The sequence below is a fragment of the Phalangium opilio genome, unplaced genomic scaffold (assembly GCF_054372755.1).
Source record: "Phalangium opilio isolate 3A_F unplaced genomic scaffold, DU_Popi_V2 ptg000013l_1, whole genome shotgun sequence".
Classification (NCBI taxonomy): Eukaryota; Metazoa; Arthropoda; class Arachnida; order Opiliones; family Phalangiidae; genus Phalangium; species Phalangium opilio.
In genome coordinates, this window is record NW_028324148.1 from 7223772 (window position 1) to 7367950 (window position 144179).

Consider the following 144179-nt stretch of genomic DNA (forward strand, 5'->3'; position numbering starts at 1 on the left):
GAGCTATCAAAAAGGGATAACCATAATTTTCTTTCTTTCCCATATAATTAAATAACAGTAATTAAGAATTATAAACACCTATAAGATAATAAATTCAAAAATAATATTAAAAATTTGCTTTTATCAAAATATCTGTTTCCTAACGTATTTTTTCATCAGAAGGTGACATGTATCATCATCAAGAAGTTCAAGTTTCCCTTTTTATTTAAAGCTTTTAATTTAACAAATCTAACTGGTTAAGTTTAGATTTCTCAATTTCATGTAAATGAAAGTACCACAATCCTATGATAATAAAACGTTACTAATTTGAGAGACATGATGGCGCAATCAATAAGCATCCGAACAATATGATTGAGGTACTGGGATCTATCCCTGTCCGCTCTAATTATAATTTCGTTAATATTTTCCTATTACAAAATTTAACTATCGTATAAATATGATTTTACAAGTTAAACTCTCTCACTTGTGTTACTCACAGAAAATCCTCGGTCTTTCATACCCAGCGGCAATATTAATAAGCTATAGTCCCAAGTTGCGGCCAAAAACTAAATTTCGTCAATGTAGTATTTAATTCCGCATGAACAGTAAGTAATTAAGCAGTGAAATTTATATTCCCTTCAACTCTTCACTATGTGACCTCAACTTCGTTCTCACTTCCTGTCATATTTAACTGATAAGTTTTACAATAACGAGCAGTAAATTACTCACAATACCTAAATGCTCCGGCAAGTTTTTACAAACCATGGTCTCTCCTTTCACTTTATTATCTTTATTCCCGGCATAGAATTTTACAAAGGCTGCTCACTACAAGTTCGACAAACCCGTCGTTCGAGAGCCCGAAAGAAGTATTTCAAGCCTTCGCATCGGAATCTCAGGAAATGGACTCAGCCAGGCTTAAAGAACTAATTAAAAAACCTACAAATTCTTTTCAATTAATTTCATGGGTATGCGTTAAATTAAGAGAAATCTCTTAACTACTTTTCGTTTAATTGTTCGTTCTAAGACTAAGACTTGCGCAATATTTTGGATTTTGAAACCTGAAAGCGAGAGAAATATGACAGTATATTTAACCACTTACAATAATCAAGGCTTTGTCTACGAACGGATGCCAACACTAAACCTGTGGCTTATTTACAGGTGGGTCCATCTAAATGTATAGCTGGGTGGTTGCATGCCCATATGCAACAGCTAATCGACAGCACCCTATACTCAGCGGCGTTAATATCAGCAAATTTTGATTGAAAGGAGAAACCGAGTAGGATCCCAGAGGAAAACTCCTTTTAAAAGTGGGAAATGACCTTATAAACCCTGCATGAGTATCGAACCCTGGACCCTCCATGCAGCGAGGTGAAAGCGCTAGCCATTACCACGCCGCACTGTTGAATATCAAGTACGCATTGTCCTAATGGAAGAAAGTTTTTAAAAACCGCTCCATTATTAGAAATTGGTGGAAAAAAGTATATAAACAAATCTTTCTCTTGAAATAAATTCCGTACGTTTCAACCAATTCCTCTGACATTTAGTGTACTGGTTTACAGTTTATAATTATTTAAAGATTCACAATATTCTACAGACGGTTTTTAACTGTTTTAGTGTTAAGTGACCCGTATTTAAAAAACGGCAGCCCGAATAGTAACAATAGGGTCCCAATGGCAACGTAGGGCCCATTTACTTCACATATGCTACATATTAACTTCATGCTTTTTGGTTACAATACGTCGCTACAATATAAAAGAGCGGCTAGAAAAGTAAACAAATAGTAGAAATGGGATAGATTCTGAGTTTGCTTTGATACAATGCTCTATCGCAATATTATTTATATTGTCTGAAATTCATCATCTCCGGTTATCTCGGTAATGAAAACGATTAGCAATTTAAGTATTCTTATCAGCTACAGCTGGAGGCAAAACATCATGGAAGCTAGTATAGTAACTCCAAGGAATGTGCTACTAAGTGTTGACCAATCTTATTTCCCAAGGGAAACATCTTCTTAGAAAGATCAGAAAAAAAGTTTTTTTGTAATGTTAGCAAAGAAAACATCGGAAGATCTTATACTTTGCAACGTGTGTCTGACTTAAAAATAACGAATGAACAGTTCTTCGGAATTTCAAATGGTTTACTGCTATGTGGAGTACCAAACATAGTCGCCAGTAACGTACTCTCTGATTCCACCTGATCCGATTTTTGGTCGCGTGTACTTATTTTAGCATTGAGTTCTAAAAGATTACGCATTAAGAGTCAAAGGTACGCCGACTGATTGTCTCCTCGCAGAAAACATTCGCTCTTCCCTTGCAGATCAAGATTGGTTATTTCCGTTATATACATGAACAATTGTGCCCCTTAACCTTGAAATAATATAGCCACATAATGAATTTTTTATAATCATGCGCGGTTGCGATGAATTACCTGAGAATATATGACTAATTACAAAAATGAAATTAATTTTTCAACTATTAACGGTCATAAATTAGATTTCTTAGTAAAGGTTGTAAATTAAAAAGAAGTTCAAGGATGTCTCGATGTTATTTAACATAAGCTAAATTTGCGTGAACTGTAATGGTTCTGGGTGGCCTTAACGATAAAACGTTGGAAATACGAAAACATAAGCCATTAAAGTGAAAATGAAAAAGCCCGACGAACATTTTAATTGGTTTAGACAAGTCACATACCATCAAAATAATTATCAAAACTTATCGATAAAAGTTGTTTACTTCAACAAAATTTTCAAAGTTGTAAAACATGTCGTAAACCTTATACTAATTTTTGAAAAGCAATGGGTATAATTTATACTACATATAACCCCTATTATATTACAGCACGAGTCTCTGTGTTAAAGATCTCGAAAAAGAAATGTTAGGCTTATGACGTGTATTAAATCCGTAGTTGTTAACTAAACAGTTTTAAATAATGAAATAACTGAATCAGTTGCATTTTTATACTTCGGGAACGAACAAACTTATAGTATAATATTAGCAGAAACAGAAATACTCCCATAAGTTTTGGTTGAAAATATATTTGCTACAAGCATGCATCGTTATCAAAGGGTTGAAGGACATCTCTTCGTTGCAAACTTGTCTGGACCAAAAACCATCGCCTACAGTAATCACCAATTTCAACCAGCTCTGAAGGTTTTCTGCCACTTTGAGTCTTTTATAGACTTTTCTTGGACAAAACATAAATATCAGCCATTACGTATACGTTATAGATAGTTTAATCGATCCTTAACCAATTAGCACTTTTTCTTTATATTTATTTTTAAAAATTACACTTATTTTCATGTAATATGTTAGGCACTGTAAACCATCATGACCGTGACCAAATACTAAACATATTACAGTATGGTTGAGATTTAATAGATGGCGCTGGTCTTCTTAACAATAATCCATTATCTGAAGTCGACTAAATAATATTGAAAATATAGAAACGCTTTGTCACAGGTTATTAATTGAAGATTGGTAAATCGCTTGGTACAAAGTATCTTTATTATAATTATTATTTTTGTCAAGAATTTCTTTAGAAAATATACATAAAAAATTCATTTATTTTTAAAATTCAGTGCCTCGAATCAGATAGCTCAATAAAAAAAACCCCTTTTATTTCTAAGTGAATGTTAATAAAAATTATTTACTATGCCGTTATCGGAGACATTTAAATGCGAATTACATGGTGCATGAAGTATCAGACTCATTTTATTTAAATTTAAATAATGGTGCATGACGCTTCACTTTTGACACTATTGTATGACAATGACACGTTTATACAGCAATTTATCCAAAATCCTTATCAATGTCAAATGAAAAGGTAATATGACCTGTTACGTAGTTAGGTTTGTTTTTATTTAAGTGTCGGTTTAAAATGAGTGAATGTTTGAAAGTATAAAAAGCTACCAAAAGGAAGTGAGATTTGGCCTACCGGGGGAAAAATCAATCTGTCTACAGCGCGGGTGTCGGGTGATAGATTTGTGAGTCAGCATTTTTCTAAACATCACGGGTTTGTGAAGGAACAGTACCATACTACCAAAATAAAGTCCCAAGCTGTTTCGTTCAGTACGAATGGATTCTGTCCATCTGACGAAAGCAAGAAGGATTGCGAAATGGAGTGGGCACTATGACCATTATTTGTTTTACAATGAAAAGCAGGATAGATAGTAGCAATTGGTGGTAGGCTGGAATAAATAAATTCACTTCAATACGGCTCACTGGCCAGTAAAAAGCTTCACCAATCTACTTTTAACGAAAATTTTAAAAGAACGTATTTGCTCTCTTAAGTCTTAAATCTACGGTCTGGTGACGAGTTTATCTGCAACGGCGTTCAATTGGTATATTATGCTTTCTTCGGTCCCTTGGAAAATAAGACCAGCCTCTTCTTTCCTACATCTGGTCTTCCTTCCATCCCTAAAAAGGGGCGCTGACTATGACTGCTATTTATTCCTTCTTCTTCAAAATCAATATATTCCTGAAAGTAGTACTTTGGAAATTCCCATGTTTCCATAGAAAAACTAGCAAGTAATGAAATGTATTGTGGGTGCATTTTAAGCTACTAAATGTTGCTTTCGAAATAAACTGTAACTCCTGATTGGCTAACAGATTTGTAACAAACACATTAGCTAACTGGCAAGGGGTTTCGACGGTTGTGAGTTAAGCAGACTTAACGCGCTTCAGTATTATGATAGTCACGCTGCAAATGACAAAGGGATGGTTAAGCACAAAGACGAGGGAGCCTGGCTCCATCTGTTACGTCTTTAGTTTCTTCACATGAAACGTTTCAAATGTGATGACCATTGCTAAGTTCCTTTATCGATCAATTCCTGGTGAATGTCTGGGTAATGAAATTGGTGTTCATTTCGAATCTGTAAAGCGTTGTCTTTTGAATTATTTAAGAATTTTTAAATTGTGCATTTAAAAACTTTTAATACCTTTATAGTTTTGTGACCCTTGGAAAATCATTTGAAATTGGCGTTCTTTATAGTATTCTGCTCCAGCATTTCGAAGCTCCTTGCTTTTAGAGTATGGGAAGAAGGCTTCTTTCGCGACAGTCACCCGATTATAATTTATTTTGGATAAATCTCTTTCGAAGATTGCTTTTACAAATCCCATGGATAAAAGACTTCTTTTCCCCAATAGCGAGTGATGCTGAGGGGCTGTAGACCTCTCTCATTTAAGGGGTGAAGGCTTTGCTAAGGTCCTTCTCAATGTCTCCCGCATTCCCCCCGAGGCACTGTGGCCACGACAGTGCATGTGCACGCGCCTGGAGTGGGCCAGACTGACGAAACGATTACTTCCGGAAAGGAGGAGGTGGTTTTTAAATGGGATTTCGACCGAGGCTGCGTGGGGACTCCTTTGGGAATACGCGACGTTCTGCTCTGAGTCATATTGAATGACCCTTAGTGCTAGACCAGTTGAGGGGTGATTATGCGACGGTCACCCCAGAGGGGATTTCGTTGCTTGAGGGGTCAGGCTCCTGACACGTACGCAGACAGGAATCTGGGCGCATGTGAACTGTATAGGCTTCTGCGACGTTTTCAAGGACATTATTTTCACATTGCTAATATTCGTACTTTCATTTCAAATACAATGATTTATTACGTTGGGTTTGTTAAAGGGTTTACATTTAATTAACTTTGAGTAAGAGAGTTAACGTAGAGAAATTTCTGAACCAAACATATTTAGTAATGTCCTAAGACGAATGAAAGCTTTCTAACGGTGTGCTAAAAGCATGTTTCTTATTGCGTTGTTTTGAACATTAAATTTTTAAGAAATTTTAAATTTCGTCTTTCAGTTTCAGATTTATTATACATTCGGTTGCTTTATTGAATCAGACCAGTGCATACAATAAAACGCCACGTGATTAAGTTAACTAGGAAGTTTAATTGTCTATTATTGCCTACCACCAGCAAAGGGGACTTAAATCACCTTTAATGTGATCTAAAACTCAGCATTTGATTCTAAGATGTCTTCAAACACTTGAAAAAAGTTTGAAATTATCCCTTCTTATCATTAATGTGATTCTTCATGTAATTCCTGCGTTTAGCATAATCTAGGAGTATTTTTAACATGAGGTTATGAAAAGTTTCAATTTATTACGAATGAATGCGGCTACCCAGCAATTAATCATAAATAAAATAACTTTTCTCACTTATGGAAATTATTTTACCTTAGACCAGGGTTTATATATTCTAATTTCTTAACTATAATTTTTTCGTGCTGTCACTAACAACTATAGCTTTTTGATGCCATTTTGGCGCATATTCAATTTATTTATCAGATTCGTGGAAACTTCGACTCGCTTTCGTTTTTTTAATGGTAACTTCGTAAGAAAAACTCAAGGTTGATTCTTAAATAAATACAATAGAGATTTTGTAAATTCTCTTTAAATTTTAGATTTTGTAGTTTTAAAATAACGCTTGAATGCGTTCAATGTTTTTATTAGTATATCTAAGCCAGGAGGGAATGTTTTTATAAAAGCTATAACCAGAAATCTCTACGGTATTTAAATATTTACTATTTGAACAAGCACCTTAACATTAAATCCACAGCATTTGATTAACCTTGTCGATTCCACGGGTTATGGGGTGAAGGACTGAATTTGCAAAAGTTGAGCTATTATCATTTAAGTACACTAGTAATTCTTAAAGTTTTCGTATATTTCCGTTGTACTGATGAATTATAAATTTTAATAACCTAAATATAATTATAATTATCAACTGATAAAAGTTAAATAATAAATTATTCAAAATGGTATCAGGCATTTATATTTAAATGATGCGGGAATGACTATGTTTACCTTTACGTCAGTCTTACTCATAGCGCAAAAAGAGCGTTTGAACTTTCCAGGGTTCATACAACTTTTGGAAAACCCATTTCCCTGAGTTTTCCAGTTTTTTCCCATATGTGGAATGATAACAACGGGAGTGTTTTTTTTTATAGTTGAACCAACCCCTTCAGAGCAAACTTACTCAAACCTCACAAATTTCCCTGAATCCCTTTAATTTTACTAAAATTTCTTTAAATCCCTGTTATTCCCTGTTTTTTAGTCAACCATTTATTTCCCTGTTTTCCAGGTTTGTATGAACCCTGATTTGATATCTCTTAAATCGAATTTTTGATCATGTTGCTGATGGAGAAAGAGATACGTTGGATACCGTCTGTTCTATTAAACCTCCAATTTCGTGAATTCCATTTAGTCTCACTATTTTTACTTTTGTTCATATACCTATGGTATCAGTGTACTCTAAAATTAAGCTTAACAATATATATTTGGCACGTATTAGCTGCTGGTCACTTTAAAAGGGTAAAATGATTTAAATTGGCTTTCTTGGAATATGTGGAGTTGAAGAAATAATTACCCCTAGCTGCCACTATGAAACACTTAGAACCACTATGAAACCAATGATATCGGTAGTTAGCTACAGCTAACAAGTTATCATATGGCCATATCTTTCCCATAGAAGACGATACCGTACAGTTTTTCAAAAATCATCAGTTGACATAAAAATTCATTGCTTCACAACCTCACAGCTTGAGTTATTTTTAATTGGTATATAGATTCTACAACATCCAATGAAAGCAACATTATCTTACAAAATAAACATAAGTAAAACTAAAGACTGATTCTTGAGTTAAAGATCATCAAAGATCGTGAAGATAAAAAGGAAGAGCAGGTGATTTTCTTTATTTTTCTTTGAAGAATTAATACACGCTTGCTTCTAATAATGTTTATTTAATTAATTAATTAAGTACAAATGACCAACACTAAATAATTTTACACTCTCTCTCTCTCTCTCTCTCTCTCTCTCTCTCTCTCTCTCTCTCACTCCTGCCTGAGTTAGCAATGCGACCATGGAAAGAGATGTAATTTTATGGGCTTAAAATTTAAAATTTTCAAATTGCTATATTACTAGAGCTACAACAATGGTTACATTATAGAGGTTGGCTTAAATTTTTAAAGCCAAGTGCTCTTACAGGGTAATATAATTCTACTGAGATCTAAGGGGTTTTCTACTAATAGCAAAAGTATATATATGGAAACAAAAAGTGCACTTCTTTGACACTTGCCTGCGCTCTGGAATGTGAAAAACCCTCTTTACCTCTTATAATAGTGTAAACGTCCTCTACCTTCACGATCGTATATAGTATCATGAAGTAGCAGATGCTAGCTATAGTACCAAAAATAAACGTTTTGGGTCACCGGCATCATGTACTACTTACCATAAACCTATGACGTCAAGAGGCTCCTCCCTAATTGGTTAGTTCGTGTAGGGGTAAAGAAGAGTGTAGTTTGCTTAGCAGTTTTTATGTCGTCTGCAGCCAAAGGGAATGGCTAGCGAAATGTACTTTTTGCTTTATATCTCAATACTTTTGCTAATAAGTGTTGTAGATTAGAAAATGTGTAAGACCAGCGAGGGCTGTTCGTCGAAAGAATCTTCTCGCTAAGTCTGAAGAAACTGAGTTTCGTCGAAGAAATACGAAAGTAATGCCGTGGGGGATACTTTAAACCCTAATGGAGATTGGTAAAGTGTCGACTCTGACAGTACAAACATTGTAGCCCGAACATGGTGGGCTTAGTTTTTCTGAGGGAGCGACTGATAAATGATAATGGCAGAAAGCTGTAGGATCAATTAGTTTCCTTTGTCTCCGCTTATGGCGTTTTTTTCAGCATTGTTTGGTCATTCACTGTTAGTACAATGTTAGGTTTATACTATCCATGATCACTCGTATTTTGAAATAGAACGAAGTTTATAAATCCAAATAAAGCTGCCCAGGCTGTAGCTTTATCTCGAACTATTTCTGTCCATACGATTGACAAAATTTTTTCTTTAGAATGCTTTTTTCTAACTATGATTGGGTCAGTGTTAAAAATTAGGCTCAATTTGGCTATTAAATACCGAGGAATTCTAGAAAATGCTATGAAAGCATTTTTGGTCAGTTGATTCAACACCCAAGTTCCACGATTAGCAACTTTTCAACATTACGGGTTTTCACTAAATACATTTTTTTGAATATTGAAATAGAAATATTTTTTTACATAACGATCAAGATTACTTACACATACGCAACCTTGAGAATGACTCGACGAGAAAAAGAGGGCAAGAAAATCTTTGCGGAAAGGTCAATGCATCATTCCCGTAATGTCAAGGAGCTTTCAATATCGTTCACTCTTTCTTCTATCCCATATTCCAGTTAAGTTTGGTTGGTGGCTAGTTTAGAGCTTGCATAATGACCAGCATTTTGGGGCCTTCAGGGAGGGCGTGTCCTAAGGTTTGAGACCTGATGGACGTTCGTTGTAGTTGAAGGAACCGCGCCTTTCCTCCATGTGGGTCAAAAATAAATGTGTATCTGTCCTACCAAGGATTCCGTTTAGCACGCGAACTTAAATATGAACGGTGTTAATAAATAGATTCGGAGCAGCCACGTGTATAAGAACTAAACTTGGTCTGAGAAGGCGACTTACACTATAGGTCAAATGAATTTACTATTAATTTTAAAGGTAAAATCCAAAATTATTTTAAGAAGAAATTGATCTTAGTTTGCAAAGAAAGAACCCATTCGAACTGAATAAGTTAGCCGTTTTGTAAACAAAGGGTTGTATTAATATATGGCCAGAAATAATGTTTGCCTGTAAACGTACATTAATACATGGAGCTTGTCCAAAATAGCGGTGCGAGTACTTTATAAAGATGAGAAATTAAAGCCTGTGAATACGGAAAGAAGTAAGATTTAACATATGATTATCGCATTGCAACCTTAAATATAGCAATAATAACACACGAAACTCTAATAGTGTAGCATAAATTAGCAGAGTATTGAACATGATGATTTCATTGGCTGCAGAGGCCCACACTATAAAGCTATCTTATATGGCGTCTAAGTAGAATATTTTTCGAATGGTTTTTTTCGCATTTGTGTTTATACGGAGACTGTTTATTTTGAAAAACCTTGCTTCATTTTATTTTTGAGATACCAGAAGATTCAGAAGTTAACTTAAATGCCGTGGAAATTAGAATACATCTATCGCGGATTTTACCTTTAAAATGATGTGACAAGATAAAGTGTTGAAAGATTCCTCTTAGACAATTAGCTTTTTGTCCTACTTTCTAAAATAAGAATATTGACATTTTTATCTTGCCATTAAAAGAGTCTCTTAACTGTTTATACAAAATTTTGGATGTCTCTCACGAATCCTTCTTGGGCTTTACAATAACTCATGAGATATTGGTCGAGAATTAGAAAACAAGACGGCCCGTTCTATTCGTTCCATAGCTAATCCCTGGTTGGTGTGGCAATACCTAGATGAATAATTTATTGGATTTCGTTAACATTCCAGTAGAAAGTACTTTTGGATGCTTCAACCAACGTGACCGACTATTTTCACTTTATTTACTTGGCTCATCTCAATAATGTATAATATTAATGGAATAGCGACGTGGTTTAAAATTTATCTCAAATGTTAAGAAAACCTTACTTTTTTGAGAGTTTAAACTCTTCTGATTCCAAAAATATGCATAATAAATATTTAAATATGAGGCAAAACACAGAAAAAATACTTCGAAAACTTGAAATTTGGGGGCAAAGGCAAATTTGCGGAGAAGATTTGTTGCGGGTTTTTCTCCTTGATACGTCACTCACGGCATCTCGCGGAAATTCTAAGCGCGAGCGCCCGAGACTACTAATGCCGCGAAATTCTGAATAAAATAGGCTTAACGCGGCGCGGAGACACTAACAGGCGTCACGTGAGCGACATCTAGAGAGAAAATGTCTCCTTACAAAACAAAATTTTAACTTGGCCTTTTCCAAACACAATACTTTGATTGCAATTTTTTAAATCGCTACGAAACCATATAAAGAAGTAAATATATCATATTAAACTATATTTTTCTAGGACTTTTTCGCATTTTAAGTTTGTGGATGACGAAAATTATGTCATTAACACTTTAAGCAGGATTTTTATTTCATTTTATCGAAAATAAATGTTTCGATTTAAAAAATATCGCTTTTTAAATTAGTGTATGAATACAAGAACACTCACAAAAATAGGAATTTTATATTGTATCTTTGTAACACAAATTTCTATGCTAACACAAGACGTTAAAGAAATAAACAGTCATAATTAAAAATCTCTCAACGTCATCGAAATTGTAGAAAAGAATTCACGTTTTGCGATGCTGTGTATAATTTGAATCTATAGTTAATTTAAAATAGCTATAAATTAAATACCATTTATTTTTTCACATACCTTATAAACGGACATTATTACATGTAATAAAATGGGTTTTTAAAAAAAAGGTTCAAACTATCATAAGTTCATAAGATATGTTCCATAAGTTTATCACTGCTAACTGAAAGCTTTTCATGAAGCGACGCCTGGTGAGACGCAGTCAAAGGCTTAGTACAGACTAAATAGGAAGATGGACTGCAAAACCGAGTGTAATCAATTCTCGCTTGTCGTTCTAGCTCTAAGTCTCTAGCATTACGAGGTATAGGTAGTGTCATACTTTTGTAACATTACTTTTAAACTTATGATACTATGAAGAAATAAAGTTATCTTGAGCAGCATGATTACCCGTTTTAACCCTGTGCCTATACATGAAACGTTCATGAGAATATGGCGAGAGATATTAATGGTTTATTTCAAGGCTGGAACCGACAGCGGTTTGGGTCAGGTACCGTACGTACCTAGACAATATACTGTATCGCACTCCACTTTCGCTTACATATTTAATTTATTATAGGGAAAACCCTAGCCCAACAAAAATCGTTGGCAGTTTTTTTTAGATAATGCACCATGAAAAAGGCTTTGTGTAGTACAGTGAGTTTTGAAATTTTTCCTTAGAAAGATCGGTTTGGAATAAAGACTATTTGCACAAGGCGATAAATTGATGAATTACATATATTCGTTGGACTTTGCTTTATACATCAGTAAACTCTGCTGGAGTTAAAATCTCCATTTTCTGACATTATGAAAGGTCGCGTCGCAATAGACATGGGGTTCTAAAAATATTTCAGTTACAACTGACTGTGCTATTCGACTTAGTTCCACTATGGCTATCTGTCCTAAAATATGGTTAATCAAACTAATTAAAATTAAATTCTGATTTTTTTGCTTTTAGCAAAAATTTGGTTTATTTGCTTCCGTTCTGAAATAATTAGGAACACTTATTTTTATTAATTAAAAGCTTCAATGGTAAAAATTCACTCCAAATATTGGAAACAATGAAGTACTCTGGGCCTGTATGTTCATGAGACCCCCTGGACAAATGTTCCACTGGCACATTGATTAAGACAAAACTGAGTCTACTGACTAGGGCTATTCTGATAATAAAAGCATAGAAAATCTCAGGACGAAGTTTTTCAGCTTTATTGAAAATAGACTATAAAATAATGGTCATTTCTGAAGGGAACCATTTATCCATCTACAATAATAAGACACGGGCAATTCATATTTCATAAAGATATCTATTCGTTAGATCTATCTGCCAAAATGACTATTTTCCTACAGAAATCCGTGTTTTATTATTGGATAACTAATACCACCTGAAGGATTCGTCCATTAGCGTTTTATAATACTCTTGTCTTCATCTTTTTAGAAACTAACTTAACTAAGGCATAACTCAAAGAAGCCTTAAAAGTAAAACTTCAGGTAGCATAACATTATATCTTAAAAGAACGGCCTTTTTCTAAATATAAATGTAAAAATATAAAAGAAAAATTAATTATATCATATTACAAAATAATTAGCATTTAATTAGCCTTAAAAACGACGACTACTACGTCGCCATTGGTTTAGTGGCGTCTGCTAGCCCGAACCTCGTAGCCCTGGCTTACCCTTGCCTCTCTCAGCCTATGAGAATTCAACCTATATAGCTGAAGCTCTACCCTTCCCTAGCCTCTTTCAGCCACTGGGGATTCAACCAATCCCGTTTCGGGTAAGTAGTTCGACTTAGCAGACGCCTTTAATGGCGGCGCAGTATTCCTCGTTTTTAAGACTAATTAAATACTAATTTTTATAATTAGAGATAATTTATATTTTTTTCAATAATATTCTTTTTTGTATTTAGTAAAGGCCGTTCTTTTAAGATATAAGATTATGTTATCTGATCTTTACCTTTAATATTTGTTTCCATGCATGTTTGAAATTTCAAATATTTACTATTTTATTTGCACGTTAGAATTTAAAACCAAAATATTATAAACTTTAACTCTACATTTATGGTGATCTCTCAATATAGTAAAAAAAAAAAGAAAAATTATTTCGAAGCAGTGAAAATGCCTTCCGTTGAATTGGTCCGCTTTTTTATACAGGGTGTTTCTGAAAAGTCCATCACAAATTAAGGGGCGTGTTTATGGGACCAAACTGAGCGGAAAGTACCAAAGAACATGGGGTGTACAACATTTTGTTACGGAGATATGGCCTTCCAAACATTCGCCCCTAAAACAAGGAAATATCCAAAAATGAGGAGTAACACTTAAGACCGACTAACCAGCTTGTTTAAAATTACTAGACAATTTCAATAGCCTTTAATCGAACAATTGATTTCTACCTTTACTAATCAGAAGCGTATAAATGAGTAAAAGTATGCCTACGGTGGTAATGTAAAATTAATCCCAAGTGACATGATGTTTCAAGATCTTCCCAGCACCAAGTAAAATGGTTCTGATTGAAGGGACTTTTATTAGCACAGCGTAAACAACGTTATTTTCAGGAATTAGTCCAAATGTCCACGGGCGGCATTACAAAAACGAGGCAGTCTTTCGAATGATACTTGGACATGTTGGAAGATCCCTGGCTTGTTCCTGTTATCTCAAACCGTAAAAAGCTACGCAAATCTTCATCATCACGGACAACACTCTTGTACGTTAGGTATGACCTTGAGAAAACCTAAAAGGACATCTCGAATGTATTTGAAAAACCCATCTCCAATTAAGGGGCGTGTTGTTTGTTTCCAACAGAGTAAACTCGCCCAGAGAACAATTACAATGCAGAGCCACGTTTCGGCGTTAATGGCCCACAAAGGTGGTCCCAAAAACAAGAACAAACTTTAATTTGTTTCGTTCAGTAAGTGTTTCATGTGTCATAGATAAAACGCCATGATTAATGCACGAAGAAAATGAATTTATTGACAAGTTTTAACATTTAATTGCAACTAGTTACAAAAATTGTTCAAAGTGTTCACCACCCGCGTTAAGGCACACATTAGCACGTCTTACAAATGATTCCCTTACACGTTGAAAAATGCCTGGAGTTTCGCGAATTGTTTGACAGCCGTGAATTATTCGTCGACGTAGCTCTTCAACATCGGGCACTTCAGTCTGATAAACTAAGTCTTTCAGGTGGCCCCAAAGAAAGAAATCACAAGGGTTCAGATCGGGTGATCGAGCAGGCCACTCCACAGGTCCACCTCGACCTAACCACCGCAAAGGGAAGGTCGCGTTAAGATAATTTCGGACCGCGATGCTGAAATGTGGTGGTGCACCATCGTGCATGAACCACATTCTGTTTACCAAACCTAAGGGTACGTCTTCGAGTAGTTCCGGTAAATCGTCCCGTAAGAACTGCAAGTAAGCCACACCGTTTAACCTGGGCTCTAGGAAATATGGCCCAATTAAATTGTCACCCATAATACCACACCACACGTTTAAACTGAATTGTACTTGGTGACTTCTAACGCAAGTTGCGTGGGGGTTTAGCTGGGACCATTGATGTTTATTATGTAAGTTAATAATACCATCCCGTGAAAAGTTAGCTTCGTCAGTAACCAACAAATCCCGTGGGAAATCGATATCGTTTACTTTAGCCAGAAACCACTGACAAAACGCCGTGCGTCGTGGGTAGTCCGCTGGATTCAAACCTTGAACTTTTTGAACATGGAAAGGATGAAACCGGTGGCTTCTGAGGATTTTCCACACGAGCGTGTGGTTTACGCCTAATCGGCGACCAACTTGGCGGGTACTTGATTCAGGCTCGTCCTCGAAAATGGTGAGAACTTCGTCTTCTACGGCCTCTGGGATGGCTCTCGCTCTAGGTTGAGGTCAAGCCGGTTGGATTCGTCCATCTTGCCTCAAACGTCTGTCCACAGCCTCGAACGTCAGTCGATTTGGTAGTCGCCTCTGCGGAAATCTTTCCTGATACAAGCGTACAGCTGCAGCGGCATTCCCCTCGGCTAGTCCATACATTAGGTGCATATCCGCATATTCGGCATTTGTGAAGAAAGGCATTGTAACAGACTTCGTTGAATTATGAGTTTAATAAAACAAACACATGTACGTGAAACCTCTTTTATTCCTTTCTTAAAAAACATAGTGCTCTGTTTTAGTGCTCTGTTTTTTAAGAATAGGCGAAGTTCTCACTATTTTCGAGGACGATCCAAAAACAAGCAGCCGCCAATTGGTTTGCTGATTAAGAAAAAACCACACGCAACTTGCGTTAGAATTCACAAAGTACAATTCAGCTTAAACGTGTGGTGTAGTATTGTGGGTGACAATTTAATTGGGCCAAATTTCCTAGAGCCCAGGTAAAACGGTGTGGCTTACTTGTAGTTCTTACGGGACGATTTACCAGAACTACTCGAAGACGTACCCTTAGGTTTAATAAACAGAATGTGGTTCATGCACGATGGTGCACCACCACATTTCAGCATCGCGGTCCGAAAACTTGTCAATAACATTTTCTTTGTGCATTAATCATGGCGTTTTATCTATGACACATGAAACACTTACTGAACGAAACAAATTAAAGTTTGTTCTTTTGTTTGGGACCACCTTTGTGGGCCATTAACGCCGAAACGTGGCTCTGCATTGTAATTGTTCTCTGGGCGAGTTTACTCTGTTGGAAACAAACAACACGCCCCTTAATTGGAGATGGGTTTTTCAAATACATTCGAGATGTCCTTTTAGGTTTTCTCAAGGTCATACCTAACGTACAAGAGTGTTGTCCGTGATGATGAAGATTTGCGTAGCTTTTTACGGTTTGAGATAACAGGAACAAGCCAGGGATCTTCCAACATGTCCAAGTATCATTCGAAAGACTGCCTCGTTTTTGTAATGCCGCCCGTGGACATTTGGACTAATTCCTGAAAATAACGTTGTTTACGCTGTGCTAATAAAAGTCCCTTCAATCAGAACCATTTTACTTGGTGCTGGGAAGATCTTGAAACATCATGTCACTTGGGATTAATTTTACATTACCACCGTAGGCATACTTTTACTCATTTATACGCTTCTGATTAGTAAAGGTAGAAATCAATTGTTCGATTAAAGGCTATTGAAATTGTCTAGTAATTTTAAACAAGCTGGTTAGTCGGTCTTAAGTGTTACTCCTCATTTTTGGATATTTCCTTGTTTTAGGGGCGAATGTTTGGAAGGCCATATCTCCGTAACAAAATGTTGTACACCCCATGTTCTTTGGTACTTTCCGCTCAGTTTGGTCCCATAAACACGCCCCTTAATTTGTGATGGACTTTTCAGAAACACCCTGTATAAGAGACGTTGACTGAAATAAAGTGAAATTAATGTCTCGTAACGGTTTCCTTTTGAATGAAATAAACTTAAAACGGAAATGCAAAATTTACTTTAAATTTCAATTGAGTTTGGTATAAGGTGTAATCAATTTGAGTTTGTTAATATATCCTTTGTGATAATAGGCAATCAGGCAGAAGCACCTTAAATCTTTATTTCCTCCTCAAGTTTATAAAAATGAATAAATGGCTGCAGTCTCCGACGAGAAAGAAATTCAAAACAAATCTTCGCTCGTTATTTTTGGATATGGCTTGAATAGATCCGAAGGACGTTTATGCTCTTCAGAACGCCTACAAAATTTTAATTCTTTCTTTCACGAGGGGAGCTGGCTGGTTAAGTTAAAGGTCGAATGACACTAAAAATCCTTATTTCATATTTAAAATTTTAGCTTATATGTAATCGTTATTATAAAATTTTTTATAATATTATATTTATCTTTTCAATGATAAATGTTTTTCTTTTAATATTAGTACCATTTCGTCTCTGCCAAAGATATAGTATAAAAGTTTTGGACCCTGATGAGAAATTGTAACAAAAACCAAATCCGACGCTCTTCTGAAAAGTGACATCTTACGATCTGATTATGGAAATTAATTTACTTTATAAATTTTAACAAATATCTAATTAAGCCTTAAATTAACCGACTTTTTCGAATGCTTCAATGACTCTTCAAGATAGAACCTAACTAATGAAGGAACAAAGATTTGAAAACTTACTTCATAAACCTCGAAACATAAAGATTACGTAATCAAAATTGTGTAGTACAAAAATGGTTTTTAAAATCGACTAAATTATTAGCTTATTACTATCAATTGATTACATAATAGTTCAAACTTTTTTTTACTTCGATCCTACATGTTGAATATGTTTTTCTATAATAAGTAATTCTGGGGCTTGCATAAAGTAGTCTAGAAAAGTGTTTCTCAATCTCGTTACATGAATTAAGATGTAGAAAATATTTATTAATTCAAATGCCATAGTTCACTTTCCCTTTGACTGTTTTTATAAGTGAATAAAATGAAATAACTGGGAACCACTTATATCGCACCGAGCGACCTTGAAGCGTTTTTCTCTACATTGGCAAACGTCCTTGACTTTAACAAAGTCCTATCTTCGGTCAATGCCTGTGGTACACTTATGTACATCTACATGCATGACCATTAAGACCACTTAGAGATTAAACTTTTTTTCAACTTTGAACCGGCGTTTGTGGAAAACCGTTTTTTCTTAATGTATTTTTTTCTTTTATTTTCAAAGTGGGGGAGATGATTCAAAGACTTATTTCAAAATTCTATAAAGTTAAAAAATAATTTTTTTTAAAAATATTTTCGGATTTGGACATGAAAATTTTCGACATAATTGACTCTTCAAACTAAGTTTATGCGAACACTCTACAAACCAAAACAATGTTAAGTAGGAACTTATAAAGTATACTACGGATATTTCATACTGAAAAAGGTTTTATTGTCAAATTATAGTCAGAAAAACCAAGAGTTGTCTCTCTGTCTGTTTATAACACACAAATAACGTTAAGCTTCAAAATAAATATTAGCTAAATTGTGAATGACGTGGCAAGGGTTCGAACCTAGAGGTAATCGCGCAGTGGGCAAGTTTAATAGCTGTCTAGCGTTTAATTATTAGATATTTATAAAACCCACAAGCATGGAGCTGAAGTATAAGGGGAAAATAATAAAAACCAATGATGTATGAAAAGGTTGTCGTAATAGTAAAGTTTGGGTTTTAGACATTCAAAAAACAAAGATCCGTAACATAGACTACCTAAACTATAATAATACTGATTGAAGTTTATATTAGAGTATCGTTGTGTAGATGTTAATAAATCTGATATTTCCCTAGTATATCACGGATAGAGGGCAATTTGTATTTATTGTTAAGTCAGAGGCAACGTGCGATTCTGTTCTCTTTAGTGGCTCGTTTTCTGTAAATTAAATTTGCCTTTGGATGCTTGTGTTTTTTCGAGAAAAATAAATAAAAAAGTTTCAAACGCACTCTACTAAGCTCCTCTACGGACCTGTGGCTCCATCTATGGAGACTATTTTTCATTTGAATTATAGAATCCCAGTAAAATTGGGCCGATATTTATAAATAAATAAATGGATCAGTCCGGTAAATATTCCTTTGAACTGTAATCTATTCTACAGGAGTTTCGTACTCAAAAGCTTGTGATTTTTAAAACTCATTAACAAAGTTAAAACAAAAAATTAAGTATTGTTCACGTTTTTAATTAAAATATTTTCCATTTAGTTCCCACCTTGGTTAACAAAATTTAATTCATAAGATTGAAATCTATTCAAATTAAAGCTTAACCACATTTCTTAGACCTACTTTAATGGTAAAATTTTGTACCGTTCTCGTGGTACCTCTGTCACGTCGAGAAATGTTAAACTAAGCCTTATTTGGCTTATATTAGTGCATATTCCCTCAAAATTTGAGCTTTGTCACCTTAGAACTTTTCCCTATCTGCATTACAAATAGCCCTATCGTATTGGCTTCAATAAGTAAATTTCTCATATATTCTTTAATTTTGTAGGTAGACGTATAGGCGGCTCAATTTGAAATACTCTATTTTTTACGATATTACAGTACTTAAACATTAACTTTTGTATTTAAAAAGGTCCAAGTTCACCCTTACGTTGCCATGAAAACACAACAATATTGTCTAATGCAAATGCTATTAATCCTTATTGAAAAACACCAAAATGTGTAGAAAATTATGAAAAACAACTGTTATGATGAACGATATGGCAGGACTTTATAAGTTTCCATATAAAAAATTGAAATGATAAGAAGAATACTCAATTATTTTCCATCGAGAGCGGGAAAGCTTGAAAGGGTGAAAGAAAAAAGAAACAAGAAAGATTGAAAAATTCAAGGATGAAACGCATCACGCATATTGAGAGAAAAATCTCATTTTCCCTTATTAATAAATGGCTCATCTCCTAGCGCTGTTTTTAAATTTACCAGTTTCTCTTATGTAACGGTTTCGTTGAAATGAAAATTCTTTTCGAATATAACCAGTCTCTAATGCCATAAATGTTTTTAGGAGTGTGTCATTAATTTCATAGCGGCTTTTGTCATCGGTTTGTCTTGTGGCTTTGTACGTTCCTTACCGCTACTGGTTTATAATGATATTAGGTTATTTTAAATTATAATTGAAAATTTAAAATGGGATTTTTTGAAGTGAGAAATAGACTAGTTTAAATCTTGATCAGTATTTATCATATCTGAATGGTGTAATATAATTAATTTAAAGTAATGAAAAGATTAAAAGCACTTACACTTTTTTAACGTTTAACTTCTAGTTTTATTTCAAAGAGAGTTATTCGTAATTTTTCTAATTATTATTTAATTGTAAATTCACTTACTGGTTTTTAACGTAACAGACATCTGTTAAACCTTGTAGAAGAAAAATTAAACTGAACCATTCACCTTCTTGTAAATAGATAGGGCAACATGAATAGCGTTTCAGAGACGCATTGGCTAGATGGTAAATAGTGCAATAGAATCAAATTTCAAAATGAAAACTTCAAATTTACATTATTAACTTTATAAATTTTTATTTACAATATTTATATCACCATTTCTTTATGTTACATGATGGTATCACAATCAGACCATAATAATTTCCATGCATGATGAGTTTTTTAATATTTTTCTGTATCTATATATCTATATAAGTAAAAGTCCTGACTGATCATATGACCAAGCTAAAGCACGTTAGTCTTAGATGGCACACACTATGAAAGATATTTCCAGTCAGCCGCAATCTTGAAAGATGGCGGCCAGAAACGTATAAAACCTTTTTTTATGGAATCACGCCCGCGTGTTTCAATACTTAGTAGTACACTATTTCGCTACATCCCATAGACGTCCCATGGACGGGCCTCATGGATTTTGGGGTTCAATTTGCAGTCATCTTAAAAAATGGCGGCTCAAAATGTAACAGGCAACGCGGTATGTCTTTGCTGCTAGTTTCTCAAGTTAATCTAGCAGCAAAGACACACCGCGTTGCCTGTTACATTTTGAGCCGCCATTTTTTAAGATGACTGCAAATTGAACCCCAAAATCCATGAGGCCCGTCCATGGGACGTCTATGGGATGTAGCGAAATAGTGTACTACTAAGTATTGAAACACGCGGACGTGATTCCATAAAAAAAGGTTTTATACGTTTCTGGCCGCAATCTTTCAAGTTTGCGGCTGACTGGAAATATCTTTCATAGTGTGTGCCATCTAAGACTAACGTGCTTTAGCTTGGTCATATGATCAGTCAGGACTTTTACTTATATAGATATATAGATACAGAAAAATATTAAACAAGTTGGGAAAACCAAAATATTACCTCTCCGAGTCAAGAGGTCTACTACTACAAAGTTAGTTACCTAGATATGGAATTATTTCTCTTTTTTGAAGTAAAAATTTACGAAATATTGAAGCAGTATTCCAAGCATAGCGAATATACAGTAAAGCAGACGACATTTTACATCCAATAAGGATAAATCTTGGACACATGGAAATCAGTTAATGGCAAAAAGAACAGGAAATGAAGTCTACGCTTCAGCTGTTTACCCTATATTCTGATAGCTACATTCACAACTGGTTAGCAGTGTAAACACTATCGTCTCGTCTCACCTCAACAATATTCTTAGTTTGCCAACATGAGTGTTAACGTTAAATAATACCAAAGCTAAATTGTAGCTAGACGCACTGATAGTCAATGCGCACCATAAAGAGAATAAAACTCTGTAGCTTAGCCCTACTAATCTAATTGCCACCATGATCTTTTCTTCTATTATAAAATCTTAACCTGATTATTTAAGAGTGTATTTAACTTTCGGCTCACTCTGAACCGTTGGTGTCTCTTCATTTCAGACACGAAAATCAAAGCCCAAAGTTTACTTCACCTCAGGCCTAAATTATTAACTATTTGTTTCACTAAGCCTATTGCATGTAATGTTAGATATACCCGCCGGAGTCTAGATCTTAGCTTTCTTCATGAAATTACTAAACCAAGGATTATTCTATATACAGATGTAGTATAGCTTAAGTAATATATAAACAGCCATTTCAAATAATAATATTAAACAAAATCTTTGGAATATCAAAATGAAACAGAGCTTTAAAGCTACAAAAGCACTAAATGCATCATAATTACGAAAAATATTTCATCATATTCACTTTATATTAAGGATAAAGGGAATATTATGGTTCTGTAGGATTTCTTTACACATCAAAACAAAACGAACTTCTAACGCAGCGCACTGCGGCACTAGTGTAATAACGGACGGACACACACAGACAATAACATAGACTGCTTTTTAACTCTTTCCGTATTAATTTTGAATTGAGAAACAAGATTATCTTAAATATTAAAATAAATATAATTAATATTTAATATTTTCTTCGTTAGTTATTCGCCTTATTGAACGTTACATCGTTTTAAATAAGAACAATTAAACATTCTTGAGAGACTTGACTAATATTGGCGTTTGAAATGAAGCATACGCCGATTGCTTCGCCTTACTAAAATAGGTAGTATATAAGGGTTTCGAATCGCAGCTATGGATAAGAACAGCGCAATTGCGTGAACTTTTGGTGGAAGCTCCATCTTAGGGAGGCCGGACGTTTCTCGTAACCCTGGCCGATCGCCGCGTATGTCTTAACCTTAAGGATGATGATGGAGTAGAAGCCAGGTGTGCAGACTGGTGTCCATGTGGGATGGACAAAAACAATGACCAGAAGATGGTGGTGTGTAGAAACCAGTGTGTACAGACTGGTGTCCATGTGGGATGGAGAAAGACTAGAAGATGGTGGGGATTAGAAGCCAGTGTTTACAGACTGGTGTTCCATGTGGGATGGACAAAGACCAGAAGATGGTGGTGTGTAGAAGCCAGTGTGTACAGACTGGTGTCCAAGTGGGATGGACAAAGACCAGAAAATGGTGGTGTGTAGAAGCCAGTGTGTACAGACTGGTGTCCATGTGGGATGGACAAAGAGCAGATGAAGGTGGATTATAGAAGTCAGTAAGATGGACAAATGGCCTGAGGATAGTGGTGTTAGATAGGCAATGGATAATAGCCATTGTAAGTGGAATACAATTTTCCAAATTTCCGGGAACTGTAAATGCGGTTCGGAATTTGGGAAAACGTTTGCTCCGATTTGAAAACTGCGAACGCGGTCCCCTGGGGTGTAAGTCAATAACAACAGACTGACACACAGATAGACAGACAGACAGACTCGTCGAAATTAGAACCTCTCCGTGACATACGTCACTCGGAGAGGTAAAAACTCATCATGTATGGAAATTATTATGGTCTGATTGTGATACCATCATGTAACATTTTGGAAAGTAATATTATCTTTGGAAATAGAGAAATGCTAATACAAATATTGTAGATAAAGAAATGGTGATATAAATATTGTAAATAAAAATTTATAAAGTTAATAATGTAAATTTGAAGTTTTCATTTTGAAATTTGATTCTATTGCACTATTTACCATCTAGCCAATGCGTCTCTGAAACGCTATTCATGTTGCCCTATCTATTTACAAGAATGTGAATGGTTCAGTTTAATTTTTCTTCTACAAGGTTTAACAGATGTCTGTTACGTTAAAAACCAGTAAGTGAATTTACAATTAAATAATAATTAGAAAAATTACGAATAACTCTCTTTGAAATAAAACTAGAAGTTAAACGTTAAAAAAGTGTAAGTACTTTTAATCTTTTCATTACTTTAAACACCATTCAGATATGATAAATACTGATCAAGATTTAAACTAGTCTATTTCTAGAGCTCGGCATTTTCGATCAATTATCCACAAATTGGTGGATAACCGATTGTTTATAAACAAAGATGTGGATATAATACGATTTAACAAGCAAGTTCTGTGGATAATTTTCGAGTATGGATAAAGATAAAATAACGTGGATAATGGATAGATAATGCCGAGCTCTAATCTTAATAGTGTATGTATAACATTCGAACAAAAACTATTTTTGGAACACTGAGCTTGAATAAGTGTAAGTCTCGAAGAAAGATAAGAAGAAGTCCAAATCTATCTATCAACTGCGGTAATCAATTCATCATGATCTTTGCAGTTTATTTGAGACAGACGCAACGCAAATATTATTTCACAGGAACCCTTGTTGGACAGTCCCTAGACGGATTGACTGACGGCCAGTGAAAATGAAAATGAGCGGGAAAGAAATTGGCGGAAAATAAGAAAGGGGTTAAATCGAATATATAAAAGCAAAGAGCGACGTGGTCCATCATAATGGGGGAACTAATCCTACGCGGGGTGGCAAAAACTCTGTTGGTTGGAAGATGGATGACGAAAGAGAAACTGGCCATTATTAAAAGACCGCGAGAAAAACCATATTCCTCGTGACGTCAATATATATAGTGTTTAGTTCTACTCGGAAGCCTCGTGTTTCCGGCGGAGAATCTTCAGTCGCCATACACAGGATTGAAGCTAGTGCGTCTGATAGAAAAATTCCCTTTCTTAAGTTGAGGCTCAGGGCCAGCAACTTATGAACAAGGTGGCAAGTCCAAGCATTAATATTTTCTCACACTGATCACGAAATGAATATGTGCAGGGGTTTTGAAAAGAACAAGTTGGGAAACCAAAATAATCCTTTCCGAGTAGAGATGAAATTATGAGGTTTATCATTACAAATTAAATAAATATAACTGATATTAATTATTTTAATCGTCATTAATTTACCTTAATTCTAGTTAAATCGTTTTAAGAAACTTTATTCCTAAATTAATTTTAAACATAGCTATTGTTGACGTTAGAACTCAAGCGTATGCCTCTTTAGAAATATTTGGAAAATTAGGGTATATAAAGAGATTGATTCACCATAAACGAGAAGAAAACCAACAACTGCGTGAACGTTTGGCGGAGACAGACACACATAGAGACGTAGTACCTCTACGCGATGTCATCGTCGCTTGGAGAGGTAAAACAGTAGTATTAGTGTTGCTAGACTGTATCCATTCTAATTCTTGAATCTGAAATTTAATTGGAAAAGAATTTTCGATTACAAATTACGAATGAACAGTTTAATTTTTGGATTTTAGGCATTGCACAAAACATTTGATCTTCCAAAATTTTTTCATTATAGTTGAAAATATTTTGTTTCTCTGTTCTTTTTTCACGTTACAGAATTTGACCAAACCGCATATCAATAACATAGGGGAATGTTTCAGAGCTCCTACCCTGTTAATAACAGTCTATTTTAGACTGGTAACATTTTTCTTTGAGATTAAAGTTTAGCTTTTAAAAAACCACATTATGTAGATTTTTCACAAGTGTGGACACAAAGACTTCTAGTGTTAACTCTTACCGGTTTCCATTCGACCCTTAAAACACAACTGGGTAGTTTAGATAGTTTGAAATATTCCCAAAAAATTAAGATTATATAAATAAATTCTGAAAAATGTCTTTTCAAAATCTGTAATACTACACGATACACAAAATAAGGTAGTTTCTTCCAGCTGAATTGAGGATGAAACTAAATGAAGTTCTGTCTGTAGGCGCATAAGCGTCTATCTTATTAAAAACGAAGGTAGAAAGGCTGCATGGGAAAAAGTGTGCTGGATGGTATTCGGGTAGCCGGGAGCTTGACCCGTGAATCATCGGCTGGTAGCTTCGGGGCTCTCTTTCATTAGAATGTAGGGAATGATGGCTTTTGTAAAACAGGTAATCAACGAGGATGGCTACAAATATATAAGATAGGCGACACTCTCACTCCTCTTATCACGATCGCTTTTCCTACCCCTTCCACTTATTTCATATTATAATTGAACTTAATAATGGCTCGAGATACGCCTCAAATGAGGAATAGCAGGAATGTTTAATTTTTCTACGGTGTACTGTACTTACTAGAGTTGGTTCACTCCGCAATTTCCCTATTCCGTCCACAGAGAAGGGGTTTTAGTAACTCAGAAAAAGAACGTATTTGCATAACGAAATATGTCTGTTCTTAGGGTAAATAAAATGGATTTTTGTCGATACTGTTAATGGATAGGAAAAAAATAAATTGAAATTAATATCCCTCAAGATTAGTTAGACCAAAGGCCGAAGAATAGATTATTTATAAGAAGTTTTAAATCATCCGAATGGGTTGAAAGTAGTAATTGCAAACTGCTCTTGAACGAAAAATTTTGCAAATGGTGTTTTACCTAAAATGAAATCTTCTTTAAATTCCATGTGGAATTTTAAGCTATAGTTGCTTTAGCAAACGCGGAAGAAACTGTAAAATGATCTCATGTCTATAAAAGGTGCATGATCAAGGGAGATAACATCATTTCTCTATTTCTTAAAAGTCAACCTTTATTTAAATATTGTAAATTTGTAAGGCTAATGTTAGTTAATATGGCAATTTACCAATTTGATAGGGTCATGACAAGTAGCTAGTTTAAAGATTTATTGATTTACTGAGACAAAATTTCGCATCAAAGGTGATGACGCGTACCTTCGTTTGAAATTATTCAAAGTAATTAATTAGCCCGATATGTTTGAAGTACAAGCGACTACAAGCCTAGTTCCTGTTGGAGTAACACAAAAGTTCTTATAAATTCTAGTCAGAAAAAATACGGTGATATCACGACTGAAACGATTCAAGCATCGCTAGAAAGTAATTGACGCTCTACAAGATGTTGATTCCACATAAAAAGGCAACAAAAGGCCGGAAGATGGGTATTCCCTCCTTTTTAAATTAACTACAGCACAAATTGGTTTCTTATAGAAATTTTTAATTTGATATATTATAGTTCATTTATGTACTGCTCTAGGTATAACGCGCTTAAACTATAGACCTTGGGGTGTGAGTATTAGAATACTTCGAGATGTAAGTGGCCTCATTACGAAAGTTTAAATTTTCACTGCATTAATTTTTATCTTATCTTGGGGTATTAGTGGAAACCTGTTTTAGATTTAATTACAATTTCTTTCTCGGATTCACACTTTCTTAATGTCTTGATGCTTTCCGGGAATATGAAATTTGCATTTAAACTTGTGAGAAATAGAACTTCCGAGCACTTCATATTTGGCCTTGTAACAAAAGTTTGCTTCAATAATAATGTTATTTTGCTAAGTGTTATTTTTAGCGAGTGACTGTTTTAAGTTGTAATTAAGATCACATTAACACTAACAGGAGGGTCCCCGGTTTCAATTCCGGAGAGTGGTACCGGGTGAAAAGCCCAGAAAAAAACCCTTCAGCGTAGTGTTTGCAAGTTCTCTCCGCAAACCTCTTGCTAATGGAGATTTTCTACGCAATATTATCTGGTGTCTCCTTACCTTCAAAACCTGCTGAGGTTATCGGTAATAGTATAGTGTACTTTTGGGAAGCTGTAGCATAGATGCTAGCTAGCACCCCTTTATAGTGGGCCAACTTGTAACAGGAAACCACGGCTCGTGTGGCTATAAAGATGATTATTACTTATTTGAAGTAAAATGTTGCTGTACTGACCACGAAAGCATACTCAGTATTATTTTAGACCTATGAAAGCAAACACGATGTTGTGTCTTATGATAAGAATTACGGATTAGTACAGCGACTTTGCACTCAAATTATGTCTTTGTCTGAACTGTTTCACTCTGTATGTTATCATGTACAGCACAAATCACTCGTAACGTAAACACACTTCAACCTTTCAAGATATGTTGTATTCAAAACTTCGAAATAACATATTTGTCATACTATGAAAGATGTTCTAACTTTGTTTTACTGAAATAGCCCAAAATAGTAATTACGAAATTATTCAAACGATGGCAGCATATCCTTGAGCCTAAATCCCCCTCATGTGGATACTGAGAATGATCATGTGTCTTAAAAATTTGACATTGACCTTTTAAGACCGTGTCTAAAGTGTACTTAAAATGGTAGAGCCAATATGGAGAACTGCTGATTTGGTAACAACATTTTCCGTTCACTTTCCTCGTATCTCCATTTGTTCATTTTCTGCTTCAACTTCAACGAACACTACTTCAACTGTTGGTTGTCTCGTAAAGAAAGTCAGATAAAAGGCCAAAGAATCAAGTCGGGATTCCCGCAGAGTTGTAAACAGTCACTATATCGGGCGTCTGACTTCATTTCTTTGATTTGTAAAGATATCTCACCAGGTGGAGCTACGTTATGGTATCGGCTTCACGCATTTACAGACTGTCCGTCGAGAGTCTGACTAGCGCAAAATCTTCCGTTTCAAATACATCTCTTCGTATTTGAAAGAAGCGTTTGAAAAAATATATCTAACGTCATGTGGGTCAGATTATCTTTAAAGCGTTTGCGAAAGTTAAAACTAGGTAGTTTTCCTAGGCAAGGAAGAAAGAATTAATGGGAATTGGTTGTCAATTCATCTGCCACGTTAATTTTACTTTCTACCTCGGTGTGCTATTGAAAAATAGCCGATTTCCGACTATTTTTCCCGTTACGAAGCTTAAAGGATGATTCCTTGAAAGTTACGTGACGTAATGTTAGGGGTCGTGCGTAAAGGTGAATTTTTTTAGCTAGTAGAAAATGACTTAATGCAGTTGTAATAACATTGAGTGTGGGATAAAGACGGGGGATTAAATTCGGTAATACCTCTCTGAGAGCTTTCAGTTTTGTCTTTAACTATTTTTTTTTAATATTATTATATTACCTACCTTTTAAGGAAAAAGCAATCAAGTTCGTATAAATAAATTCGGTGTTTCTGAATGGTCTGTTTTATCTAGGGTTATTTGGGCGATTTCGAGTCAAAATTATATTATGGAATAATACCGTCTGGTTCACCGTTTTCATGTTATGATTTCATTGCTTTACGGAAGACTTCTTAAATTTAAAATTAAGAAACTGAAGAAAAAAACTGCTGATTAATTTTATCGGATTATCCTTCAAACTAGAGCTCGGCATTTTCGATCAATTATCCACTTTATTTTATCTTTATCCATACTCAAAAATTATCCACAGAACTTACATGTTAAATCGTATTAAAATCCACAACTTTGTTTATAAATAATCGGTTATCCACCAATTTGTGGATAATGGATAGAAAATGCCGAGCTCTACTTAAAGCACTCCAATCAAAGGAGGCATTTTAAAATCATGTTTTAATTTCGCAAAGAAAAGAATATTTCTCTTCTAAATTAAGAACATTTTAATGATATTCTATAATAATTAAATTTTGTAAAAGTTAAGGTGTTGTTAAATTTTCTTGTTATATCAATGCTAGTTGAAAATATACATAATAATAATTGTATGAGAAGAGGATATACAGGCGTAAATACATTTAACCATACGCCTGTAAATCACATTCTGCCTGCCGCACACCCTTGTACTGGGAGAAGCATCAAAATGGAATCAGACTGGTGGTTTTATTTTATAATATTGACCTATGGATTTTTATTAATTATAGATTTATAGGTTTTTGAAGCTACATCCTTTTATTAAAGGATGAAAATGTTTTTTCAAAAATATAATTCAATACTAATTAGTTTAATTAACTTCGTAGATAGTGTTATTTAAATTATTAATCTCTTACTATGACTCCTGATATTTCTAAGAAGAAAAGCATAATTAAAGTTTCCAGGCCAATGCCACAAATTTTTTAAGGGTGAGCAATAGTCGATTTCAACTTCGGTTCAAAAACGATTCCAATTGTAAATCCTTATTATAAAACAAATGCAAATAATTGAAAACGGGATATTTTACTGAAGTCAGAAATTTTCTCATACTTTGAAAAGTGTCAAAAAATTTAAATTGGATTAATCGCCCTAAAATTTTTTTAATCGTTTCGAAAACCTAGTAAATGATTTTATGAACTATTAGATTAAAATTTATTAAGTATTTGATAAAATCTTTTCTTATTCAAATAACTAAAACATCTGTGTTTAGTTCGAAACATGTGAATATTATCAAGTTCTCGAGTATTATTATTTTGGAATACGTCAAGTAAAGGATCTACAAATTAGCAGTATTCTTTGTATGAACATCTTATGTTTTAATTCATATAGGTGGTCAATTATAGGGAGAACCACTACCAACGATGTGACCCATTTTTGGTAGTAAAAGGCGTCAATTAATCGGTCATACACGCAAATTCTATGGCAGTTAATTAAGGCGTTCACCTTAAAAACCTTCCCATCATTTACATTATATTGTGTAAGATATAGCCGATGTGAGATTCTTCAGGTTTTTGGTAAAATTTATAGATATATCAAAAATACATTTTAACGGAGGCTAACTATATCATTGCTCCACTCGATTCCGTCTTCAAAGTAAAAGAAAAACTATTAACGGTTGTTATGCCAGATCTCATGATTATCCATAAAGAAAAACCATCTAAGATTTTATTAAATTTGTGTATACTAAAGAATGAATTGATCATGAAGCAGTAAACTATCTGAAGATGCAGTGAACATCAAATTAAATTTTGATTTGAAATAAACAAAATCATGTCAAAAAAATATTACCAGTAGAACATAAAAAAATTACTTTGATAAATAGTAAGTCTATAATAATCTCAGTTAACAGAAGTTACAGAACATATCAATATATGAAAGCTTAGTTCCTTACATTTCTGTAGGGGTTAACTAATAAAGGGGTTTATGATCGTTAAAGAATTTTGAGAATTTTACAATATCGTACATAGAAATTTGAAAATTAATACCAATATATTTAATCTTAATGTTACATAAGTAAAAAATAGTGTGAAAGGGTTTGGCAATGGGCAATAACATATAACTCGCGTTTATTCTACGCTTCACTGGCTTGCTCATCGTTCGTTACAAAGACAATTTATCTTTTAAAACAAGTAAGCACTTTAAAATGAAATTAATAGCCCCATTGAAATTGATTTGAAAGCCACCCCAACACTCTGATATTAAAGGTGGTTAAACTCTCCTAAGCAAAACGTATGATTGATTCGCCGCGTATTGCCCATGACTAGTGGTGTTTGCATTCGATTTTTCTGACCTCTCCGTGGTCGGTTCAGTCTGGACCTCGTAATGATACATGGTTTTTATACTTTTCTTAGCGTTCGGTGATAGATGGAGAAAATCTACTTACGTAACAAAGGGGAGAAGATTCTTCCGCGTGCCGGGAGAAATTTGAAAGGGGGATGTAGTAGGAAACCTACTATCCCTATCATACTAGAGAAACGTTGCATCACGTAAAACCTCTCGGAAATTCTCTCCGAAATGTTGCGGAAGGTGTAACGAGGGAGGGGGGCTAGAAAGAGATGGGTATACCATAGACACCTAAATTCGGAGGGGCGCTTCAAGGGGTTCGAAAGACGAGGTCTCTTACCGGTAGTATCCGGCAGATACTTTCTAGATAGGGTTTTTTCAGGAGGTAACCGGTAAGATAGTGTAAAAATTAGAAAAAAGCTCCCAAGATCGAGTCGCCAGCGCTCACGGTCTGCTAGGTAGGAAACGGCTTTAGCCACTGTGGCTCGCGTAGCGATGATCCGATGGCATCCCCCACTAGAAACTTTCACTTTAATTGCCCTGGGGCTTCAAATCGGGCGGTATTTATAGCAGGAACGATCGAACAGGCCCGACCGTTTTAGGCAGACCAGGACAGAGTGAGGAGGCGAGATTTTACGGACGTCGGTCAACTCGCGCTAGTCTCATTTTATATTTCCTCTCCGACAAATCAGTCGGCAGCTATCACTTCATTTTAATACGTATATTTCCCAAGACATTCCTAACGAACTTAATTAATTTTTCCGCGGAAATTACGGAAATGTGGGCGTGAAGTTGACAAACCTTATTTTAATTAACGATTCTTTACGGACATGAAGTGAATAACAGTGATTAAAAACCTGGATAATAGTTTGTCTACTACTACTTTTAATTTATTAGTTTAGGTGGTAATTTTTTTTATTTCTGTGAAAAATTGACTGATTTTCGTGTTGTTCGAATTTGATATTTATCGATTTGCGTACAATTTAAAGGTAAGAAAACAATTTTTTTTAATAATTTTTTAAGAAGATGGATTCATCCTTAATTTTTTGATATGATAGAATTGATGAATTCCATTTAAAGGTTCTAATAGAAAATTTTAAATGAAATGAAGTAAAACCTTCCAGGCTAGTTGAAGTTGTATTAAAATAATTTTAAAATTGACGAAAATGTTAAATTAATATTTTTGGAATTGCTTTTGAAATTAACCGAAGAAAAATTTTAATTGAAATAAATATTTCAGTGCTTAAAGAAATATTTTTTGAATAAATTTCTATTTAATTTGCATAGTGTAAGCTTGAAGATAATAAGCAATTTCAGATACTCTTGAGAGAAATGAAAATGGGTAGCCTATCATAGTTTAAAAATTAAATTATAAAATATTTACCGCAACGATAATACAAAAAGAGATTACAGTGACATAATATTAGTCAGCGATATTGGTTTACCGATCTGTAATAATTTATTGCAATGTCTTTGAACGTTAACTTATTCCCACTATAGTTTTGAACCAAAAAATGTGGGTGTTTAGTCTAGTTTGAAATAATAAAAAAAAATATATGTTGTTTCTTTGAAAAGAGGTGTGATCTTTTTAGTCAAAGTCTAGAAAAAGGATTTTGTGGGTTCTACTTTTTACTTTTTTTATGTATAAAAGTAAAATAAAATGGATTTCTCGGCAAATTGTCAAGAGAGCTGTCTCGCAGTGTCTGACCTCGAAATGGGTTTAATTTCACTCTCGAAAACTGCGCCCTCCCATGTGGTCTCATTTTTGTTAAACTGTAGCTAAATTTTTGAAGCTTTTTCAACAGGAATTTTTTTTTCGCATATAGTCGGTAAAATGAGCATTATTTAACAATTTTACGCTATGCACGAATTCTCGTGAATTTTTAACATGGTCAGAAAAATCACGGTTAATGCTAGATTCAATGTGGAATAATAATTATGACATTCTTAAAAATTATCTTTTGATTTAACCAGTAATTTAACTTATAAAGTGCTATAGTAATTGGCAATTGATGAAAAGTAAATTGGTTTTTTTGCACTCAGGTTTTAATTAAAATAAAATTTTAAGGAATTTGCGTCACATGCAAAAAGATTTTTAGGTTTTTAAAACAATAGTGTAAATTTTCCACCTTAAAAATCATGTTGAATTCCAATAAATATACGTTTATTTCAATCTTGCGTTTCAAGGTCAGAAATTACTCGAGTGTATAAAACCACTATATTCGTTAAAAAATATAGGAACTTTTTTATGTTGAAACGATTGCCAATCACATTAAAAATTAAGTCTAATTTGAATGACTAAACTAAAATGTTGGCAGTTTTATTACTGAGATTTTAAGGAAAAATTCATTAAATAATATTAAATCTTATGTTCATGAAAACGTTCTTCGTGGCGATTTTTTTTAATTTAAATAAAATTCACTTTCTTATTTCATAAATATATTTATTTAAAAATATAAAATCAAGTACGGTATGAAAAACTTGAATGAATTTAATATTACACGCGTGTAAGGGTATTTTTGTATATTTTATTTTAGGGTTCGATTTTAAGCAGTCATTTCTATGAGGCCAAGCTGAAATAATTAATGCTCCCAACAATTTTTTTTCTTTTCCTCCCAAATATTTTACACCGGATCTAGTAGCTAGGTATCTCAAGCTCAAACCTCGCTCGGTTAATATGTCATCGGAATTTCACCTAAGAAGCTGTCTGCGTCAAAAAATGTGCCTTTTTATGACATCTGCCATCCATATTTATTGGGTTACGTCTTTAGATGGGCTATTAAACGCGCTCCGGAACGTCAGGTTTTTTTTCAGTGCATGTAACAACCTGGCAAGCTCCTTGGCATAAGCACGCCCGTCGTGAGCGACGGTTGGTTAAAAAATGTTCATCATTGCTGAGACGCAAACTCTGCACGCGCCACTTTTTCCTCGTGTCGCGAGTCTGCATGTGCCTTTCAGTGCGTCTAAACTCTAGCGGTATCTACTGCTGCTGCAATATTAGTAGACACAGTAGTTCATTAAAGCCTAATCCAACTTGGTTGGCTGCTGCGCTCTGGTGGCGGATCTTCATTTTGTCGTGCCACTGACCCTGGCATCATATTGCGAACCGAGTTTGACGATGATAAAATATATCGATAGCTCTAAGAATGTTATGCAATTATAAGCTGATCGATTTTACAACGGGAAAGAAATATTTAATATTATTATATCTAACATCGATTTACGTGATCGATTTTGCGATCTTCAACAATCAAGAGTCTAACGAACCATTAGGTTAAGTGTGATTCAACTGTAATTGTTTGGGCAGTTTAATATGACAACTCAAATTAATTATAACTGAAAACGGATCAGATTTAATTTCATATCTAAATAGGTCCCATTAATGAAATTCAATAACAATAATCTATTTTTTTTATGCATAATACTAGAAATGCTAATTATTCTCTTTCAAATCGATCACACCTATTTTTTCTCTGATAAATTGGCTCTTTTCATGAAATTAATATTACGGTAACAGATTTAATAATTATTTATTTATAAAGAATTTCTCCAAATTTTATCAAGGTCTTTTTTATTGGAAATCAAATTAACGTGTGGTTAAATCACTAGTTTGCACGTGGAAAACTTGAAACTCTAGCATTAATATCATACAGTTTCTACTTTAGAAAGGTGTATGCATTGCTTTAGTGGAAAACGATTTATGAATGAAAATTAAGTACATAAGCGAAAAATGCGTAAAACCACCTCGGGTTTAATAATTTAGCAAAAAGTCGAGCACATATTTTGAGACCCGTTTCAAGATGTTTTGACAAAAACCTGGAAGGGAGATGATGCCGAATATTGGCTTCTAGAGCCAGAACAATGAACCCGTAATGATGTTCGATTGTTTAGCTTTGGTAAACAAGTTAAAAGAGCAAAAACTGCCAGACTAGGTTTTTTTTCACGGAAACCCTTTTTAATAAAAAATAATTTAATTGTAAAGATCCAACGTTAGTTCTTTTTTTTTTGCGAAGCGCATGAAGATAGATAATGTTTGCGTAAGCTTTAATTTGGAGAGGAAAAGGGTACATAAATTTAAGATTCTTGGGTGCTAAGAAACTCTTCCCGTCAGTTTATTTGAAGAAGGTCTACATTTTGAAGATTTATTTGATGAAGTAATTTTTAGTGCCGGGTGTGGTATAGTCAGCTCCTGTAATCTGGCGTCTTGCTGGCCGGGTCTAGGGATTTGTTCTGATCAAACCGCAGGTTCATTACCCATTGAGACTGTTACGAAGGGATTTGTTCTTGCCATGTACTTTCCCACCTCTATTCGTGCAACTAATAGAAGAAATTAGATGAAAATCGAAATAATAACAAAACGATTTGCTTAATGTAATATGTATTAAAAAAAACCATTACCTTCAAATTTTTGGCATCTCAACTCACGTTATGTCAATTTTAATAAAAAATCGGATTAAAACAGGATTAATTTAATATTAATAGAAATAAAACAGTTTCGTTTAAGGAAGGGAAACTCTAAGAAGCTTATGACTATTATGGGTGGCTCCTGTTTTAAAATGATATAGCCCGAAGGTGTGTTTAATCTCGAAGGAACAACTCCCTAGCAAGTAGGACTTTGAAATAGGCTCCGATGCAGCTCATTGGGCTGTTATTTAAATCAAAGACTAAGCAACCAAAATTTTTAAAGCCTTAATTTATGGTCGCAAAACACTTCGTGAACGGTATGCACATGACCCTTTTTCACTACTGAACATTGCATTAAGCTAGTAGTGTACAATATAATTGCACCAACTCTTTCTTTCCCAATTTGAGCTCGAACCTGATGGCACATAATTTTATGACTAGTTCTTCACCACAGATACATAAACACATCCATCCAAACAAATGTTTATTACAATTTAAGTAGACTTAAACAAGATTTACTCTAATACAAAACGTAAGAAATATTTCACTACTGAAGCTTGCATTGAGCTAGAAGTGTACAATATAATTTTTCCAACTCAATACGAGCTCAAACCTGATGGCACATAATTTTTTGACCAGTTTTTTCACCACAGACACACACCAAACTAAAGTTTTTTACAATCTAAGTGATAACCACACGTAGAATCAAACAAGATTTACTCTAATACAAAATGTAAGAAATATTACTCTTCAATAGCTTTATTACGTAAGTCTTCCCTCTTTATAGAAAGGTTTTCACCTGTGCCTTATCAGCAATGTCCTCTGAAAACCTGTTGCCGTCATTCTATAGTTCGTCAAAAGTTTCTTTCTTATCGGACAGTCAGGAGTGATAATCTGCAAGGCAAGATCCGGAAGCAAGAGATGTTCTAGGGGAGAAATCTACACGTCTCATGTTCCTCTCAATGGAATTTAATGAATTTAAGCGATAGTATATACTCTAATTCGAATTATAAGACTATATCCGGATTTGCGACCTTACTCATATTTTTTTTCCCTTCAAGTTCAGGCAACTCTCGGTTTTTACGCTAACCCCCCTCAGTTCAAAAATTCTACCACGTGTTATATTGCGAAGGAGTTTAAAATTATTTAAAATTATTCCACCCATATGAGCCGCGAAAAATTTAGGTATAATAAATTGAAATGTGTCTATAAGGATAATTTTTTTTTAAATAAAATAATTTTTCCGTCTGTATGAAAGTAAAAATTCCAAGGTGAAAAAGTTCAGATTTAATATCATAATTTGCTTATCTTATGAACATTCTCCGGAAATATTTTTGCTTGGATTAGATTTCACATTAATTTAACTAGGTTTTAGTTGAGCTTGTTTGCACCAGTAATGCTTTTCTTGACATTTATTCAGTTGCATTGTTATCATTTAACTTCACTGTAGATGCAGATTTCCCTTGAGGTTTAAGCAAATAACGCTTTGTGGAAATTTAGCTCAACGTTTCTGGGTATTTTTAACTAAACATAACTTAGTTTATTACTAAAAACTGTTTAAAACTAATAGTGCACTAATATTAATCAATCGTTAAAAATAGTTAACTTAGCTTCATTTTCATTGATTGTATAACATTATAAAAATTATAACTGAGCCGAATTCAGGTTGAACTTAGAAATTCTTTATCTTTTAATGACTAACATAATGTTGAATGCTTAATAATTAGCCTTAAGTTTTTTCAATCTGTGTTCATCTTGGCAAAAAATGGCTAGAAATTAAAAAAAAAACCTGTTTTTCCAAGGCACTAAGTATACTGATTCGTTACATTCATGGACTTCAAATGAACATGCCGCCATCTTTTAAGATGGAGGCCTAATATTAAAGTAAGGAAAACATCCGGACTGAATATCATCTGTAAATTTTAACTCCTTTGGTCGATATTCTCAGTTTGACTAATATTCAGTGAACGGTTAAGTTTGAATCTACAACCATCTTTCAAAATGTCTGCCAGAAAATGTAACCACAACGTCTCGATGGCATAACATTATCAATTTTAAAATAAGATATAACCTTGCTACTAGTTTCGCATAAATGACGTTATTTCATATTAAAATGTCTTTTATGATGTATCAATATTTTTTTTACCTCCCATAAGTCGGCACTCCCTCTTTTGGAAAAAATGAAAACCCGTTCCTCATAAGGTCTCGAAACTTAAAAGGAAAACCTTCGTTAAAAAGGGAATTTACATAACATTTAATACAACAAGATAATTTTAATTGTATTTTAGTTTGAGGCGTGGGGTAAGGCGTGAATGAAAAATATTTCCGAAGAATCTTACATAAAACTCCTAGAAATCGAGCAATGTTAGTAAATTTTAGGTTAATATAATGGCCTACTTAGAATAGTCATTCAAAATTTAAAAGTAGTAAAAAACTTCACTTTCATTTTTTGAAGAAAGTAATAGTTACGTCACTTTAAATACGTCCGTTCTTTCGAAAATATTTATGGTTTATTTAAACTTTAAATCTTCCTAGGGTCCACCGTGTGAAATATGTGCATGATGTATACTCAAAGAAACTAACATTTTTAACCACTTTCAATTCAATAAAACATATTTTAAACATTTTGCTAAAATGAGGCGAGTCTAGTTTTAGTAACTCATAATGGATTTATGGATAGGTGTTGGACTCCGTCCCAATCTTAACTAAATCAAACCACTTTTAATTTTTATTTGCATTGTGTTACTGAAATCAACCATACAGTGTAGTCAAATGCGGAAATTCAAGAATTGTGACAAACATCCAAAAAAAAATGTTTCTGAAATATGTATAAGATTTACTCTTATTTACATAAAAAAATTACATGAAAGATGCCACGGTACTTAGTTGCAATTTTCTGGAAGTTTTCCCAAAAATCTTTAGAGGCTGTAAAACAATTCGCTTAGTTATTAATAATAATGACGTCACCTACGAATTGCGTAAAATCTAATCATGAATTATCAAACGGTTTTCAATGATGAAACGTTAATGACCTCATTCTCCAATTCTTTTAAGAAGCGCGTTTTAAAAACTTGATGAGTCGGTGATGTTACTTCGTGATTTCAGTGAAATTTAATTTCGACTTCTATACGCAACTTATTAAACACTTTTAAGAATTTTTAATTTTTAAAATTGAATCTGCCAAAAACATCGCGAGGAAACTGACACGTTGAGAGAAACATCCTTCATCTGATATTAAAGTTGTAATTTTATGAAATTTAAAGTTTAGTGAATTGAGGCTTAATATGAAATGTTTTCCATCCTATTTTTAATTTTTTTTTATTATTGGTTTACAAAACAAAGGTCTGGAGTGAATAGTTCCGTTTAGAATTCTATTCGTCACAACTATAATGAACTGTTTTGAACTGGATCGCCTTATTTATGAAATTGTGCTTACTGACAAATTACTTTCTTGAATTGTATGACTAAGTTTTTTTGAGTTCTTAGATCATTTTGTAAAAGAACTCGGCAACTCGAACCACATTTAAACTTAGAAAGACGTAAAATATACATACATAATTTGCATGTTTTCGTGTAATTCACGACTGAAAAGTTAGTGAAAAATAACGGGTTAGAATCTTATATTACGCGCATGCCCGGGGCTGGGACCCCAAAGTAATACAAAATTTTGTATGGAAAATGTGCGTGGGTAGTAATTAAGGCTTGAGATGTTCCCAGCCCCCTTAACTCTTCGCAACCTCACGGTCGGTAAAGTCACGAGCAATTGAAGGATTTTTTGAGGAATATGCTTTTACGAACACTAAAAAGAGAAACAAGACAGTCAAGCATAATGTTAAATGTACTGGATTGAGAAAAATACATCGTAAAAATTATTAAATGAATATGTTAGAAAAGTCCGGTAAATTTCCAAGTAGGCTTGCTTACAATTTTCATCAACATTCTACCGTAAATTTCTGAAACATCATCTTTGTGCAATGAAATCTTATCACAAATTTAGTGAGTCGTAGATAGGTTTTTGTTGTTAAATTTAGCAAATGGCATTCAATTAAATTACTCAAATTATCCGTCAAACCTTAATATATAGTAGGATATCGCTATCAGCAATTGCGAAGCTGCATGATGAAGTGGTAGAGAGTGTCACGACATAAAGTAAGCGATCATTCTGAGCTTTTCAGTTCTTTTTCGGTATTAAACGTTTCTCGAAGAATTATTTTTCTTGTGAAAGATAAAATTTAATTGAAGATTATTGTATCCACATAATGAAGAAACAAATATGTAAAGAGCTTTAATTGGAGCTTCGCAAAAAATAAAAAATAATAAAAATAGGAAAAGTTTAACGCTTAAGTTTCCATTAAAGACGCAAACAAGATGATCAATATTTCAAAATTCGTTAAGGGTTATATCAATAACCCATTAAGTCGAATTTCGAAGGCTTAAAAACGTTTCTCATATATTGCGTGCTTAAAAAACTGCACGTTGAGCTAACAGACTAGTATAGCTGTTTTACAGACTATTATCTCCGACTCTGTCTTTCGAACAAATTAATTACGATGATCACCTTGGCAGAGGTCCGAAGAAATCTATCGGGAATCACCACTACTCATTAAATTTTATTTTTTTTTCTTTCTAAATTATTCCCATGAAAAATTGTATTTAATTTACCGGTTAAGAGAAAGTGGGAGTTGGATGAGAAGCGTCATTATTCAGTTAATTAACGTCTTGAACTACTTAAACAAAGGTCATTTCATCTTTAAGCCATTACTTAACGTTCTTATTTACTTCCGATGATTTCTTAATTATATGATCCAAAGATAATGTAGGTTTTCAGAGAATAATCATTGGGGTAGCTATTTTGAACCTTGAAATGTAGTATATTCTAATAAACTATGACTAATTTGATTAGCTTTTTTCGGTTAAATTATTTTTTTCTACCGTTAAAATTGCACAGCATTATTTTTAGGATGTTTGTTGAAGGGAGGTTGAATAGGAAAATCAAGTGATATTTTATCGATTCTTATACTAATTTTAAAACCATTCTGTATAGTGAAACATCCAGGGAATATCACCGAATGATTTTAAAATTCAAATTAGGTCCAGATTTTATCGATAATTTGAAATAAGGACCTTCAGCCAATCGCATAACGCCCTGCCTTCCTGCAATATTTATCAAATCTCGTGCTAAATTTCATTCGGAATGGAGCGTGCCAGCATAGTTTTGTTAACAAAAAGGCAGGGCGTTACGCGATTGGTTGGAGGTCCTTTTTTAAAATTATCCATAAAATCTGAACCTAATATGCATTTCACAATCATTCGGAGATATTTCCTGGATGTCTCAGTATGCAGAATAGTCTTATAAATAGTAGAAGAATCGATAAAAAAATCACTCTATTTTCCAATTCACCATCTTTTTAATAAATGTTTTCAATGTTTAAGGGAAGTATAAACACTCAAAATTAGCTATTATCACCCAATTGCAATTAGCTGCCTGTTCTACAGTGATACACGATAAGTGATAAACCTGGCCCAAGTTACCTAAAAAACATCTGATAAATAGCCACATGCTTTCAGCAACAGACAATTTTTCCAATCTTTATAAATGCTTGTTCATTACTGTTTTCATTACTTAGAGAAAACACTATAACCATCTTTCGAGATTGACGCTTCGTGAATAATTATTTTTTATTCTAGATTTTCCTAATACGGTTTTTCAAGGCTCAGAAATTTACAAAGAAAATAAATAAAAACATATTCTAAAGGTCGTATATTGTAGTTTTATTCAAAAAACCCCTTAAAATGGTCTTTGGAAATTATCTTCAAAAACATATTGACTATTTCTTAAAAAGTAAATCTTTGAAAGCTATGAAACTCCCATACAACACCACAAATATTCCAAAATCAGTTAAAAAGACACGATTGCTTATTAGCTCAAGGCTAGGTAAATCTTTATGTATCTCCGATTTTCCTTTTTACAGAAAACACTCAAAACATATTGTTCAAAATTTAACGGGCAAAACCTTCGATTACATAAGAAACATACGAGAAATTGTACACGGCCAATAGGTAGTAGACTAAGTTTAGTTATGAAACACTGGAGAGACAAGATTATGTTTCAACTTCAAATTATAATTAAGACTTCATCATCCAGTAGAGTCAACGTATTTGCACGCAGCAATTACTCTTGATTTTAAAGGGGTTAAAAAGCATACTATAAGCCTGTATTACCTTATGCTTTCGAAGTTACGACACATATTTTGCATGATTATAAATATTCGACGAAATGTTTCCATGCCAATTTTTAGTCAGTGTAGTTTTGTAATGCCAACGGAGTAATGCGCCAATGTTTTGTTGGTGTGTGTAGAGCCAGGTACACGAAATGTCGATAGTTTCTAACTCTTAGGGGTGGAATAGCAGTGTTCACCTTGCTTTGCTATGCGTTCGTCGCGGTAGGCTCGCTTTGGAAACCTAATAGAAATCTGGAGCCCGTTTAACAGATACGTTAATTGATGTATTTAGTTCTATAGCAAATTAAATTGTAAAATTTGGTACTGTAAGGTTTTCTCAAGTTTACGTTTCACTCAACAAAATTTTATATAGTGTGCGAGCCACTGTATAGCCTTAGCGTATTTTTAGGGTGTTGTAAAATTTTAGCACAATGAAACCACTCAGTATTGCAAAATGATTTTTGTTCTTGCTTTTTCCTCTTGGTTTCTGAGACCCTTATTTTTTGACTAGACTTCTCGAGACAGTGGGGTTATTGGTAGGCCAATAATGAATTAAAACTACAACATGTTATTCAGTAATATATGGTGCAAATTTCGTCTATGAACCCTAGTTACAAATTTTTAACAACTATTTAAAAGTTTGTTAAAAATTTCCCGACACAGCGATAATTCATATTTCCCGAAGGGAATATTTCGTAAAAAAGCTGTGACTGAGAGAAACAGCGCTTTCTGCAAAATGTAAAAGTCGAAGGCTAGTGCTGGAAGACTAGTTGGTCACGTGAAGGATTTAGCGTAGACTGACTTCAGTGATTCCACCTGTTCTACACTGTTTATATTCCTTACCAGCTGCTTGGCCACGACCCATAGATAATCAGTGGCGTTGTCAGAATAATTTTTTTTAGAGCGCATTGAGTGTAAAGTCAGTTTGTTTACTCCTGGGCATCCATCTAAAACATTTTGAAATATTTTGATACGATTTTATTTAATTGCAAAATTCGTAGTTGTTTTTCCAGTATTTTCGCCTTAGTGTTTAGAGGGGTGTTGCTGACGTTATTAGAGCTTCCGAATGACATTAATGGGATGTTTGGTTTTTAAAACAAGGAACTAAGAAAGAAGAGTAATTTGAAAGGCGTTTTTTACCGTTTATGAACGATTAACGCGTGGGTTGCTTATTACCTCTAGACAAGTACATTATAGGTGGTCTGGTGAAGACACGTGCCAACACTTAGCAACCTTATAGTCCGTTATTATAACCTGTAAATGAAACGGTCTTTTTCAAGGAGAAAAAAAAATATTTAACATATACGACGGTAAGAAGAAAACTTTATTGGTTTTTGTCTACCACTCATACACTGTATATGTTAATAAATGCAAGCCTTAAGTACTTACTACGGGATGCCCACAATAGACCAATAATAAGAATATTTAGTATCGAGTATTGCTAAAGACATGATTTTTATCAATTAAGCTTCCTTAGCTAATTATAAAACATGAAACCCCGAAATTAATAGGTGATATTATGAATATGACAAAGTATCGTTTTCTATCTTTTAAAATAAACTGAAAAAGATCACATTTTTAGTTTTAAGTTTAGAATTATTTTCAGCCTTTAAATGGATTCAGACTTTTTTTGAGTCGGCCTGAAGTTGAGTAAAATATATTATTTGACTGTTAAATACAAAACTTTATTTTTAGACGATTTTTCTCAAGTAAACGTTGAAAACATTAACTAAAGTCTTGATTCCATCAAAAAATAATAATATCTTAAACATAGGACGAAGTTAAACTTGTTAACCTTTAAATATAGAAAATATTTTCCTGCTTTCTCAAATTCTAAAAAATAATCCAGATCACGTACCAAATTTGAGGAAGTTCAACGTTTCAAGGTGGAATAGTTTGCATAATCTAATTTTTATTATAAAATTCAGGAGATGCTTTATAACACTTTCGATACAGATAAAGCGTACGGATGAATGCGTTTTGGAACAAGTGTAGCAAAAATATTTAAGGGGAACCAAGTTCACAGTAGGCAAAAAAGCGTGAAACGACTTGTAAAAATTGTTCGCGTAACGAAAGATAAACTTTTACTTTCGTTATTTATACATTTTATAAAAATATAATCTGACTTCCTGCCGTTTCCACACCAGGGAAAATAATGAAATAAAAACTGAGAAATTTTCTTCACTGCCTTGAATATCAGACGTTTTCGCTGAGAAAAATATGGCGCCGTATATTATAAATTGTTTTACACGCCTTATAAAGAATAGTGACCAGTTATCTCCAGAAGGAATCTGAACTTTACGCTATGGATCTAAAAGTAAATTATTCCCTGGGAATATTAAATGGCAATGATAATTCCATCTTTTTCATATTATGCTCTTTAGATAGTGCCTATTTTAAACTTTGCTTAAAGTCAGTTTGCATTGGCTGAAGAAACTTAATGTAAAGTTCAAATCCTTTTCTATCGGCCATTCTTTCCTTCACTATTTCACTGTTAAGTGTTAACATGTTAACTCCACATTCTTGGGATTGGCACTGGACTGGCACCTTTAATTCTATTCTTTGTGCCTTGGCTTCTCCATGGAAAGTATGACTGGTACGAACGGTTGAGGCTTAAGGGGAAAATTTGGGTTGCACCTATATAAGGTATTTGCTGTAAACGAGGTTGACAAACGTTTGGTTTAAGTGAACATTATTTCAAATTGGATTATTGGAAGTATACATAAATTTGCAAATCGAGAAAGGAATATTTCTTTCAGGGCGTTCTGCAAATATGACAACTGAGGGCTATAAAATTATATTTGACGAGTAGCACTACTTTATGGGTTCGTCCAATAAGCTTGTAATGCCCTCTGTCGTCATGTTCACAGAAAGGCTCAACACGTAGTATCCAATTTAAAAATTTAAAGACTCGTACCTTCTTTCTTTAATATTGTAAATTGGTACATGGTTCTAATTGGAATTATTAGTTATTTTATTTTGTCTTTGGGAACAGAGTAGAAATTTTTAACGCTGGAACGTAGCACTAATTATAATACTAGACAAAACAATATTAAATTTAATGCATCCTTCTTTTCTTAATAGTTTTTGCATCCTCTCTTCATCGCTAACCAATTTTACCTTAGCTTATATTTATTGTTTCCCTTAATTTATAGAACGGAATCTTCAAAGTAAGGAAAAGTTTTATGTAATTTCTGAAAAGCAATCAATGCATGGAGGTGACAGCAAATAACACAAGCACTCACTACAATGCCATACGATCTTTACCCCCAGACATTAGAGTAAACATTCAGAGCTATAACCTGGATGATTATCTCGTTTCTTATGTGTGAAAAGTGCGCAGCCCTTTGAATTACTGTTAGCTGGAGTTTTAAAAAAAATCATTAAATAAAAAAACCCAAGGTTTTTGTGTATTGAGGCAAGAATGGAATTCATTCCAGCCAAGATCCTTACTGTTAGAACACAAAGTATAAGAATCAGAGGTGGCTTTCTTTATTTTATATATATTTTTTTATGACTTTGAGCTCTAGCCCGCTCTTGACTTTCGGGGGAATGATCCGACTGGGAGTATTTAACAGAGGGATTCGAGTGTTCGGCTAATAAAAATTTGAGAAAAGGGGTGGGCCTCAATTTTAGCCTCGGATACAGCTCCTGTTTTTATGGGAATAGCAAGTCAGTACATTAGAATATAATGTAGTACTCAATTTTTATTTTCGTTTGACGATAACGTTATGGTAAGATGGAAAAAAATTATAAATTTAATCAAATTATATCAATATTTTAAGTTATTTTTAAGTATCACCCATTTCTTGGGAAAGGTAACGTGATTGTGAGTGTCAAAATTAGACCTTTAAAATTTTCAAGGCGTGTAATAATTTATGTCTATTCATTCCTTATATTGTTCCTATTCATTTAATAATATTTATAATTTATAATTTCTAAATGTTAATTACCATTTTTGACTAGTGGCACGCATCATATGAGAAAAGATGTGCTAACGTATTTAAAATAGGAACATAATACTCAATATGTTTTGCGCATCTTGTTTCTCTAAATTGTTCCCACATTCTTGCCCGCTTGATCTCTAAGGTATGTTTAGTTAAATAGTGGTTTCTAGCAAGTAATAGGTTAAAGAAGTTTAAAAAAAATTGTTTTTTAAAACGTGGTTTTAAATAAAACATTTAAAAGTAAAATAGAATGACTTTTGATCATTTCGGATTGTTTTTCTTTCCTGTCACCACCATTAACTTGAAAATAAATAAAAATATTGTGTCATCGGAACCATTTTCATTAGATTCTGTGAGTGGAAAACAGATTAAACGATTATCTCTTAATTAGAAGAGGAATCAAGATATTAATCTTAATTTTAAAGAGTTCATCTTCTAAAGTAGCATCTGTACTGCTAGATATGTTGCTTGATTTCTAGATTATGCCTTATGTTGAGCAAAAAATTTTAGAGACGAATAAAATAGCAAAAAACCTGCGATAAAATCATACTTCTACCAGAAATTCTTTGTTACAAAATCTGAACTTTTGCCAAAATTTATATATTTATTACATCTCGATATTTACCTTTGCTTGAGGTAATTCATAAATTTCTTCAGCTGGACTTTATTCTCATACCATACCAGCCTGTCAAATCAAACCGATATATGAACAATTGTAGTACAATTATATTTTAATGCTTCAAAATTATCGCTAAATTTTACTTTAACGAATGAAACACTTTTATTGCATACACTAATTTGAACCTCGATTTTGGCCAAAATAACTTTTCCAGTAAAAGTGTGCTCCCATGTTATGAACCTAATAATACAACCTGCTAAGTCTTCTTCAATATACTAATTAGTATAATAATGCATTTTATAACATATTCACTAAGATAGAAAACAACTTATTCACCTTTAACAACAATACAATGTATAACCTATACAGGAAACATGAAAACCATTATATCAAATATGAATAGCACTTGAATATTCAGGAAAGGCCCATAAGGGAAAATATAATAACAACGATAACAACCAGTAATTTACATGAACGGAAAGAAAAAGAACACCTCTTTCGATAAAACGTTTTTTTTTTTTTCATATACGCCACTAAACACTGGTGGGCAAGTACTTTGTCTTTTGTACATAGAGTTCAGCTCATTGCAATTTTCTCCCTCTAGAACGGAGACCTAGTGTAATAGACCACCTTTAGGCCCCGTAAAATACCTATCACAAAAAATGTGCTACTTTAAAGCCAAATAACAGTAAATCGAATTTTGAGGAAAAATATGTTAAAATGAATTTGACAATTTCACATAAAATATATTACATTTTAATATGTAATCGACAACGGTCAAATTATGAAAAGAACTCAAATTAATCTATGAATTGAATCCAAACCTACACTGTTACTCTTTGGTATTTGAAAATTATAATTTGTACTATTGAATATGATATATACATTATTTTGAAAACGAAATGATAGCACCGTGTTGTACGTGATCAATTCATTAGCTTAAAACATTGAAAGGGAATGTTTCTTAATATGATTTACAACGTTTTCACATGGAATGAAGCATAATTTGGCACCTGTTCTCGTGGCACTGCATACCGAGCGAACCCATTTAGTGTTTGAGTAGGAAAGGAACGATGAGGCCCCTTTGGCGGTCTTGATAGGACTTACGATTATAACCATAACAGTAAGAGACCAAGAAATATTTTTCAAGGTCAAAAACTCGTCTGCTTGTGGTGCTGGAGCAGTTTTTAATTTTTTCAGTATTGTCATAATCCTATAACGAATAAGTATGGTTCTACCGTTTTTATGTATCGGCATTGACGATGTGAGAAAAAATCTTTACTAAAATATTTCTCCAACAAACGGAAACAGAGTAGCGGCATAGCCTACTATGATTTCAAATGTACCTTGTGCGTATATATAGAGATTTTAGTAGGACATGCTTTCTGCTTCAAATAAGTCTCCCACCAGGAAACTGCCCCTTCTCTGTCGAAATTCCTCCACCTCTGTCTTAAAAAGGCTGCATGGTCGTAGGAAATTTTTCCGATCTTTACTTATGGAGGGTATGATAGGTTTATGTCATTGTATTAGTTTTTAAGTTATTTTTAGAGGAAACCGTGGTAAAATTCAAAACCTGCTATAATTTTAGCTTTTTATAGCAGATTATATGCGGAGAGGAAAATTAAGAATTTTAATATTTATTTACCCTTGATAATGAAGGATGGCTGAACATTACCGGTTTTGTGCATAACAAAATACAAGCTGAAAGTGAAAGTAAGACGTGATCCTTCGTCCGCAGTATTTTTCTCTTATTTATTTTAATTGTAATTTTCATTTCTTTTGACGAAATGAGAGGAACAAGTTTTGTTAAAGAGGAAAAATAATTATGTATAATTTATACAAAAGTGGTCTTTACTTAAAAGAATAATGAAGCTTGATGAATGTTTGATATACCTCCATGAAATTTAATTTGGTATAAAAGTGCCTAAATTGAAATATGCATGATATAAATTACTTATTAATGGATAGAAATAAATATTTTTCTCAACATTTTAAGTAACTAAGAGCTAAATTTACATTTTATACTTTACACAATAATTGTAAATTTTTACGTCTCTATCCTTCATTTGTAGTTTCACCAGGGATAGATTTAATTTTAGAAGTAGGAATGGAGAACAGAGTAATATGGGCGCGTGTCCCGGACCCCCCTCTACGGAACGGAGGGGTATGAAAGAAGAGGCGGGTGATAGCGACAGAGGTAGAAAGGAATTACGTATTTTTCGCTGTCCCCGTCAGCAACGTCATCAAAACGTGGTTTATGTGAGCCAATAAGATAATTTAAATTTTTCGTTACGTGTTGGAGGGAGGGGCTCTATACTGGACTACGAGTCGGACTGAAGAAAATACTAACCGTTCTCCATTCCTACTTCTAAAAATAAATCTATCCCTGGTTTCACCAATTCGCCACAAGTCCAAACAACTTGAAAAAATTTGGCTAAATCCTAAAATTATGGTCTCCAAGAAATGTAAATAAAAATACTCTAGCCATCTTTCTTCATCTAAAAAACCTGTATCAGTAAGGTGTTCGTTCGTATAATCTGGTTTGCATCACAGAATACTGATCAATTGAAAGTTATCATTCTTAGGATACAATCTTAGAATGATGCTATCATGGATTCAGTTGCAGAAAGCGAGGCAGCTATCGTGGTGGGTGGTTAAAAATATTTACTCAATACAAATTTCTTTTTCGTGGGAACGTCCTTAAGAAAAATTTGTAAAAAAAAACTACTAAAGAAGGCGGAAAAATCCTAAAACTCAAACAATTCGAATGCCATAAAAATAAATGATTCTTTGTTCGACCAAGCCATCCGTCGCCGTCGTTTCACTTTCTCCAAATTCCGAGCAAAAAATTGGAATCGCATACCACGACGCATTGTCACTTCACGCTTGGGTGACGTCATCGACTTTCTCATTGGCTCCGTGCGGTTAAGCTTGATTCGAATGAGAGCGCGTCGGTAAAGTGAAAGGAATTCCTTTTATACTCTATCGCACGAGCTCTTTCTACTCTCGCTCTTGATTTTAATATCTAAGGTAATATGGCTTTGCGAATCTCCTTATTTGACATTATGAATTCAGTATGATTTTGACCTTTAAACTTCACTATAGGCCACCAGAAGAAAAATGCTAATGTCGTAATTTTAATTAAATCCTCATGAACATTAAACAGTTTTCTCTGATTTCAAGTAATTTTTGAGAGAATAAGATTTAAGGCTCGGTTTAATTTACAGTGTTTGAAGGAGAATTATGCAGAGTCCATACGTAAAATCATGTTATTAGTAAACCATCTTGACCTGATGATTTACCAAAATGTTTTACTGTATTGATGAAGACCGTTTGGTTAAAATTTAGAATTACAAGAAAGGCTGAGCTTTATCTGTATGTCAATCTATTTTCTATTATTAGCACTCTGATAGTGCTTAGGATGCAAAACATTTTAAAATATAGACAGTGCTTACTAGAAAATAAACGTGCTAATACTGAAAAGATATTGTGTGCTCTAAAATAAGTTAGAAAATCACAGATTTTAATATTATATTTATAATATATTATCCTTATAATAAGTTTACAATTTCCTATACTTGTGGAGTTTTAAAATTGAAACGAAGTAGCTAAAAACTGAGGAATTTTAATTTCATTTCTTATTCTGGGAGTCCATACATTTCATGCTTTCATTTTTCCCGGGTATCATTGACATCTAGCTATATACCATAGTGAACAATAACTCCCATAACTTTTATTACCCCTTATATCCTCTTGGTCGCAAGAAATGATACTAGGCACATATCGCCCGTAGGCTATTCTCTAAATACGATTTTCGCATTTTAAATGACATAGCGGCGGAAAGGAGGGTATGCCCTCTAAACTGTTTTTCCTTTAGTACGTACATATCGTAAAAACGGCCATCCAACCTGAACATATTGGATATTCTACGTCTAGCGTTATAGCCTACTGGCGTCGAGTTTAAAGTATAGAAGGGTTAGCGTGGAAGATAAAGTTAAAAATTTTATATACGAATTGTTATCATGTCAATGTACTGACGATTTCACGAACTGCGTTGGACTCTAAATGTTTTGGCTGTAGTGTCAGGTGGTGCCGTAGAAAGTTAGGAGAGTTAATAACTGACCACCAACATTCGGAGATGATAATCATAATATTCGTAAAAATTGAAGTATTATAGGTTCCCGTTGCCAAACACTGGGTTTATCAGATATGACGCTACAAAAAAACCTTCAAGGTTACTGATCCCAATTTACTTTTAAAAAAAGACGGCAATAACTGCTACGCTCTATGAAGAGTTTTTTTTTCTAGACGCCGGGTGTATTCTGCCTAATTGAATAATATAAAGCTCAGTAAAAGGATATGACTTATGTGTCATTAACTTTGTCCATAATAAACAATCGTGCGTAGCCACGACCGGTAATAGAGAAAACAATGAAGGAACAATTTCGCTCTATATGGAAAGTTTCATTTTCTTTACCTGGTGGCAATCGGTTTTTTAAAAGAATGAAATATGAATGACCGTCTAAGTATTTTTTACTGGTAAGGTAATTATTACAATAAAGGTAGTTCCTTGAATAATTGGTTATTAACTTATCTGAAATGTTTTTAAAATATTTTACATAAAGTGAAATTGTCTATAATTAAATATATTAGCATGCCTTTATGACAGAATTGTTTTTCTGAAAAAGTTCAGATAGAAACTCCGCCTCTTATTGTAACTCATCTTAGTGAAATTATATATTGAAAATATAATTCAAATAAGTGTGGATTTTTAATAGGATACTCTATACTTTTAAGTCTTATAAAAACGTAAACATGTGCGTGGAACTGCATATTACATCGCAATTCGTTCGGTTGCTTATTTTGTAAGATAGAAAGGAGACTAGTTTCTATGCTTATCATCTAATTTTAGTGATTTCGTACGTGGTCAGAACATAGAGCTTGGCATTATCTATCAATTATCCACTTTATTTTATCTTTATCCATACCCGAAAATTATCCACAGAACTTCATGTTAAATCGTATTATAATCGACAAATTGTTTTTAAAATAATAGGTTATCCACCAATTTGTGGATAATTGATCGAAAATGCCGAGCTCTAGCAAAACATAAGAATAAAAAACTAACAGTTAAAACGGTGACGTCTCAATATTTGAAAATCTACCTGCCTTTTTTATCCAGTGCATAAAATTACTTTCTAATGTTTTGTTTGAAAACTTTATTTAAATTTTATAAAAAATAACAAGTCACCCCATTACATTAAAATGTTAAAACAACTTATAAATCTCTAAAATAAACAGATAAATTGGCAGTGGATAATGAGAATGGGAAAAAGAGCAAGTTAAATATTTAATATAAATTTGGGAAGAAGACCATGCATGCAATGAAAATATGTAAAAAAGAATATATTTACTCCAAACCCATGTGTATGACACTTGGAAAGTAAAACAACTCAATCGAAACAGGGGTAATTATTTTAGAATGTGGAAGCCTTGTCTTAAAAAGATACACCAGCATGAGGGGCCAATAGCACTGGTGACGGTCGTCAAATGAGACACACTGCGTCCGTTTCACTTCCTTGAACATTTTCCACTTTCCATTTTCGCAAAACCGCACATTTTTGAATTCAAACGAAGCTTGAAGAAAAATCCTTCCTGTTAAAAAGTCACCAAAAAATTGAACGGACATATTACGTGCTTATGTAGAAGGAAAAATAACACGAGTTACGGTGATTTTTTTGGAGGTTGCCTTAATGATGGCGAAGAAGCACTTAATTGCACTCGGAAACGATCATTTCCAAGTCTCACGATTCGACTAGAAGTCAGAGACCCTTCTTTTTATTATTATTTTTATGACATAAACATTTTTATGAAAACGATTAGGAGCAACATACTTGTTGTAGTAAAAGCATGGCTTACCCAATAAATGTAAAGTACATTTTTATTTACGGTTTATTTTCGTAAGTCAAGGCCGATTTTTAAACATAATGGTAAGCTCTCTGTACTGTTTTGTTTATTAAACATGTTCAACATCGGCTAGTTCTCGTAGCTCCTGACTCCACTCAAAGTCTATTAACCTTCATCATGCTATGAAAATAGTTTGAGACGAAATATGTATACCTAATTTATGAACAAGCAACGTCAAAATACTAAAATTTGTATTGCATAATATTATAAAATTATTTTAATATATTGCCCCAATATAAAAATATAAATGTATATGTTATATCATAAACATTTATTGAATGATCTGAAATTAAATGTAATTGGACTAATTAATTGTAATATAAAAGTTCTGTTTATTTCACTTTCATGTTGGAAGTTTTCTACAACCTGAAAAAAGAGACAACCATTTATAATAATACTCCAAAGTTTCCAAATTCATAATTCTTCGATAATTTTTATAAGAGAACAAACGTTACCCATAGTTTAAAAATATTAGTTACTACAGTCAAGCGAGCTTTCTATCGCGTAGTACAGCTACTTGAGAAGTTGACCATGGAATTCATACTGAATGGCGCCCTCCAGATAACAGAAAACGACCGATATAAATTTCCCGTGATATATTGTGTTAGATTTATTGAACAATTACGACGCATAAAGAAGTAATAACGTAGATTTTCGATAGAACTCGAGTTAAAGATTTACCAGACCATGAAAGGTGAAAGTCAGACAAAGTATTTCTCAATGAGCATCACGTTTTAGACTATAATTATTTAGTGAATCATCCGCTGGAATGTTTGGTTGAGTGAAGCAAACAGTCACCACAACTGAACAAGTCCATTACGACCAGCGCGTAAATGCACTAATGACGTTAATATAACCATCTAGAAGCGTATGGAAGAAATAACCCTAACTATCTCCTGATGATATCAATGGCATCAAAAAAATGATGAATTCTATTATATAGTCATAACGAGTTTTAAACCTTTGTGTGGGAATCAAACTTGAGAAGAATGGCGACTAATAACTATCTCGTCGGTTAGGCTATGAAACTGCTGGGTTTCAATTCCATTAGACTGAAGTTTGAGAGCGGCATTTAAACGGTCTGTTGAATCCATTTACCACAATTGAGACATTTTCGGTGAAAAGTATGGTTGGATCTTTAACTAGCAAGGTCACTCTGTATGCCAAGAGTTCTTTAAGGATCAAAAAACGATTTAAACGTATTTTTATTGTTGAATGTCTTGAATGCAATCAAGCACACCCCTATAAATGAGAGAATCTTATTCGTAGAATTTAGGAAACATTTTCGGTAGATCTATGAAAAACTAAAACTTTCAGACCATTCAGTTTGTTTTACAGGAAACTGACTCAAAAGCTTTTGTGGTTCTCTGTAATGAAAGGAGATAATATTGTCATGATCTTTTGATTTCTATCATGAACAGATAATTACGTTTCTTATTCGAGAATTAGTTGTACCTTGTGCCTACAATCTTTTGATCTTGAAGCTTCGAAAAAAAAAGCATCATGTAACTAAACGGAACATAAAAATAAAGCTTAAAAATTAGGATTTCAATAATGTTAGATTTGAAAAGGCTTAAAAAGTGTAGAAGATAATTAATATTTTGGAAATAATATTGCGCCTGACGTCACACCTCACCGTGTTGTTATAGTAGCTAGAAACACGCTCCTTCAACCTTTGTTAAACATTGTAATTACGTGGAGCCACCCAAAATATCTCTTTAAATGGTTATTAAAACTAGCTCGTTTCTGCCATAAAAATCGTTTCAATTTTAGAAGTAAGAATAAATGGAACCATCAATTTAGAATAAATAAACATTTTTGTGAAAACCTTTTATTTTAGGTTAATTTTAATAGTTAATTTTAATAGAGAATTTTAATAGTTAATTTTAATAGTTAATTTTAAAAGATAATTTTAATAATTAATTTTAATAGTCAATTTTAATAGTTAATTTTAATAGTTAATTTTAAAAGTTAATTTTAATCGTTAATAATAATAAGTTATGGATAATAAAGCCATTTAATAAAATAAATATTTTTGGTTTCTTTCAGTTTAGTCACGTGAGACCCCGTTGACGAACGATGGGGTTCCACGAGGTGACGAATGAGTCTCGCCAAAGCTCGGCAAATCCGAACCGAACAAAGTCGAATTTCACAACGACGACAACAACCACAACCGCGCTCCAATATGCATTTTTAATTATATTTATTTACTTAACGTGTCTTCAATGCACTGCAGCTGGTGAGTACCTATTTTAAATTCTCTAATCATATTTCTCTTCTCATCTGCCAACATTTCCCTTCCCGAGCTTGCAATACATATGGGATGTCATTTCAAAGAGTAGGAAAATTCACTGTTACATCGTTAAGAAATCCAAAGGCCTCTTTACGTGTTAATCATCGTAATTAGTGTTTAGGAGTATTAAGACAAAGCTTCGGTACGGAATTTTAGTATTAAAGTGAAAGTGAAAAGGGATAACAAAAAACATTAGCTCTTTAGTAACTTTGACAAAACAGGAAAATTATTTTGACTTTGCACAAATAATAGACAATGCATTTCGGAAATGTAAATTATGTTTATAACCGCCTTGAACGTTGAATCATTCAAAATCAACCCTGTATTTATGTGCAGTAAAACAGAACCTTTCACGCTTCACTATCAGCTTGAGTATCTTTTACAAAACGGTAGACAGATAGCATCATTAGATCGCGGACCAAGTTGCCCCACTAGTAAATAATTAAAGCATTTTGGCTCAATAAAGCGAAGCTATAATTAAGAGGCCTTCTCTCTAACTCTCCGTTCAAATTTTTCTTTAGTACAGGCTAGCAATGAATGTAGAATTGAACATTTCCTTTGAAAACCGTTAGATTTCTCTATATTTAAGAATTTTGTTAAACGTTTTTATACGCACTCAGTGAGACAGAGCTATAGGGGGAAAATGTTTCAAACTTAACACAAAACGCAGAATTCATATTGAAATATGCTATTTGAAAGTGCTCTAAAGTTTAATTGATGTTAAAAAATAATCCTGTTTATGATTCTACTTTCATAAAAATATCAATCCACTAAAATCTTCTGTTTATCGAGAAACGAAAGTTTAAATCAGATTTTTGTGTGATTCAAAAACCAGGACTGCGAAATGTGGGGTTCACCGGCTTAGCCAATTATCGCACGTTCAGGAAGGCATAACAAAGCAGCTGTTTTGATATATAATTAGAGAAAAATTTGACCAGTGGATTTTTCACATTTAAGGGATGTTGGCAACCCAAACCTTTTTCACTTTATAAGAATCATAAATATTTTTGGAAATATACAATATGTGAAATATTTTCAACTGCCATAGTAATCCTAGTAATTCTTAAATAAAATTTTAGATAGGGCAAGGATATTTTACCTTGAACAACCTTTCATTTAATCCCTTAAATATTTTAAAAAAAGATAAACACCAAGCTCATGTTTAGGTAGTGTTTGATTTTCCAAAACTTTAAATGTGGAGACGTCGATTGTCACTCACTATTAAGAGAACGATGAATATATTGGCAATATATCGTTGAAAGGTAAAACACATCAACTTAGAAGGATTCTTTAAATATTCAAACAAACTTGACGTAACGGCATTGTATTGTAGAATCTTCCTTGTCCTTGGGCAAAGGAAGCGACTACACACAATGGGGGAATATAACATATCTCCTCGCTTGACCCCCACCTCCTTGACCCTAAACGTAATGGTCTATCATTTAGCTTTGCTGCAGCGACTCACTTATTTTAATCGGCAGATAGTTGGCTAGAACTCTCGAAAACAAGATCCCATTCGCATACGAAGAAAATATTTGATTCTTTTTTTAAATTTCACTATTATTATTTATCATTATTAAATGTAATTATATATAAACAGGGATAGATTTAATTTTTGAAGTTGGAATGGAGAACAGAGTAATCTGAGCGCGCATCACAGTCCCGGACCCCCTTCACCGGGACGGAGGGGGTATGAAAGAAGAGGTGGATCTTAGCGACAGAGGTAACAAAGGATTACGTATTTTTCACCGTCACCGTCAGCAACGTCATCAAAACGTAGTTTAAGTGAGCCAATAAGATAATTTAAACTTTTCGTTACGTGTTGGAGGGAGGGGCTCTATACTGGGCTATGAGACGGACTGAAGTAAATACTAACCGTTCTCCATTCCTACTTCTAAAGTTAAATCTATCCCTGATATAAATTAATAAATATAAAATTTGTGATACGTGTCTTTAACAAGTTAAAAACTAATTTTAAGCTGAAACTTTATCATTGATAACATTAACATATAAAAAAGAAAACCTAAAACAATACGTTTGGATCAGAGAAATTTACAATAAAAAATGTCGCTAATGCGAACAGATCCTTTGAATAAAATTAGTATTCCGACTTGTAATTCACTCCGGGTAGTAGTGGTTCATCAATAAAATTTCGCGAAAGTGGCGCTACTCGCGTGGAACTAAAGTTAGGGAAAGGTAAGCAGCCAATGGAGCCCTTGACCCAAATATATTCCATGCTCGACGCCGCCGCAACCCTGAATCGCTTTCAGATTTCAAGTTGAAGTTTTTTTATTCAACTTTCCCTTTTTATGGCATAAGGAGTCAAAATAAAAATAATAAAGCCACGGATTAAACGACTGTTTTTTAAAGCTACCAAGAGATCATTTCTCTCGAATACCAGTTTTATAATGAGGCCCCGACGACCGCCTTGGCAAAAACAATGAACTTGAAAAGTTTTATATGGAGAAACGAAGCTATTATGTCAGATGTACGAGTACCTATTCAGAATTGATATCATTATGTAAATTCAGGGTCATTTACATAAATGTATTTTATACAACCCCTAATTTTTTCACACCTGATCCTTTACGTTTTATCAGAATATTTAAAAACCGGTATTGCACATACGAGTTGGGCTATGCATCGCTCTTACAGTAGGCAATATCTCTCTATATGAGTTTTAAAATTATTGGTTTAGTGCTAGTGATTCCAATGTTAGTAAGCCTTGATTGATAATAATTTATTTCTAGTTATTCAATTAAATCTAGCTTCAAATCAGTTTTTTTTCTTTTAAGAGATTAGTTTCGCATATTAAAGTGATAGTAATGCAATTACAATTAATATAAATCCGATTACCTGATTTTCCACTACCGCCATCTATTTTTCAAACAAAGAAATCTCCGTGATAGCGGCTGTCAATTCGCGGAGAAATCTGTTAAGTTGAAGTTGGAAAAACCGATGGGTGCGCCTGTGTAGAGACGTCTTCCTTTTTTGCACCTCTGGATAAAGAAATCGTTCAATCAAAGAAATACTTAGAACAACAGTCATTTAAATGCACCGCAATCAACGGAACATAAATTTCAACCAAAAGGCGCCTAGCTTTCTTAAAGGGTCCGTAAAAAGTTCGGCGGACCGTTGAGGCCTTTTTTAAATATCGTTATTGACGTCACAATGCCCCGGGAAACAGTGTTAAGAAATTTTACAATTTTTGAGTTATTTAGGTTTATCCGGCAGGTAATAAAATTTAACCAATCACAGAGCTTTTGGTATTGCTTGGTTCTAGCAAACGCAGAGCAGGTCCCAGACTCTCGGGAGTGGGACATGCTATTCGAAATAGAGAGAATCTGATGGAAGCTAACATTATGAACCATTGTCAGGAACCACTTTACAACCATGAAATAATTCCTCCTTGACGCGTTTTACATCAGATGCTGACGTCAATGATTGGGGGAGGATGCTATTTATTTAAAATAAAAAAAATCAACGGTCCGACGACGACTTTACAGTCCCTTTAAGCGAAATTTAGAAATATAAATTCTGAAATGAAGTATTCTGAGGCGGTAAAGGTTAAGGTATGTTGAAAATGGAAGGACGAAGACTCAGACTTGAGTGCAAGAGATCTATCGATTGATGATTAATACTACTAAGCTGAAATAATCAATCAATGTTCTCAGCTTTAACTCTATTTGATCAATTGTTGGGTCATACTAGATTATGTTCGAAGTTTGTCATGGTGTAAGCTCCGCACATTTTGAGGTCTTCATTACATAGTGTTAATAGCCTTGGCTAACCAAGCCCTAGTTGAGACTGGACCCATGAGAATCGGAAAGCTCTAGGAAATCTACGAATACGTGTGCCTTTTCCGTCCAAACATTTAGATTTTTCTTTGCTCTGAGAAAGCTGTGAGGATAACGTCTTGATTAATATGTCTGGTAATGCCAAGCTCTATGCTGTAATAAGTATTAACCAATCAATATCTAGCTTCCACACGAGTTAGATGTGGATGTCTTATCATTAAAACCTTTAATACCTAAATTAATTGCTTCGAACATTTAGTTCTAAATGTTTGAAATTTAATTAAATTATTTAAAAAAAGGGTTGGGTAAAACCCGAAATCTCTTTGTCAATCATAGACTTTGTATAACCATGGAGAAAAACTTTAAAAAGGAGAAGAAAGGGAATGTGCTTCTGTACCCATCCGACAGGTCCTCCACCCACAAATGAGAGAGTATCGTAGTAAAGAGTCGATAGATATTCAGCATCGGTTTTGCCTAGTGAAGACATTTTATCAGACCGCGGCTTCTTTCATGTTCATCACACGCATCCTCTCAGTGCAGAAAGTTGGCATCAAAACCCTGGTTACAGTTGCCACAAAGCTTTGGTTTTAATACACCACGATTTTCTATGTCTTCCCTGAACGTCCAAAGTCACTTTGCCTGGTCAAATTTCCCATTTTTATTTGTCGAAAAGTCAGAATGTTGTGTTTAAAAATTATCAGTACCATTAACATTAGTACTTCTGTAGGAAAATAACCTTACACCAATGAAAAGCCCTGACTTTTATAAAATTTCTATGATTCCCTGACATTCAATACTCATTTTGAATATCCTGACTATTCCAAGTTTTCAGGGCTTTTAGATACAAATTCTTTTTTTCTCCATTCTATAAAGTAAAAATAAAAGGAAGAAAATTTATTAAGAGACCACGATTTCTTTTCTAATTCAAGAATTCAGTCAAGACAAAGGCTGGCGCAACGTAATAAATGAATCGTCTTGAATCTCGAAGTCTCACTTGACAGGCCCATCACCCTAACGCGAGTTTGCGCCCTTACTCCGTTGTAGAGCTGAAATCCCTTTACCTAATCATAAAAGCTAAAACTAAGTTTTAAAAAACCCTCTTCGCACCGCATGATGCAAAAACTTGGCAATTTGAATTCAAACTCTCTTACAAGTTATAAAATCCATTCTGACCGGTATCGAACTCACCCGCTGTGGAAATCTCAATATAAAAACATTTTTATAAGAATCAGAAAGAAGAAATACCCTTTTATTTTTCAAGTTTAATAGTTTAAAGGCGAGTTATATATAAAAACACGGTGCACCTAGGGGTGCGTAGGAGGACGACCAGAGAAATTTAGTAGACAATAAATTAGAAAATTTCATTTATATACCGCCAAGTTTTTCTTCGTACCGAGTAAGGGGGTAAAGTTTTCTCAAAGGTCATACGTCTTTAGGGAATTTTTGCCCTTCTTTTAGGAGTGGCAATCTCGGGTTCATAGCCTCTGATTTAACTCTTTAAAGTAAAGGGCTTGTTATATTCGCTAGAATGTTAAAAGTTACGTTCGGTACCGCCTAATATAAACAGGGAGCATGAAATTTCATGGATTTTATGGATATGTGTTTCGCTACAGTTTTGTTTAGGAATAACAAACATGCATGCCTTCGCAGAGTTTTAACTGTTCATCGCCACGGGTTATTTTGAATTTCAAGATATTTTACTTTTTTATTCTTTACTATTTATCAGTAAGCCCGGTCTCCATTGGCTTATAAAAATAAACCAAGAAATTCCCTAAGCACTATAGTTGTAGCTAGTATAAGTGCCTGAAGACAACAAGCATATCTGTTTTCGATCTAAAATAATTTTCATGTGATATGAATTACTAGCAGAGAAGGATCGCGGCGTTGTCCTTCAGCTCGATCGTTGAAATTTTTTGCTACTTTTAAAATATTGCGGCTAGTTCAACAACGAACCTCATAAAGCGTCTTTAAGTTTTATAAATCCAGTATATTATTATTCCACAGTAGAAATTTCTTAAAATACCATGCGCTTTCTATGTTCAATCCATATAACTCAATTACGCTACTCCAGTGATTAAAGAATTATATTCGAAAAAAAAATAATTAGACAGCCTTAAATATACCATTGCTTAATTCATTCGAATAAAAACCTGAAGTCTTTAATTAATTTTTCTTGGAGATTTAATGCACCCCATAACGCGGTGAAAAAGAAGATTATTACTTGTGAGCTTTCGTCAGAGGTCAAAACAAATTACATAAAGTCCAAGGTAGCTTGGAATATTTTAACATCTGACTAGTTACGTCCCCACAAAAGTTAAACTAGTCTGCGCTACGTCATCCGACTTCATCTCTTAAAACCTACGGAATAGTAAGTTATAGTAGACAGAACCCTTACTCTAGCGTCATCTCGAGTTGGTTTCTGGAGGTCAAGAGACATAATGTGGCCTTCAGGTTTACATCGTAGGTAAACTTCCGTAAAACGCAAATTAACTTCGTTAGGCCTTGGCGGTAAAGTAAAATAACAGCAATTTTTATGCCTGTGTTATTTCACTTTATGTATATAATGACGTGACAAAAATTACTTATCGTTAATATTAAAAAGAAAACATTCAAACGAAGATGGTTAGGGCTCTTTAAATTTTTTAATTACCTTGGTATTGTCAGGTGCAATTTATGGTTTATGTGTTTAAAAATATCTTTTTTTCAGTTTTAGCATTATTTTTACTAATAATTGAAGGGATCGTTTTATACATCATTGTTGCCATATTATTTGATAATCGTAGATTATTATTCATTTATAATAATTAATTGTTGGCTTATTTTCTTTTGTATACAAAAATTTTTTATTTCAGTAAATATTTTTTTTTATAAATTTTAACGTTTATACAGTGCTTTGAAGGATGCTTTCAAAGTTTCGCCAAAATTTTCATATTACACTAGCAGCAAAGTCGTTGCTAAGGGGACATTTTTATTTCTTTTTTGGGCCGCCATTTTAAAATATGGCTGAAAATCAAACCCAAAAAGCCATTATGCTGTTTGGGCTTTGTATTTATTATCCTTCGGTCAGTCAGTCAGTCAGAACTTTTACGTGCAATTAAAAAAATAATTCGGACCCTATTTAAAACTCATTTAAAAAAATTATATTAATTTGTGTTAGGGATATTACGGTCTGATTTTTCCATTATATTTCAAAGTAAGAAAAGGATTTTTTCGTAGTCAGAGTAGGCCTACGTGTATCACCAGAAACACATAAAACCTAATATAACCAAAAGGATTCTTACAAGACAAACCCAATGTTCCTATAAATTTACGTAAAATATTACGTTAACCATTGTTAAAACTAAGCGTGTTCTTTCAGGGGAAATAGTGTGCGAACACTAACCTTAAAACATATAGCTCTTTTTCTAGCGAATGACTGATTTAAGGAGTTTGAAGTGTCGATAATTGGTCTTAAAGTTCTAAATAATGTGTTAGAAAGTATTTTAATTTAATAAAAATGTATAAAGATTTTTTCTATTCAATAAAATATGGCTCCCGGCCAAAAGAAGCCAGTTAATGAAGAAAGGCATAATGATGTTCAAGGTTATCTCATCGCATCACTAAAGAAAAGGGTTTTATTATCATTAAAATATGAATATTATAGTGGAGGCGTATAATTGCTACCTCGTTTCACAAAGAAAATATATTTAAAACTCGCTAACTATGCACTTTATAGCCCAAAAGAATTTATTATTAAACCGCGCTAAGAAGAAAACTAAAATTAAAGATAGTCAAATAAAAACAAACCGAACGTGGAGAAATATGACTGTACTCTATCTTCTCGAACTGCATGTATTTTTCCATACATGTTACATTTTTGTGGGATAATCTCACCGCTTTAGTGAGAAAAAATAATCAATTATTTAGACAAGTCCAAAATGCACAATTTATTTTTACGATATGCGAAGCTCAAATGAGTTGTTTTTTATTGTTACAAAATAAAAAGTTATCTGTTAATTTTAGTTTTGTTTAAAAATGCAACTATTTTCAAGAGTTTACAAAACAATTGAAAGTAATTCATTATATTCGATTTGACCAGTTTGACAGTTGATTTTTTGAAAATAGAAGTCTACGTTTAGCTAAAATTTTAATATGAATTTATTCAAATTTTCATTTAAGTTTTTACTACATTCTTTTTGAATGTATTTCTTTACCAAAACTTAATGCAGAATCAAAAAATACTTACCCCTTTATTATCGTACTTTATGCAGAATCAAAAAATACTTACCCCTTTATTATCGTACTTTATGCAAAATCAAAAAATTCTTACCCCTTTATTACCGTGTAAAATTTGATAAATCAAAATTGCCTATTATTACAAATGACAAATGCTGCTGAACTAAGACGTAACCCTGAAAATATGAAGAAAATCCATAATTCTTTCATAACATGATAGGGGAAACGTTTTCCACAATATATATTTTGAATAAAGATTTGTATTCTTAAATAGAATACAAAAAAATATCGTGAAGGTCAAAACCCTTTTGAGTAGGCTATTTTAATATATCTCCTTGAAAGAGGAAACAAATATATTTTTTTGCCAACTTCTTCGCTAAAAAACTAAATTAGTGGGGATTTTGAAAACCGCGTGTATGTCAAGAGTTGATAAGCAAAAACCTAACATTAGTTGCCGCCCTCGCATGTAGTTAATTATCTGCACCAGGAAATATTTAAACTAATGCCACAAGTAATGTCCATGAGCAAGTTAATTCACTAACTCGGTACATCACCTCTTATTTCTCTGCCCTCTACCTTCCCTTAAAGAAATGTCGTGTCAACTCGAGGTCTTCGTTTCAAAAAAAGGTCACCTCAAAGGTCAAGGAACAAATTCGCGCAAAAACCCACCAGCCGGAACCATTTTAGTGTAATGTTTAAGTCCCACTTTAAGTATAGTTTATTTTCTAATATTTTAGCAATAACATTTCAATGTGCATATCTTTAGTTTTTAGGCAAATTATGACTGATTTCGCGTTGGAGGGAAAACAATTTTTAGTCAAGGGGATCTGTATGAATTTAAAGACGGTGGTACCTTTTCGCTACGTTGAGATATTCCTCAAAATTGGGTTTGTGACCTTATCACTTAAACGTACTTGTATTAGTCATACTACAACCAAAATATCTAGTGCGTTATGAAGTCTGAACACCTTTTTTTTTCATGTTTTGACAAGGGTGTATGCTCGTTTATAAAATGATAGAATGAACATTCGCGAAATATTTTGATATGGGTGTTTAAGAAATAATGTCATATTTGAATTTAATCATGTATTTGGCTACACCGTAGCACGTCGGTTCAAATGGAGCAAAACAACCTATAAACTTAAGGTTAATTTTTACTGAACCCAATGATAGTTGGAAATTGAGTAAAGCAGAAGAAGGGGGAGGGAGGATTGAGTAAGTGTTCCTAATTGTTACAAGGTGAGGGGGTGGGATGGATTAAAATGTTACGCAACAAATTAAAAATTAGTACATGAACCTCATTATGGCGTATCTTAGGGTCATTGGTGGCATTTTCGTTAACGGCGAAAAGAGGTTACAAGTGTACTTTCAACTATTTTTTAATGCCATAGAGAAAAATAGCAGGTATTATTATTGTTCAATTTCAAAGACTGTTAAACAAGCAAGATTTAGCAGAAGTTTTCATTACGTAATTAAGAATTATTTATTAATTAATTATCTTTAATTGGTAGTCCAAAATGACTGTAATTAGGTAATGTTTATGCATCGCTTTATATTTCCTCGTTTTTGACCCTTGAAACTATCAAGATTGACCGTATTTGGCCAATCACGATGGCCTCACAGTTAATTTGAAATGAGAGTGATCTGAAGAGGATCCCGCAATATACGCCTGAACAACGACAAACGTGTTTTCATTTTGTAATCCTTTTCTCAGACTATTTAACCGGGCTGTCAAATTTCAGAAGTTTGTTCCACGCCCCTAAAGATAGCACCATGCGAAAGTTAAACGTGCAATGTTGTTTTAAAATCATTATTCTTAAAATAATATGGTAGAAATCAGAGGATTCTAGATGAAATAAGGAAATTTCACGCCTTCACTGAAGTTTAAAATGGATATGTTACGGTTATAATCCGAAGGTGTTGAGGTTGATGGTGTTCACGTATTTTACCAAGCACAAGAAAAGTATGCGAAATTTTATTTACAGCTCTGTTCCCAACTCTTGCATCATTGTCAATTTGTAGTTTAGATAAAGAAAAATTGTTTTTTTCTAAAACAATCATATCACTGTCTAAATGAATGATTTCTAATTTGCAAAAACTAGTTCTTACTTTGTTTCATACACATAAACGCTAAATAAGTTGCTGAGAAACGTTTTGGACTCTGATGTATATAAACACAATATTGGTGTAAAAAAAACGAGGAATAAATTACTTTAATGAATTCATGATAGGCCTTGCATAGTTTTAATTATAGTTTGTCTTTATCATCAAACCATTAGAGTGCAGGACAAGAAGGTATAAAACAGTAACGTAGACACGACTCTTGGTTATTTCTATATATTTCCACTAATGATTTTAAACTATCATCCTGCATTATGCTAAACGGCCACCCGTGACACTGTGACAGGTTCCTGTCTCTACTTTACATTCTTCTGTCCATAGCCAACAAATAATGATTGAAAATCATTTTGGCAGGTTTCTCATGAAAAATCTAAAATTCAGATAACAGTGAATGATGAGACAATCAACGTAAATAGACGAATGTACGCATTCCTCGAATAAGGCATTTTTCAAAGTCGTCAAATTTAGTTAGTATGACGAAATTTCCTGAACCTTTTTACGCTTTAAAGGAAGATTGAAAATCCGTTTATCTTCATAGTTAATTTAAGTAACATTGATAATTAAATGAAAGTTTTTAGCTAACTCTAAACATTTTCCTAATATTACATTACAATCATCTTATTTCCTAAATAGTCTTACCCAACAAGTTCAACCAATTTGCACGCAATAGGCATTCCACATATTAACTTGGGATGTAGTGATTTACCACCATGCCCTAAACGTCAAGGTGCTGAGTATGAAAATTCTTGTTCAACCTCCCTTTAAAGGTCACAGTCTTGACTCTTCCGAAGTTTCTTGGGGTAGGATGGCATTTTTCATCATCGATAATTATCGATGACGATGTCGATGCTGAAGTCATATTTTCAAAGAGAAACTATACACCTATGTTTCCGACTTTTTATTTTAAAGTGGCACACTTCTGTTTTTAATTATATTCAACGAATGCTGTTAAATAGCTTCCTAGGAAGCTATAGAAATTAAGGATTTCGTAAGAATTCGTTTTAAAGATAAGTTTATTCTAGCCGGCTTAGGAAACGTTTCGTTTTCTTTCTTTCACTTCATGTTTCAAGGTATACTTACCAAATTTAAGCCCACACGTTGTAGCAGCAATTAAACTGGTATAAGTAGAAAGTAAATATGATGCTGCAATATTTGAATATTAATTATTCGTAAATATTTAGTAATTTGTTAGTAAGATTCTTCTAAAAGTGTTAATGGTGACCTTTCTCCTTAAAGGGATGAGTGCAAACTGTTATTTATATAACAGTTTATTTTTCCAATGAAAAAACCAAACCAAATATTTGGCATACATATTATGAAAAGAAATATCCACCTAAATCTTTCGATCTAGAGCTCGCCATTTTCGATCAATTATCCACAAATTGGTGGATAACCGATTATTTATAAACAAATTTGTGGATAATAATACGATTTAACATGTTAGTTCTGTGGATAATTTTCGGTTATGGATAAAAATAAAATAAAGTGGATAATTGATCGAAAATGCCGAGCTCTATTTCGATCTATATGATTATTCACAGCAAAAACTTTAGTTTTACTAACTTAACAATATTTAAAAATTTCCAATTGCAGTGGTCGGAAATCAGTAAGTGTAATATCAAAAATGATAAAGCATAGAGTGGGAAAAGCACGTTATAAAATTTAAAAGCATAAATAATGAAGCATAGTGTATGAATAGGAATTTCGAGAAATGCGATGGTACAATGTATTCATGTAAAAACCTATCGCAGGCATATTATGTGTTAACTGATTAAAAAAATGAAAGGCATACGTTGCTTAATTAATATTCCGCATAATAACAATCACGTAATTAAGCATTATGTCATACCAAGTCACGTACCTTTTAAATTAATTGAAAAAAATATTATTATCATATATTTTATGAGTATAAACTAGGATCCTAAACGGATATATACTTCTATGTTTAAAAAGATTAAATAGAAACGAAAACGGGTAAAAAAAAATTCTGAAACGATGAGTTCATCCGTTGCTTGTTGAACATCAGTAATAACATTCTTCTTAAGGCCGTGGACTATGGGATATAGTCTTTTTGTCAGGTATAATTTAATTTGTTTGAAAATATAATAATGACGTTCTCTGAGGGTATTTCCCTTACTACCCGGCAACTACGAATCACTAAAGTTTATCCTTTGTTACGAGTAAAAAAATGAAATTGCTTGTAATTTTCTCAAAAATCGCTGTGGGTATAATTTTCAGTAAGCTAATTCCCATATATCGTTCTATTAAGTCCGCCTACGCGTGGAAAATGCCTTTTTTGTACCATATCTTCCGTGGTAATTCTGAAAAATAAGTTACGGTTTGGTTGATGATAACTGTTACTTGCGAAAGTAATAAGTAAAGGGTTGTTTCGAAGCATTTCAATTACCGAAAAGGATGGGATTCTAATTATTATTAATTAATTGACGGTTTGGATTTGTAAGTGTTTATCTAGTTTAATATTACTATTAGTAACCCTAAAGCAACTTCTAAAGCAGAAATAGAACACGGTTACTCGCGAATGTGAAGTAAAGAAGTAAAGGTTAATTTCGAAGAATTTTAATTAATAAAAAGAATTGCTTATCATTAATTAAATTTAAAGTGTAGATTTTTAAGAGTTAATATAGCCTAATATTATTATTAGTAGCCCTAATGCAGAAATTGACATAATTGAAGCTTCAACTAATGCTAGTAAATCACAATTTTGAGGCAATTGAGCCTTACGCTGCATTCATCGTCATATCACGAACATAATGTTAGTGAAAAGGTAAAAATGGAGAAAAGAATTAGAAAATGAAAATGGTGATGGGTAGGTGGGATGATGATGAGATTGAAGAAAAACTCAGAGAAAAAATAATAAAAGTTGAGGGAGAGTGGAAGGGGGTATTTCTGTAGTCACGATTCCAACTCTATTCTCTCTCATCAAGTCGGATACTGGCTGCTAGACTATAAAGACTTAACTAATAAGCTTACGAGAGCATCATCTCGTTGGCGCCATCGGCTATACGTATATACGCCTTGTACGTACAATCATTCGTCGTATATACATACAACCTTGGGGTATTATGTAGCCATGCAGCGCCAATATCTTAAAGGGTTTTAAAATATAGGATAAAGAAAACGTTGGGGCTTACGTCATTTTTAAATGATTTTCAACTCTGACTGAAACAAGATGGCTTCGTGTCATGAACTCGTGTTTACGCCGACGTGAAATTTCTTTCTTGCAAGGTCAAATATTAAAGGTCGTCTAATAAAACGGAAATTTTATTTAAAATGGAGTTTTTTTAGCCAAAATTTCTTATAACCACCATTGCCATTGACTGAAACTGAAGATTTTGAAACTGCTATTACTTAGGTTGTCAATAAAAATAACGAAGTTAGGATTTACCAATCACTTTATTTACTACATCAATGACAACATGCTCATGTGACATTTAATTTCGTAGGTCTCAGGGAACGTACTATAAAAAGTTAGATTTAATTATAATTTTTGTTTAATTTGGTCCATACACTGTGCAACATATCAGCCAAAGAGTTATTTTGTGTGTGCCTACGGGAAAAACCGTACACTGCACTACAGACCTATGAAACTGAGTATAAAATTAAATGTAAGCAACATGCCTTTGATTTCGTAGTAGTTTTAAAAATTTTTTCTATGGTGTAATTACTAATAAAACAATATAAAGGATATTGTTACACAATTAAATGATAATTGGTGAATTCAAAGGCATCTTACTTATTTCTTAAATTACACCATTGATTCATACCATAGTATACTAAGTTTACTAGATTAGCTACTACAAGATCGAAACTACTACGTTAAATTGAAATATGAAAGTATCATTAAACTACTCACTAGCTTCAATAAAAATGTTTAAGAGCTAAACTTCTTTTGGTTTAAAAGAGTTTGTGTGCTTTTATTTTTGTCTATGTCTACCACCACACAGCGACTGATTTCAATGGTTGCTAGGGGAAAGGGTTTAACTTTCTTAATCCACTCTCGGTATTTTCAACTACTAGAATAAATCGTCTATTCAAAATGCTGTACTTAGCTAGTCCAATTTGGAGTCTTAAAAAATAACCTACTATACTCTCAGCTCAGAAAATTTCAAGTTGAAACGAATACCATTTATTTCTTTGTTCAAAGAGACATGATTGCACGAACTTCAAAGGAAAAGAAAAATAATAAAACCGCAGGGCACCGAGCGCTTTAATTATCCTCTTTGTTGTAACACGAATCCATTTGTCATATGAAAATAACCTTAAATCAAAGTAATTATGATGTAATTGTAAACGAAAATCCTAAATGGTATTCTAAAATTGGGCAGGATTGGCTTTTTAAAACTATAAGAGTAATACAACTTTTATTTTATTGATGAATTAGAACATTTAGGCCTAGTGGAAATGTTTTTGTTTAATTTTGCGTAGTACTTCATTATAATTTTTTAATAGTATATAATAAATTTATATTAACAATGAAATTAATTTTAAACGTCCCTGCTCTTTGTTTGCTACATATTCAATAGGGATAGCAGCTTAAAATTTAAATTAATTTTCTAGGCAAGTCTATCACTTTTATAGAATAAAGCCTCAAAAATGTCTAACGTGGAAAATTCAACTCTAGTCAAAGTGATGAAATCCAATCGTATGAATAGTGTTTCACTGAAGATTCAAGGGGCAATGACAGAGTTAGAAATAGTGACTTTTCTCCGCTGATGTATTTCGTGAAAAAGATGGTTGAGGAATAGATAACAACTCATTTAAAAATAAGAAAGTTTTGTCTTAAAACATTTCCGTTTCTGTGAGAAAACTATTTCGGAGCCGATTGCATCGAAACCACTTTTACTTCACTCATAATCATCTGTTTTTTTTCCTCTTTTGTCTGAAAAGAAGGCACCCTAGCATTGAGTTTTTCAACTGGATACACTTGCGGGTAAAGTGACGAAGAATTGGTATATAGAAGGGTGACCAGGAAATGGGCGGTTTTACAACACCTGGCTAGTCAAGCCAATTAGTTGTGTAGTACGGAATCATTTAAAACAAGAGTTTTTTTTTAAATCATAACAACAAAAGCTTCAAGAGTGATTCTGTTTTGTTCTTGCTTAAATATCCCAACAAGGTAGTTTTTTTATAATTATTTAGTGGGTCACCCAGATATTTCACTAGAAATCATTCAGCAAATTTAAAAATAACTTTATGAAAAACAATTGATTTTAAAGTAATCTGTCAAGAGAATCTGTATTGGGTTTCACGCCTTGTCAAATTCTTAACTATCTTTTGTAGTTTGTCGATTTTGACAATGCGCATTATCATCCATGATTTCTGAAGTTTTTAAAAGAAATCCACGTGTTTTCATAAAAATTATGCGATAAAAGGACATCCCCTAAGTAATTGTTTTTTAAAAAATTCTTTTATTATTAATTTTAAATAATTTACTGATACATATTTTAGAGAAGAAAACCTATGAAGTGCTTTAAGCGCATCGTTTTATATTCACAGTTAATTTTTGTTAATTACATTTTGGGGACCATAAAATTAAAGGATATTATCACTAATTTAGAAAATACCTCTGTGAATTTCCGATTTATTTTATAACGAAATTTTATCATGGGTTTGGTACAGAATATTCTGGTTAATTACCAGCAATGTTTTTATGCTCAGAATCTTTCCAAATTGTAATGTTACGGTTATAAGTTACTTTTATGTGACCAACGAATGTTTTTCCAAAAATTTTCATCATTAATTTCATATTCTAAGCATAGTTGAAGAAAAATTTGCAAAGAAACCGAATTTTCAGTAATAAATTGACTAAAATATTTTAGATACGATTTCCAAATTTTGAAAACATTCAAAAATTTTCCTTCATAATTTACCACAAATTTTGATATAAGAAACATTTAGGGTTAAATAGTTCAGCCTAGTCTAAAGTTTCATGAGTAGATTTTAAATTTATTTTTTGAGGTAATTTCTCCATTTTGCTGGAAAAAAATGTGTTTTATAAGAAAATTACGAGTTTCAAGCCAAAACAAACGCATTAAATTAGTTAATTTAATTAACCTCAACTAATGTAGTGCGACAAAAACATGTACACGTTTCCAAATTATTAGCCAAATTCTAAATCCAATAGTATTAAGACAGATAAGAATGGAATTTGGTTTTTTTTTTCGATAGGGTGACCACCGGGCTCGGTGTTTTCGTATAAAGTCGCTGGGTGAGATTAAGATAACTAATACTTAATAGTCTCACGCGTCTTTCAGCGTCTCGCGATCATGACTGATAGGCTGATAAATCCTTTTATTGAACCCGGCAATGGAAAAGAGAGTCATGAGAACGAAAGCTGCACTTTGCCAGAGGCACATCCGATGCTGAACGATAAAACTAATGGGAAATAGTCTCGCTTAAATCTATTGAAAAAAGTTGACATTTAAGAATATATTGCCTAATCGGTCACGGTGAAACTCACTTGAACTCGTTTCCGAAAAAATCTGAACTTATATAATTATTCATTTTCATGACATGTAGCGAATGCGATGGTGCTTGATTCTTTGATCTTGATGATTCATGGACGGTTCTGTATGAAGTGTTTATGCTCGGTTTCAGTGGAATCCTTGAGTTCCGGTTAACTTTAAACGTTTAACTCTTTGAAACACTTCAAAATACGCACCCAGTCAACATATCCGAGGGAAAGCATTACTATTAGAAAATATCCTCAGTTGGTATTGTACTCAATAGGTTAGGAACTAGCGTAAAATAAATTTGCGCTTCAACAAAGTTTAATAATTTTATTTCTCAAAATATTACACGAATTTTTTTTTCGAAAATAATTACCGAAATATTTTTTTTCTCATAATAACACATGTAAATATTACACGAATTTTTTTTCTTATAATAACACATGTGAATATTACACGAATTTTTTTCTTATAATAACACATGTGAATATTACACGAATTTTTCTTAAATAATTACCGAAATAATTTTTTTTCTTATAATATTACATATAAATATTACACGAATTTTTTTTAAATAATTACCGAAATAAAGTTTTCTTATAATATTACATGTAAATATTACAGGAATATTTTTCTAAAGTAATTACTGAAAGAAATTTTATTCCTTATAATACTACATGTAAATATTACACGTAATTTATACTATTTCGTAAAATAATACAAGAAATTTACTTTATTTCACAAAATCTTATAAAGAAAATTATTTCTTTTCGTAAAATAATACCAGACAATTGTTTTAAATAGTATAATAGTACTAACCCAAACGCTTCTTTTATTACTAAAAATTAGTTAAAGAAATTAGAAAGTTCTCTTTTTTAAATTTCTGGATAAAATATCAACGGCAAAATGATTTGCACGGAAATATATATTAAGCCTTTTTTGGTTGCACCCTTTATCAATTTGAATGAATGAGAATTTTAGCTGCAATAAATTAAATCCAATTCGAACGGTAAAAAGATATGTAGCAGGTGGGGGGGGGGTAGCCTCTTCAAATTAAAACATGGAACTGCGGTCTTTCCTCTACAGGGGGCGCTTCGACTTATGTCCAGTCCTTGGATAGCTGCTGAGCCAGTCAGAGCGTGTCGTAAAACGACTTTCAGGACTCCCCTGGCTAGTTTTCTCATTTCTCTAAACGAGAGGGAAGATGCCAAGGTAGGACAGGAAGTCAACGAACCGTTGGGTGCCCCAAAAATCTCATCTCTACTAGCATTTTCCCATAAGAAGGTTAAGGATTTGGGAATAAAAATAAAAACTAATTCCGATCAATCCACTTTAAGACGCTGTTATACCCAAAATCGCAGTTTGCTCAAACGAACCCTTTAAACCCGTTTCTCCAAACATTTTTTTTTTTGTTTTCTTAAAATGCTTTTAGTTTCACCCCATCAGTTAAAGGAATGATTCGATTTATTTTAGAATGAAAATTAAGTTTGTAGAGTTTTGCAATTTCCAAATAAAGTTTCAAGGTGTTCTTTTTCCAAAATTGCTATTTTAAAGTATTAACTGTCAAATTAAAGCTAGTTTGCAATTCTCTTTTAAATTAATAGATGATTTTCCTAAGTTACATCTTTACAATGTCCATTTTACATTGCAAATTACATTTTACTATTGTTAAATTAATTCTGTAACATTTAAAATGTTTATAGAAAAGAAAAATTCTCCGATGTAATTTTCCTAAAACATCATAAATTAAACCTTATGATTTAATAGTCATTATATCTTGGCATAGAATTTGAATCAAAAACCATGTTTTTAGTGAATTAAAATTATTGAAAATAGTTCGCTTAAAATTAGCCATCCAAAAATTAAGTTGCAAGGTATTGTTAACGTGTCTCTGCCATCTTGTTTTACGTTTCTTTAACTTTTTTTTCCGGTCTGGAGAAACCTCCGTCGTAACACGATATCGTTTTCGTTTTCCGTTCGCTCTGAGTTATAGCTCACTATCAAACCCACGTAATTAGATGGGAACCAACTTTTGGATTTTTATTAAAGATACTTAACCGATACCACGTATTGGTGGTGTGTTTATGTCCTTTGGGTCGGTTGAAGAAAAAAAGCAAGGTTGGTACCAAGATGAGATGAAACATTTCCGTTTCAACTAATCTTAAAACTCCAGACCAGTTAGCTCGTTAAAATCAATCTCAGTTGTAAAAACGTTTTCCCAAAATATTTTATTAAAACTTTTTTACCGTGATAAAATATTTCTCATGCCATTATGTCATTGACTTTCTCGCCAGCGTTCACCCTTGATTTTCTTTAGATTGAATACATTCTTCCTGGTTAAAAGCCTTATCTCGTAAGTATAGTATCTTCGAATGACCGACGGTGACTGATACACCCTTTTTGAACGAAGAATTTAGTCGTGATGGCATTTTTAAATCGGAGACAGTATTAACAAAAATGTCGTCTTTGAAATCTCCGCGAGGGTTCGTAATTAGATTTTCATCATCTGTTTTAAAGGACATATACGTACATTGCTATGATAGCCACCGTCTTTACCGTTACACTAAATCCCTGCTATTCTTTTGTTCCTATCTCAGTATGATTTAAGTCTCTTAGGTTTATCGGTCCGTAATGCTGGATTCAATGTGACCTTCTATTTTCCTTATAGTAAGATACGAACGAGTTTGGACTGTCTGGCAGGGTTCGGATATGAAAGACTTCCCGCGGATTTTTGATAGTAACCAACTTTCCTACTCTTACTGCACTTAAGTAACATTGTGGCCCTATTTTTTTTAGAAATCTCAATGAGGTAACGGTTTTGATTCAATGTTTTAAAACTCTATTGTACTATTATGAAGTCGAGTAAATTGGCTTTGTTTGGATGCTAATATACTTCAAGTACATTTCTCCCTAGGCGGCTTTAGCCTGTCTACGTTGGCGTTTTGTAGGGAAGTTATATTCATGAAAATGGATTTTTTGTATTAGCTAATTCAATATAACGTAAGCAATCAGATTATTTCGAATAATAGAAAATATGAAAGATCAGAATATAGTTTAAAATAATAATAATGTGTTTAAAAGCAAACCTAATGAAGTAACTTGAAATGTTTTCTGGAAAAATATGAACCAAGAGCAAGATGAATGAATTATAAAGTGGATGATAACACACTAGAAACTCAGCGTAAATTTGGAAATAAGCAAAAGGCTTTGATTTCACCAGTGATATCAATTACCATTTAATAGTAAATAATGACAGCTAAGACAAAATAGAAAGGACAATTTTTGAAATTGCCGATACATTTAGATGACAGATGTCAACCGTAATTGGTCGTAAAAACACCTTGAATGGTTCAAACAGTATTTTCATCATCGCTTATTTTTACTTACGCTGCCATGATAGAAATTAAATGGACAATTTCTGATATGAGAAACTTCCAGCTTCTGAATTTACTTCTTGTTTTAAAGTCTGCAGTTTTTTCGGACAAAACAAGTATTGTTCCGATCTGTACCACTCAGTGTTTCCAGAATTGCACGTTATGTGCTCCATGAGATCAATTGCTCGAACAGCAAATTTACAAGAATAAAATGTACTTTATCACCGGGAATGCTATTTCCGAAGCAATTTAGGTCAGACTAGCCTTTAAACTTTTTGTTAGTGACTCTAAAGAAACGGTAGCAAGGAGAAGCCACCGTTTCAGGAAAATCCATTTCGTCTGCGAGATTTCCCGTGTCAATTCTACGGATAGCTTAACCTTTTTTTGAACAAAGAATTGACACTGAAAGCGAGTAGTAGGACTATTGGTAAGAAAGGGTATTGGAAATTCGTAGATGAAAGTTTTCTCTGTGGAATAGCGTTTGACTAGGAAGATATTCGATTAACTGACCTAATTCTAAAATTGATTGGAGAACTTATCGTTCCTTGAGGAAATCTTGCTGAAGAACGAACTTTTTTGTAGTTCGAGAAAACGATAGCATTTTATTTCTGTTTAAATAAGTATTGACTTCACTTTTATTGCAGTAAAATACCGTAGGAATGATTTGACAGTAGGTAGACATTCGATTTTGTCGTTATAGCGTGTCACAAAGAAGAAAACACTACAGTGAATACAGAACCTGAGATGCGCGGAGTTTTAAATTAATGTAGCGAAAAATACATATACCGCGAAATAAAAATTTAAGATGTGAAGAAAGCTCCAAACCAAAATATACAATGTTTCGTTCAATTGCTTTAAGGCAAAAAGTTTGGCAATTTAAATTCTGCTTCCTATTTTATTTTTCTTTTAGGGGTATATTATGGAGCTTTATCAAATACCTTTCTATTTTGTTAGAAATGATGGAACATAGAGATTTTGTTTAATGTACTGGCTTTAAAATGAATCCTTTGTTTGTTTCGAAAACAAAATAAATCCTTTCAAACTTTAAATCCGCTTTTTAAGGTAATTTTGTAAAGTTCTAGAAACTAAATTTTTCGAAATAAAGTCGCAAAAGTATATTAGACGAAGACGTTGCGGATCAATCGTATTCGACGATTTATATTCAGAATATTTTCATTGAAATTGGAAAAGAATGAATTTCAAATTTCGATTTGAATAAAATTGAATAACAAATTCTAGCCCTTAAAAGGAAGGGTGAAGTAGAAAATCAATTGAAATTTTATCAATTCTTCAAGACCAGTCTGCATAATGAAACATTCAGGAAATACTTCCGAATGATCTTAAAATTCAAATTAGATTCTGATTTCAAGGATAACTTTAAAGGACTTTCGACCAATCGCGTAACGCCCTGCCTTTTTATTAACAAAATTCTCGTTGCACAATCCGTGTCGAATGAAATTTATCACGAGATTTGATAAAATTTGCGCGCGACGTGATAATCGTGGCGCGAGACATGGAGCATGCGTGCCACGAGAATTTTTTTTAATAAAAAGGCAAGGCTTTACGCGATTGGTTGGAGGTCCTTTAAATTATCCTTAAAATCTGAACCTAATTTGAATTTGAATCACTCGGAAGTATTTCCTGGATGTTTGACTATGCAGACTGGTCTTATAATTAGTAGAATCGATAAAAAATCACTTGATTTTCTACTTCACCCTCCCTTTAAGTAAAGACTGACAATAGTTTAACTTGAGCTTTAAAAAGCTAATTTTTCTCGAGCATTTTAATAAAAATTAATTCACCTAGTCACTCACATATTTACCAGGTGGAAAGAACAGTCTGGATTCAAAATACCAGATTACATCTATTTGAACCAAATTATATATTCATCGGCTTCAACTTCACTGGGGTGAATCATTAAATCGCGAAATTTCAAGCGCAACCGGCGTCTGAACTTGATCCAAATCTTGATGACCGTGTTTTATTTTCTAATTCCACAAACACAATAAGAGAAAAAACCCGGTCTTATCACACGATTTTGATTTTTGATTCAATGTATTTCAAGTTCAGTGGAACGGCGCCTGAGCTCACTCGCTAACAAAATTTCGATTACAAAGGGAAAAAATCGTGGTTTACAATCTAACAATAAAAATTTGAAAATAATAAACACGAAAAGGGTTTCTTATATTTTATTTTGCATGAATAAAAAAGACGCTTCCAGCGAATCTAGTGAAAGCGAGTAAAAGTTTTAACGGAGCGTGTCCTTTATTAGATATAAAGCATGAACATTATGATAGGCGCCTTAGGGAAAGTGATTTGACTTAGAAAGGGATATTGAAATATTATAAAATTACAATGAAGTCTCAATCAAGAAAAAATATTTCAAATGAAAAAATTCCAATCTATTACTTTTAAGGATGCTGTACGTTTAGGACCACATAAATATTAATAAAAACTGTCTTTGCAGACAAAGACGCGAAAAAGTAAGAGATAAGTTTATAAATTAATTGCCTGAAGTAACATATATTAAAATTTTCGCTTTTGAAGACATGATTATAATTCTGTTTGAACTTGAACAAACTTATTATTAGCAACATTTAATAAATTAATTATTTATCAAAGTTGCATTTGGCATGAGGAGCGTTTTAACCTAGAATCTTCTCCGTATGCATGTATGAAAACAAAGATCCGTCATTTGATCGATGAACGTAATTAAAATTCGAATTTCAATCTAGAATTCACTTTGCGCATTTCTAGCACAATAATTAGTTATATAGCAAAAGGCTTAAAATTTAAGAGCAAAATTTATATTTATTTAAATAATATTATGGGATTCTTTCTACGTTCAAATTATTTCTCTGTTAAAAAATTACGATAAAATTATTTACCTGTTAAAAAGTGTTTTATAAATATACGTAACGTTTTTAATAGCGCTTCCATAACCCCTTTGTAAATAGGTAGTACCCGAGTCGGAAAAGCAATATAATCTCAAAAATTGTGAATGCGAGGAAAGCGAATAAAAACCGGAATTTCACGGAAAATATTCAAAGTCATCGAACTGAAAGGGAACCATTGAAATTGCTCGATAGACCGATTCATATCGCTCGCGCTCCTACCAATTACATAATTTTTTGATTGATGTTGTGGTTTCGATTTTATCCAAACTTGAAGATCCTCGTTTTTGCGGTTTATTTAAGTATTAACCGGATATTAGGATTAATCTACAATTTCACGATTCATAACTAAGCAATATATGTTACCATAATACGCTTCAAGCTATTTGATATTGAACCAATTTCTGGGAATTGTCTTTGATTATAGTCGCGTGGACTAGTGACGCGAGAAAAAACATTGGTGTGGTAGCCTTGATGCAAGGAAATTTGATAGTCTAAGTCAATGTGTTAGTACTTTAAAAGGAAAGATGAGTGCAGTACAAATTGGCTCAGGTGCAACCGCAATATTTTAAATGTTACCCATCCATAGGGTTTAGAATTTTAAAATCAAATTCTCAATATTTGAAAAAACCCACCTTTGGGCTTATACATTGTTTAGAGTAACTCATCTCTAAGCTGCGCAGCTCGACTTCCATTCCGTTTCTTTCATTTCGAATATTTAAAATATTTGCCATTTAAATCTAATCCGAGGTATTTATAACGGTAGTTAAACCTAAAACCACGTGTTTGTTTGACCTACGTTCTACTGTAAATATTACGTGACACAACTGGTGTCACAGTTATTTCGTAATCTTCCGTTTCACTTCCGACAATTTTGTTTATTTGGTCGGTTATCTAACCGTTCATAATGCCTCGCGAGAAACAAAACGCCCTCCCGATTTCGCTATAACGAGTTTTCAATCATGTTTAAGCTCGCTAAACCAGTCCTCTCTCTCGCATACAGTATAAAGATTTTCACGGCCATCTTTAGCCGTTATCCCTTTCGAAATATTTCCAAGCCCACTCAATATTTTTATTTTAAACACTTCCGCCTGGTGAACGGGATTAACATTTTTTTCCTTCCATTGCTTCAAGCTAAAACCAACGGAATGCCTTACATATTGTCACGTGCGTGCCGATTTCTATTACTTTTACGGAAGACAGAAATCGCAGAAGCCAAAGTCCTGGCAGTGTTCTTATTCATCTTTTTTTGATTAAATACATAAAATAAGCGCAAAAGAATCAAAGAGACTCGTCCTTGCCCGTAACATTTTAAAAAAATTTTGGCTGCCATTTTAAAATATGGCGGCATATTGAAATTCAAAACCAATAAGGCCGTTTGTAATAGAGGAACGAAACAAACCTGTCAGTCTGAACACTTATTGATATCATAAGTTTATAAGATATGTTCCTTAAGTTTGCAAGAGACTTACTGAGAGCTTGTTCGAGAACGACGCGAGAATTGACTACACTCGGTTGTGCAGTTCATCTTACTATTTAGCCTGTACTAAGCCTTTGACAACGCCTCAACAGGCGTCGCTTTACGAGAATATATGACGTTTCACCTACGTCATTTAATGATTAGCTCTCAGTTACCAATAGAGCTCGGCATTATCTATCAATTATCCACTTTATTTTATCTTTATCCATACCCGAAAATTATCCACAGAACTTACGTGTTAAATCGTATTATAATCCACAAATTTGTTTATGAATAATCGGTTATCCACCAATTTGTGGATAATTGATCGAAAATGCCGAGTTCTAGTTACCAAAGACAAACTTACGGAACAGATCTTATGAACTTATGTTGAAATAGATAATTGAAGCCTGAGATATATTGACTTACATAATTGAACCATAAAGGGGTGGTTAAAATCACGTTTTATTTTGCAATGGTGATTCATCATGTACATGCAAAATAGTGCAGAGAAATTACATGTAGGGCTTAACAAGCCTCTTGAAACCTAACCAATCAAAAGCTAGTGAACATAAAATGAACTATAATATAAAAAAAATATTTTATACTGTTGAAACTCAGTTTAATAAATTGCAAGACTAGCAAATGAACATCAGAAAAGTTACTAAGAAGATTAAAACAATTCAAGTTCATGGTCAAGCTGGGAAATACCCTGAGGAATATCATGGCGCGTTTCTTCATTTCGGTCACCCCGGTATGATAAATTCTAATAAGGATGGTATAAAAACCCCGTCACTATTGTTTAACCTTCAAATTAAAATATCTCGTGGCCGCGAATAAGGAAACAGAACTGTCACATGACGAAAACAAACTAAGAAACTTAATCTTTTATTTTCCCTCTTGTAATCACTGTACTAAAGCAACTGAAACATCATCTCCAAGCCTCGCGGCATAGTTCGAGAAAAATACATTATTTTCTGATTTAACTCTGTTTCGATTAAAATTTGCTTCATATGATATTGGCGTTTGGAGGAACTCGTATTGAGGGCTAAATTACCAAAATAAAAGCGCTATCTTTCAGCGCCCGAGGGTAGCTGGTAAGGTCGCACCCTACCAATAGCGAAGATAAAGCGGGTAACGCGAAAAAGGCCACATACAGGCGCTGAAATCATCAAATAACGATATTTTTTACGTAATAAAAGTGATTATTGACGAGCAAGGTTGAATCAACCCGGAAGGACCCGGTCCGGGAATGGCCAAGGAAAATATTTGAAGAAAGACAAAGGTTCAGCTCGAAATATGGAATTAGTTACAAACTAGCGACCGTGGGATAAGGGAACTAGTGGTTATTTTCAGCCTGAACTTTCTTTTTGTGTTGAGCACGCGATGCTATGTTATTTAGTTTTCCCTCTCCCCATTTCTTCCGATGTTTTTTAACGTTTTAAAGATGTCTTTGGTTTAAGCCCCTAAGGTCAACTAGCGAACACCGCGCATTATGTATGTGTGTGATGACTGATTTCCGTCTTTTTCTTTTCGACGCGCACTCAAGCGAGCTACTTGACGTTGTTAGTAATTTTACGCTTTCGGACAACTTAAGAAAGAACTGTTTTGGGCTTGAAATCGCTCCTCTTCTCGGATGATTGTAAAGAAGTTTAATTTGTATAGTTGGATGCAATGCGATATATTACGATGTTTTGTTAGAAACGTCAGAATTTCCTAAAGCGTAGGATCTTCTTGCTGGATTGAAAATAATCTTTATATCATCATAGTCATTGATTCAAGGGCATTCACTTCAAACTAAATGTCAGTTACTCATGTTGAAGTTTTGAAATATAATACAGAGGTAAACGTGTTTTTATCATATAAGTTAAGTCATCAGTTCTTTACTAAATTTATCATTACGATGACCACATTCCCCGTTAGCATTGTGGCTTTGAATGAACAGTCAACTGAAGTGGTACCATTTTAATACTTAACAATAATAACTAGATCAAACAATAAACCTTGTGATTGAACCTGTGTTTTACCCTGGTGTCATTCATATAAAGAAATTTCGTTCATATAGTCAAAATTTAGGCGAAATAGCTTCAATCTCTGGTATTGTCATGGCATACATCGTATCGATAAATTTTATTAAAACACAGATTTTAATACGTGGTATTTATTCCTGGAAATTGTTAGTTTTTAAAAATTATAAAACTCTTGCAGGACATCCTATATATGCTAGTATCATAGTCGTGAAGTTTGCAAGGATGGGTTTGAAATGTTTATATCTCCATACTCGCAGTAATATGAATGAATTCATGAATTAACTATATTTTCTTCAGCTATTATTAATAAGAATTAATAGAACATAATGTTATTTTTAGGCCTGATTTTTTTCCATCACCTGTACGTTTTCTGCTTTCAAAAGGGGATCTAAATCAAGAATGTAAAAATTCGTATGAATAATATATGGTTTCGAGGCTGACAGTCTTTATTAAAAAAGAAGTTTTTGCATTTATGATGTTCTTATCCGGTTTTTAATACGGCTCCCCTTTACGCTTTTCAATCATTGAAAATTGGAATTTGAAATAGGCGCCTGTCAATTGGCCATCATCTTTTTCTATATATATGGAAACATTTAGTGATTCCACGTTTTTGTACTTATCAACAAAATGTTAATTGCAAAAACTGTTTCACCGCTTTAATAGAAATGGTATTATTTGAAATTGTTCTTTTAAGTAACTAGGTTTAATAAATTTACCTGCTTGTTTTTCTTTTTTATTTCAACTCAAAAACAAAATAATTTTTTTAATGAAAGTGTCCATCCAGGGTCAGCGGCCTCTCTGGGGTCCAACCTACTACTTAACTATTACTGACTGTTTTGTAAACATAACTTGTCAAATTTATCTAAATATCGTACATTGGCATCCCTGAATTTTTTTTAACTTTGTAACAACTTGCATGGAAAAATTCTAAGCCCTTAAATATTGTTTACAGGAATAAAATCGGACATTTTTATAATGATCAAGTTTAACGATCCGGTTTTCAAAGATTTTTTTTTTAAGAATGCAAAAAAAATTTACACTATAAAGAGATGTAGAAGTTCGCAAACTCTATAATAAATTGTAATTTACCAGTAAAATAGAGATATTTAAATGTTAAACATAATACGTTAAAAAAATTGTTGTATGGCATGGTTAACTAATTGTTACAAATTTTGAATGTGTCTATTTACAATGTTTAAGTATAGCATGACATTCAGGTATGTTTGTTTACCAATGATTCCGTTCGACCTCATAAATCTGAGATTATTAAGGCTTATTGGAAAGAAGTTTCTTTTAACTGGAACTACTTTTCCGCTTTAAAGAAATAGAGATGCATTTCAGTTTTTTCCTTTTTTACTTTCTCTTCATATATGTTTTATACAACAAAAATTAATTAAAGTATTTTAACATTTGTTTGTTAAGGAAAGGGTCTTATTTTAATACAAGAAATCTGACTATAATTATTTATCTACGTTAGCAACCGTTAAACGAATCTAAGCATTGGCTAGCTTAATTATCCACCAAGGTGTGAATGTGATCGAATTAGCATAAAATTTAATAGATTATTATAGTGTGTCAAAATATTTTTACCAATGATAAACGATAATACTAATTTGACAGTTCAAAAAATACGACAGTTTAAGTGCAGTATATAATTAAAACGAAAGCAAGATTATATGCCCTAAAAATTACCCTCAAAGAAGTGAGACATTTTCTGATTTTCATTTCATAGACGCATAAATAATTATAAATTCCATCAATTTAACACGTCCTCCTCGAGGTCGATGTGTGCTCGCTATTTAGTATAATTTTTTCATAAAATGGGGACTCGTAGAGGAAGAACTGGAGTATCATCACCCTAGGCGTCCTCTGATGGCGCCGGATAGTTTCGAAAAATATCGGGAGTCAACTCGGGCAAACGATTGTTGCGATGAAAAATAGTAAGCCTTCCAGGTATAAGTATAATGATGCGACCAGAAGTTGTTAAAACGTTTGATATCTCTCGTTAGAAATACCGTATACTTCTTCGGGCTTAAGTTTTCTTAATGCACGTGGGGGCGGAGACACGAGGAGAAAAAAAAGGCGCCATTACCCATTAGAAAAGCATTTGCCGTGCAGTGATATCAACGTAATCCTCAGTTGAAGGGGTCGGCATTGTAGGGTTTTTTGGTATAGCATGCTAGGAGATTGGCCGTTTTTTATTATTGTTATTACAGCATAGCGAGAAGATGGGGCGGTTAAGAATGTCCTAATAGCCAAAAACTGTTAAGTAAAACCCGCATCACGGGATATTTACAGGGTTCAATAACTCGCGAGCCAAATCAAGCTGAAATATCTATGACTGAATTTAATAATACATAATGAATAGACTTAATTAAAGACGACAATTACGGAAAACATAATCTAATTATAAATCCGTCACCTCAATTTTCATAAACAGTCAGAAAGGGTAATATGGAAAATTTTATCTGACGGTGAGAATTAACTACGCCTCTCTTGAACACAAAACTTAGCGTGTCTGGAAATTAATCTTACTTAAATAAAGATTAGAATTGTTTACTCCTACCCGGGATCTATTTCATCTTCTGTAAATAACAGTGAATGGAAGCTGAATCAGAGAATTATAAAACAAATCTTAACTCCCGTATCCAATTTAGGAATTGAGCATATTGACAAAGCACCACGGTTATCAGGTATGATGCAGAGCATATAGACGTTGTTACCACCTCTACTTATTTTGACATGGTTTGCGCATCGAGTAGATTGAAATTTAACTATTATTTTTCTATCACCGAATGTTTTAAACAAAAAATACACTTGACTTTTAAGGTATATCAAGTCAAATTAAATCTTATTGTGCAAAAATTATTAACAAAAACTTCGTAGTTACAGAATTATGCACAATTTTGTTTCAGCGCGTATTCGTGCATTCAACTTAAAATTAAAACCAACAAATGTCTGTCTAAATCATATATTTACATTTATTAATTCGAAAGTCATAAAGAAAAATCATTGAAATTCCATTAAGAAATAAAAATATGACGCGAGCTTTTTTTGGGAAACCCAAAAATTTTATACGAAATGAATTTTGGAAAGAAAAAAGTGAAATAACAAATAATCAGATTCCGCCGGGTTTCTCGGAGGTCATCAGCCTATGGGATCTGGCAGTTTTTGAAGCGTATATGTCTGATCTCTCTCATCTTCGCTCGTCTCTTTCGGCGGGGAACTCATAAAAGTGAGAAACGATCTCAACGGGAAAAGCGAGAAATAATATATATCGAGTTGAATCCCGGCTCACGGATGTAGACTAAAGGTGTTGGCAATGAGCAGCAGGTTTCACTTATTCTTACGTACCTGTAGTCCGTACATCTCGTGAGACTTTTCAATTATCTAGCTTCTTCTGGGGCCATTCCACCCACAACTAGCTTTCATTACCGCCAATGCTACGTATCTCCAGAAGCCAACATTTCTTCATCTTTCAAGCTTACGAAAAATAGCTCCCAATGTCCTCGACCAAAATGAGTTACCTAATGCAGATGTATTTGCATAGACAGTATTTTTACTTCAAATAAAATATAAAAGGCATTTTTTGATAATTATAGCATACTGTACGCTATTCGAATTTCAACCCTTTATTCCAACTACTTGTACACTGTTACATTAAGAATAAAGTGGATGTTCTTGCAATTGGAAATCGAGGCTTTCAAAATTTATCATGATCTAAAAGTTGCGGTGAAAGCTGCTAGAGTTTAAAGCATCTTCATTGTCATCAATTTGCATGAAATATTAGCTAAAAACTTTGCCTAATTTTTGAACTCGAAGCATTCTTGTTGAATCATCACTGAATTACATTGGGCAGGAATTGTAAACATGATATTCTAAATTGCTGAAATGTGTTTTCTGCAGATACGATACACTCACTCCAAAATTAAATATTCTGTCCGGTTTTTAACGTATTCTCCGTCCAAAAATTATTAACTGCCCTTTTTCATTCTCGTCTGAAATCTTAAAGAAAGCACTTGAAATAGCATTCGTTGTAAACCCTTTCAAATTATTTAACCGTTTAAAAGATTTCAACTCTTTCTTTCTAAGAACAACACTTTCAACTGCTCGCACATCATCACGCCTTGCAGATTAAACCAATTGTTGTATACGCGCTTTTTTCCTTTTCCATTTCTATTCTCGAATCTCGCCTTTCCCCTTAGTTTCATTTAATTTCTTTCCCGCGGCCATTACTCTTAAGGCGTTGACAACCCTTTAATCGCTGATAATGAAGAGATTCCTGTATTTTTACATGTTTTTAATTACGGATTATTAAGCTTCAAATTTTTTTTTAAAGAACCAGTTGTTATATACACGAAATATCTAGTCTTGACAATTTAAAGTTTGTTTGATTATTTCGTTCAGCAAACAGCGTATTTTTTAACGCTAGTGCTCGCTACTGGTTTGAATGTTAATTTATTAAAGGCGCAGAATTCATTTATTGATTAACACTAATATGACAGTAATTGCGAGCATTTCATACAGATAACTTTTTAAATTATAACCAGATATCTCGCATTTTTTAGTATTTCTTTTATTGCATAGTGTGTTAATAGCAGGGATAGATTTAATTTTAGAAGTAGGAATGGAGAACAGAGCAATCTGGGCGCACGTCAAAGTCCCGGACCCCCTTCCACGGGACGGAAAGGTATGAAAGAAGAGGCGGGTCATAGCGCCAGAGGTAAAAAGGAATTACGTATTTTTCGCCGTCTCCGTCAGCAACGTCAGCAAAACCTAGTTTAAGTGAGCCAATAAGATAATTAAAACTTTTCGTTACGTCGGACTGAATTAAAAACTAACCGTTCTCCATTCCTACTTCTAAAATTAAATCTATCCCTGATAATAGTTTTTACCCAAAAAACCACCGGAGTTTCAATTATTAATTTAATAGAAAATCTTTATGATAAAACGAACCTTTATTTCATTTTCAATTTCTAAAATTTTATATCATAAACTAGACGGGATCTAATTATGTTAAAATATGATCTAGACTTTAAAAGACAGCACGTGAATGAAATATTTTAATCGTTTACCTGGTAGTTCCGTCTTAAAATATGCATTTTCTTAGCTAATTAATGATTTTAAGTCGGACCCCCCACTCACAAAAGTCCCAAGACTCTAGACGCGACGAAATATTCATATCTTAACATTTCTTCCTTAAACTCCTGAAATAAAATTAAAATAATTTTACCAAAATTCCCTGTTATGGCATTTAAAATATTTTCGAGACAGTCAGTTTATTATGCGTCTGTTTGTTTTCTTAATTCAAAGTTTTAGAGAAGTGCCGGAATACCGTTTTAATTGCAATCAGTAAAAAACAAAATTGCAGACGTTACGAGTTACGTAAAAAAAAAGGTTTTAAACCACTTTTATCATTACTAAAAATAGCATAAAGCAACAATGTAACAGTATTGGTCTGCCATTGTGGCTTGTCCGTTTGAGACAAAATTAAAAAAAATCCTGCTCTGTTTTCGTTCTGAAGTTTTTCTGGCACACAGAATCGGAATAGATGCATAGCCTACTGTGATATTATTCGCCGCTAGAGTAGAGATAGAGATAGCAGTTGGCAATTATTTTCTGCTTCTGGTTAATCCATCACCGATTGACGCCTCTGTGAGTCAAACCTTCTACACTTTATTGTTCGTAGCAAATACGCTTCGAATCCATTGACTTATGGATAATATGACGAGATTATGTTAATATTCAAATAGCAAGGAAAACTAACAAAAAATTGACATATAAATATTATAGAGTTGCACTAGCTAATTGCTTATAAGAATGCGGGTTTGAATTTACTGTTCTCTTAGGGTCGATAAATATCAACAAATTCCATAGGGGATTCACGCAACGTTTCTTATCTTAGAAAATGTTGTCAGTTATTCTCGTCAACTAAACATCATAAAATACGTGATTCCATGCTTAAATGACGGGTAGGAGATATTAATCAGAGTACCCTTATGTCAAAAACATTTTTATCCAATTTTTTAAATAAAATTTCGCATTAAATGACGGGGTCTAAACTTTAATACACCGATAGTCGTAAACAGCCAGAAAAGAGTCTCTTCTTTAACTTTTTGGGAAGAATTAGTTTGTAAGCAAAAAGCAGTACGTTTACCTATTGTGTTTGACCAACGGTATGAAGATTTATATTTATAATAAAAAATGAATTTTCCTATTCTAATAGAAAGTGTGTACAAAATACTAAAGAATTAATTGCGAATTCAAATATCTCTCTACAACATTAATGTCGATACGAGCAATTAAGCTTTCTTACTGCAGACTACGCTTTAGATTTCTCTGTGAAGCACTAGGCCACAGAGGAAGTTTGCAAAACCCTAACAGTCTGTAGTCATCAGCTACACAGAGGCCAAATTCGTAGGCTAAATTTGAAAAGTAAATCTTAAAGCCAGCAATATTCTGCATGTATCGTTTTTGTTAGTGAAGTACATTTGTACGAAGAAAAACCCGTTTTCTTACATTTAAAGTTTCATTACGGTGTTTAAAGATCAAGGTGCCATCTATCGCATAGATGTGGAAAGTATTTAACCCATTGAAATTTGAAATTTAGAGGTAAAACGGTATTAATAAAAAAATCGACATTCACTTGAAATATACAGCCCATAATATCATCACGCACCGCCAAAGCCATTAAAGAGAGAAACTCGTGAAAGTATAAAAACCATCGTAAATGTTCTGACCCCAAAATGTTAAACACATGTTTAATTAATTAAGGCCTTACACGTCTGCGTGACCCTAATAGCCCAAAGAGCATCGTTGCGTTGACCCTCGAAAAAGGCGTCACTACCAGAGAAGGCTTTTTCGTTTTCACCCAAATATATGTAGCCCATCTATTAGATAAAATTATAAAGGTATAATGAACGTATCTGAGAATTCTGGAGTAAAATATTATCAAGCACAAATGTACAATATTACAATCAATTCAATTTGAAGAAGTCTGACAAATAATATGGTAATTTTCAAATATGTATTCAAACATTTAATACATAAACAAGAACACGTTTTCGAAAAATAGAAATAAGAAAATAATTGAAAATTATTATTATTATTAATAACTGAATATTAATGGGGTGTACAGTGTGTTATGTAGGGACAGAGCCTATACCAAACTTCTCTTACAACAAATAGAGCTCTACTGGGCATGCGTGAGTTTCGACTTTTCCTGTTATCGTTCCATGCTTATATTACGTCATGATCTGCTAGGCAGAGAGGTCTAACGCGTAGAAGGTGCTCGTACCATCTATAATTGACACATGGTTTTCATTTGAAATATTCGTTTCATTATACGCTCTTTCGAATGATAAAACAAAAAATTCCAGACTGATCATTTCTTTTTAGAGTTTCATTATCCCTTTTTACAAAAGAAGATGGTCCTACAATTGTAACCTTGGGCGTCGGGTGAGAAAAAATTGCGAAGAGTAAAAATACTACATTATCTATAAGTTGAACTATCGACGACCCAAAAAAAATCAAGCCAAGGTTTCTAAAATTTTCTCCGTTTTACCAATTTAACTCTTTTGCAAATTCAATATGTTTAACCTTAGAGCGTGCTTCAGCTAGGATCATTATGAGAAATTTGAATAGCATTAAAAGCAAATATTCTAGTATTTAAAGTCTGGTCTCGCTTAATTTTTCGTCGAATCCTTGAATGTATAATTTAAACGAATGATATTTTTTTTTAAACGGAAACTTTGTTTTGAATAAGTTTATTGCTTTTTAATGGAACGCTGCTTTGTTATAAAAATCGTTTTATTTGTTCAAAGTCGATTTTGAAGAGCGTCAATTATGGGTCAAGGGTAGCTTGACTTTATTTTGATAAGAACAAATTATGTAAGCAGAACACACGAGTTCAAATGCTCTTCATTAACAGTACCTTAAAAATGTCAGTTATATCGGTTGAAACGCAATAGAAGTTACCCATAATTGACATATTTATACAGCCCTATTTTAAGATATATTTAGTAGTAAACTGGTCTTTGGCGGCCAAACCCATGAAAGCTTTTTCTCACTGCCATATTATGATAATTTGAACTAATATTTCACAATATTGAAAATCACAATTGAATGTGGTGAAATGTACATCTTTATTTAGAAATGTTTTAACTTTCTTTGATCAGCCTTTTTTAAGCAAATTTCACTTTTCAAGCTATTCATATTATGAAAACTTGATACTGGATGATAAAAAGACTCCAATTTGTCTGTCTATTCGTTTCGTTTGCAAATCATAACACATTGCATTTTTCCGAGGCGGAACGTTTTTTCGTCTCGGGGAAGCGTCTGCGTTTTCTATTCTAAATTGTTCCTTGACTCATCTAACAGTTCATTCATTCAATTGAAAAAGGGACTAGAATTTGCTATTGCTAGTATCATCACTAATTCCTTAATCCTGCGCATTTTTCTTTGACTTTATTTCATAAGACAGCTGTAGTTTTTTCAATAGCAAGATGATAATACAGTGAAACTTGTCAAAGATATATATTTACTCTGCCATTCACTGTATTTTATCTTTACCATGCAATAGATGCACTGTAGTTTTCAATGTATTTATTAGTGAGTGGTCTGGTTTTAAAAACGTTATTTTTTCTTTTACAGCTCCTGTAGCGGATCATGGTCACCACGTCCACACGAAAGGTGGTCACTCTCCCCGTGGTCATTTTTCTGCTGATCATCCTTCACAATACAAGCCTGGTCATAAACCGTATCATCCATATTTACGCTCTCCTAGGGATAGAGGTTAGTTTTAAAAATGGCCTAAATATCAAACTAAAACGATTTTAACACTATACTATAACATTAGGATGTTACTACATGTTGAGACACTACCAGAACGGTGAGCAGATCGAGACGAACGAGCCTTGCTTGAACTGTACGTGCGTCAACAGCATGCTAATGTGTTACTTGAGAGTGTGTTCGTTCCTCAAGCCTCCTACTTCCGATGACTGCGTCATAGAAAAGGAAGAAGGCGAATGCTGTCCGAAGATATGGTGTCCTGATGGTAAGCATTAATTATAAGATTTTTTGGATCTTCATTTTTGATGAAAATTGATGTACATAAGTCAAAATTAAATTAATATTATAATATAATTAGAAACCCCTTAATATTAGTTCAGAAATAGATACTATTATAAATTAACTACACGACTACGTAATAACTTAACATTCTTCACCAAAGTAAAGAATACGAAACTTCTGTATAAATCTATTTTGACAGACATTTAAAGAGAGCATGAAGTGGAAAATCAAGTTATTTTTCTTCTAATTATAAGACCAGTCTGTGTAATGAAGCATTCCGGAAATACCTACGAATGATTTTAAAATTAAAATTAGATTCACATTTGAAGAATAATTTGAAATAAGCCTCTCCCACCAATCGCATAACGCACTGCCTTTTTGTTAACAAAATTATCGAGGACCGCTCTGTCACGCGCCACGATTGTCACATCGCACGCTATTTTTATCAAATCTTGCGATAAATTTCATTCGACAAGTAGCTTGCTACGAGAATTTTGTTAATAAAAAGTCATCGTAATTTGCGATTGTTCAGAGGTACGTTTTTAAAACTATCCATGAAATTTCAAACTTCCACTTCAATCTCCCTTTAACGAAACTTTCAAAAGCACATAACTCAGTGCGCTCTTATTATTAGTGTTATATTTTTCTCCAGGTTGTTTACAAATTTCTCACTTAATAATCATTTTAAATGAAAATTACTGTCATTTATTGACTAAAAGGTGTCAGTTAAACCTTTACTTGGTTTAGTTTTATTAAAGCTTTGGTTACTGCTTTATAAGGATTAAAGAAAGTTCTGACCTGTTTTAGTCCACTTTGTTCGACAAATTACTAAGCTTTAGTAATTTGTTAAATAAGCTGAAATAATGCCCTCATCTTTTGGATAAACATAAATTGTAAATGCGTGGCTTTTTTCTACTTTTCAGAACCAGTAACGACGCCGCCTCCGATTGAGCACGAAGAAGGTGAGTGGATATAAATTTTCTCATTTAACTTCGAAACAACGATTCGAAAATTCAGTGAAAAGCTATTGATGAAATTTATTGCACCTTTCACCTCGCCTTTATGTAAGACTTTAAAAAGCATTTAGGCCCTTTTATCCTACAAGTACGTTATTTTAACGCGTTGTAACGGCTAACGGAAGTTAAACTTTCTCTGAAAACCTAATTAGCGTAGGAGGGAGTTTTTGCCATATTGAAACACGTGGTGCGACTATTCTGCATTGAATTTAGTGTAGGACGTGATTTGCACGTATGTATACTAGTTAAAATTATCGTTCGGAAAAAGCCCAGTTTTGTGTTAGGAAAAGAACCAAAATGTGCCACTCAGTTTTGATTTCTTACATGTTCAAAATTTTAATGTTCTAAAATCTACAGACCTATAATCTTGCAAAAGAATTTGGTACTAAAAATACACGGTGTTTCCGATAATGCATTCAATATAATTCACGCATTTATCTATGAGTTTTACATAAATAGGTGGTTTTGTGTAGAGCTCGGCATTTTCTATCAATTATCCACTTTATTTTATCTTTATCCATACCCGAAAAATATCCACAGAACTTACATGTTAAATCGTATTATAATCCACAAATTTGTTTATAAATAATCGGTTATCCACCAATTTGTGGATAATTGATCGAAAATGCCGAGCTCCGAGTTTTGTGAATTGATATTTTTATGAACAATACCACTTCTTATGAATTGATTAAGAATAGCAACAGCCTATGTGTAGAAATAATTGTCCTTTCAGGCGTCATAACAGAATTATTCCACGCCTTATGATACTTGACTGTTATGCAAGACGAATATAATTTTAAGGTATTTAATTTAGGGGGAAAGTGATCAAGTACGCATAGTACCTCGTGCGTGACCGATTAAAGTTTTACCTAAAACTTACCGGAAATGTCCAAGGTCAAACGCATTTTTTTTTGGTTGATATTTTAACATTTTCGGAGAAAGTCGCCCAGAATGTTTCGTGTCCAAATTGTAAAGTGAACGTCTGGAGAGTTGAATTCTACAAACACACATCGAAACACTTAAGAGGCCACTCCCGGCGGTGATTCATCGTTGTCTTTTACATTTAACGGTTGAGGATATATGTATGAAAATGACGGTTTCCCTTTTCAATATTCCAATCTCGGGCACCTGTTGTGGCCCTTCCTAATATTAAATCTATCCCGAGTACTTGCATTTTATCTGTAGAAACACGCGATATTTATGAGGAAACATAATAAGGTTCTCACAGTTTCTTTTTATTGAAGAGAAAAATGGGGTTATGTTAATTTATTTTTAAGGTTTGTAGTCTTTTTAGAAATTTTTTTAACTCTGATTGAGGTTATACTTTTGGTTAGAAACAGTGAAACCAAAACTTGGATTTCTTAAAATTAGAACTCGGCATTTTCGATCAATTATCCACAAATTGGTGGATAACCGATTATTCATGAACAAATTTGTGGATTATAATACGATTTAACACGTAAGTTCTGTGGATAATTTTCGGGTATGGATAAAGATAAAATAAAGTGGATAATTGATAGTTAATGCCGAGCTCTACTTAAAATATGCATATGCATCTTTATTACATATATTATGTAACTACTGCAATTTCAGATACTTAAAGCAAAGGGCGGCACCGTTGATGTCCCTGAAAGTCTGCCTTTTCTGCTACACGTTGGTTAATATTGGCAAAGGCTAGTTAAACCAAAGGCAGGAACCAATGGGACCTAGTGCATTAGGTCTGATTGGTTCCTGCCTTTGGCAAGGTAAAATTCGTGTCCAGAAGATTAGCCAGCATGCTAGGGGTGATTATGGAGCCGCCTGTTACTTTAAATGTACTTTTTAAGTATAGGAATTAGATGTATAAGGAATTGCGAGCATTTAGTCAAGATTATATTCGGTTAATGGGGCTCCCAAGGAAATTATTTAAAGGAGATGTGTTTCAGAGTAAATAAAGATTCACTCTTGAAACCTTCACAGAAGTGCTCCCTGGTGTGGAGTTAGACCGAGGAGTTATGCAATAACGTGCCCATCATGTCCCAGAGCAATATCCCTATCCATAACATCGGTACAAACTTACTGGAAGAGATTTGAGGTTATTTTAAAAACCATACTTGTTATGTTACGTACCATTTAAGGTAAAAGAGTCTGTTTTGTTTCTGAAGTGAAAGTGTTCATTTGCTCAGGTCCCTACTTTTTTAATATACACAATATTCTCATTTAGGCCTAAACACATTTCACGAAGATAAGGCTTTCAGAACGTTAAAAAAAGTCCAAGATCACAAGATATAATATGCATAATCGGCATAAATTTTCAAGCGTAATTAAGGAGTATTTTGAGCAAATCCAAACCGTTCAAATGGAAACCACAGTTATTGAAATATTTGTCCTTGCTCCTTAAAAGCAGCTGTTGGACAACGGCGAGTCATACTGAGCATGCCAAAAAAGTTACCCACGAGTTTTTCTTTAAACCTGACACACGTTTTAAAATAATTCGGGAAAATTCGCGTGGATAAAAGTAAAAGTTGAAAGTTCTGCATGGCTAATTTCGCATCGTATCGGTAAAAGTCAGCTTTCTGCGAGACGATAATTTCCTGCTTCGAGAGAAAAGATGATTTTTCGGTTTGGCAAGCAGTCGTGTTACCGAGATTTTCCCTTACCCTCCGTTTCCTTTTACGCTTTGACCATCCGTCAGTTAACAAGGCGCCAAAGCACGCTGAAACATCACGAGAAAAAACTATGCCAAACACGATTTTTCTAATAGAATACCTATTGCTTTCGAATGCTAGATCAGTGGCCAACCTTGAGAAGGATATTTGATTCTGTCTGTATGCGTGTACGCAACGGGCTTACATAATCGACCACCCCCGCGGGTATGGCAGTTCTGACATAGATGAGGTATACGCTTTTTATCCGGAAAAGGCAAAATAATTCCAAGTAAAAATTTAAAATTACATGAACCATAAACCGTGTAAAAATATTTTGACCAGTGCAATGTAATTGAGTATTCGATAGCTGATCATGCAATTTATATATCATATTTAGTGATTGAGTACTATTTCACTACATAATTCTATATATTTCTTTATTAAGTCTATAATCCCCTGTGACTAATCCTAGGAAAATTATTTTCCAACATTTATGATGATGACTGAAATATTTTATTATACGTTGAGCTTCAATAGTTCTTCAAAATTAAAATTTTTAACAATGATCAATCAGACTGACATTCTACCACATGTTGTCAGATTTGTTTCTTAAAGGGAGGGTGAAGAAGAAAATCAAGTGATTTTTTATGGATTCTTCTACTAATTATAAGACCAGTCTGCATAGTGAAACATTCAGGAAATACTTCCGAATGATTTAAAATTCAAATTAGGTTCAGGTTTCAAGGATAATTTTAAACAAGGACTGCCGACCAATCGCGTAACGCCCTGCCTTTTTGTTAACAAAATTCTCGTCTTATAATTAGTAGAAGAATCGATAAAAAATAACTTGATTTTCTACTTCACCCTCCCTTTAATGAACGGTTTATTTACGCTTCACCCGTCTGTTGATACACTCTCACAAATTAATTATTATATCGCACAAGTCTTACTAACAAGTAACACTAGTTGAAAGGAACACTACATCAATAATCACTAATCCATTCTATTGTGTTATTGATAGAGGTTCAGGAGGTCAAACATTTTTCTATCTCCCTTCTTATTCTTCTTATGATTTTGGGCCACATGACAATATTGTCGATTTTCACTCTATCTGAAATAATTTTATATTTCCCTGATACGTGATAGTGCAGTGGTGTGAAGGGGAGTTAAATTTACATAACAAGATATCGGCGTGTTATATGTTTTATTCTTCATTGCCGCGTTATTCTCGCGTGCATATCCGTGTCTTATAAAATTAATTTATGCGTTAAAGGGATTTCATCACGATATTATACACGCTTTATCGTTTTTTTCTTGTGAAAAACGTTGTATGATTATAACTTTTAAAAGTAATAATCGATAGAAATAATGCATCCTGTAGTTTTCCTTTCGTCCCAAGGTTAAGTATATTTTGATGGTAAAATTAGCTTGTTTAATACTAAATGACAGCAGGAAATGTAGGTAGTGATTAGTAAATTAGTATTTTGTTATTAATTTTAACGATTTATTATTTATTGTAAATATTTTTACTAATTTTCATGGATTGTCGTCCTAAATGAAAATAAATTTCGACGAAATAGTAGGCCTAATAACATAAAATGGAAGTGTGCAATAATTTTCATTTCAAATTATTTACAATATTCAAATGAGAATTGCTTATCTCTAGGATGTTTTCTCGATGGAAAATATTACCATGAAGGTGCTCAAGTCCCGTCTGATCCAAAAAAGCCATGTGATGTGTGCTATTGCGTCCGCAACAGTACTGTTTGTGCCATGCAAGAGTGCGAATTGCAAGTTCCTGGCTGTAGGCCCGTTTACAAGAATGGAGCTTGTTGTCCCTCTAGATATAATTGCTGTAGGTTTTAAAGTCTATTGTTAAGTCTCGAAACAAAAGTTTAACCCATTTTTTTGCAGCTCAAGCTACAACCACCTTTGCACCTGGAGTTACTCCTGAAACTGCCGCTTTAGGTGAGGACAATTTATTTTAATTTCTTCTCTTTTTAACTGATTCAATCGAAGTACTGACCAATGTGGTGTTAGGGTACCTTCACATTTGGGTGTAAATCTACAAATGTAAGCCGAAATAGGATTGAGGGACTCCTTAGATCATCAGTCATAGGGATTAGTTGGGGTGTTGTCCTGGTCGAACTTCAGATCTCTAGTTCATAGGTGGTTTTGCTAGTTATCTTCAATCGTATCCTTTCAGCTCTCTACCCTTTCAATAACAATACCATGTACATACCTAAAACATTAATTGAATTCACTCAAGGTCTGAAGTTTGACAACTGTATAGAAGAACTAAAAAAATTAAATTTAAAAAGCCAAATATACGCAAGCATAGACGCAAGCCACCAAATGTAATCATAACATTGCATCGGCAGTTTTGCCATTACTAGCTTCTTACAGAAATGAGAAAAGCCAAAAGTACAGGATAGAAATTTGAAAGACGCCGTCACAAATTTTCAATTAATACCTGGTTTCTTTAATTCGCGTTTTAAATTCCGTGAATCATAGAAACAATAATTTCAATTTGCCCTTTTGTTCTTCAAACAATGTCAATGCAAAAGAAGTGAAAAATATATTTATATGAAAGGCACGCCAATTTGAAGAAAAAAATGGGATGTAAATTATTAACCGTTTTCAAGGTTATATGGATAAGGCAAAATTATTATTAATTATTTTCAATTTAGGAAGTCTATAGTTGTATGGAAATCTTTATTGTTGAAAAAATGTATAGTATGACTTCTGCAGTAAATTTTATTTTAATTAAAATCCTTACTAGTTTTAAAATAAGCTTTAAAGTAATTACACAGTATAATTGAAATAACGTTTTTCTTGAACCTCTGAATAAGTTTTTTTAATTTCTCCTTTGTTTATTTAAAGATTGATATTTCTTTAAAAATTTATGAAAATCTTATCTTAAATTAAGTGGTATTTTATTCCAAACATATCTTTTTAAAATTTTAAATATTTTAATTGGATTATAGTTCGATAATGCCAAAATCAGTTTGAAATGCCAACCTTCTCACTAATCTCTAACATTTGATCGAAGATATACCAGAAAGCCTTGATTTTCACGCACCTATACTTCTGTTTTGTTAATTTCCGTTTGGTGAAGTTAAAATCAAAAAGAGCATAATGAAACTAAAAGATTTTTTATTTTTCTATTTTAAGGATGTCTGATCGAAGGCAAACTTTATGCTGATGGTGCCCCAGTTACTTCTAAAGACCCTTGTAAACACTGCTACTGTATGAGAAACGAAGTGGTATGCGCTGTACGAGAATGTAAAGCACCTGAAGATGGTTGTGAAGCTGTTCCTGCTCCAAAAGGACATTGTTGTCCCGAAAGATACGAATGCCGTTAGTATAATCTTGAATACTTTAAAAAAGACCCGAAATAATCGCGAAGGAAAAAAAAAGATATTTATCATCTGCTAGAGAATTATGATAAAATCACCAAACCTGTTTTGTCACTTTGATTAGAATCAAGCTACCATAAAATAAACATATAATCTTTTTACAGCTGAAACTACTTTATCACCAACGTACGTCAACGCTACAGAATTTCCGAGCCAAATGAAAATAGAGCAAAGTAAAGATGAGATACCATTCCTGCCGTTTAAGCCCACGATAACCACAAAAGAACCGGAACCAGAGGAGCTGACCAACGCTCCACCGACCGATTATCCACTTGAGCTAACCGAACCGAATTTATCCGGATCAACCCTAGATGAGAAGATTCCAACTACAATTAGTCCTTTAATAGAAACGACGACAGTGGATCATTCTGAAACTAAAGTCCCTACCATTACCGAAGCAACGACTCGATTACCATATATTGATCATGAGAAATATAATCAAACTTCTAGTCTTAAACCCCTACCTCAAGGCGAAATTACCACTTTCCGAACTACTCCCGCCGTTGTAAGCAGAAGGACGACAATCGGTCCAATGTTCTTTCCAGGAGCAATTCCTGGCGAAGGTAGAAATTGCTACCTTGAGTTTTTGAATCAAACTTTTTGCTATATCTAAACTTGAAAATTCATTAGGTGTCTGCCGTTACGAAGACAGGGTTTACACAAATGGTCAGTCCGTTGTTTCCAATGATCCCTGCATGGTGAATTGCGTTTGTGCCAACAGCGTCGTGTACTGTGATGAATTAATGTGCCAGAAACCAGCTCAAGACGTATCTCAGTGTCGTATTGTTTACACTCCAGGAGAGTGTTGTCCTTACTTCGAGTGTGGTATGTGGTGAAGATACTTTTAATTTATATAAGGTCAAATTTACAAGATTTTTAATTTCAGTTAAAACACCTGTAAACAAGACAACTGTACAGCCAGTCCAGGTATCGACTGTTACCCTTGTCGATGATTTAGCTACGACCATACCAAATGAAATTACTAGCGAGCCAGACTCTGAAACAACAGTATCAACTAAATCACCCGGTCCGGTGTATGGAGTTTCATTTACAAAACCTTCTGAATTACAAGGAGAAACCACGAGTCCTACAGTACTGCCGCCATTAGCCGAAACTACAACAAAATATGAAGAAGCAGCTACTAACGTTACTACAACAGAAGGCCTTACAAGCACAAATGTTTCAGATATCACTGGAGAATTTAGCACAACTGGCAAAGTAGGAAGTACCTCCGAACCTGAGATAGATTCCTCTACTCCAGCTTCGTCCAAGCCATATGGTGGAACTGATGAAGTGAAAGTTACAACTGAAGACATTGTAACAGAAAAAATTAAAGAGGGAATAACGGAAAATAGCGGAATAAGCGAAACAACCCAAAAAATATATATTACGACAGAAGAGACGGTGACACAACCAGGTAAAGGAGAAATAACATCTGAAACTCCACAGCCTACCGAAGAAAATGTTACAAGTACCATCCAGGCATTACAAGAAAATACAACGGGAACTACAGATGAAAGTACCATCAAAACAGCCTCAGGAATTGATGGAGTGACGACTACATCATCTATTGATGTTTCGTCACAAGAAACTGAATACACTTCACCAGATGCTGTTGCAACAAGTACCACTAAACAGCAAGAGGAAATTACAACCACGGTTCAAACAGTCAAAGATGTATTGCATATAACAACAAGACCTTCTTCAGATGTATCGCAAGAAAGTACAACAAGAACGGAGAATGAAAGTACCATTAAACCAGCCTCTGGAATTGATGGAGTGACGACATTATCATACGTTGACGTTTCGTCACAAGAAACAGAATACACGGTACCAGAGGATGTTGCAACAAGCACCACCAAACACCCAGAAGCAATCACCACTACGGTTGAAGCAGTCAAGAAGTTATTTGATATAACTACAAGACCTTCGTTAGAAATTTCGTCAGATGTAACGAAATCTTCTGAATCTGTAACATTGGGAATAGGAAGCACCCTTAAAAGTATAACAGACGACGGCGCTACGACTATACCAGAAATTACTGAAAGTGTCACTACGCCACAGTCTACCCTTATTACATCAGGCCCTCCTGGAGCCATGGAAACTGTAAGCACTCGTAAAACCACGACCGAAGACGGATCTACAGAGCGTGCAACTGAACAATCCACTACCTTACAGCCTGGAACAGATTCTTCAACATCAAGCATAAACGTGGATACTGAAATGACTTCTTTAGAACCAGATGCAGTCAGTACGGCTACATTAAAACCAGTTACGGAAGAAATAGCTACTTCCACCGTTTCTGGAGTTGAAAAAGTAACTACTGGTGGTGCGGTTTCCGAATCCGATATAGATATTTTCTCGACAACTGAAGGAGTAACGTTACGTGCGACAGCCAAAACAACCACTACCGACGGTGCAACGATTATCCCAGATATTAATGAAAGTACAACCACGTCACAGTCTATTCCTATTACCACTGGCTTACCAGGAGCAATGCAAACTATAAGCACTCATAAAACAACGACTGAAGAGGGATATTCAGTAAGTGAAACTGAGCCATCCACTAAATTACTGCCTGGTAGAGAATCTGAAACTCCAAGCGGCGACAACTTGGAAACTGAAGCTAGTTCTACGGAAAAAGCAGTCAGTACGGCTACACCGAAATCAGTTACGGAAGAAGTTTCGACTTCCACAGTTTCTGCTGGAGAAAGAGCAACTACTATTCATGGGGTTTCCGAGTTGGAAATAGGATTTTCCTCGACAACTGCAGGAGAAATGCCAGGTGTAACATCCACTACGGAACAGCCAGAACCATCAGCTACCGTAACAGTCTCTAAGTCAGAGGGGCTCTTTACTACATCTGGAATAATCGAAAGAAAACCTACTCAAGATACATCCGAGACAACTATTGGAGATCTTTCAGTAACTGAATTTAAAACGACCACTTCGACTCCTGTGATTATAGAAGAGGGAACTACCTTAAGTCCCATTTTGCCTCAGGATATAACGAAACAAAGTACAGATATATCTGAAGAGGTTAAAACCACGTCAGCCCCCGACGCTGAAATAACGAAACAAAGTACAGATATATCCGACGAGGTTAAAACCACGTCAGCCCCCGACGCTGAAATAACGAAACAAAGTACAGATATATCGGACGAGGTTAAAACCACGTCAGCCCCCGACGCTGAAATAACGAAACAAAGTACAGATATATCCGACGAGGTTAAAACCACGTCAGCCCCCGACGCTGAAATAACGAAACAAAGTACAGATATATCCGACGAGGTTAAAACCACGTCAGCCCCCGACGCTGAAATAACGAAACAAAGTACCGATATATCCGACGCGGTTAAAACCACGTCAGCCCCCGACGCTGAAATAACAACCCCAAAATATTTGCAAACCGAAAGTACCCCCAAAGAAACGGTTTCCACCGCAAGCACGCCATCGACCATAGCAGAAACAACCAAATCTAGTAGTCAAGTTGACGAAGAAATTACAACTGGTGTTTCCGATACTAAAAAACCGACCATTTTACTAGGCACGTCCAGACCATTAGAAATTACAGATTCTTCCAAAGATGAAAAGCCTATTACGTCACCCACATCAACGAGTGAACCAACGAAAGCCGATACAACAATATCTATAACTGGCTTTGACCAAACATTCACGACAACATCGAACACTGAATCAGAAATTTTCAACCTACAAACCACTCAATTTTCTACCAAGAAGCCTCCGATACTTGAAGTTCACGATCAAGTTCTAGGAAGTACCAAGCAAGAAACGTCTACCAGTGAAGCAAGTACAATTACTGATAGTTCCGTTTCGAGAACCGAAGGAGCTACGGACGTATCAGTAGAAAGAACTACAACTACTAAGATACCAGAGGAAGAATATAAGACCAGTACCCTAGTTAGTTCAGAAAAGCCTCAGCCAACCACTAGACCTGTTTTACCAAGTAAAGACGGTGAAACGAAAGAGCCAGAAAAGCTTTCAACGAAATTTCCTTATTATACATTCTCATCAGAAAGTAGTATAGGTACAACGTCAAAAATTAGTGAAGATACAGCACCGTTTGGTATTGATCTGGGAGCGATAGACGAAAGACGCCAACCAGGTGTTTCACAGACAACAGAAACTTCCTCTGTTGATGTAACTCTTGTCCCAGAAATTCCTACAGTGCCAGCAAAATATATAACAGTTAAGCCAGACGAGGGATCGGTTTCGACTGGAAAAGTCGAAAGCTTTACAACAGGAATACCATATGGAGAGACCAAAAGCGATGGAGAAACTTCAACTGAACTTTCAATGTCTACAGATGTGCCTTCTGATGTAACTACTAGAACTTCATCAAAGGAAACATTAAGCACTCTACTCCCAGAACAAGACGTAACTACAGCTATCACCGAAAAGAAGGATAAAGTACCTTACGTTACAACGGGAGGTGAAGAAACCACAGGATATACATCCCAAACGTCAGAATCAAGTCCTACAGATGGTCTAGGAACCAAATCGAGTACAGAAATGTTTACAACTTTGAAACCATCAATAAAACCAGATGTAGAACTAACAACTGAGTCCCTTTCTGATGAGACCACAACTTCTATCTCAAGGGTAGATATTAAAATAAACGTATCGGAACCACCATTAGAAGACTTTGAAACTTCTTCAAATACAACTGAGTTCAGTAGTACACCCGGAAAAACAGATTTGACGTCAGAAAATACCCCAACAACCGCTGGCGTATCGGAAGATACGAAAACTACGAAAATAGAAACCGAGCCTTTTACGGCAACGAGTGCCTTAGAAATTTTAACTTCTGAAAAACTTGAAACTGATAGTTCATCAGTCACAAAATCCATACCGGATATCTCACAAACTACCGAATCTATCTTGGTTACTGGAACTAAAATTGAAGAACCACAATCAACAACATCCGTTTTACCTGACAAAGCAATTATAATTGCCGAAATGACATCTGATGGACAATTATTGACCACTACTGACAAGGCAATGCTATCAACGGAAGGAGTAACGTCTGTAACAAAAACAGTTGATGGCGCAATTGCTGATATCACAACTATACAACAGGAAGATAAATCGACATTAGGAGTAACAACAGCAGCGTCTATTACATCTGAAACTTTACCGGACCAACCTAAATTATCTCTAGGAGTGTCATATACTAGGATTACGTCTTCTGAGGTACCACACACTGCGACTTCTCCAACGGAAGGGGTTACCGAACTCGCAAGTACTCTGGGAATCACCTCGGAAAAAACTTTTACTCCAGGAACCGTCGACGAAGATGTAACAACTAAAAAATTGCCTGACGAATTAACCACGTCAAAACCATCGGGAATTTCTGATTATACTAAAACGTCCCTGCAAGATATTACCACAGAGACAGAATCAGAATCCGGTACTACCCCTGAACCATATACGAAAAGTGAAATCGCTGGAACAATTAATATAAGTGAAGAAAAGCAATCTGAACCAACTTCAACGGAATCATTCAAAAAAGTAACAACGGAAATTGTAGAAGGCACATCCCAATCCACTTCTGAGAAGCCAGAAAAAAGTACTTCACTTGAATTAGCTACCGTGACGGAGGACGATGGAGTTCTTACTGAAGCTCCAGAGCTTACTACACTGTCAGAAATTGATCAGCCATCGGAATCGCCTATTGAAATAAGCACTAAGAGAATCGTTCCTGCGCTTGATGAAGAAGGTACAACTACTAAATCTTATAGCCGTTCAACCGAAACCGCACTTGAATTTACAACTTCTGAGCCTATAACCACCAGTACCGAGCAAATAACAACGATATTTCCAAGCACAACAACTACGGGAGGTAAGTTAACTGTTTGAAGGCAGTTTAAAATATATAATAATGCAATACATTTTTTCGTTAGTTTGTTATGTTAACAACACGCTATATCTCGACGGTGAAACTATATTAACTTCGGATCCATGTGAGCTGTGCTACTGCGCGTCCGGTGAACTAATTTGTATATTGCAAGTTTGTAAGACACCCGGTGACGGATGCCAGCCTAGTGTAATTAATGATGATGAGTGTTGCCCAGTAATTTACAAGTGCCGTAAGTATTTATAGTCGTATTAACGAGCGAGAGGAGAATTATGTATTGAAGATAAAAAAGCTTGTAGTTAAAAATAGGTAAACGAAGTCACTGAAAGAGTAGTGATTTCTGTGGGAAATAAATCTGATATGATTGCGTTGAGCGATCATTCGTCTCATAAAACCTACTCACCATTTAGTGAATTGGGTATCTGCTTACACAACATTTCTCCTCTCTTATCTTTTTCTTGTATTTTTCATGTAATATATAAAATAAACATAACCAAAACTATTTTCAGCTCCCGATAATCATACTGTGACATATCTCCCCGAGAACGTAACTTTAACAACAATTGAGCGAACCACCAAACTACCTCCTTATGAATCGACAGTCGATACAACTACACTATCCAGCGTGTTGCCTGAAGAAAAGATAACTCGTTTACCAGAAATAGAGACAACTACTCTTGCTGGAGGCACTGACCCAAGAAAACGTCCACAAACTGGAACTCCGGCTGAAGGAACGATATCAACAGAATTAAACACCGAAAGTGTAACTAGTGATGTAACAGAACAAGAACCCACAACCATGTCAGTTGGAGACACAACACCACCATCAGAGAGCAAGTCACAGACTGTGAAATATTCCAAAGAAGGAACGACAGTTTCGCCTATAGGAGAAATAACTACCCTGGGAGATTCGAAAAAATCAGATTTAGTAACAACTGAAAAATCTCTTACGTCAGAAACTGTTGAAACTACAGGAAAAACAGTATTAGTTTCTGAAACTACACCTTTCGATGGAATTGAAATCACGACCACTGGAGTTACGGTTCCAGCTATTTCGTTAGGCGTTACACTCGAAGAGCAGACAACAGATGGAATGTTGTCTACCACACTTAAAACGGAAGGAAAGACATCTAAAATTCCAATTCCTGAGAGTTTTACAACATTGACAACGGAAGTGGGAACTGACGCTACTGCGACTTCAGAAACCATAACTGACGGTACTGCGGCTCCGGAAATTGTAACTGTCGCTACTAAGGCACCTGAAATTGTAACTGCCGCTACTAAGGCTCCAGAAATTGTAACTGACGCAACTAAGGCACCGGAAATTATAACTGACTCTACTGCAGCTCCGGACGCTACTTCAGCTCCGGAAATTGTAACTGACGCTACTTCAGCTCCGGATATTGTAACTAACGCTACTACGGTTCCGAAAATTGTAACTGACGGTACTACGGCTCCTAAAATTGTAACTGACGCTACTGCAGCCCCAGTAACAGACGCTACTAAGGCACCAGTAACTGTAACTGACGCTACTTTGGCTCCGGAAATTGTAACTGACTCAACTGCGGCTCCGGAAATTGTAACTGACTCAACTGCGGCTCCAGAAATTGTAACTGACGGTACTAAGATACCGGAAATTATAACTGACGGTACTAAGACACCGGAAATTGTAACTGACGGTACTAAGACACCGGAAATTGTAACTGACGGTACCAAGACACCGGACATTGTAACTGACGCTACTTTAGCTCCGAATATTGTAACTGACGCTACTAAGGCATCGGAAATTGTAACTGACGCTACTACGGCTCCTAAAATTGTAACTGACGCTACTGCAGCTCCGGAAATTGTAACTGACGCTACTAAGGCACCAGTAACTGTAACTGACGCTACTGCGGCTCCGGAAATTGTAACTGACGCTACTGCGGCTCCGGAAATTGTAGCTGACTCAACTGCGGCTCCAGAAATTGTGAGTGACGGTACTAAGACACCGGAAATTGTAACTGACGGTACTAAGACACCGGAAATTGTAACTGACGGTACTAAGACACCGGAAATTGTAACTGACGGTACCAAGACACCGGACATTGTAACTGACGCTACTGCAGCTCCGAAAATTGTGACTGACGGCACTAAAACACCGGAAATTGTAACTGACGCTACTGCATCTCCGGAAATTATAACTGACGCTACTGCATCTCCGAAAATTATAACTGACGCTACTGCAGCTCCGGAAATTATAACTGACGCTACTGCAGCTCCGGAAATTATAACTGACGCTACTGCAGCTCCAGAAATTATAACTGACGCTACTGCAGCTCCGGAAATTGTAACTCACGCTACAAAGGCACCGGAAATTGTAACTGACGCTACTATGGCACCGGAAATTGTAACTGACGGTACTAAGACACAGGAAATTGTAACTGACGCTACTGCAGCTCCGGAAATTGTGACTGACGGTACTAAGACATCGGAAATTGTAACTGACGCTACTAAGGCACCAGTAACTCTAACTGACGCTACTTTGGCACCGGAAATTTTAACTGTCGGTACTAAGACTGCGGGAATTATAACTGACGCTACTAAGGCTCCGGAAATTGTAACTGACGCTACCACGGCTCCGGAAATTATAACTACCGGTACTGCGGCTCCAGGAATTATAACTGACGCTACTAACGGTTCGGAAATTGTAACTGACGCTACTAAGGCACCGGAAACGGTAACTGACGCTACTGCGGCTCCGGAAATTCTAACTGACGCTACTGCAGCTCCGGAAATTATAACTGACACTACAGCGGCTCCGGAAATTCTAACTGACGCTACTATGGGACTGGAAATTCTAACTGACGCTACTGCAGCTCCGGAAATTATAACTGATGCTAATGCGGCTCCGGAAATTGTAACTGACGCTACTGCGGCTCCGAAAATTGTAACTGACGCTACTGCGGCTCCGGAAATAGTAACTGACGCTACTGCGTCTCCGGAAATTGTAAGTGACGCTACTAAAACACCGGAAATTGCCATCACAACCGGCAGTAAAATACCGTCTGAGACCACTACTGGAAAACCGTCACACGTAACGGCGGAAGACCAAATATCCGACGACATCACTAACAACATCAAAATAAGTTCTGAAGTGACTACGGAAGAGGGAGAAACGATCGTTGTTACAACTGACGGCAAAATACCTTTAGATGTCAAAACCGACGGCTCAATACCTTCCGAAGTCACAACTGATACCATAATTCCGTCTGATGTCACAACCGACGTCAAGGTATCTTATGATGTCTCGACCGCTGGCAAAATACCTTCCGATGTCACTACTGAGGGCAAAGTACCTTACGATGTCACTACTGAGGTCAAAGTACCTTACGATGTCACAACCGAAAGCAAAGTACCTTCCGATTTCACAACCGAAAGCAAAGTACCATCCGATGTCACAACCGAGGGCAAAGTACCTTCCGATTTCACAACCGAAGGCAAACTACCTTCCGATGCCACAACCGAGGGCAAAGTACCTTCCGATGCCACAACCGAGGGCAAAGTACCTTCCGATGCCACAACCGAGGGCAAAGTACCTTCCGATGTCACAACCGAGGGCAAAGCACCTTCCGATGTTACAACCGAAAGCAAAGTACCTTCAGATGTCACAACCGAAAGCAAACTACCTTCAGATACCGACGACATTACACCTTCCGATGTAACAACCGAAGACAAAATACTTTACGAAATAACAACTGAGGGCAAAATATCTTCTGATGTTACAACCGAAGACAAAGTACCTTCCGATGTCACAACCGAGGGCAAAGTACCTTCCGATGTCACAACCGAGGGCAAAGTACCTTCCGATGTCACAACCGAGGGCAAAGTACCTTCCGATGTCACAACCGAGGGCAAAGTACCTTCCGATGTCACAACCGAGGGTAAAATACCTTCCGATGTCACAACCGAAGACAAAGTACCTTCCGATGTCACAACCGAGGGCAAAATACCTTCCGATGTCACAACCGAGGGCAAAATACCTTCCGATGTCACAACCGAGGGCAAAATACCTTCCGATGTCACAACCGAGGGCAAAGCACCTTCCGATGTCACAACCGAGGGCAAAGTACCTTACGATGTCACAACCGAAAGCAAAGTACCATCCGATGTCACAACCGAAAGCAAAGTACCATCCGATGTCACAACCGAGGGCAAAGTACCTTCCGATTTCACAACCGAGGGCAAAGTACCTTCCGATTTCACAACCGAAGGCAAAGTACCTTCCGATTTCACAACCGAGGGCAAAGTACCTTCCGATGTCACAACCGAGGGCAAAGTACCTTCCGATGTCACAACCGAGGGCAAAGTACCTTCCGATGTCACAACCGAGGGCAAAGTACCTTCCGATGTCACAACCGAGGGCAAAATACCTTCCGATGTCACAACCGAAAGCAAAGTACCTTCCGATGTCACAACCGAAAGCAAAGTACCTTCCGATGTCACAACCGAAAGCAAAGTACCTTCCGATGTCACAACCGAAAGCAAAGTACCTTCAGATGTCACAACCGAAAGCAAAGTACCTTCCGATGTCACAACCGAAAGCAAACTACCTTCAGATACCGACGACATAACACCTTCCGATGTAACAACCGAAGTCAAAATACTTTACGAAATAACAACTGAGGGCAAAATATCTTCCGATGTCACAACCGAGGGCAAAGTACCTTCCGATGTCACAACCGAGGGCAAAGTACCTTCCGATGTCACAACCGAGGGCAAAGTACCTTCCAATGTCACAACCGAGGGCAAAGTACCTTCCGATGTCACAACCGAGGGTAAAGTACCTTCCGATGTCACAACCGAGGGCAAAATACCTTCCGATGTCACAACCGAGGGCAAAATACCTTCCGATGTCAAGACCGAGGGCAAAATACCTTCCGATGTCACAACCGAAAGCAAAGTACCTTCCGATGTCACAACCGAGGGCAAAGTACCTTCCGATGTCACAACCGAGGTCAAAGCACCTTCCGATGTCACAACCGAGGGCAAAGCACCTTCCGATTTCACAACCGAAAGCAAAGTACCATCCGATGTCACAACCGAGGGCAAAGTACCTTCCGATTTCCCAACCGAGTTCAAAATATCTTTCGATGTTACAACCGAAAGCAAAGTACCTTCCGATGTCACAACCGAAAGCAAAGTACCTTCCGATGTCACAACCGAAAGCAAAGTACCTTCCGATGTCACAACCGAAAGCAAAGTACCTTCTGATGTCACAACCGAAAGCAAAGTACCTTCCGATGTCACAACCGAAAGCAAAGTACCTTCAGATATCACAACCGAGGGCAAAATATCTTTCGATGTTACAACCGAGGGCAAAGGGAAGGTGACTTCCGATATCACAACCGACGGTAAAGTACCTATTGACGTCATAACCGAGAGCAGCTTACCACCAGTAGTCACCAGCGACGACAAAATTAAAACCGAGATCACTAAAGCGAAACATCCTACAGATGAACAAATAACTACTGAAGCACAAATATCTTCAGAAACTTCAACTTCAATTGGGACAAGCCTTGAAGAAGAAATGGAAACAACTACAAAAACAATAAGCGAATCGTCAGTTACAGGTATGCACACTCGGCAACCTGTTTACACGTCAACCAAAGAAGAAGATGAACCAACTACGCTACATACTGTTAGCTATAAAGAAACCGGTGAAACAGAACGTGTGACAACACCAGTTTACTCGACAACCTCTCTTTTAGAAATGTCAACGCCGTATGGTGTAAAAGAAATAGTCACTAATCTCCCAGACATTACTGGTATTGACGAACGGAAGTCAGCCGTTACAACTCCCGAAAAAAGTGAATCTTCACCTGAAACCTTCTCCAGTGCTTCAACCACCGATACCACTGAAGCAGAAACATTCGCTCCCGAACTATTTACAACAATTGATGGTGAAATGCAACCAGAACACATCACTGAACCAATTACATCATCAGTTGCTGATGTTGAGAAAACAACCACTTCTGGTTCCCTTCTCTCAACAGAGCAGTCTCAAACCAAGCCAACCGACATTCGTCTAGAAGAAGTTGCGACCAAGCCAAACATATCATTAGATACAGATTATACCAAGGGAACTGAAACGAGTACTTTAACTAGTACTGAAAGTACTTCTTCTTACAGTTTATCTGCTGAGCGCACTACTTCGTTATCCACGGAAAAAGAAGCCGAAACCACAACAGAAGTAAAAACATCAACTGTGCCCGACAGTGCTGAAAGCGCAACATACACAGATAAACCTAAAAAACATACCACCGTTGAAACGATTGAAGAAATCACGACAGTGAGTTCAAAGCTTCCGGAAACAAATGAAACCACAATTTCTCCACTCTCCGAAACGTCATCACCTGATGACGAAACAAGAGCACCAGAGTTTTCAACAGAGTATGACGAAGAAAAAACAACAATTGCTTCTGAATCCACTGTAACGGGAATCGACAAAACCAAATTCTCCTCCTTTGTGACCGATGGAACAACAATCGAATTACAGACAAGACTACAAACAGAACGCACTACTGTAGCCGGCATGAGACTACCAGAATCAGAATCAACTACTGAAGAGGCGGGAATAAGGGTATCTTCCACAATTCCAGAGTACCCTTCAACCAACTTGGAAGAAAAAGTGGGAACTAAAGAAAGCGAAACACACCCTGAAACTGAATCAACAAAACCCTTATCCACCAAATTTCCAGGGACAAAAGCTACAGTACCGACTGATGGTGAAACTACAACTGAAACGACTATAAGAATTTTGCAAACGGTTGTTACGCAAATAGGTGTGTTTCAAAATGAATCTCACGTATTGGAAGAAACCTCAACAACTGAAGGCACAGGCATTGCAGTTGAAGAATCTACAACTGCTTCGCAAAAGGATTCAGTAGAAAAAATAACGAAGCCGTTATACACAGATGTTTTCGACGCCGAGACGTCTACTTCTAAAACCGAAACAAAAGAACAGGAATCTACAACAACGGTAACTAGTGGTTCAACAGAATCCCTCGCAGAGCTCACGACAATTATAAGTTCTATCGGTGAAAGGCATGAATCAACAGTTGAAATTCTTCCAAACGAGACTTATCCTACTACTTCAGATTCAACACGCCCAGTGACAGAAAAGGTTACATTCCAAGAACACACCACAGCGGATCAAGATACTTTAGGACACACTGATGAATTTGTTTCAACTTCAACTGAGGCCGAAGATTTAACAGTAACACCATCCACTGGATTATTTACTACAAGAAAAGCGACCGACGATCAGATACTTGAAACTACACCTGCTTACTCTAAATTACCAACTAGCCAATCTTACACTGAAGATGTGAAAGAATTAGGAACCACAGAAATTAGCGTTGAAAAGGCAATGGCCACTACTGGAAAATCACAAGAGATTCCTGTAGTAACTTATACTGACATCGTAACTGAAACTGAACCAGTTACAGATGAAGGCATAACGTCTGCACCGGAACTGACAACGTTATCCGAACTTTCTACCAAGGAAATTATAATGGAAACTAAAGCAACGACTGCCAAATACGATGAAGGATTCACGACGACTTTATCTTCCACGAAATCTAAGTCTCATGTCACATCACTTTCCTCAGTTTCGCTTGAAAAACAAACCACTTTGAGTCCCGAAACTGAAACCCCAATATCGGTGTCAATATCTGACATTAAAGACAATATTACCACCAGTACACAATCGTATCCCAAGGAAGGAGCGACGGCAACCAAAGATACAACAAAACTTGAGAGCGAAATTACTGAAACTGTTGGTTTATCTAATCAAGTTGTAACAACAAGTTCTTACGCTGATTACACTAAAAGTACGGATGTGAAAGAAGAAATATCAACACTGAGTGAAATGGGAGTTAGAACAGAAGCAACCCCACTTTCCCCTGTCACTTCTCTGACAGGTGATAAAGAGGCAATTACAACGACTGAACTGGAAATACCACACACTACATTATCACAGGTTTCGTACTCTCCCGTAACAGACAGTACTGTAACCGAGCGAAAGCATTTTGTCACCGTCGATAAAGCCACAACGATTCCTGAACGCACCACAAACCCTCCAGGAATTACAGTTGCCGTTGATGAACTAACTACTTATGTACCTGAAATATCAAAAAATGAAAACGAAACTACTGCAATATTGGAAGCTACTACCAGGTTACCGGGTGTGATATTTTCATCAGATGCACCTCCCACAGTAGAAGATGTAAGAACTACGACGGAGTCTGACGACAGAAAAACTACCAAAATCCCATCTGATGATTTAACTGATGAAATCACTACATATCTTCCTGGAGATCATTTCGAAGCCAGTACAGTTCTTCCACCAGTTGAGGTTACAGAAGTGACCTCAGTACCTACCACTGGTATGATTACAAAACCCACCACGTCTGTTCCTTCTAAAGATGTTGATGATGCCACACCTACACTTCCAATTGGAGCAAAAGATGTAATCACCAGTACACTTCCATCCGAAGATTTTGCTGAAGCCACAACTATATCTTCACCCAAAGATGCTTCTGATACGACAAATACAATTCCGCCGGGACAGGTGGCTGAAGTCACATCTATTCTTCCAACCGTAGAGGTTGCTGAAGCCACTACTAGAACTTCGCCCAAAGATAGTTCTGATGCCACAACAATAATTCCACTCGTAGAGGTCCCCGAAGCCTCAACTATACTTCCATCTGGAGGGGTTCCCGAGGTCACAACTATTCTTCCACAACAAAAAGTTACAAAGGACTTCACAACACTTTCACCTGAAGGTACAGAAAAAGCCACAACGTTACTTTCACAAGGAGAGCTATCGAGATCCACCACGATAATTCCAACCGGTGAGATATCCGAGATGACAACTATATTAACAACCGGAGAGGTTGAAAAAGGCACAACAACGCTTTCACCCGAAGATTTAGCCAAAGCCACCACAATACACGGAGACGGTACTGAGTCTACCACGATGCTTCCACCTGAACAGATCGATGATAAAGCCACCACGATAGTCTCATCTGAAGAGGTTGCCAAAGCAACAACAATACGTCCAATTGGTGAGATTTCTGAAGCCACCACGATTGTTCAAACTGGAGAAGTTGCGACAGCCACCACTATTATTCCATCGGATGAGAATCTGAAAGCCACCACTGGAGGGGTGACCGAACACATTACAATTCTTTCAACTAATGAGGATACCGAAGCAACCGTGACTCCTTCAGATGGTGGAATTGCGGAAACCATTACGAAAGCAAGTACGAAGCTTTCATCTGACGAAGTCTCCGAAATTACAACGAAGCTTGTACCAGAAATTGTGACAGCGAGAACAGAGAGTGCGCCTGGAGATCTTACTGAACATACAACGACAGAAGTGACGAAAGTTGTTTCAAAAATTACACCTGCAGATACAACTCCAATTTCGTATGTTACCGAAGGAACAATAACTTCTGGATTTGAGACGATAAGCACTAGTGGTACAAAGCACGATATTGAAGAAGCTACAACACCTGAAATTGTAACCGAACCTGCAGTAGATCATACGAAATTTACGAAAGAAACTCCTTTCAAAGAAACAACAATAGCAGACACAGAAGGATCAACACCATCGCCTACAGAAAAGACCACTACTAACTTAGCAGTTAGCTTCGAAACTTCAAGTGATGTAACATCGCAGGCGTTCGCAGAAGAAACTGATGATGTGACTCGAGAAACCACTTTAAAGCATACAACGGTAACAGATTTAGTTGGAAGTAAAGACACCGTTGGCATTACGGTAACAGAGGTTACGACGATGGGCACTTTGCCTTCGGAAGAAATCACAAGTACAGTATCGGGAACTTACAAGTTGCCAACAATCACTGAAACAAGCTTTAGAACGTCTACGGAAGAAAGTCCAACAACCGTTACAAAAGTAGCAACAAAGATTGCTTCGGAAGATCATACAACTACTGTTCAAAAAGAAGCAACCGATATAACATCTGCTCCCGAAGAAATTACTGAATTAACTTCAGAAGGGGATCATATTACTACAACAACTGCCAAAGTAACAGATGCGACCTCTTCTACAGAGGAAGTGAAGGATTTATTGACGAAGGTAACTTCAAAAGTGGACTATGATACAACCTCAGTTCCCAAAGTTACAACTGCCAAAGCCGATAAACTGGATGAGATTACCGAGGCAACTACAATTGAAGAACGCGTTTCAACCGTAAAAAGTCAATTTACAGATGGTTCAGCCACTGAAAAAGAGACAACTACCGAAAGCTACACAAAAGACTCATCAGTATCTGAGATAACCGTGAAACCACACCCGACAGACTTTGTAATGGAAGACTTCAAAACGACAGACTTTGTCACTAAGTCGACTACGACGGGTGCTGATTTCACGACATCCATGGAATTAAGAACGGAAATAGTACCTGGAGGCATTGACGAGCGTAAAGGATCTGGTGAATCGACTACAGCAGAGATAAAAATTGAAGAAAGTACCACGACACTTACGGAAAGCGAAACTGGTTCAGAGGCTCCTGTAACTTTAAAAGAATTGTCAAGCGAAAAGCCTTCCACCATATCAGACGGATTACTTCACACTTCTGTTGCAACGGAGCTTGATTCAACCAAAGGTTCTTACGTAACAACTGAGACTAGTACCAGTTTAGGAGTAAAAGAAACTAACGCTTTATTGGATGAAACCACGTCGGCGTTACCAAGAAAAACTGTCGATTATGAAACAACCACAAGTCCAGTAGAAGTAGGATATTCAAGAACAGAAAAGCTTCCTAGTATAACTAGTGGCGGAATTACAGAAGAAACTTCTACGTTTGTTTCCGAAAGCGAAGAATTGGGTAAAGCCACAGACGTATACGAGACTGTAACATATGAAACAGTGAGCACAGTTCCAGTAACTAAAAAGATTGCAATTGGAGCCCAATTGTCAACGAGCACATCGGAAACACCTAAAGATGATCTAGAAACAACAACGCAACTGGACGAAAAAATACCGGTTACAGAAACCACCGATCAGATCACCCCAGAAGATCGCATTCAATATAGTACACCATCCACTGTAGTAGAATATATAACGAAACAAATAACTGAAAAGGTTATGGAAGGCACTTCTGTGCCTGTTACTCAACCGGAAGGATCTGGTGAAATATCTACAGCATATTCATCTACTGGAACAGAAACTGATGCTAAAACTAGTGGATACACAACAACAGTTGGATACGAAAGTACTACACAGTTCAAAGTGACCTCATCAATTGCTAAAGAAAATGAAACAGCTGAAGAGATTCAAACTGTAACCGCAGAACCGGAAGTTATAACCAGGTCAGACGCAATGAATCAAACTGAAACTATCAGCTTGACTTCAACTCAAAATGTAACGACTGAACCTACTACGGGCAAAACTACCAGTGAGGGGATACCCGTAACAGGCATTACTAAAGCAGCGGCTCAAACGGAAACAGAATTACAGTCAACCGAAACTATTATGGATTTACATACAACAGCGAAAATACCATCGACCTTCACAGGGACCGTTCCCTCTGTAACGGAAGGTGAACAAACGTCTGTCACTGCCACTCCCGTATTCGAGTATTTAACCACTCGTGCGAGTACCATTAAAGATAGCCAAGAAACAATCCTTCCTGATATTGGTATTTCCCTTCGCCAAAAGCCAAATGAAACTGCTACCGTAACCACGGAAGGTCCAACAACTACAATGACTGTTGACCTTACAACGATTTACGGGCTAATGAAAACCACACTGCCACACACAACTTTCAGACCATTATTTACTCAAAAGAGCGAAATACCTGGTGAGTTCTTAAAAGACAATATTAAGTAACATTTTCTGGTACTAACATTATGTTTTCCTTTTTCCATGCAGATACTACTACAGCTGCTTCCTATGATGTTGAAGAAGGAGGTAAGATATCTTAGATCTACAGGTTTAGAAATTGAAGTGCGTTAATATCTTAAATATTCTCTTTTTTAGCTTGTCTGTTCGAAGGTCGTGTATTCCAATCAGCTGAACAAATTCCAAGGCCCGAACCCTGCGACTTCTGTTTCTGCTTCCGAGGAGATATTATTTGCTTACAACAGACGTGTCCACCACCTGTACTAGGTTGTCAAGAGACGCCGATATCCGGTTTCTGTTGTCCAAGATATGAGTGTCGTAAGTTTCAATGAACCAAAAATTCAATTGACTTAGCTGTCATATATAAATATGTATATTTTTTATTTAGCCGTCCATGTTCAATATAAGAATAAAACGAATATAAGTCCACCACGTTCAAAAAAGGGTCCTCATGCACGTACCACTACTACTACCACCACGACCGAAAGTCCACTTTACCTGGAGCAAGTTGTTCAAAAAACAGTGCAAGTGAAAGGTTAGAGTTATAATATAATTAAGAAATTCTTTAATAAGGCTGTTTCTGAGTGACTTAAAATGTTTTGAGCAGGTTGCGAAATCGGCGGTGTCTTTTACGATGCAGGAGAGGTTGTAAAACCCGCCAGCAGCCCATGCATGGAGTGCAAGTGTCACGAGAGTGGTATGATGAAATGCAACCCGAGAGACTGCAACCCTCAAGCTCCATTGTTGCTTCGAATGAATAGGTCCTATTTCTCGACGAAACGATAACGTCGAGACAATTAAAGTCAAATTTATCATTCGGATTAACATTCATTTTTCCGTGTAAACTATTCAGCGAGTGTGATAGTAACTCTTTATTAATTATTATTATTTTTTTGCGTTTTAATTATTGCGTTTAGTACAATTATAAATCGGTGCGTTTGGAAAGACGTTCACCAAGACTCAAATTGCAAAATATGGTTCAAGTGCAACGGTGAAAATATTTTAGTAAAAGAAAAGAAATGTGCGCGTGACAGTTTTAAATTGTTGGAATCCCAAAAAGGTTCCCCATTTCAGACGAATACTACTTAAGAAATCTTACGGGAAGCCAAGAAATGAATGTTCATAGCTATAGTAGTTTTGTCACGATATATTTTTTATACGAAAATTGAGCTCTCCCTTTTAAGTAATTTTAGGACATTATCATAAGTGAATCATATTACAGCTCCCTATAAGTACTGGACGTAGGTTATGCTTTTGTAAACAGCGTTTTCTTCCAAGACATCCAAGCCCGCCATCTATAGTTCAGTTTTACAAGTATAGTTTTCCCATTAACCCGGATCTTGAGTTAGGTTAACCTACGGAAGTTCCGGTTGATGATAACGGCTGTCAGACCGCCGTCAGTGTCGTGATTAGTGTGAAGCTTATTATCGCGTTATAATTTTGATTTAGAATGGCTTATGTTAGGATCAATGTAACTAATTGCAATTGTTGCATGCCCACATTAAAGAGACATCTGAACACGAGCTATGTTATATTAAAAGCACTTAACCGTAAGCAACTAAAAAAACGTTTTGTAAAACTGAAAAATATTGACCAGCATCTTTCGCAAACGGAAAACGTTAAAGCATAGAAAAAATTTGTCACACTTAAAAAAGGAAATCAAATTTCTATGTCGACGCACATAACCTTTAATTAGTAATAAATCGGTCCAACTATCCCCGCTAAAAACCTTTAAATCGATCGGTGGAAGCTTAGCTCAGTGCTGTACTTGGGATACATTAAAAATATTCTAGCATGATGAAGGCTATTTTGATAATTTGAATTCATATTAATTTCCTTTTCAACACAAGCGTTTAAAAATACCTATAGACCGCCAATTATTTTTTAAAATCGGAAAAATAAAGTGGACTTCTACTATTATATTCACAACCCAACACTTTGTATGGAACAACTTGTTTCCTTCCGCGCTCTTTTCTCCCAAACCTTTCCTCATTGGCTACTAGCCTACCACTTACTTCCGTTTGCTTCGCCCGCTTATTAAAAATTACTTTCGCGCAAAAATCATTCCTCTGGTTTAGTTCACAAATTCGCCGCTGCGTTTCGCATATACCCTTTTCTCTTCAGTGCTAGGAGGCAATGCTGATGCACGGCGATGTTATATCGTCCTGTACTTCTAGGGAGCTGTAATATGATCCACTTCTGACATTATCAAACGGAAAAAAATGAAAACTAAGTTGAAAACAATAAGAGAATTATTTTTCAGTTATTATCGAAACTTTACAACGTCATATTGATGAAAAGGGAGAAAGTTTCTTAAACATTTTAAATTGTTGAAACAAAAAACTCTGTACGCTTGAAAAACGCAGTATTCTATTTTTTATTTATGAACTCGTATTAGGTATTAGATAAAGTGTTCTAGTTTGTTACAACCTTAAAATGGGTTATATTTTCCAAGGGCAAGTCCAAGTTTCACTGGAAAATGACGCCCATTTTTAGATGTAAGAAACTAACAAGAGGTTTTCTCGTGAAACATTATTTTTACCAGAATCTGGTGTTTTAAAAATGTTTAGAGGAAGATGAAGTATCTAAACGAAACATCAAATTATATTTTGATTATATTAAACAAATTAATAAGGTTGTGGCCAGCGCTTCCAAACCGATAAAAACGACTCACTCCGGCGAAGAATTTTGAAAAGCTAACAAATCGACGCCGTTCAGTATAATCAAATAACTATTCTACAGGTGCCAAAACCTCCGATCCGATTAATTATTCTTTTTATCTATTTAACTATATAACATTACTACTATTAATAATAATAATAGCAACAATAACAGTAATAATACTCCTAATAAGTGAGCAAGTTCAAAACTGCCACGCTAAGCAATACAGTTAGGAATTTAGCTATATACGAATTATTTAAAGCTGTTTAGCCGAAAATAAATAGGCGTGAATCAAACCAGCAATTTTAATTTATTAGAGAAATGGAAAACATTAACCATAATGAAAATCATTCCGGTGTATGCCTATTTTATCGATCTATTAAGTTCAACTGAAATTAGTGAACAAGTATCTGTTAAAGTTTACATTTACGATTAGTTCTTTGTAATGTTTAAGGAAGCCTAAATTAACAGGGTGGATTCATAGTGAATTGCGCTGAATAATCTAAATTAATAGTTTTGCTTCACTTAATGAAAAAGAAAAAAAAAACTAAAAAAATTCTTATTTGTTTTTAAGATCTCTATATTTTATTACAAATCATATTGCTCTAAGCTTAGCAAAAGCTCATTATTTAATCGCTCCTTTCTGAAAGAATAATTTTATTATTTTAAACATAATTTCGTCGTTATTGCTATTTTTGTGTTATCGTTATTTTCTCCTCCATAGCATTTGAGTATGCAGTATAAAAAGTTGGTTCATCGACATTTTCATTATTTTAGGCGATTTATGAAATATTTTTGTTAAATTTGTGTTAAAAATCGTGTAAATTATTATTAATTTCGCGAGCTGTTTTTTTTTCTTTTGAAACTGCGTTTCAATAAACAAGGGGAAATTGATATTCAATAAAAAGAACAAAATTTTCTAAACCCAAGGTTTCTTCATTCATATACTACATTGTCACCCAAACTCTGTTTCACAATTTTAGTTCAGTGCAATGTTTTCAAAACATTAAACCTAATTCAAATAAAGTTACAACCAATCAAAAAGCCTTCCTTATACATAGTCATAATGCTAGTCATAATCTAACAATGGATTAGTAGCCAATAAATACAGACGGATATGCATGTGGAATGCACGAAAGATCAGAAGGTGGTGGTTTATAGAAGCCAGCAAGTAGAGTCTGACTTTTAAGTTGTATAGATGGAAAACTAGTGCGTTGTGTGGTGTGAGAGCAACATTATTATCAATTTCTGTGACTTGCGAAGGCGGTCCGGAAATTGCGAACACATTTGCTCCGATCCGCCAACTGCGAACAGCATGAGAGACACACACACGTCCAGTGTAATACCTCGCCGTGACGTCATCGTCACTCGGAGATGTTAAAATCAAAAAGTACTCAGCTTGCGCAACGTCGTTTGATTGATTTTAAACGATGTCTTACGGTCACTGAAATAGGAAGCATTAGAATATTTTTCTCGGACGTAAGTTAAACCAGAAGTATATAATACTTCTCTTCCAGAGAAGTGTACCACAAAGCGGGGTAAGTGTAACGTTAATTTGCCCAACATCATTACCAACATTTGGAGTGTACAAGGTTATTAAACCGAATGACATTACTCTATTTGCGTTTAACTATTTGGCAAGACACGCTTGGGAATTTTTGTCCCACCCCAAGACGAGTTTTGTTGGTTGATTGCTTAGGATTTAGTACCAAACGGATATAGAATTCACCGTATCTGAAGTTTGATGAGCGGGATGCTCCAGGTTAAACCCATTTTCTTGTCCAAGTTATACTCCAACAATAGTTTTTGACACATATGTGGCATTAAATTAACATATGTTAGGGATAAAACCATTTGGCGTTACAACAAACCCGACACGTGCACGTATTAAAATGGCGTTAACTCCCTCTCCATCCAAAACTATCATGTGAGAGTGACACTCACTTTTTAGAGTCAGAAATGTAAAAAAAAAATAACAGCTCGTCCTTTGTTGATCAACGTCAAAAGCTCAATATATTGATTGTAAATAACTGAAATGAAAAATAAATATGACGCTTATATCGTTTTTCTACGCATTTTTCTATAGTTCGGGGCAATTACAGTTTCGGAAAACTCACCAGCATGGTAATGTTTTGAATAATTACTAGAAATTTCGCAAGCGTGACAACTTTCTCATTTATACGCTAAACGCCAAACTCTCGTTCAATAGACCATTCCATTAATTACTTGGAGAAACCAACACACGGGCTGGAGGTCGTCCTCCCTGGCGCCAAGAGCCAACGCCATCAGACGGAGCCCGAGTTCGCTAGTCGACTTGCGCTGAGGCCTCGAGCGATGCTTCTTGGGAAATAGTGCAAGAAGGTGACCTCTCCCGCCCAGTGGCGTTTGCTTCTCTTCTGGTATTAATGGAATGGTCAATAACGTGAGAGACAGACAACTCCTAAATCGTGTTCTTTGTTTCTTGATGGGCTTGATGGACTTAATGTTTTTCATTTTATTGAAGCAGCGACTTTCCAACGAATACCAGAAGAAAGTAAGTTAAATAACATCTTCAATTTGGTGAGCCATAACTTCGGTTTTATGTGAGACTCGGAGAATTGACGTGAATATGTGATGGGCCTAATTGACGCCGTCAATACGTCGATCCTCCTTGATCAAAATAGCTGAATTATGCGAGATAATACAATCTGGATTAAAAGAACTCGTTCCGAAATCGATAAATCAGTAAAACTAAGTTATATCCGGTTACTGGAATAAACCGTGGCATGACCTTTTCAAACAAAGTCGCACTGTTGTCTGTTGTGCTTTTATTTTCGGTTACACTGTTATGGTTTTATTTTCAATTAATCATTAGGGTTGACTAGATCAAACACACAGTTATTTTGGTGTCACTGTCTAGTGTAAATACCTTAATTGTATCAGCAGTTCCCGAAGGCGTTGTTCAAAGCTGTTGTTTAAGAAATAGCGGTCGCTGTTTCGGAAAATAGCAGTGTTAAACAAAAGATTTGGACACTTTCTTAACCCTACGGTTTTCCTTACAAATAGATTATCATATCCTAACCTTACGTCACCTAATTGTTTATATTCTAATACTGTTCAGGTTGAAATAACCAAACCAAACCTAACCTTACCTAACGTACTACCATTATGGTTCAAATAAACCAACCAGAACTGGCCTAGTACTATTGGGGTTCAAATAACCAAACTTAACCTATCCTAATCTAATACTACTAGGGTACAAAAGAAACGTGACTTAATTAACCATAATACTATTGAGTTACAAAAAAACTAAACCTACACCGTCATTAACGACTATAGTTTTTCACATACTAATTGTACAGCTCTTTAGGGAACTGCCGTAAGGAGGAAACTGCGTTGCCGTGAAACAGCTTCGTTTCTGGTTTGGTGGGTTAGCTACGGAGTTCCTCCCTAGTGCGGTCGGTTTGAAACAGGGCTGTCCATTATCACTGCTCCTCTTTGCCTTATACTTGGAGGCTCTGGTAAGAGCTCTTAGAACGTCCAACTGTGGTTTTTCCCTCTGTCTCCCTGGCGCCTCGAGTGTGAAACTCATGATATCGTGGGGTTTCTTCGCTGATGACATTTTTGTAGCTGCAGAATCGAGGGTGGATTCGCAGGGTATTGTGGATATTTGTGGGCTGTTTGCGTCCGCTGCCGGGTTAGCCCTTAGTACCGAAAAGTGTGTAGTTCTAGCTGTCAACGCGCCTATGGGGGAATCGCCGGTTCCTTTTTCCCTTCAATGTGGTAATCTTTTAGAGGTATGGGAGGTGACATATTTGAGGGCCAAATTGACAAATAGGGTGCATTTCTGGGAGCCAGGATACCTACTTGGCTGCGAAAGCTAATCGCTTGGCCGGAGCCATTAAACACAAGGGCTATCACGCTGACCCTGTTTGTGCTCTTTGTGGGGCAGCGCGAGAGGACGTGGAACACATCCTTATGGTGTGTCCGGTCCTTACTCCCGCGAGGGATTTGTACCGGCATTTTGGGAATCCACCCTTGAGGATAGGCTGGCTCTTGGGGGTGATTTTGTGAATGGCGTCATTAAGGTCACAAAATTGGTTTTAAGTCGATGGGCGTCTTTACGCCTCCAGAGCTCTTCGTGATCCGTTCTGCATCTCACCAGCATTTGGGTTTTTTTGTTTTGTTTCATATTTTGGGCTGTATAATTTTGTATGTTTATTCATATTCCATTCATTTTATTATTGTGACGTGATTTTTTGTCCTTAGCCAATTTGGTTTAGATATTGATATTGATATTGTTATTGTCGGTATCTTTGATTGTTACAAATTTTGTAAATAGTTTTTTGGACCTGTGAACCCCTTGCGGGTTCCTCCCTGATTCAAAAGGGATTATTTGGGTCATAAAAAAATTCATTCATTCATTCACGGTTTTGAAGAACGCTCATAGTTTAACCGCTTACATTACTGTACTACTCGTCAAATCAGATCCGTCATTCAATTAAATTTTATGAATATGTGTGTCCGTTTGATCCGTTCTATACTGTACATCTACACCTAAATTTAGTTAGGTCTAATGTAAATGAATATTGATCGGTTTACGAAGCAAATTCAAAGTGTTTTAATATTAATAGCCACAAAGATCGATATCCAGGATCCACTTATGCAGTGCAGTTCGAACGTGCTGAGTGAGACACCAAGCAGAATAGGTCATTTATGATGAGGCTTCATAGATTTCAACCTTTTCAAGCGACTCTAACTCGGGCTCAACGCATCATAGCTTCACCTCATTTTGGTTTTTCTTAATTTAGAATTACGTTGTTGAGGATACATGAAGTTCAAACTGTGTCTTTCTTTATTTTCACTTACAGGTAATTGAACTAGGTTACCAATTAAAGGTAATTAAACTACGTTACCGATTAAAGGTAATTGAACTAGGTTACCGATTAAAGATAATTAAACTAGGTTACTGATTAAAGGTAATTAAACTAGGTTACCGACTAAAGGTAATTAAACTAGGTTACCGATAAAAGGTAATTGAACTAGGTTACCGATTAAAGGTAATTGAACTAGGTTACCGATTAAAGATAATTAAACTATGTTACCGATTAAAGGTAATTGAACTAGGTTACCGATTAAAGGCAATTGAACTAGGTTACCGATTAAAGATAATTAAACTATGTTACCGATTAAAGGTAATTAAAGCATTGAAATAAGTTATTTATTTAAGTCCCGTTATTAGCTGGGACCCTCTGCAGAGAAATACAGGCTAAAAGAATACCAATAATTAGTAACTTAAAGTTAAATTGTTCAATGTTAATGTAGTTAGTGAAATAAATATGATTCTTTAGGTATGGCATTTCACGATGCCAAAATACTTAGTAGAAAATTTAAGCGGTTATATTTAGAATTTGGGTATTTTGGCCCTCTGACATCGAATTTTTCTTCTTGATAATCTCAGAAGGGGTTTCGGTTGAGTTCAGTTATAACTGATAACTGAGTTCATCAATTCGGTTTGCTGGCTGAACCGAACTAAGTTTAGTTTCAGTTCTTGAAAATCTTAACTGAAAAGTTTCAGTTCAGTTTTCGTCCAAAACCGATTTGAACCGAGCTGTGGGAAACGACAGAGGCTCAATATTGTAAATAACTGAAATAAAAATAAATATTGTTCGGGGCAAGTATAGTTTCGGAAAACTCACCAGCATGGTAATGTTTTGAATAATTACTAGAAATTTCGCAAGCGTGACAACTTTCTCACTTATACGCTAAACGCCAAACTCTCGTTCAATAGACCATTCCATTAATTACTTGGAGAAACCAACACACGGGCTGGAGGTCGTCCTCCCTGGCGCCAAGAGCCAACGACATCAGACGGAGCCCGAGTTCGCTAGTCGACTCGCGCTGAGGCCGCTAGCGATGCATCTTGGCGCCAGGGAAATAATGCAAGAATGTGATCTCTCCCGCCCAGTGGCTTTTCCTTCTCTTCAGGAATTAATGGAATGGTCAATAAGGCGAGACACAGACAACTCCTAAAACGTGTTCTTTGCTTCTTGATGGACTTGATGGACTTTTTGAATATTTTTCTCGCACTTCAGTTAAACCCATTTTCTTGTCCTTAAGCGAATGAAAGTCCCAGTTTAATTCCCCCAATATTTCATTACTGCTCGGAACACGAAATTGAGTTGCGAAATGGCGTGACGCGAAAAGAAATAAACGCAGTTTTACGAATCCAAAGAATGGTAAACAAAACGGTGCGCGTTAGAGATAAAGCCTGCGCTATTTCTTATTGCGCTTCATAATAAAAGAATATCACTAGCCTGTACAATTGTTAAGGTGAAAATGTGTGAAAATCAGACGCTGAGAGTAGCCGCCACTAATGTAAGAACCTTTAAGATTTTATTATTTGACACGGTTAATTGTTTCTCACGGGTTTTGAATATATTTTATGGCAATAGCATAGTTCCTTTGGATTTACGAGACAGAATAACGAGAATCTGGAATATCATGGAAGAGACTTTAATATTTTGGAATTTTTGTCGAAATCTCTATCTTTCAAGTATGCTAAATATCATAATTGCTTTGTTTATTTTCATTAATTCCTTCATTGAATCATGAGTTCATAAGATATGTTTCGGAAGTTTGTCGCTAGTCATTGAGAAATTGTCATGAAGTGACTTAGATGAAACGTCCAAGACTCCCGTAAAGTGACTGAGAACGTTGCTGGCCCAATGGGCCGCAACCCCTTAGACCGAATATCCCATTGAACCGAGCGCCCCATTGAACCGAACGTCCCATTGAACCGAACGTCCCATTAAACCGATAGTCGCATTGAACCAAATATCCCATTCATCCGAACGTCCCATTGAACTGCACACGCATTGAACCGAACGTCCCATTGAACCGAACATCGCATTGAACTGCACGTTCCATTGAACAGAACGTCCCACTGAACCGGACTTCGCATTGAACTGAACGTCCCATTAAACCGCACGTCCCATTTAACTGCACATCCCATTGAACTGCACAGCGCATTAGACCGAACGTCCCATTGTATTGCATGTCCCATTGAACTGAACGCCCCATTGAACTGAACGCCCCATTGAACCGAACGTCCCATTGAACAGAATCCCGTTGGACCAAATTTAGCCAAAATGTGCATTTTAATTATCATAAAATTTTCAATGCTTTTTAATGATAGATTTATTTTCAATTCCATTCTTACAAACAGAATTATAAAATGCTTCTTTCGGATTTATTGTATTTGTTTTTTTTTAACAAAAAGACCCTTGTTGTAATGCTTAGGTCTATTGATACAGTTTTCTATATAGATAATCATAAGGCAATGGTCAAGTCACAAGTTTAAAAGCAAGCAAACCCAACCGTAGCTAAGTTAATCTGACCTGTGAAACAACCAATACTTTGGAAAAGGCAGATATCTATTGTTCCAAGACCTTAATAAATACAGCGTTAATTTTTCAAGGATCTTTAAAAATATAGAGCTTATTGGACACTTTCATTATGCGAAAACTTCAATGAATTTAAAAAAAAATTAAAACGTCGGTAATGCTACCACTTGCTAACCTGAGCTACCTATAACCCTAAGCCTAACAAAATCAAACAAACCAAACTCTAACCTTGCAAACCAAACCCTGAACTTAACGCAAAAAATATTATCAAAATTTTAATGAAATTCAGTCAAAATATTTCAAATACTCAAATTATAAATAGGTGTACATTTTGATTACATTATTGTTCCCTACACTGTCCAATATAGCAGAAATTTAGTTCATCTGAAATTAATAATCTTTAACACGAACGTTATATTCAACCCATTATCTCCTTCGGGGATTCGATCCATGGACTTGTTGCACGATTATTATGCCACGAAAAGACGAAAGCGGCTATTGCTAAATTAATTTTTGACGAAGTACATATAGCACTATGAGTAATAAATATATTTCAAATAGAAAATTCCCAATATTCAGAAACCGCACAAACGGCGGGATTTAAAATCGTGTTTCGGATAAAATCGGGCGAATGCGATTCTATCTCAGGGAACGAAAAGGAATCTCGAGTTTAGTAGACGAATTGTTCAAGAATACTAAATATAAAAATTGCTCTTTACTGGCGTTTAGGACATTTTACCCATAATACCTTTCGACCTTTTTCATTCAACATATTAGTTTATTTGTTGTGTTATTGTTTAAATGTATATTTATTGTGGTATTGTTCAAATATATTATGTTTTGTGTATCCAATGTAGTTTTGAAATTGTAACTCCTGAGAATGGCCGATGGGGATTCTGTAATCTAAGGGCCAATCATTGCACTGGACTTGTGGGAATGGTAGCCCGAAAGGTATAATATATTTTTAGTTAAATTGAGGAAAGCCAATTGGCGATTGCTAAAATTCAACCAGATCGCATTTTACTGTTTCGCTTTTTCGAAGTCTCAAAACTATGTTTTCGGAAGTGTACTTTAAATTCAATTATAAGTGCAGCCAAGTGATTTGACGACTTTGTGTAAATTTTAACTTTCGTGATACTTGATCCCAATCATTACCAAAATTAGCGCTAAACCACACACACGCGATAGAATCTGGGACTTAAATACTCAATGTTTAAAGCTTTGTCCACGTGCGTGTTCGCACTTTCGTTTATTCGCATCTTCGAAACAGATCACGAAAAACATCTACGCTACTGTTCAGATACACGCAAGAGGTTTAAGGCTGATGTTGTGACGTTTATGCTTGGGTATCATTGTTAATTGTTTTAATTTTTTGTTAATTTCGGATCAGGAAACAGTTATCAGTATTTCTACATTATCTATAAACGAAGTTCGAGCGAAATTCGTTGATTTTTCATATCCGTATTTTCAAGATGAACTGACGTTCACCACCAGAGCGCCCAATGTTTTCAGAGTGACCAATGCAGGGTTTCTAATTGAACCATTGCAAATTCAAGTACTGTAAAATTGAAATTTTAACAATGAAAAGCAAATTTACTAATAAAATATCCATTTATCGCAGGCGTGGATATTTATTTTTTGTTCGTTAATTGTTATAATTTTACTTGTAAAATTTGCAAGTTTGTGGCTGAAGGAAAAAATTATGTTCTGGGATATTGTGAAAGTAGCACTGCGTCAAGTTGAAAATATCAATGAAGAATAACACGTAATTTTACAAGAATATTTAAATCCTCTTATAAAAACAGGTATTGAAATTCCATGGAAATCCACGACTATGGTCGTTCTCGCTACCACCATTTCACTTTTCGGTACATTGGATACACTTTACTCGTCTTATTTGACTTCGGCTGCTAGTTTGGCTCCGGTCACATTACCAATTGACACTTTGGAACAAATGGCTAAGTTAATCAAATCACAAGGTTACGTCGTTAGTGCGGAGGAAGGTCAAGTTTTTCAACAAGCTATTATGGTACGGACTACAAATGAGAAAAAATTATGTTGGTGAGCTAAGCGCGGCAAAGAGTCTCCCAGAGTACCTCGCGCACGTCCCTAGCTTTGATAGGGGATTGTGAAGCGCAGCCTCGAAGCGCCAATTAGAAAATTAATAAAAAATGTCTTTGTGGACCAAAGATAAGTCTACAAAATGCAATGCCGGAAGTCCCAGATATTGGAAATTTTCCGTTTAGAGACATGATTATGAAATATGACTTGTGACCCCCTGAGAAATTGGTATGGGTGATATTTGAAACCCACCATTCTGGTTTCTCCGGAGAGATCACGTCACCTGGCTACAGGGTTTTAAAAAAAAGCCCAGCCCACCGGGTTTTATTAGGTTTTTCTGGGTTTTATTGGGTACTTGGGTTTCTTATCTTTAACAACGGTTTGCGTGGACGAAATTGTCTTTCAAACGTAACTGCTAAATAAAAAAGTCTTAAAATGACTCATAAAAAATAATAAATAATATTGAATGGTTCTTAGAAGTGGAAACAACAAATATCTTTAAAATGAAATTATTCTAGCATTCAAATTCATCAAAATTTTAGGTCTTAGTGTTGGGTTTTATTAAGTGGGTTAAGGCTGATGTTGTGACGTTTATGCTTGGGTATCATTGTTAATTGTTTTAATTTTTTGTTAATTTCGGATCAGGAAACAGATATCAGTATTTCTACATTATCTATAAACGAAGTTCGAGCGAAATTCGTTTTTCATATCCGTATTTTCAAGATGAAGTGAAGTTCACCACCAGAGCGCCCAATGTTTTCAGAGTGACCAATGCAGGGTTTCTAATTGAACCATTGCAGTTATATTGATGTATAAAATACATCAATATAACTTGATAATAATATTAACATACCTTATTATGGTGGGGTGGTGAAGTGGTTAGCACTTTCACCTAGCAGCATGAGGGTTCCGGGTTCGTTCCCGGACTGTGGCACTGGGAACAAATCCTTCTGTGTAGAATTATGTTAGGTTTGGTAAGGGGAAGAAAGGTGAGGATTGGTTTGTTTAGGTGAGGAGAAGGGTTTGGCTAGGTTAGGTTCACCTTAGGTAAAACGTAGTTAAAAGATGTACAATAATACATTTTCAACTCAAATTTATTTCAACAAAAATAAGCAGTGATAAGGATAAAAATATATTTAATGCAAAACCACACACTAAGTCTTCTTCCACTTGAATAGAATATCGGTCCAATGGGACTATATTATAATGAAATCGCACCCTTTCGTTCGATTGAATGGGACACTACAAAAAAACCTTCGGTCGAATTGGTATTCGGTTGAATGGGACCAAAGTTCTCACATCCACGGGTGTAACGCGTATTTGATCGGCAGTTTTTCTTTTTACCTAGTTCTAGTTGGGAATCCATAATACTTTAGTATTCATACATATCCAGACTAGGGATGCAACGATGCATAGGCCAAGAATCGGCTTCGGCCAGAATCGGCCACTTGGCCGAATAATCGTATTGGCCGATTTTTCTAAGGTAATCGGCCGATTTTTTTCGGCCGACTCTTTGGTTAGATCTGATCTTTTGAGCTAGTATAAAGGAACTAACAAGTTTGCAATTTAACAAATAACGTAAACGTGTCTGTTACTTTATTACTCCCTCTCGCTACTTCGAAGAGCCCAAATTCTTCGTCAGCACCCCTTTCAAAAATGTTACCAGTCGCTCTCTAAGAGCGTGGCGCACATGCGCAATCGGCGCAACCGAGAGAGAAAAAATCGGAGAAGTTTGTTTACGTTATTTCAAAGCTACAGTAACCACGCTGAATGCTGATCTCTAGTCTAGTGTGATCCTCTAACCGTATTTTCGGGTTTACCCTCTTTCAATTTCCTTCTCAGCGGATCACGTGACGTCTTAATCCTCGGCTGTGCGCCGAGGTAGATGCGCGGGAGAGCCATGGTGCCCGGCCGTTATGGTTTTCCTTCCCCCTTCTATCTTTGACTCTCCTTTCGATTTGTGCTCACTGCTACTTCCCACCCGTTCCACAAACAAGGTCGCTCTATCACAGTCTGCATTTTATTATTGTCAGCTATCCCTCTTATGTGTTTGGTCGGGTGTCATTGTATCTAGCGTGTATTCCTGCGGTCCCTTGTTTACTTAAAGTAATAATACTTTAAGTCTTGAATGCTACTTCTTGTTTTTTAAAGGATAAGAAAGGAAAGGGGTTTTTTTTAGGAAATGAAACTTAAAACTCACGCTTAAAATTCTTTTTCTCTATGCGGAATGCAAAGAAAGAACTAATCAAAAACAAGTTGTAGCAGAAAGAATGGACCAAATGTTTGTTGAACTAAATGAACTAGTATCTCGGAAACCAAACCAGATAGATTATTGTCCTTAGACATTTTTGACAAGTAGCACTCCTATACTAATGCCTAAAACGTATAACCTTGAGGCTTCGGCCGATTAATCGGCCGAAGCCGATTTTTTAGAGACCGATGCATCGAATCGGCCGATTCCCAAAAATTACGAATCGTTGCATCCCTAATCCAGACTATGGATATGTCTATACAGGGTGTTTCTGATAAGTCTGCCATAAATCAAGGGGCGTGTTCTTTTGGTCAAACTGAGTGGAAAGTGTCAAAGAACATGGGGTGTACAAGAATTTGCTACGAAGATATGGCCCCCCAAACATTGGCCCCTTAAACAAGAAAATATTCGAAAATGTAGACTAAAACAAATTCAGCCTTATCAACTTGTTTAGAAATATGAGACAATTTCAATAGTTTCCCTCTAACATCGTTATTGAACTTTCACCTGGCAGAAGTGTATTAAATGAGTAGAAGTATGCCTACTCTAGTAAAGTAAATTCAAAGTATCATGGTACCTTTCGGTTGGTATTACTTTTATTCTTAACAAGTTAACATGGACGTTACAGGTATTGTTCAAAATGTCCACCAACGGCGTTAAGACAAACATGAACCCGTCTTTCGAAAGATTCTTGGACATGTTGGAAGATTCCTGGCATGTTCCTGATTGTTTGACAACCTTCAATAATTCGTCTTCGCAAGTCTTCCTCATCACGGACTTCATTCTTGTACACGATGTCTTTGAGATGACCCCAAAGATAGAAATCGCACGGATTTAAATCCGGAGATCTGGCTGGCCACGCAACTGGTCCTCCACGCCCAATCCACCTCAAATTAAACGTAGCATTAAGATGTTCTCTAACTGCACGGCTGAAATGTGGGGGTGCCCCGTCGTGCATAAACCACATGTCACGAAGTAATGCTAACGGTATGTCCTCGAGTAGTTCAGGTAAAGTGTCTCTTAAGAACGTGAGATATGCTTCACCATTTAGTCTGGGTGGAAGAAAATGCGGACCTAGTAAATGATTACCGACAATGCCGCACCATACGTTTAAAGAAAATTGCTGTTGGTGACTTCTAACACTAGTTGCGTGTGGGTTTAATTGGCGCCATTCGTGGTGGTTGTGATAGTTCAGAATTCCATCCCGGGAAAAATGTGCCTCGTCGGTTACTAAAAGGACCCGTGGAAATTGATTGTCCTCTACTCTGGCCAAAAACCACTCGCAAAAGTCGATGCGTCTTGGATAATCTGCCGGGTTAAGAGCTTGCACCTTTTGAATATGATACGGGTGAAACTGATGTCCGCGGAGAATTCGCCAGACAAAAACGTGATTAACATGTAATTGTCGTCCAACTTGTCTGGTACTTGTCGAGGGGTCCTCATCGAAAATGGCAAGGACGTCTTCCTCGATTTCCTCCATGTCTTCTGGAATGTCTCGCTCTCGAACGTTGTTGGGTTGTACTTGTCCGATGTCCCTCAAGCGCCTGACAACAGCCTCGAACGTACGACGATTTGGTATGCGTCGTTGCGGAAATTGTTCCTGGTATCGCCGCTGTGCTTCCACTGAATTGCCCTGCGCCAGTCCATACATGAGATGCATGTCTGCATATTCTGCATTGGTATACGCCATACTGTACTACCACACGTTCGTTCGAAGTGATACTGTGACGTTATCAACAACATCGCGTTACTTTATAGCAAACCACCGTTTAGTTTTTACGTTTGCGTCATGACTGTCAGCATTGTTTTTTATTCACGGACTTCATTCTTGTACACGATGTCAAAAAAATCTTTGAGATGACCCCAAAGACTTTTTAGCAAACCACCGTTTATTGTTTACGTTTGTGAATAAAAAACAATGCTGACAGTCATGACGCAAACGTAAAAACTAAACGGTGGTTTGCTATAAAGTAACGCGATGTTGTTGATAACGTCACAGTATCACTTCGAACGAACGTGTGGTAGTACAGTATGGCGTATACCAATGCAGAATATGCAGACATGCATCTCATGTATGGACTGGCGCAGGGCAATTCAGTGGAAGCACAGCGGCGATACCAGGAACAATTTCCGCAACGACGCATACCAAATCGTCGTACGTTCGAGGCTGTTGACAGGCGCTTGAGGGACATCGGACAAGTACAACCCAACAACGTTCGAGAGCGAGACATTCCAGAAGACATGGAGGAAATCGAGGAAGACGTCCTTGCCATGTTCGATGAGGACCCCTCGACAAGTACCAGACAAGTTGGACGACAATTACATGTTAATCACGTTTTGGTCTGGCGAATTCTCCGCGGACATCAGTTTCACCCGTATCATATTCAAAAGGTGCAAGCTCTTAACCCGGCAGATTATCCAAGACGCATCGACTTTTGCGAGTGGTTTTTGGCCAGAGTAGAGGACAATCAATTTCCACGGGTCCTTTTAGTAACCGACGAGGCACATTTTTCCCGGGATGGAATTCTGAACTATCACAACCACCACGAATGGCGCCAATTAAACCCACACGCAACTAGTGTTAGAAGTCACCAACAGCAATTTTCTTTAAACGTATGGTGCGGCATTGTCGGTAATCATTTACTAGGTCCGCATTTTCTTCCACCCAGACTAAATGGTGAAGCATATCTCACGTTCTTAAGAGACACTTTACCTGAACTACTCGAGGACATACCGTTAGCATTACTTCGTGACATGTGGTTTATGCACGACGGGGCACCCCCACATTTCAGCCGTGCAGTTAGAGAACATCTTAATGCTACGTTTAATTTGAGGTGGATTGGGCGTGGAGGACCAGTTGCGTGGCCAGCCAGATCTCCGGATTTAAATCCGTGCGATTTCTATCTTTGGGGTCATCTCAAAGACATCGTGTACAAGAATGAAGTCCGTGATGAGGAAGACTTGCGAAGACGAATTATTGAAGGTTGTCAAACAATCAGGAACATGCCAGGAATCTTCCAACATGTCCAAGAATCTTTCGAAAGACGGGTTCATGTTTGTCTTAACGCCGTTGGTGGACATTTTGAACAATACCTGTAACGTCCATGTTAACTTGTTAAGAATAAAAGTAATACCAACCGAAAGGTACCATGATACTTTGAATTTACTTTACTAGAGTAGGCATACTTCTACTCATTTAATACACTTCTGCCAGGTGAAAGTTCAATAACGATGTTAGAGGGAAACTATTGAAATTGTCTCATTATTTCTAAACAAGTTGATAAGGCTGAATTTGTTTTAGTCTACATTTTCGAATATTTTCTTGTTTTAGGGGCCAATGTTTGGGGGGCCATATCTTCGTTGCAAATTCTTGTACACCCCATGTACTTTGACACTTTCCACTCAGTTTGACCCAAAGAACACGCCCCTTGATTTATGGCAGACTTATCAGAAACACCCTGTATACTAATGTATATAGTATTCATTCCACGCGTTCATTTGATTAGAAAAGTTACTGTTGTTAAATTTGAATCACATCCCTACATTTTATGATTTAAATCGTCTTTTAAATTTAGGCTTCTGATATCGACAGCATTAAATTATTCGCTAATTCAACTAAAAAACCCGGTTTTAAATTTCCCGTCTCGGCAAAGGAAGCTTTGAAAATGGTTTTACAAAATCGATACGCTTTTGTTTTCTCGAAAAGGATACTTCAGTACGCTATTGCGAAATCTGAATTACCACGGGAGGCTTTTCACTTCGCTACTGAGAATTTATTCGTTGATCACATCGCCATCGTTTTCCATAAATTGTTTCCTTGCAAACAACGCATCAATAAATGGTGTGATTGCCTTTTCACTTTATTTGCATTTAGTCGAACTAACCTTATTTTCAGGTTGAATATTTTATCCTGTTCTGGATTGATACAAAAATGGGAGTCCGACGATTTACGATTTTGGTCTAAGAAGAAAAATAAAACAGAAATCAAAATGAGTGACGAAACAAATTACATTAATCTGGTCGACCTCAAATTAGTATTTTACATCATAGCAGCTGGATGGATCTGCGCAAGCGCCTTACTTCTCCAACGGATTGTAACTTGCCTGGTGCTTAAGATTTGACAGCTAAAAATCTCTGATGAAGTGAACACAAAGTGTAATTACGCTAGGGGGCTCAATAACTGAATAGTTTGATGTTAAAATGCAAGCCGCTTTGTGCGCAGACGCGAATTAAGTTGTAAAAATGGCTTGGGGTTTATTAGCAACGAGGTATAAGTGCTTCGATTCCCTTCGAAATTAAGAAATAGATTTTAATTTTTGACACATATGTGGCACTAAATTAATATGTTACGGATACAACCATTTGGGGTTACGGATAAAAACCTGACACGTGTACGTATTAAAATGGCGTTAACTCCCTCTCCATCTAAATCCATCATGTGACACTCACTTTTTACCTCTCCAAATGACGTATGTCACGGAGAGGTTCTAATTTCAACGTTTCTGTCTGTCTGTCTGTTGTTACACTCCAGGAGATCGCGTTCGAAATTGGCAAATCAGGGCAAATGTGTTCTCAATTTCCGGACCGGAAAAATGGAAAAATGTATTCCACTTACAATGGCTATTACTCCATTGCCCGTCTAACACCACCATCTATTATTTATTTGAGTAATACACGATTATTTCACTTATTTAAACAGGAATGTATGGAGGGGCTGGAATGGCTAAGGGGGCTCTCGTTGTACCCTTGATGGTGGAAACATAAGTCGAGTCCTTTTTTTGTGAGACGTCTGTTTAGCTGTCTACCGAAGGCGAAAAATGTCATGACTCGTTAAGAAAGGCATGGCAGAAGTGACCTCTTAGATTTTTTAAAGTTAAATGCGCTGATTCGCCGCCGTTTGCGATCATATTCGATTCTCTCAGCCTATTCAGAGGACCTAGGGTAGAGGGTGAAGAATTATAGCAAATAAGTTTTTTTGACAGCCAATGAATGAATGAAAATAATCTAAGGGGCAAATACGATTTTTACGTCAGGCTATAATTATTTCATTGTTTATTTATTTAAGAAAAATAATTGATTTATTAACTTATAGAGCTCGGCATTATCTATCCATTATCCAAAAATTGGTTAATAACCGATTATTTATAAACAAAGTTGTGGATTATAATGCGATTTAACATGCAGGTTCTGTGGATAATTTTCAAGTATGGATAAAGATAGAATAACGTGGATAATGGATAGATAATGCCGAGCTCTATTTCGACTTTAGACTCCATATATCAAGAACAAAGAGCGCTTGCCTCAATAGTCTGTGGGCAATATCTAAAATAGCCAAAAATCTAAATTCTTTAAGAATTTTTAAATTTCTATACGTATCATTAATTTATAAGATCTAAGATAGAGTATGCCTCCTAAATTTGGCCAGGTTGTAGCAAATATTTACTGCTTATTTTGGAGCGTATTCAACGTTAATTCGTTCAAATCGTATATGAAACAGATTAACTTACCTGGATATGAAATTTTTAAATAAGCTAGTAACTTTTCAAATAGATTGTAAAATATTACTAGAAACAATATATTTTCAATTATCACGCAAAACTCTCCGTGACTGCAAAACATTTTACATAGGCAACTCGAAAAAAGTTTTATTCAATCCCATAAAAAGAATACAAAATAAGTATAATAATTGCTCAGAGACATTACAGAAAATAGACTTGTTCGAACGGAAAAAGACTCGCTTTAGAAGTGGCTACTTTAAAATTGTTAACAAAAATAGTCCATTAATGGCCTATTTAGTGATTTGATTCTTCGTTTGTACATCGAATTAAACTCCGATTTTGTCTTAAAACGTTTCTCCGTAAATGTAAAACATTTTACATAGGCAACTCAAACAAAGTGTTATTCAATCCCATAAAAAGAATATAAAATAAGTATAATAATTTCTCTGAGACATTACAGAAAATAGACTTGTTCGAACGGAAAAATACTTGCTTTAAAAGTAGGTACTATAAAATTGTTAATTGTAACCTATTTTAGTGAAAGTATATTTTTAAAAAGTGTACAAGTATGTACAAATATGTACATACATATTTATTTTATAGTATTTAAATGTAAGGATAAGAAAAAAAATGTAATTATACCCCTTTAACGTTGATCCTGTATAACTATGAAAAGTAACATAACTGTTATGATGTTATATAGGATTTGAAAATAAATCGCAATTCATTCATCCGTTATTGGGTGGTAGGACGAAAGTACAGTGGGCTGATGGTCAATTCTGAACCGAAAATGTTCAGTGACCATTTATCCTAAAGGTCACCCTAAAGAAAACAGGTTATCATTGGAATGTTTTACGGATGGCCCCTTAATTAAATTAGCATTATCTTTGAGTGTTTACTTAATTTTAAGGTGCCATCCCTAAATCAATCCAATATTTGTAACTAGTAAACGGTGGTCTTTAGGGTAAAAATGTCATAGAAATTAGATTTTCGACCCAGTATCGCCCACAGAAACTTCAGACCTTCGGTTCTGCCACCCTTTTTGGAACTAGTTGTATGAGTGGGGTGGCGTAGCGGTTAGCGCTTTCGCCTCGCAACAAGAGGATCCCGGGTTCGATCCCGGACTGTGGCACCGGGTGAAAATCTGGGAACAAACCCTGCGTAGAGTTTGCAAGTTCTCTCCCCGCTTGTTAAAAAGGAGTTTTCTTCCGCGGTTCAACCCGGTTTCTCCTTTCCATCAAAACTTGCAGAGGTAATAGTTAGTATTGGGCGCTGTAGGTTAGCTGTGGCATAGGGGCTAGCCACCACCCCTCTATGCAATGTAAAGGGACCCAACTGTAGATAAGCCACAGGCTTAGTGTGGAAATCTTTTCGTAGACAAAGCCTAGATTGTTATTATGATTAGAATTTACAAAAATTAATTACGAAAAAAATATTGTTTCGTTAAGGCTTGAAGGAAATAAACGTTACATACATCGTTAAATAAAGACGCTGATGTTATTATTTTAGCATCTATTTTCTTATTTATTGTTATTATTGATATCGGTTAATTTATCGGTATCGGTTAATATCGGTTTATTCGAAGGATCTGGTAAAAAATCGGTATCGGTACGTATCGGTTTCCAAGGTATCAAATGATATCGGTATCGGTTAAAACTGGTATAGGCCCATCTCTATTAATGAAATAAAATTTAATCTGAATTTGAAAATTACTTTTATGTTTGTATATTATATTTTACCTAAATGTGGGTCGAAAGGGTATTTCCTACTAGCACGTATAAGGTTCTCTAATTATGATTCAATCTTCTCTGGATTTTATGACAGTGTTTTCGGGTTCACTTCCATTGCGCCGAATCCCAATCAACCGAACCTAATCCCATTCGACCGAAAACCCGCACTTCGGCGGATTTATGATTCGGTCCAATGGGACAACCCCATTGCACCGAAAAACCCGCACTTCGGGTTTTTCCCGATGGAATTTAAATAAATAAAATCCCGGGAACGCAAAGATTTTATCTTTGCTAGCAAAAATTAAATTAACTTAAAACAATTTAAGGCCTGCGTAAAATGAACACTAGATCCAAACATGGATAGAGGGATTTTCGGTCTTCAAAATGGGCTCTTAAAATATTAATTTGAGAAATATGTTCCAAATTTGATTTTTCCAAGTTAGGGCTGCTGACCATGATAGTCAAAGCACTGCACAAATCGCTTTACCAGGGCCGGATTAAGGGGGGGCCAGGGTGGCACTGGCCCCCGGGCGCAAGGCTTATTGGGGGCGCATTGAGTTTAACTATTCCCCCTTAGGGACATTTGCTGTTCCGTTTTTCCGACTTAAGGCACACTATCTCGGCCCCCCGGGTGCAAAATTGCTTAATCCGGCCCTGCGCTTTACCTAGAAGGCTGAAAATTTGCAAGGACGTTCCTTAGTACACTGGTTCCCTATATCCTATGGAAGGCCCTTTTGGCTTATAGATTTCGATATGTCGCCCTCTTTTAAAAACCTTGTATGTAGATAAATCCTTTTATGGATCAACTTGGTTTTTCTGTATCAATACAGTGACTATAAAAATAAAATACGAAGATGCCGCACATACAAAGGCGCTAATGGAATTGTAGTCGATGTTAACCCAATTACAAATAGTAAAAGATATATTCTGAGTGGTAAAAGCCTTCAGAAAATGCCTCCTTCGAACTAAATTGCGGTGTTTCATGTTACCAGTTTTGTCTTTCCATAACCGATAATGACACGATCTCGCTAGCCTTCGTTGTTGCGAATCAACACGAGATAAACGTAAGAAAACTACAGCGTAACTCGTCAAGGGTACTAAAAAATCCAAGGCCCAATATAAAGATACTTGGTAGTAATAATTCCACGGTAATTGCATCAAAGTAACCGGCAATGTTAAACAGAAGTTAAATGTCCATTCGGTTAACCATAATAGAATATGTATACGATATTTCTCATCAATTTTTTTGGTTGTTAAAAGAATCGCGGTATGTCTTCGGCATAATCTTTCGTAACTGCGATTGTTTCTTCGGATGCTGTTGTACAAATGACCCAAATTCGTTTCCAAAACAGTACACTCGATAAGCAGCTCAGTTTGAATTAAAAACACAAAAAGTAAAGAGAAGCTGTAGCAAAAAATATCGCAGAACATGACAATATACCCTAGTATTCTGTGCGATTTTAAAAAGTTAATATTGTATAACCATACTTCTACGTAAAAATCAATGTACCCTTTGACTTCGAACATCGAAACAAGAGCGAAGATGAATGTGGAAAGCTGTAGAGCAGTTAAAATTATTACGATGATCGCAATATTGGTTGAAATATCGTTTAATCGATCTTTCGGCACGTGGCTCGATTTTCTTTTGAAAAACGCAAAGTTCACGCAGTAAAAATATCCGTAAAAGCGAATAAGTATGAAAATTCGATAAAGTAAAGTTGATATTATGTCCGATGAGTTTAATGCACTGTATATGAAGCAAGCGGTCACGTGAGCAACATGCAAGTAGATTATAAAAATGAAAAAGTATTTACGAAGGCTGTGTTTGGGTGATTTTCGCGAGAAACCTAAGACATTTTGACACTTATCAACGATGGTTAACACGATTTTCTTCTTTAAAGTTGCGTTTTCCGAATTTGAGTACATTATTTCATTCGAGGTTAACGATGTAAAAATGTTAATTTGTTTATTTGTTTATTTTTAGAATTTTTTAAGCCTTGATAGCGTAAATAATAATTTCAGATTAAGAGTTACGTAACTTATTATTCTTGAATAAAATAACTTATAAAATTAACTTATATTCTGTTTTTTTTATCAAAAACCTACTAACAGAGTTGCCACGAAATTTTCAAGATTCAAATTCCCTGACCTTTTTCTACGATTCTGTTTTTCCAAATTTTCAGCATATAACTCTTTGGTACTATAATCACAATTAACAAGTTTAACATAACACAATTCACATAATTCCAGATTTATAATAACTCAGAAATGCGCAACAACTCAAATAAAATGATTTTTAGATTTTTAGAGGCTGCACACCGTAATTTCGCGCACGTAACACTTTGATTTGTAGAACTCCTTGATCAAAATAGCTGAATTATGCGAGATAATACAGATCTGGATTAAAAGAACTCGTTCGAGAAAGTTAGTTAATACAATCAGTAAAACTAAGTTATATTTAGTTACTGGAATAAACCGTGGCATGACCGTTTCAAATTAAATCGCACTGTTGTCTGTTGTGCTTTTGTTTTCGGTTACACTGTTATGGTTTTATTTTCAATTAATCATTAGGGTTGACTAGATCAGACACACAGTTATTTTGATGTCACCTTGCATCAGAAGTTCCCGAAATAGCACGGCGTTGCTCAAAACTGTTGTGTAAGAAATAGTGGCCGCTGTTTCGGGGAAATAGCAGTGTTAAACTAAAGATTTGAACAGTTTCTAAACCCTACAGTTTGCCTTACCTATTAAGTACAAATAGATAATCATATCCTAACCGTACGTCAACTAATTGTTTATATTCTAATACTGTTCAGGTTGAAATAATCAAACCTAACCTTACCTGACGTACTGGTATTATGGTTCAAAGAAACAAACCAAAACTGACCTAGGTAGTACTATTGGGATTATAATAACTAAACTTAACCTATCCTAATCTAATTCTACTAAGGTACAAATAAAAAAATAACGTGACTTAATTAAACATATCTGACCTAATACTATTGAGTTACAAATAACTAAACCTGCACCATCATTAACGACTATCGTTTTTCACACCCTAATTGTACAGCTCTTTAGGGAACTGTCGTAAGGGGAAACTGTGTTGCCGTGAAACCGCTATTTAGAGATCTGCGGTTGTGAAGAACGCTCATAGTTTAACCGCTTACATGAGGGCTCACGTCGCTGTACTACTCGTCAAATCAGATCCGTCATTCAATTAAATTTTATGAATATCTGTGTCCGTTTGATCCGTTCTACACTGTACATCTACACCTAAATTTTGTTAATGTGAATGAATATTGATCGGTTTACGAGGTAAATGAAAAGTGTTTTAATATTTATAGTCACGAAGATCGATATCCAGGTTCCACTTACGCAGTGCTGTTCGAACGTGCCGAGTGAAACGCCAACGCCAAGCAGAATAGGTCATTTAAGGTGAAGCCTTATAGATATCAAGATTTTCAAGCGACTCTAACTCAGGCTCTATGCATCGCAGCTTCTCATCCTTTGGTTTTTCTTAATTTAGAATTACGTTGTTGGGGAATCATGAAGTTCAAACTGCGTCTTTCCGTTTTTTCACTAAAAGGTAATTAAAATAGGTTACCGATTAGAGGTAATTAAACTAGGTTACCGATTAGAGGTAATTAAACTAGGTTACCGATTAGAGGTAATTGATCTGGGTAACCGATTAATGGTAATTAAACTAGGTTACCGATTAATGGTAATTAAACTAGGTTACCGATTAAAGATAATTAAACTAGATAAACGATTAAAGGTAATTAAACTAAATAACCGATTAAAGGTAATTAAGCTAGATTACCAATGAGAGTTAAATAAGCTAGATTACCGATGTAGGGTAGTTAAGCTACATTACCGATGAAAGGTAATTAAGCTAGATTACTGATGTTAGGTAATTAAACTAGATTACGGATGAAAGGAAATTAAACTAGATTACCCATGAAAGATAATTAAGCTTGATTACCGATAATTTGTTCAAAAAGACACCCCTTACTAATATTTTATGTTTTAATGAAGTTCTTTATACTCGGTTCAAGAGTTATCATAGATAAGACCATTCGCAATATTGTGCATAGAAGATTGATGGGTCTATCTCTTAGGAGATTATTTAAGGATATTTTCTGACAATTATGGATTATTTTAACTATTATTATATCAAACAAACCATAAGAATTATATCGAAACTAAAAATGTTATTGTAAAAATATGAATTTATTCATTTGTATGGATATCTAACGTAAAAAATGAAGAACGATTATAGCTATCTCCGCGATATATTGATTTAACAGTACTCGACATAAAATAAAGCTATCCTGTTCAATTTTGCTGATTTTACTCTGACCTTTTCGGCCCTTTTTTCAATTTCTCTGTTATTTTGGTCCCTGATAATCGTGAGTTAATCTATGAAACGATACTTTCCTGACTTGAAGCCCTCACCACTTTCAATGCATTTCCAAAACGTCGATGAGTTGAAATAAATGTTGAAAACAAACACCCTATTTGACAACAATATACGCCCAGAAATTAACATAACTTCATTCGCCTGATAAGTGTTTTCAACATTCGATAAGGAATTAACATCCATAGTTCGCCGGAAAAATTATTGCCAGCAGTGTAGTAGCAGCGCAAAAGTGTAATATTGGCAGGAACATCTTGTTAAGCTTTGCGAATAAAAGGGTTCGTCATTAGGGTTGATTTTAAGTGCAAAAGTCCATGAAATCTAAGCACAGGTCTATGGGATCTGTTTGTGCATAGGTCTATGGCATCTGTTTGTGCATAGGTCTATGGCATCTGTTTGTGCACAGGTCTATGGCATCTGTTTGTGCACAGGTCTATGGCATCTGTTTGTGCACAGGTCTATGGCATCTGTTTGTGCGCAAGACAATGACATCTGTTTGAGCACAAGATTATGACATCTGTTTGAGCGCACGATTATGACACCTGTTTGAGCGCACGATTATGACACCTGTTTGAGCACAAGATTATGACACCTGTCTGAGCACAAGATTATGACACCTGTTTGAGCACAAGATTATGACACCTGTTTGAGCACAAGATTATGACACCTGTTTGTGCACAAATCTATGGCATCTCTTTGTGCACAAGTCTATGACATCTCTTTGTGCACAAGTCTATGACATCTCTTTGTGCACAAGTCTATGACCTCTCTTTGTACAAAAGTCTACGGAATCTGTTTGTGCACACATTTAAGGATTCTTTCGTTGCTTAGGTCTAAGGAATCTATTCGTGGTATAACTATTGTTTCCACTGTGAAAACGAAGTGAAAGGTATTTGAATTTTACTGGGCGTTGATTGTCAGGTCTGCAGTGGGGTGGCGTAGCGATTAGCGCTTTCGCCTCGCAGCAAGAGGATCCCGGGTTCGATCCCGGAGTGTGGCACCGGATGAGCATCTCGGAACAAATCCTTCTGCGTTGAGTTTGCAAGTTCTCTCTCCGCTTGTTAAAAGGAGTTTTCCTCCGCGGTCTAACAGGGTTTCTCCTTTCCATATACAAGGTATTGTTTGTTTTTTTACTCGCGCTTTGAGTAGCTCTTATTTTCACACTGGTGGTCTCTAAATATCACGCATAGACCTTCTCACTAACAAAGTTCTTTAAAATTATTCCCTTTGTGGTCTCTAATACTACGGATAAACCTTGACCTTGTCACTTAAATGCCCATAAGGATTCTGAACTATATCATGGTCAAGCGCTGTTTTATAGATATAAGTGTGCTTGAAACGCTCAGTTTTTAACCAATGACATTTCTCGCTTTTTGGGTAAACATAATCTACTTTTTTAAGAAGCAATAATCTACGATTTTTAAGAAGCAATAATCTACGATTTTTAAGAAGCAATAATCTACGATTTTTAAGAAGCAATAATCTAATTTTTTTAAGAAGCAATAATCTACTTTTTATAAGAAGCAATAATCTACTTTTTTTTAAGAAGCAATAATCTAATTTTTCAAAGTAACAAAGAGTAACATTTGCCGGTTAAGCGTCGCCATTATAGTTTTTATTTTATTAAAGACTGCCTTGAAAAAACAAGATGGCCCCGGCCAGATTATGCTTTCGCTGCGCCCTCTAGCGGCTAAAACTGATACGACCCCGGAAATTTTATTTTGCGGTATTCTTTTCTTATTTATTAAATATCCTTTCGATTATGAATGAAATTAATTTAGTGTGATTTTGTTTTCACATAAACATTAATGATAACTTTGTTTTTAAAACAAATATTTTAAGAAAAATAACTAAGTACAGTTATTTGTTTTTATATTCGCACTATATTTTATTGTCGTTTTAAAAACTTAATGATAATTTTGACCAAACACTTTCCAAGATTACTTTCAGTTACAATTTAGATAAACAAAAAGATAATTATAAGTATACGCTATAAAATATTTCTATTATCGTTTAAATACTCAAATAACCCATGATAACAAATTTTACCAAGCACTTTTTAAGGTTATTTTCAGTTACAATTTTTGACAAAAACGATAAAAATAATTGGTTTACCTCTTAATTTTAACTTATAATAAGAGTAATCAATTACTAATCATCACAAATCTTAATAGTTTCTTAAATAACTAAAACACAGTGACGGTTGCAAAGCCACCTAGGTATGGTTCTAGGTCCTATTTATAAATTTCAATGCGATTCCGCACGCGAATAAAAAGGGGAAAATGCACCCAGCCAGAAAGGGTCAGACAAATGCTTTTGCAACTCGAAGCGCAAAAGCAAAACAAAATTAGCTGGAAGACAAATATTTAAATCATGAATTAATCAGAGTAATCAGAAAATCTCGCTTGTCGCACAGACGCACAACCACAGAGGTGAGAGGTTTGGAAAACCGTTTTATTTTTTATTTTTGAAAAAGTACATCCCAGTGCAGAGAAGTAAGGTGTAACATGTTTCTTCGTAAAGGACTCCCCGGGCCAGGATGGGAAATAAGGAAATTTTTTAAATGGACATTAGGCCAGCGACCTCCCACCCCTGGCCCGTGTAGGGGCTGCGCGAGGTAAAATGGGAGATTTACGGTGGCGCTGCTGGCGCAGGTCGCCCATCATCATTTCCAATCAATCTCACCCTGGTTCTATACTCCCATAGCCCACTCGGTCCGTGCTCACGGAAGCTGCGTCGTGTTGCGCGTGATCGAGTGGGCTATGCTACTCCATAGTCCTCGCGGAGCGCTTCTATGGAGCAATAAAAATGGTATCTGATTTTAGGAAATCTGGGTCTCCTAGTACATTCTCAAGGATATTAAGAAATAACAACTTTATCAAGTTGCTTACATGTTTGCGGGATCCATACCAATTTATGACGCCACACACTACCGTTAAGTTCCAGTTACATCTGCGAAGTCGAAAAATAAATCTCGACGTGATCATCGTGGTCGAGTGGCGTGGGCCTCTCTCTGCTCGATTCAAGCATAGCCTCCTGGATCACGCGACTGCAGGCTATAGCGCGATGCGCTAGCAGCTTATTTAAAATTATTAAAATTATGGTATTATTTAAAATGATTTTTATTAACGGGCTTCTATAGCGCGAGCAACTTGCGTCGTAATGCGCCTGATCGAGTGGGCTATGGCTGTGTGTGAGCTCAAAACGACATGGGTGATGGGGGAATAGTAATAAGCAAAAATGAGGGTGGAATACTCGGAAATAAAGGCGGGTAGTCTACGTCAGATCTAGGCTATATTTAGCGTCATCATGTCGGCCTAATTTTAAATGCATATGGCAATGTTAATTTAAACTTTTTTGCTCATACATAAAATTTACAATTAAAAAAACTAAATTTAATATAGAGTTAGCAATTAATAATTATTGCTTCGAAATTATTGCTAAAATAGAAGTGTACGTACGTAGATGACGCAACGGCGTAATTATTATATTACCAATGCTTATTTTTATTGAGATAAGATTATTTATAAAAATAATATTGAACTTTTTTCTTAAATTAGTGATGATTAGTAATTGATTACTCTTATTAGTTAATAAAATTAAGAGTTAATTGAATAAAATATCATTAACGTTTATAGGCAAATTTAAACTTGAAATGATAATTTTTCTTTGTCCGAACTTGTTACTGAAATGTGAAAAGAACCTTAGAAAGTGCTTGTGTTTGGTAAAATTTATTATTAGGATTATTTGAGTAATCAAACTTTAATAGAAATATTTTATTGCGAATGCCAATACTTAAAATTAAACATCAAATTATCATTTTTGCTTGTCCGAAACTGTAACGCGCTTATCTAATCCCAACACCCAAATTCCCAAATTAAATATACAGGTGTAGTTAACCCCAAAAATGTGTCTATCTAAGTAACTTAAAATATGAACACTTACATAGATGGTAA

At 35.3% G+C, this 144179-nt stretch overlaps 1 protein-coding gene and 2 long non-coding RNA genes across 3 annotated transcripts; 2 read left to right on the forward strand and 1 right to left on the reverse strand.

The window, feature by feature from the left end:
• Window positions 1-14088: 14088 nt before the first annotated feature.
• LOC149708761 (uncharacterized) lies at window positions 14089-16452 on the reverse strand. The gene is made up of 3 exons (XR_016381193.1): window positions 15909-16452; window positions 15714-15819; window positions 14089-14401 (listed from the first exon to the last, which is right to left on the reverse strand). It is a non-coding gene; the product is annotated as an uncharacterized LOC149708761 (long non-coding RNA).
• Window positions 14620-15267, forward strand: LOC149708762 (uncharacterized). The gene is made up of 2 exons (XR_016381192.1): window positions 14620-14707; window positions 14792-15267. It is a non-coding gene; the product is annotated as an uncharacterized LOC149708762 (long non-coding RNA).
• Window positions 16453-30618: 14166 nt separating the features above from the next.
• On the forward strand, window positions 30619-117805 carry LOC149708763 (uncharacterized). Its single transcript, XM_089865002.1, has 21 exons — window positions 30619-31472; window positions 53696-53880; window positions 88947-89087; window positions 89152-89349; window positions 90290-90328; window positions 94676-94864; window positions 94924-94977; window positions 96184-96369; window positions 96533-96991; window positions 97059-97253; window positions 97315-102291; window positions 102353-102538; window positions 102816-105730; window positions 105786-105892; window positions 105937-106204; window positions 106260-106349; window positions 106409-114179; window positions 114251-114289; window positions 114359-114538; window positions 114609-114755; window positions 114828-117805. The coding sequence occupies exons 2-21, from the start codon at window positions 53721-53723 to the stop codon at window positions 115004-115006; spliced, it is 18480 nt and encodes a 6159-aa protein (XP_089721128.1). The 5' UTR covers window positions 30619-31472; window positions 53696-53720; the 3' UTR covers window positions 115007-117805.
• The last annotated feature ends 26374 nt before the right edge of the window (window positions 117806-144179 follow it).

Excerpts from the sequence above, each read along its gene's own strand:
- LOC149708763 (XM_089865002.1), top strand. The coding sequence starts at position 53,721 with ATGGGGTTCCACGAGGTGACGAATGAGTCTCGCCAAAGCTCGGCAAAT. Across the intron at positions 89,350-90,289 it reads GAAGATATGGTGTCCTGATG|AACCAGTAACGACGCCGCCT; the intron begins GTAAGCATTAAT and ends TCTACTTTTCAG. Across the intron at positions 114,290-114,358 it reads CTATGATGTTGAAGAAGGAG|CTTGTCTGTTCGAAGGTCGT; the intron begins GTAAGATATCTT and ends TCTCTTTTTTAG.